We start from the raw sequence: 109,042 nt of genomic DNA, 5'->3' as shown, positions 1-109,042 counted from the left end.
TTCGCCGCTTTCTGCACAACTTTCCTCCGTGACCTACTGGTTCCAGCCATACCATTTTCATGCTCTTGACCTAATTAGCTTTACTTAGCTTTTCCTGCCTCATTACCCTACCACAGTCATTAATGTAGAAGGCCGGTTAGTAAACACACTATTCAGCGAACATTCTGGTTTCTTGTCTCCACTCGCCCATTCTCAGTTCTTTCTGATGTTTTCTCTTGAGTGTCCAGCTTGCAAATCCTTGCACTTCCTTTCCTGGCCACTTGGCTTCCCAGAGATCTCTTCTCTCCTAAATGTATTTAGCTCTGCTGTTTTTGCCTTGAATTGTGAAGCACTCAGGCCTTTATAGGTTGCTTAAATACCTCTTGTAGTTAATCTCCTACAATAAATACATACCTTACCATGAGAGTAAAGAAGGAATTATTTTGCGAAGTTATCTGAAACGAAAAAATAAAGATAAAAATGAGACCTCTTCTTTTTTGTTTAAAAATATATATATATTCACTCATCATCCTTCCCTGAACAGATTTCTTGATTCTAGCCTTAATATTTTTATCTTTGTTTTTTTTTTTTTTTTCCTGCGGTACGCAGGCCCCTCACTGCCGTGGCCTCTCCTGTTGCGGAGCACAGGCTCTGGAGGCGCAGGCTCAGTGGCCGTGGCTCCCGGGCCCAGCCGCTACACGGCATGCGGGATCCTCCCGGACCGGGGCACGAACCCTTGTCCCCTGCATCGGCAGGCAGACTCTCAACCACTGCGCCACCAGTGAAGCCCTAGCCTTAATATTTTTATGTTGTTTTCATTCTCAGTTTTATCTGAAAGTAGCTTTGTGATTCCTTTATTTTACAAAATGAGAGCATGGACTCTTTGGTTGAGTTCCCCACCTCCACCCCAGAATGGCTATTCATATCAGAGAGATGATTAGAATATGTGGTTCTTTAATTCACTCCAGAATCAAACCACAAGTCTTCGAGCATAATGCTCGTTCACGTTAATCTTAAACTGGTATCACTGAGCTTGAGGGAAAATTATTCCCTCTTTCGGTGTGGTTTTTCAAAAGTGAAGACCTGTTTTCCCCTTCTGTGATTGTTCATTCATCCAGAAAGGCCTAAACAGTGAGGAAGTCTGACCATATGCTCTTTTTTTAAAATGTTTGGCTGCGTTGGGTCTTCGTTGCTGCGTGCAGGCTTTCTCTAGTGGCGACTAGCAGGGGCTACTCTTCAATGCAGTTTGCAGGCTTCTCATTGCGGTAGCTTCTCTTGTTGTGGAGCGTGGGCTCTAGGTGCACAGGCTTCAGCAGTTGCAGCAGGTGGGCTCAGTAGTTGCGGCATGCGGGCCCTAGAGTGAGCAGGCTTCAGTAGTTGTGGCGTGCGGGCTCTAGAGTGCAGGCTAAGTAGTTGTGGCGCACGGGCTTAGTTGCTCCGTGACTTGTGGGATCTTCCTGGACCAGGGCTCAAACCTGTGTCCCTTGCATTAGCAGGTGGATTCTTAACACACTGCGCCACCAGGCAAGTCTCCTGACCGTATGCTCTTCATAGGAACTTCACACACAAAACATTTGGATTCACTGCTTCACATATTCTCAAGTAAATTAATAATCTGCCTGGAACTCAGGTCTATGCAGAGGGCTGTTCTGCTGGCCTAAGGAAGAGAAGAGAAAATGATCGTGAGATTAATAGAAAGGTTTCATGAAGCCATGGAAGAAACCGGTAGCTCTGGTCATTGCCCCTACCTAGCCTGCTACGGTTATTTTCCTTAGTACGTGGTAAAAATGGTCCTCTAATTACATCTTCAGGTGACTGTTTGCACTGTCCTACCCTAGTGGGTCCCCAGCAGTCCGGTGCTTTCCACCATGGAGGGCGGCTGGCCTGCCCAGCTTGCTCCAGTAAGATTTACCAGCAGTCTCATGTCTGCTTCTGGGCACCTTGGCCCCGGAGCCTTGGGAAACCCGCCATTTAATCTCCCGGCACTGGGGATTCTCCAGGGTGCGTGCCCACTGGCTTGGGAAATCGCAAGGGCCCGTGTGGTCTCGCTGTGGGCTTTGTGACCTCCAGCCTTCCAGACCTGCCCGCTGCAGCCGTGCCTCATCCCCACTTAACTAGCCCCTCACTCCGCCTGCCCCTCCCTCAACACCCTAGCAAATGGTGGGCCACAACCAGCTTGTTTTCTTATCCACTAACTCGAGGCTTGTGTGGAAATCACCTCTTAAAGACACTATTTAACTTATTTTCTCTTTAGTTTTTCTCTTTAACTTCAAAAGTAGCACATATGGCTTTATTTATCAAGACGTTGTACAGTAAGCTTTTGCGAGAAGGAGTTATGCGACCACTGTTAGCAGTCTGATGTGTGAAGATACCTATTTTAAATGTTTGCCAGCTCTGCAAAGGTGGTGTTGCAGCTTTAAGCTTCTAGAAGAAGAAATTCTCATTTGTCACCTACACTTGGGGTGGCAAGAACGGTGAGCCATCGAGTAGCAAGGAGCCTGCTCTTTAGGAGTCTGACTCAGGGACCAGCTTGCCCGCCTGTGGGAGTGGAAGTGCAAATACAGATTCTTGAAGCCCAAGGGAACTTGTCAGGTCCCAGTGCAACGGGTCTTAGTCAGCTCCACTCTTCCTGCTTTCTATGATACCGTCAAACCGGGACTTGGGATCCTTAGTTTAGCATTGTCCTTGGTAACTGGACTTATTGTCACAGCCCTGCAAAACCTGCCCAAACTTGCACATTAACTGAGCCCACTTTCATTTAGGGGGCATCTGTGTATTTAAAATTATTGGCCTGGTTGACTTTCTTGGTGTTACCCTTTTGCCCTCCTGAGGTTGATGGAAAGGCCCAGTTACTGGAACGGTTTTGTTTTGCAGGTCACGAAGAGAACTCCTTTAGATGCAAAATCACCTCCATACCCAGACCACCTTCCTTGACTCGCCCAATTTGGCTGTCAGCTGCCTTAAACGTTCCCACCACATTTGAATATCTTATTCTACAATGCAGTATTTTTTCCTGTCACCTTTTTTACACTTTGATGAATGATGTGCCTATTGAATCTAAACTGTGCTGCCTCTGTAAAATGTTTATGTACTGTTTGGAGATAGAAAGTGCTGTTCTTTTGAGAAATAACATTACTCTCTCCTTGGAAACTGTGGATCTGAAGATGGCTCCTGCCTGCTCACAACGTGAGAATCAGTGAAGTGTTTAAAAACTGTTACATGACAGTAAGACTCCAGTGGGGCAGTCAGTAGGAGAACATGTTCAGAGGGAAAAATCTGTCCCACCAGAATTATACCAAAGTATATTTTCGGGATGAATTTCTTATTTCTGCCCTCCTTTGGAATAAATTATTTTTCTGCTCTCTATGGAAATCTGGTTTTGGTGTTTGTTAAGCTCATTTCTGTAAGCTCTTCTGTCTCTGGATAATGCCTTTTTGAAAAATGATTTTGTAGTCCAAACGTAGCTTGGATGGATTAACCTGGCTGTGTAGTTTGAGATACCTGAGGAGTCTGGTAAGTACTGTTGTTAATCATCCAGTAAACACCTGAGTGCTTGTTGTAGCCACTGGAGGAATCAAAGATGTGGAAATTGGGTCCCTGTAAATTCAAGAGCTGGAATGCTATTTGGGGAGGTATATAATTCAAGGCCCCGTTTGACCATTGTCCATAAACACGTGGTCATGATGCTAAGCAGGTAGAGGGGCGGTGCCAGCCACAGGGACAAGCGGGAACCAGCGGTTCCTTGTACCACCTCACTATCAGAAATAGGACTGAAAAATCAAGTGGTTAAAAAGCCTGGGACGGGAACAATAATTCTGTGTTTCGGTAGCAGGCATCTCAATAATTCACTAACTTGGGGACTTTATTAGTTTTAAGAAATTTAAAATGAAAATGGATCTAAATTTTCACCAGCTCATGGCTCTTTGACAGCCAGCCAAGAATGGGTTTCCTGTTTTGCAGTTTGCACTTTTCTATTCCTCCCAAACTATCTGAACTCATTGCTTTGCTATTCTTATGACCAAAGAGAGTTTCAAGTTGACATGACTCTCCTGCTTTCATTTCTTTCTTTTCCTTCATTTTGAACTTAAAGTTTTTCCTGAGAGGCAGCTCTGTACTTTACATTTCCAGCAAACAGGCCTCTTCAGCTAATTTCATGGAATCCAGAAAACAATGAAGATTTGATGTTGAGGGACCATAGTGATACATGCTAACCCCATCATTTTATAGATGAGGAATCTCAGCCCAGACAGGGAGAGTTACTTTCCCAGTTTAACATAGCTGGTCAGAGGCAGATGGGGGAGTAGGATCCGTGTTTTCTAATTTCTGCTCTAGAGCACTTCTTCCTTGTACCCTGCCTCTCTCAGAGTTCCACTGGCCAGGAGCCAGCTCTGGGGCTTGGGTGGGAGGGAAGAATTATGCCTTTGTGGATGATCAAGCTGTCTCTCATCGGAGCAACTTACTTGATCCTTAATCATTATTTGTCATCTAAGAAACCAATGCTGGTGGTTACTGTGGGTACATGAAAGGATGCCACAGTCTTTGAGTCCTGACCACGGTCGGGGGAGCGTGACTTGAGTGCAGCTGTGTACCCAGATTCTTCAAGTCAGGCCCTACTGCCCATCATCACTGGCGGTCAGTCTGAAACCGTTCCAACTCCCACCCTGGACTGCTTCCCAGCAGGCCACCATGGGTTTGAAGCTGAGCCTCATGTCGTCCCTAGTGTGGTGCTTCCCTTGAGTGTTGCTTTTGCCTGTCCCGAGTTCAGCATGGCATGAGCTGATAGGGAGCCTACATGGGTTCAGCACAGCAGACCTCGGCTGTGGCATGCTTGCAGCAGTGATGGAGGGCAGCTCTTGGGGGGCCCTTCTCATTCACGATCGTGGTTTGACACATTTCTGATTTAATGGCATGGTTGAAGGCAGAGGTCACAACCCTGGCTGATCCAGGTCCCTGAGTTCTGCCTTAGTCTGTCACTTTGTACGGATCCATTTTCGTACTTCTTGTTCGCTGTAAGACATTAGGGGGTGAACTGGATTACATTGCTTTTTGCACTTGGGCTTGCTTGCCATTTGGTGGGTCTTACAGACGGGTAGGGAAGATGTATGTGTTGGCTGCACTAACAGCAGTGGGAGACACAGGGACATGAGCACTGAAGGGCCTGGTGATGTGCCAGGGAGGTTTTGAAAATCCTGCTCAGTAAACTTTCTAGGGAGATAAAAGGCCCTAATAAGGCAGCAGCTCAGGCCTGAATCTAGAGGGTTTTCTCCAAACCCTACTAGGACTCACTCCTAATGAGGCCTCAGTATAAAGCCTGTGAAGAAGAAAGGAGCTCATTTCCTAGCCAGATTGGAGATCAAAGGCCACCCCCCACCCTCCCGCCCCTCCCTGCCCAAAGACTGATTGCAAGCTCCTAACAGCCAGGTAAACTCAGATATATGTTTTCTTCTCACCTCCTCCCTAATAATTGAACCATTTTGTTAAAATGACCCAGCATCTGAGATGGATGCCTGTGAATCCTATTTCCTTTGACAGTGCCCTTGCTCTAGTGCTCGTCAGGGCCCAGATTGGAAGGAGCACCATCCAGCGCTTTAAAAGGATACTGGAAGTGTGTCTCTCCTCCAAAGTCCCGGTGAACATGGTGTGGCCTGGAGATGATCATCAGACTAGGAGAAGCCCTAGCTTTGCAGTTATTCCATCACTTGCTAGTTATGTGACTTGGGTAAAATCATTTAATATCTGAGCCTCGGTTTTTTCATCTATAAAATGGGGATAATACCTGACCATTCTGCTATGTGAGGTTGTTACCAAATGTGGTGGTGAAGGTGATTTGTAAATTATAATAATACACAAAGGGTATTTTTCAAAGAAATGGTAAAATCCCTAGGACCCACTGACAGTACTTTTCTATGAAGATAGGCCCCAGAGAGGCAGCCAGCTGATTTTTTTTTTTTTTAAACATATGGTTTCCCTTTTGTTTAGTCATTTGTACTTGGGTTACAGAAAAATAAAAGGCACACACCAGGATCCAGGCCTGATCTCTGAGCAGGGAGATGGATCTCCTAGAAACAATCATAGCATAAGTGTCTAGACCACATCCTTCCTGCCCTTCCAGGCTCTACCAGCTCGTATACCAGAACGGGAGTATTTCTGGCATGCTTTTGAAGATGTAGTTCAAGGGTCATTGGTTTCTTTTAACATTCTTTTTGTTGTTTTCTTTAAACATATGATGTCTGTACCCTTATCACTGACCCAACAATTTTTTTTTATATCTTCCTTTGGTGTTGCTTGAGAAGTGGCACCTTTTTGTTTATTTCTTCTGGCCAGTTTTTTATTTTTTTTTAAGCACTGGTAGGTGTTCTGCCATGTGGAGGGAAATATAGAATTGAGAAATTATTTTAAACTGTTGCTCGGACTCATGGAAGATTTGGCCCTGGATTTCATCTTCCAAAAATTTGAAGTCAGTTGCTCCTTTATCAACTATATTTAAATTACATTTAAAAATATCTATCTGGCAGTTTAGAATGGTTTCGTCACCCCACCTCTCTATGCAAGAGCTCTCTTCTGTTTGGAGAACAAATGTATTTAAAATGGAGATGGACTCTGAAGTGAAAATTGTGTATTACTTTTTCCCCTGTCCCTTTATTTCAGTTTTCTCTCAAGAATTGAATGTATGAAGTTAATTGCAGAAAATCCATAATTTTCTAAGGAAAAAAGCACAATGTAAAATGCTGTTGTGAAGGATATTTTTTGTAGCAGAATTGATGGAAAGCAACCTTAATGTTCAACAAAAGGAGATTCTTGCATAAGCCATACTGCATACAAATAAAGGAATATCCTGGTGCATTTAATAATTTTTTCCCCAAAATATATGCCTGGAAAACGAGATTGAAAAGACAAACAGCAGAACTATTAACATGGCCTCTGGATGGTAATTGCAAATGATTTTAATTTTCTTTTTCCTTTTCAGCATTTTCTCCAATGAAGCTGTGATACTTTAGCAAAAAGAAGAAACAATAAGTTTCTCTAATAACAAAAGATAATAGGATATTATGTTAAGAAGGAAAAAAACCCCACAGGATTTCAAACTTACATGCACAGAAAAAAACCTGATAGGAAATGGACCAAAATGTTGATTGTGATTATGTCTTTTACAGCTTTGTGTACTTACAAATTTTCTACAAAGAGCATGTTATTTTATAATCAGGGGAAAAATGGTGTTTTGCAGGGGAACATTGTCAGAATAGTATTAGTGCTTCCTTCAAAGATTATATAACACACACACAAATACACACACACACACTTTTATTTTAAGAGTAATTCAGGGCCCAGGGAAATGAAGTCAGCTAGATTTATTAAAACACTGAAGCTATTCTGAATCAATGAAAATCCACGAGTTCACACAGCAGTTCTGATTAACTGTTTGCACTGTGCAGGATGGAGTGCAGAGCATTCAGCTTATAAAACGCCAGCCTCCCTCTGTATAGGTGCTCACAGTGACCGCGCGGTGAAATGAAAAGGGAGCATTGATTTTGATTCTGCCCACATAGAAAAGTGGAAGCCTGGGGTATGAATGTTCTGGGGTCCCACACGGGTAGAAAAAGCCCTACTGTTCTTCCACTCCCAACTGCTCCAAGCAAGTCTTTCATTCAGGCTATGTTTCTGTTTCAGTTCAAACCCCCTCCTTGTGAAATGTATTGGCCCTTTTTTCCCCACCTCCCACTACTTCTCCCCAGCCCCCCTTCCCAGGCCAACTCCAAAACAGGAGTATTCTAGCTGAGGATGCTCAACGATGAGGACGGCTACCCATGTGAATCCAGCCAAGCTTCTATTTAAGTTGCCATCAGGATTTTGACATGGTTTCCATAGTTTCTTTCTACTGTCCAAAGTGTGGTACTGCTGTGGGCGCCACCCCAAAATGGAACGCGAGGAGCAGATGTTTTGTAAAAGTAAGCGCTGTGTCTGGGGAAGTGTGAGTTAAGCTAAGTGTGACTTTGCAAGCCGTGTAAGGTTTTCAGCAACATTCAACAAGTATTTTCAGCTCCTGTTCTTTGTCCTGAGGTTACCTGCTTGAGACACTGGTAAGCGGAAGAAACTCAGCCTGTGACCTCGAGCTGAGAGTTTAGCAATGGACCTCAGTGTAGGTGCAGTATCTTAGCAAGTACAGGTTGCTGGGTAAGAGCACTAGGAACCCTTAATGAGTGGTGGAGGAAGGCTTTTTAAAGGAAATGACCTTTAAGGGGAAACCCAAAGGATGAGTAAGAGCTAGGCAAACAGGAGTGAGTGAGGTGTTCTAGGCCGATGAGTGATGAAGTTGTGGGAATCTAGGAAAGGGAGAGGTGTCCTGGATTATGGGAATAGGAGTGAAATGAAGTCAGAGAAGTAGCTGCACTGGGGCCATATTTATTAGCAGATACAGATGACTGATGGTTGTCAGAGGTGGGGGGGAGAGGTCAAGGATTACACCCAGGTTTCCTGCTGGCTGGACCGTGTAACCTTTCACTGAGATACGGAGCCATGATGAGTTCAGTCATGGACAATGAGAGTTTGCAGGTGCCTGAGATATCCACATGGACGTACCTAGTGGGCACTTTTTACATGGGCCTGGAGGTTGGGAAGGAGGACCAGGCTGGAGGTAGGGATGCTAGGCACCAGCATGGATATTACTGAAGCTATGGGTGTGGTTATGGGGGCTGAGAAGCAGTCTAGGCTGGAGACCTGAGAAGCACCCACTCTTAAGGGGTAGGCAGAGGACGAGGGGTCTGTCTATAAATGACATCATTAGTAAACCCTGTGGCTTAGACAATAGCACCACCTTCACCTCCAGCTTACCAAATATTTTCACATATGTTATCCAATGAAGTAAGTGGAACACATTATTCTTATTCCACAGTTGGAGAAATTGAGGTCAACAAAGGTTACATGACTTAGCCAATGCCACCCAGAGGTCTATAATACGTCAAAGGTCATCACATTCCAAAGGTTTTTTTTGCCCCTTCAGCGGGTATGGTTACAGGGCCTCCAACCTTCCTACTCATCCACACCCAAGCCTCTTCCCATCTCTGAGATCCGAGAGCTCTTTTGCAACTTCTTTTTTTTTTAGTTTGTGTTTTTTCCTTCATTGTTATCAGTCCTATTGCTAATGATAATAGCTAGCACTTATGTAGCAGTTGGGTAAGCAAGACGTTGTTCTAAATGTTTCACATATGTTAACGTGTTTAATCCCCACAATAACCCTGTTAGGTAAATACTACGATTATCCCTATTTTACAGATGAAAAAATTGAGGCCCAAGGCCACAAGCTGCTACATAGAGGTAAGGGGATTTAAACCCAGAGGAGTCTGATCGCAAGGTCCCGGGCTGCTGCTGAGCCTCCATGGCATTTTGTCCCAGGGTAAATTTCCTCACGTGACCCTTTTGGGGTCTTGCAGTCTTAGCTGCTTCCCCGTGGTTTGTTTCTATGGTACCTGCGGTAAAGGAGTAGCCCACACCTACACCTGCATGTCTGAGGGAGGGGGTGCGCTTCCTGCTCTCCGCTGGCATTTCTGAAAAGCAGGGTCACCAGTGGAATTTTCAGGCATAATGTAGCACATGCACAGCAAGTGCGGGTCTGGGCAAAGCATCGTCTCCTCTCTCACCTCCCTTTGCCTAGAACACCTCGCAGCCTTCTCATCTTGCTGTGTTGACTGGAGACAGGCCCTGGGGGCGCTTTCCTACCTCCTCCCTTCCTAAATTGTGCCCCCTCTGGGTTCCCACAGCAACTGTGGCTGATTCCTGTCATCACAGCTGTGTAATTTACAGGTCTTTCCCCCTGCACAGCAAAAAAGCTTTGCTGTGCAGCATCTCTGGCTTGTTTGTTTCAAGTGTTTGATCTCTACAACCTTGCACTAAGTAGTTACTGGATAAGAGTCCTATGGGTGGCCAGCTTTCAAATGCACATTTTGTAAATTCCATTCTTGGGATACTGAGTTTGCTTAAAGCAAAGGTACAGTGGTCTGACCTAGAGCTCTAAGGTCTTGGTGAGCCAGCTGCTTGGGTGTGGGACATGTGCAGTCAAGCAGGACCCCATGCAGAGAAGGGTCCCACACCTGGTTTAATGTTCTGCTTTTGTTGCCATGAAATTCTTACTAATTTTTGAACAAGGGCTCCCTGCATTTTCATTTTGTACTCGGACCTGCAAATTATGTAACTGTTCTGTAGGCTGGAGTGTGTCCTTCTGACCGCAGTGGGTCCTAATCAGAGTATTACACAAATATCTGCACACCCCCTGAAATCACCTGCAAAATTAGGTGTGTGTATACTTGTGCGCTTTTTTCTGGGGAGCAAGTCTATGGCTTTTATCAGACCCCTAGGGAAGTTCAGAGCCATTGTTATTAATAATGACAACAATAGCTAACCTTCACTTAGGCTTGTTGTGTGCCAGACTCTAAGGACTTTACCTGTGTTGCCTTACGCCTCACCAGAGTGTAATTGAGTTGGGGCAGGGCAAGAGCAGTATTGTACATTTTCCTCCTTTCTAATACTCCCTACTCCTCTGTTCCCCAACCAGAGGAGAGAAGAAAACCACCGACCTGGTCCTCCCTTCTTTTATGGACTTGGCAGGAGCCTGAACCTTTGTTTGGAGGAAAGGAGAACCACCCCTTACTTTGTCCTGAACCACCCTACTCCCAAGTTCCCCAAAGGCGACTTCTCTTTTGCCAGACTGGGAAGAGGTGATTGGGTACGTGGGCAAGAAGCCTCTTCATGTCAAGCTGACTGGTTATCAGGGCACCAAGAAGGAGCTGTAGCCAGCTCACCAGGACTTCTGCCACCAGAATCCTGACGTAAGCCTGAGTGGTGGGTGCACCGCCCAGGTTGCAGGGAGCTGATGCCCTTAGGATATGTATGGAAAGGCCAGCAGCCCTGCAGGAGCCTAGATGGGCACTGAGTTATGGGGGTAGATTAATGAGACTTCCTCCTAGTACTGCCCTCTTAACACAGGATAGAGTCCACAGCTGGCATTCAGGTTTGTTAATGTGCTCTATGTCTCACTGTGACTGGAGTGTGAATTCAGGTACATTGCACCCATTTATTTTATGCATCTCACTCTTGGGCTGGACCTTGTGAAAACAAGCTGGAAACTCAAAACTGGTGAGCACCATCCTGGTTTTGCTGTAGCATGAGGGAAATTTATGACCTTGTGAATTTATGGGGTGGGGGGGACCTTGGATACACAGGACCCCCTCACTTCACCCTCAGTTCTCTGAACTTTTTATTATTGTTTGTTTCCTTTAGTGACGTTTTCTGGACTCTTTACTTCCTGTGTTTAGAAATCCAGCTTCACAGTTTTACACCAGGTTGGGCCTTTTGGAATGTGCCTCTATTTGTAGTTCAACAAACTGTTATCTGGCTACAGGTCTTGGTTCCTACTCCTTATCAGTCTGTTCCTCCGCTTTCTGTTTTTATTGTCCTATTTCTGGCCTCCCCAACAAGAAGGTCTTATTGTACCTGTCCGTTGGGAGTCTTTCCTACAACAAACACTAGATTGTTCTCACTCCCTGGCTTCCTGGTTAGCTCTCAGTTAGAGTGGCTGATAGTAACAGTGTATCTTCAGCTCAGCACTGACAAAAAACCAAAACCAAACCAAAAAACGAAAACCCCACAGGAACTACTAGATGTCCTGGAAATTTTCAGTCTAGTGAAACAGACAAAACAATTTTGACAGGAATGCTGCCTTGGAAGATAATGGCATCCCAAAACAGTCTTGAGTTGCTTGCTGCCCTCTCTTGCCATGCCACTTTCCCTTCTCTGCTGCTGCTTCTCTTGCAAGAAACTTCCGGTCACATTCCTCCCTGGAAGGTAGAGGAGGGGAAGACCAACACTGTTGAGAACCTATTAGGCATCAGGCCGTGCATTTCATCCTCAAAATCAACCTGTGAGGCAGGTGATGACAGAAATCAAGGGATAGATGGATTAGAAACTTGCCCAAATCAGTTAGCAAGAAAGTGGCCCTGAAACACGTGTCGTATTCTTAACAACCAGGTCAGGGCTTCCCCTCTTATAAACTCTTGTATTGTCACCTTCCCAAGTCAGTCTCCTTCACCAGGTTCTGAGTTCTTCCAGGGCAGAGACTGTGTCTTCCTGTACACATTAGGCACTCAACAAATGTCAGTTTCTTTATTGCTTTCTCTTCCCTTATCTGTCACTAACAGGCTTGAATCTGCTGTCTACTGATGTGCCTGGCATTCTCTGTAATTCAAGGATGTATTAGTGTTTATGCCCCTTGATTTACTCGAGGAAATAATATCAACACATGTTACGAATAATACAAAGCAGTAAGTACATTAAATGCTCAGTTGGGTGGAAGAAGGAAGGAGATTAATGAGGGCAGAAATAGATATGATAGAAATAAACTTCATAAAAGATATGGGGGGCTTCCCTGGTGGCGCAGTGCTTAAGAGTCCACCTGCCGATGCAGGGGACGCGGGTTCGCGCTCCGGTCTGGGAGGATCCCACATGCCGCAGAGCGGCTGGGCCCGTGAGCCATGGCCACTGAGCCTGCGCGTCCGGAGCCTGTGCTCCGCAACGGGAGAGGCCACATGAGAGAGAGGCCCGCGTACCGCAAAAAAAAAAAAAAAAAAAAAAAAAAAGATATGGGGTCTTTAGCCATGGAGGATGAATAGGATTTAGAGGTTAATCTGTGCCTTCCGACCACAAGCAGTTAACAAGCTCCTATCCTGTGGCAGACATGGTCTGGGTTTGGAGAACGAGGATTCAGGGGAAATAAGTAAATGATCGACTAGGAAAGTGCATTTGGGGCTGAACTTTGGTGCCTCCCCGGAGGAGTAAGAAACCGAAGCTCAGAGCTGTCACATAAAGAACACTGCATCCTATTGAGAGGTTGAGGCTATGGGAAGAACTGATCTTTTCTCTTCCCCCAAAGAATATTTTTTAGGAGGGATGGGTGCCAATTGCCAAACATCAATTAGTATCCCTTTTAGATTCACCCTCAGCAACACTCCAGTTTTCTCAGGAAGAAAATTGGTTTTCAAAAGTGTCAGAAGGACACCGCTTTTCCTGGAGATCTTGATTAATCTTGAGTTAATTAATCTCACTTCTAAAGCTGTGAAATCTTAACATATTACACAGATCCAGATGGGTCTGGAAAGAAAACACAGATTCAAAAGGAAAACACTCATTTAGAAGATATGTGCATGACCAGCAGGCAGGGCTCAGTCTGTGCTCCAATGAAAAATTACACACAGTGCAAACTTTAGGTCAAAAGGAAACACAGTGCAAACTTTAGGTCAAAAGGAAAGTTAGGACCTGTGGCAATTATTTTAATGCTTTCAGGAGAACTCAAAGTTAGAAGGACCATAGGGAACATCCAGTTCTAGCCCAGTTCCTCCTGGTGAAGAAATTGGAACCCAGAGAGGTCGAGCCCCTCACCCTGGGTCTCATAGTTGGTGGTAGAGCTCCAACTGGGGTCTTGGCGCCAAGAACAGTGTTTCAAATACATCAAGGCTTAAAGTGGGTGAAATGTCTGCATTTCCAATGTCTCTGTAAGGATACAGAGAGTGTGGGTAACCGTGGTTGGTTCTGAGAAGGAGAAATGAGTGGCCCGGGAACAGGGGTGGGAGAGAGGTTTAATTTTCACTGAATACTTTTTGTACCTTTTGAATTTTGTACAGTGTAAACATGTTACCTAATCAAACAATAAAAATTATTTTCAAGAATTCAGTGGAGTCCTAAGTATTACTTTTTTACCCCATTGACTCATATTTGGGTAAAACATAGTTTTCTGACTCAGGCTATCCCAGTATGTAAATGGTTCTGCAATATCAAGGTTAAGCATTTTGGAAGTGGTCATGGCAGTTGGTTACTGCTTTGTGGCTAGAACAAGAGGAGCCTTCTGAAACTCAAAGCAGTGCTATTCCAGAGTCCTAACTCCCTGCCAACTTTGACTGGCAGGATAAAGCCCAGAGAAACAGAAATCAATTAGGAGTCAGTGATTTCATTCACTTCAGAGCAGGAAGTAGTCATTAATAAAGCTTGATGGAAAGGTCTCTGTTAGCCAAAAGTCTGTCCTTTCCAAGACAACAGAACATGCAAAGGCGGGAATACAACGTAATTCATTAGTAAGTGCTTTCAATGGGCAGAGTCTCGTGCTGGGAGAAGAATCTGGGTGGTCCTTGAGCCCAAGAAACTGTTGCCCAGTAGAGGAGGTGAAAATACTTATGTTCAAAGGGCAGTAACAGTGGAAAAGCTAACCATCTGCTGGAGTTTTTCCAAATATAGTATTACGAGAGAGGATTATCTGTGACCTACAGAGATTTAATGCATGAATCTCATGAATGAGTGAGAGGAACATGGCTCAAACTTCCCAAGCTAGTTTTTCTATTGGGGTTTCATTTTTAAACTCCAGTTCATGTGGAAAATTAGAAGGTGGTATGTTAGACTTAGGAAAATAATTATAGTCCTGCTACTTCTGTGCAATCGGGAAAATACTCATTCCTTCATTGGGTATTGAGACCCTAAGGCATTTTGAAGGATACAGAGGTGAGATTTACTTTTACTGTCCTCTTTGGTATCTACATATACTTATCTATTAATATGGTGTACAAAAGTATTATTTCAGTAGCTGTTTAACTGCTGAAGTCTAAAGTTATCCTTGCTTGTATTTAGTCTGCTGTGGATCTTCTAAATAATGTCCTTGAAACAATCTAATCATACTGTCATTCATTAAGTGCTCACTATATTTGAAGCACTATGGTAAGTGCTTTATACGAATTATTTTCGCTCAGTTCTCACATCAACCCCATGAGCTACTTACAGTGGAGCCTCACGAGGTTAAATAATTTGTGCTGATTCACACACGGTAGAGCAAGGTTTCAAATCCAGGTTGCTATTCAACGAGTATTTAATGACTATGTGGCAGGCATGAAAGGTAGAGGATAAACAATACAGGCTGGTCCTTGTCCTCTTGAAGCTTATGACCTATAAAACTCTCTGATTCAAAAGTCCATGGTTTTGACATTGACGTTACTACTTCTCTATATGTGTGCAAAGAGGAGCCACCTTTTCAAAGGCAATTACTCCTAAGAGGAAACTGGCATCCTAAAGGAATCTAGTCAAGCATTTCTGTTCCCCAATCGTCCTTTCCCAATGCTTACTAAAATCAGATTTCTGTGCTCAGAAGATGAATTCTGTGCCCTTAAGGAGAATAAAGAGCAGTCTGCAAGCGCAGGCTGTGATGACAGAACTGGGTTCTAGTCCCAGTTGGGTCATTTACAAACTGCCTGACCTTGAGCAAGTAACTTAACCTCTCTGAGCCTTAATTTCCCCGTCTGAAAAATTGGTGTATTAGCACTGCGTGTTATTATTAATAGAATTAGGAAACACACACACTCAGGTACATGTGTTACGAAGGCTTGTTTGTCTAGGCGCTCTGGTAGCATTCTGTTTGTACCGTTGTGTACAGATCGCTGTCTCAAAGGTGCACGAAATCTGGTTTATTCCAGCGTCTGGAGCAAACGTGTGCAATAAATATTAGTTGGAAGAATGATCGAACGACTGAAGGCAAGGTCAGTTTCTCAGTGAATTGAGAGGTTCAGATGCGAAGAACATTCATAAAACAGAAAGTGGATGCAATCCCCCTCCTAAGTTAATGCCCTCTGTTTTCGTAGATTCCTTCAAGTTTCAGTGAACTTAAACTGTAAAATGGGCATACGAGCACTTCCGGCCTCACAGCGTAGTTCTAAGGTTAGATAGAATGCAGGACGTGAAAGCATTTGTAAACGAACAGCGCCGAGAAACGAGAGGGTAGCTGGCTATCAGACGGCCCACGCCCACAATGCAGCTGCAGGCGCCGAGCCCCCGCTCCGCCCCCTCTTTCTGGTTTTTCCCGGCCACCCGCCCCTCCCGCGTCATGTGATAGGGGTGCTTCACCGGGCCGATCTCCTGATTGGCCGGGCTGCAGGACGCCTCGCGATTGGCCCGAGGCCGGCGGGCCCCCGCCTCCCTCCTCCTCCTCGCCGCGGCCCACGTGAGGGGGGCGAGTCACGCGATTTCCGGGAACCCGTCAGGAAGGACATAAACAAAACAAACCCGAGGAAGCATGGAGAGGGGCCGCGGCCCCTGCAGCGGAACCGGACCCAGCCCCTGAGCCGCCCCCACTCCCACAGGTGAGCTCCGCTGCCCGCCACCCGGAGCCCGCAGGGGCCAGGACTAGGGGACGAGCCGGGCGGGGGGCGGAGGAGGGCCGCTGGCCTAGGAGGTGGCAGCGCCGGGGCTTTGCGCTGGGCCGGCGCGGGGCGGGGGCCAGGACCAGGGCAGAGTCTGGGGGCGCGCGGGCCGCAGGCTGCCGCCTGCCGGTCACGGGGGTTCTGGCTCCCCTCCCCCACCCCCGGCCCGGGATGGTTATATAAAAGCGCGGGGCGGCGGTAGAGGGAGCTACGGGCGGGAGGCAGGCTAGGCCAGGGGTGGGCAGTGCCGGGCGTCCGCCCTGCCAGGCCGCCCGGCCCTTCACCGCTGCCTCGGAGCCCGGGGCCGTGGCTGCCGGCAACCGGCCTGTCAGAGAAGCGAGCGGGTGGGAGGGGCCGGGGAAGGGAGGGGAGGCGAGGCTGGCGGGGGAGGACGAGAGAGAGGGGCGTGTGAGGAAGGGCCGGGGCCACGAAGGTTGGAACCAGGCTGACAGGAGACGAGGAGGCGCGGGCTGGGGGTTGGGGGGCTCCAGGCAGGGGTGTCTCGGGGGTGGCCGCTCCCCTTCCCGTCCCCGCCCCGGCGACTGGCGAGCGGGGGCCTCCCTCCCGGGATTTGTTTATATGTCTTCTCAAAGCAGCTTGAAGCGGCTTGGAGGCGGAGCTTTCTGCGCAGAGTGGCAGGTCTGCTGCCCAATGGAGCAGGCGGATGAAGGCTGCCAAGCCAATGAGAGTAGGGGAGGCGGTGCCTCGGACCCCCAAATGTTAGGCTGTGCCGGGGTGGGCCGGGTGGGGCGGCCATGTTAGATGGGAGGGGACCGGTGGTGGTGGGTCACTGAGAGGGGAGGAGACAGGGCAAAGGGCAAGGGAGCCGGGCCGGGGGCGTTTCGGGTGTCCGAAGGCGAGTCATATCGGACGATGAAGTAGCTCAGGGGAGCTTGACCCCGACCCACCGCTCTCCCCACCCGAGCAGAGGAGGCAGGGAAGTACCGAGGGCAGTCTAGCCGCCCCTTGGGGGTGGTTCCTGGGACTAGATGGAGCTCAGTCTCTGGATTCGCCCTCTTTCTCGGCCTTACGCTTCCTGACAAACCCGGCCGCCAAACCCTGTAATTGCCCTCCTTTAACCCAAGAAGGCAAACCTTTTTGCTGTTTCTGAGCGAGCTTGAGCCTTAAGAAGGTACTTGGATAACTAGCGGTCTAAATTTCTGCACCAGGCCTCAGATAGAAGCAGTGAGGAGGAAGTTATGTTTTTCTGGATTTTGCACAGAGGAAGCCAGGACTAGAAAAGCCGAGAAAAGTTAAGGGCTGGGCGGGGTCTCCGTTTTTTCATCAGGATACCTTCTAAAGATCAGGCCCCTCGTGTTTGCCCTAGCTTAGTAGTAATTTGCCCCTCCTGCTTACATAAATTAGTAGCTAACTTAAATTAGCTTCGTGAGAAAACTGAGCCATGAGAAAATTATTTAGGTTTGAAGGTTCTTTAAGACTCTGTCTTGCGAATACCCTGCAGGTGAGAAATAGGATCAAGAGCTGACTTATTTCTTTTTAAAAAAGCAGAAAATAAGATTTCTTTGTAAATCTTGTGATTTGTGGTAAACTGTTTGTCACTTGGTTGTACTTCTAAATATTTTTTTCCCCATTTTCTTGTAATCCACAATAGCTAGGAGAAACACCAAAGATGAAAGAGGAAATGGTATGAGTAATTAGAAAGTAACTTATTTTACTTTATTTGGTTCACGATTATTTTGGCATCTTGTCCGCCGTATTAGATGCTTAATTTAGTTTCATGTTAACATAACCTTACAATCTGTGACTGCAATGGTATTGTCAAGGGTACCAGGCTGTTGTTGCATCTTTGGTTAAACACTTATGGTTAGGAACGTGCCTTAGGTATATCGTGCAGGGGCTATTCAAGAGTTGACTGTTTTTATTTAGGAATTTGCATTATATCCTATTTTGTTAATTGGAGAAAAATAATAATTGGTAAATAAATGATTTATCGATTTCTGTATTAATTTGATATGATTGACTCACAGTTCTGTTAAGAATGATATATGAAAATATAATCCCTGATTATTTGATAGACTTCAGCTATTAAATATAATTTTTATGACAAATAAAAATATTACCTTATTTTTTCTCTTATTCTAAGAATGGTAAATAGATCCAACAGGACTTATTTGGATGTAATTCTTTTATATGATTGATAAAGCATCTTTGGAATTTTTAGACTAGTAAGCATAGAAGAGGCTAAATATATCCAAAAGAAGAGATTTGGGATCCTCCACTTACTATCCCATTTTCTGTCTGTCATGACAGGGGGAAACAAGCTTTTACAAAAACTATGTCTCGTCTGGTTTACTAGTTTAACATGTGTGGGTTCTTGGATGCCAGTGTAAGGAATAAAGGAATAATTATGGCTCCTTGTGGTGGTGAACTAAATACAAGTGACAATGAAAATACAGTGAGTTTGCATATTGATTCTATTAATGTAGCACAGTTTTAAAAGATTAAGAGAACTAAATTCCCTGTTCGCTTTTAAAGTTTAGTTTTTAGTCAAGATTGACAACTACGAGACTTTCAGTGATTCAGCAGAGGTTTGTTTCCATGTGGGTTTGTACTTGGATGTTTTGGGGATGAATCCTCTTTCACCGTATTCAGTAGTTTGTCTTTCAGAGTAGATAAACTCTTAGACTGGACATAAATTTGTCAGATCATTGGTGCTAATGATTCTAAGATAGTGTAACCTGTACAGACTTCCTGTACAGGGTCAAGTAGTAAATATTTAGGCTTTGTGGACCATGTAGTGTCTGTAACAGCTACTGAGGTCTGCAAATTGTAGCATGAAAACAGCCATAGACAATATGTTTGGGGCTATAACCCAGTAAAACTTTATTTATAAGAACAGGCTGTATTTGAAGGCTGTAATTTGTTTGTCAACCCATGTTCCAAGACATCAGTCTCTGGGTTTTAAGTACTTAGATGTTAACTTATTGCAGCATATATAAACGTGAACTTCGAGTAATATTTGAGCACTTGCAGAATGTACATATCTCCTGCCTTGAAGAATTTTTAGAGTAAGAGCACGTGGCAACATTGTATTCTATATTTTTATTTTATTTGCAAATAGGTGTTTTCCTGAAAAACCATTTAAAGTAAATGTTGGACTATTAAGTCCTATTTACTTTAGAGATGCATTGTGATTGAAAAAAAATTTGGCTTTAAGATGTCTCTAAGAACCTCAGTATATTCAAGGGTATGGTCCTGTTGAGGTTTAAAAGTGCATTTAACACATCATTCGTAACAAAACTGTACAGCTGTTTGAAGAGAGGTTGGTCAAGTGAATAGATAACACACTTAGCTCTTATTTATATATTTTATATATATATATATGTATATATATATATATACACATATAGTTAATTTGGAAGCCACATTGATTGTGTTGTTGCCTGAGATGTTTCTAGAATTACCTAAATAAGGTGGAGTGCTTTTTCAAAGAAGACCCCCAAAATTTTTAGGTTGCCGCCACTCCCCTTCCTTGGAAAATGTCAGGTGGTGCTAAGTGCCCAATGAAGCAGAGATGCCGTAACTAAAAATATTACACAGGCAAATACTTTTTCATGTGTAGTTTTTTGTTTTGTTTTTATGTAATATTTCACCAGTCTTGTTGATTTGAACTGGATTTCAAGCATGAGCATGAAAGTTCAGGAAAGAGAATATATTGACCTCTTAAAGCTGAAAAGCATCATGTGGCGTTCAATCTTGTTTCTAGTTCTAGTTAACCTATGTTTGCCTGGGTGACTATGAGTAATTCAATTTATTAATTTGTTAATAGTGGGGATGTTTTTCTATCTCACAGAGGGATATTGGGAAATTGTTAGTTATTGTGTTCTCAAACTCTTGTACTTTGAATATGCTAATGCTTCAGGCCGCTTGAAACCACATCCCAAATCTGGATTCAATTTTCTTTCTCTTAGTGATTGCCTCTCAGTTTCTCTTTATTAGGACTTTCCCCACCCTACAGCATTTCTCTACCCACTTAACAGCGAGCAACTTGAGGTCAGAGTCTGCCTCTTATTTCTATATCTCCAGTGCCTCACACCTTTTAGTGCTTCTGAACTACTTAAATAAATGAGTGAATCGCTAAAAACTGCTTATCTGGAAGGCAGTGAAGTCAGTCTGCTATTAGTAGAGATGTTGGGCTTTCTGACTTGGAAGGGAGTAATTAATCACCATCTTCTCATACAAAAAGTCTTCATGTTAAAATTGACCCTTTCTTGTAAGGAAGTTTATAGAGAAGCTATTTCGATGATGTCTAAAAACCCCTTGAATTCTTTTGTTAATTTTTTTCAGGTACATTCCGTTAGTTAGACTCATTGAATATTCCTTCCAGGTGCGCACACTCCCAAAAAACAACAACAAAAAGACCTTGTGCTTTGTCCTTGGATTTGTCATTAGCTCTTGGCACACTTGGTCTTTGGGTGTTTGGCAAATGTGAGTGAAACCTCTTATTTCTTAGCTGTTTGGGATAATTATTCATCTATGTAGCAGGGTCCCTTTGGGGGAGAAGCACTGTAAAATCATTCTGGCTAATAAGTCTGATTTACCCCAATGGGGAAGGCTAGATGTGGAGGGAGTTTGATGCAGGGGACTGCAGTGGTACTTTGTGACTGCAATCCCATTCCATTGCCAGCCAAGCCTTGTATGCCTTTTCGTGACAGTATGCCTTTTTTTTTTTTTTTTTTTTACAACTTAGAATTTTTATTAAAACAATCATTTAAATTACAACAATCCCCCAGAATAGAAAATAGCCTTCCCTGGTCTGGCCCTGACAGGAGGCCCCATAGTTAGAAGGGTGGTTTGACATCTTTGAAAATGGATGGATGGAACTTCCCTGGAAGCCCAGAGGAGCCAGCCTGGCCCCAGGGCAGCTGGGAGAGGCCATCTCCCCGCCAAGGCCACCCCCTCCAGGGGCCTCCAGGCCCCAGCCCTGTCAGCGGGTGAAGCTTAGTCATTGTCGCAGGTTGTCAGTCTCAGGACTTGCGGTTTTGATTTGAAAGAGAAAAGAGAGGGAGAGAGAAAATGGTACTTTGTGACTGCAATCCCATTCGATTGCCAGCCAAGCCTTGTGTGCCTCTTCATGACAGTATACCTTTTCAATGCCAGTTCATGACATTCCTTCCAAAAATCTATATTGGAACTCTCCTGCCCCAACAGCTTTCTAAACTACTCATCTCTCCACTAATTCCCAGCAACTCTGATCATCCTGTCATTCTGTCCTTTTAACGCCAAAACCACTTTTACATTTTTTGTTACAAAGTCATGTTTCCACTCATTTATCTTTGGGTATTATTGATGTTGACAAGTTTCTGACGAAAGCGTCATGAGCTTGCTGATTTTTTGTCCTTCTTCAGTTTTCTTCAGATTCTTTGTTGACACTTATTTTCTTCCGGATAATGTTTTGTCTTGGCGAATTTAAGCTGCCCCTTTTGTTTTGTAGAGGAAGTTCCTTTGACTGTTACACACCATTCCTGGTACAATTTGCCTTCTTCCCTATTATATGTTTGCCATTCACCAAGAAATTTAAAGCATTATGAAAACAAAACTTAAAATGTCCTTGATGTTATAGGGAGAAACAAGGGGCAGGGTGGATATACTCTTGTTTGAAAGATTCACTGTACCCTTTTTTTTTTTTTCCTGGCCTCACTGCTCAGCTTGCAGTATCTTAGTTCCCCAACCAAGGATTGAACCTGGACCCTTGGCAGTGAAAGCACTGAGTCCTAACCACTGGACTGCCAGGGAATTCCCTCACTGTACCCTTTAAACAGCAAGGCTTCAAACATCCTACTTGTGTTGTAAAAGATGAGGTAGACTTTATAGCTTTTTGAACTGTTTTTAGTAAGAGTTTACATCCTTACTACTGAATCCTCTGCTGGAGTTGATGAGTAGAGGAGACAGACATTGCAGTTCAACATTATAGTATTTAGAACAACATGTCCTGAGAATATGGAAGATGGGCTACTAACTCTGCCTGGGCAAGTTGGAGAAGCTTCCCAGAAAAGACGGCATTTGAACTGGGTTTGAAGACTAGTGAAGGAAGTCAGGGAAGTCTAAAAGGTGTACAAGATGTGTAGGGTGGGGTTGGGTATGAGAAGGCCTCAACTAAGGCAGAGGTGGAGATGGAAGAGGAAGGGACTACTTTGTGAGATTTAGGAGGAAAGAACATTTTTGCTTTCCCTTGTCCTTTAATTCTCTTGGGCCTGCTTTGCACTCAGGTCTCTGTAGCTCTGACTTTGGTCTCTTTCCCCCTAGTTTTTAGTTTTTCTTTTAGCCCCTCATCAAGGTCTGACACGCCTCCCTTCTGTCTTCTCATCTGTGGTCACCAGGTACCTTTGATTCTGACCCAGTGTGTCCCTTACCTTTACTTCATCTCCTTGCCGCCATCCCTTCCTTTACTCTCTTTAGGTTTCCTTTCCCTTTTTTGAGTCTTACTTTTCATTTTGCTCTATTTAAAAAGAAAACAAAAATTCTTTCACATTACTGTTTATTTTGCATATGAACAGCAATATATGTCTGAGTTGATTCCCTCTTGGGAAATCTTGTGAAATCAACTTGTCTTTGATACCTATCTAGGTACTAATTATCCATCTCTATGAATTTCCTTTTTCGAAGCATTTTTCTTTGTATTCAGAGTTGTCACTTCTCATAGGCTACAGTGCAGAATATTACTAGTTATATCTTGTGTTTTTTACTTCTTATGTGCCTTAAACTTGTTCTGTGATGAGACCCAATTCAAATCTCACCTTGCCTGAAACTTTCCCAGGTAGAGATGGCAGTACTCTTCTCTCTAGTTTTATAGCCTTTTCTGAACACCTCTTTTTAGAACTAGCTTTATTGAGGTATAATTTACATAAATTCACACAATTTTTAGTTTTGACAAATGTATGCAATTGTTTAACCTCCTCTGCAGTCATGATATAGAATGTTTCCATCACCACAAAAAGTTCCCTCGTGCTCCCCTTCACCCCAGCCCCAATTACTGATTTACTTTCTATCACTGTAGTTTTTTCTTTTCCGGAATTTCATATAAATGCAATCATAGAATGTGTTGTCTTTCGAGTCTGACTGCTTTTACTTAACATAATGCTTTTGAGATTCATGTTGTTTCAAGTTATCAATTGAGTACTTGTTATTATACGGATGTACCACGATTTGTCTGTCCATTTACCAATTGGTGAATATTTGGGTTGCTTCCAGATTTTGGGCTACTGTGAATTAAGCTGCAGTAGACATTCATGTACAGTTCTTTTAAATACCTGTTTTCACATTCCCTTTCATTTTGGAGGTCGAGTTGCAAAATGGTTAAGAATGAAAGTCCTGGAGTTACCTGTGTTCCCAAACAAGCTTTTTGCTAATTCTGTGGTTTGGAGAATCTTTTTTTCTTTTTTTTTTTTTGCGGTACGCGGGCCTCTCACTGTTGTGGCCTCTCCCGTTGTGGGGCACAGGCTCCGGACGCACAGGCTCAGCGGCCATGGCTCACGGGCCTAGCCGCTCCGCAGCATGTGGGATCTTCCCGGACCGGGCCACGAACACATGTCTTCTGCATTGGCAGGCGGACTCTCAACCACTGCGCCACCAGGGAAGCCCTTGAGAATCTTTAAGATTCCCTACTTGTAAAATGGGCCTGGTTGGAGATTGGAGCAAGCTGGAAAGCACAGGCCCGTTTCAAGCAATAACTCTCACTTCAATTCAAGTGATCTTCCTGAGAATATGTACCCAATGTTGTCAGGTCTGATATTTCTCCCCCAAGGGAGTGGCATTTGATAACAGGATACAGAAATTTTATATGAAATTTCCAACTTAAGTGCTGGCAGTTAAAATTTAATTTTTTCAAAACACTAATGTGTGGGCTGAACAAAACTCATATGTAGGCATTGATTTGTGGCTGCAATCCAGTTTGAGATCTTTGCTTTAAATCTTCAGTTTTTTGGGAATTCCCTGGCGGTCCAGTGGTTAGGACTCGGTGCTTTCACTGCTGGGGCCAAGGTTCAATCCCTGATTGGGGAACTAAAATCCTGCAAGCCGTGCAACATGGCCAAAAAAACAAAGCCTTCAGTTTTTTGTCTCTTGTTTTAAAATGTACATACTCTTGGTAGAGTGAACTTATTAGGACTTTGTTACATTTGTTTTATAGCTTAGAATAATAACTTGCTGATTTTCTATCTCCCAGGTTAAAAACTAATGAATTACTGTAAATGAATTTTATTCTGTTTTCTGATTGTAGGGGGTTATAAGAATTATGAGTGTCTAATGGAAGGGTGGGACCAGATTCTTTTTACTCTTCGTATTTCTCTTCTGAGAGCTGCTGATTCTATTCAAAGCTATGTTTTCCCAGCAATTGGGATAGTCTGCCTCCTTTGATTTATTCTGAACCCTGTTGAGACAAGTATAGTATAGATTAAACTGTGTGTTTGTATGTGTGTGTGTTCGTTAGAAACTGTGTAAGGTATTACGAGTACAAAGATAAATTTTGTATAAATCCATTCCCTCGAGTTGCTCAGCTTCTTTGGTGAAGCCAGTATAAATACTATAAAAAAGATAAATTGTATGTAATTTTTTGAACAATAAGAGCAGTAATTTCTCTGAAGAAGCCTTTCCCCTTGTAATTTATCCACCAATTCTTTACTGTGTGTAGAGATGACTAGTTTGCAACTTTATGAATTACTTTGTGACTCCAAAGATTCTTTTGCTGATTAAACCAGCATGTTGAACATTTCACCCTCATAAAGCTGGAGCGAGGGTGTTAAATGACCTGTGTTGCCTGCATATCCTTTATTCACCCTAGTTCCAGGCAGTTGGGTTTTTGTGATAATTAAGTGTGGAATTCAGACAATCTAGGATTCTGAATTGAGTTTAGGTTTATACATTCAATAGCAGCCACATCCCAGGAACATCTTACACTGACGAAGGAATCAGGAAACAAAAAATAGCCACCATTTATTGTCTGTTTTGTGCCAGGGCTAGATTCCTTACATATTATCATGAATCCCAATATCCCTGCAAAGTAAGAGGGGGAATTCTTGTATTTACAAATAAAAGAAGGCAAGTAAGAATCTGGAATGAAATTCCAAATACTCAATTTTAAAGCAGAACATTTTATCTTGAATCTAGAGTTTGTTTCTCAAAGAGCAAGTCTTTAGGAGTATTGGAGCCAAAGAGGCAGGCAGCCTTTCTCAGTTTTGAAAGAAATGATTGCAAAACTGTATTCACAACCTCTTTGTAGCCCTGCGCCACAACCTCTGTACCTCTATAGTCCTGAGCTGGTGGTTTATATAGCCCATTTCACACTAGGAAGGAATTCGAAGGGAATTTCAAAATTGTCTCTAGTATACATTCATGCTACTTGTGAAAAGCATCAACTCTGAGAAGGGAGGGAGGAGACAATAAATTTTGAGGAAGAGTCCAGATCCCTGATAACAAGAGCACTGAAGTTGTTAGGGTATGTCCCCAGTGTCCTCTATGATGGATGTTTCCCTGCAATCTTGCTGGACGGCTCAAGTGTGATCTCACGTGCACCGCTGTTTTTATGCTGCTACCTTTAATTGTACTGTTCCCTTTTTACATCTTGTAGATTTTTGCAGAACAGCTCAGAAAACGAAATGATTCTTTAAAACTCCAGTGTTTAACCTGGATAAAGTACTTTGTCTTAGTTAAAAATGTGTGTGTATGAGAGAGAGAGAGAGAGAGAGCGTGCATGCGAAAGATAGAGAGTATAGTACAACATTTATTAGTCCAGGGGCTTCCCTGGCAGTCCAGTGGTTAAGACTCTGTGCTCCCAATGCAGGGGACAGGGTTTGATCCTTGGTCAGGGAGCTAAGATCCTGCATGCTGCATGGCGTGGCCAAATAAAATAAAATTAAAATTAAAAAAAGAACATGTATTAGTCCAGTGCCTGGATTCAGTTGGTTTAAATAAGTTTTAATCCTCCTCTTTTCCTCTACCCTCTCCTCCGTAGACAAAAATTATTTCAGGTCTTTAAAATTGACTGAAATTCAAACACTACTGTTCCTGGAAATTTAAAAGAAAATTCAGGAGTACAGTGTTAAATATTTTTACTATACAATACTACAGTGGTTCAAGACTCAAATGAACAAGCTTGTACAAGATACTTTGGAGCATTTAAAAGAGACTTAATAAATATATACTGAATGACTGACTTCTTTGTAATGTACTCTTTCTACATGAAGAACGTCGCACCTCTTGACTCCTTATCCAGAATGACCTGTGGTCTTAGGAGATTTCCTGTTTGCTGTCAGTCAGCTCTTGTCTGCATGCCTGTGCTGGGCATAGCATTGCTTTTGGCACTGTGGTGAAACAGACATGAGATGTAATGGTCATTCTCAAAAATTTTACAATCTCTGGTAGAAGAGGCAAGGGGTTGGGGAGGAGAAAGAGGAAAAACGTTATGGGCAAAGGCATGAAAAGCTGGAGTCTCACTGTTGGACATCCTTAGTGGAGTGAAGTGGGATTGTAAGTACTTCAAGGATTTGGGGGAAAATTGTAAGACCAAACTAATACTAATGTTATATTTATCAAAGAGTAGTGGAAGATGGGGTTGGAAAGATAGTTTTCTTGTGTCTGAGTATTTTGAATATTATCCAAGAGATAACGGGAGTTGCTAAAAACTTATGAGCACAGTGCTAATATGATGTGGTAGTTTAGGGAAAATAATTTTATAACGGGGCATAAGAACTGGAGAGAGGGAGAGGCTGAAAGCAAGAAGACATGCAGGGCAAATATTGGGATGGTAAATAGAAAATGATGAGGTCCAAGCAAGGGTTGAGAAGGTGGGAAAGGCAAAGTCAGACAGGTACATGCATGCTCTGTACAAGGTAAGTCGTCAGTGTATTTTTGATAAACGAGACTGACGTGATTTAATAACAAAGCAAGTGGGGAGGAGGAAAGAAAGAGTCAAGGCTGAGATCAGTGTTACATGCCTGGATGTCTGAGAGTGATGATACTATTGGCAGAATAGGAATGTTTGGGTGGGGAGGTGGCATGTTGTGTCCGAGGTCATGGGATGCGGGTGATCCAGGGAAATACCTGGATCTCAGATGGTAGGGATGGTGCACTGGTGTGTTTAGGATGAAGAGGTAGATTCGAGAGTTCTCTAGAGATGACTTTTGAGGCACTGAGAGTAGAGATGGTCTTTGTGATGATAGGTTTGCACAGAGGCATCCATTTACTGGCTGACCTTGGACAACTCTTGTCCTTGCTGAACTTTTTAAATTCATGTACAAGTGGTTAGACAGAGGGTGGGGGGTGCTAATACTAACCCTAATTACTTCACTAGGTTTTGTTAAATGACAAGGTATAGCAGTGTTTCTGTAATCTGTAAACAGTTACATCAAATATAAACTGTATATTTGTTACCAGGAGTAATCAAAGGTGGCTGGGGTTAGAAATGCATTCTTTGGTTCTATCTAAAACTGTCTCATGCTCTTATTCTTGTGCTTTGAACAACTTAATTGGCAGGTATCAAGGCTGCAGAAAGACCCTACTAGTATCTTAACCGTCAGTAGTTTTCAGAAATAAAAACTCTTCCCATTCACCTCATGCTGATCTAGAAACCTGCTTTAATGATCTTTCTTATTGGTTCCCAAAGTGGTTTAAATAAGCTCTAGTGTGTTGTCTCTGTAGCCCAAAGATTAACGTTGTGCCAAAGCCTTTGGAAAAGAATTGAATAAAATTCTGAGAGGGCTTGTGTCTGTCTAAGACAGAATTCCAAGGAGAGATCACTTTTGAGATTTAGTATATTTTCTTAGCTCCTCAGGATCCTCAGGAAAATGTGCTTTTAATTATTTAATTAAGATATTGTGGCCAACCTAATTTACCCCCTTATTTTTTAAATTCTGAGTGTGAAGATAAAAGGAGACTATTGGGTTGACCCAGGGATAAAGAATTCACAAGGTGTTATGGCAGAAGGATCCATATCCCGATTGTATTAACATCTAATTAGGATAACCATCTACATTGAAATTTACTTACTTGTTTTTCAGATTTTGGAGTCTAGAGAACTGCTGTTGAAGGGCAGAGAGTAGCAATTTCTCTGCAGTCATGTTCACAGGATTTATATTACATGATGAAGGGAGAACGCAGCCCCCGCCTTTTCTCCAATGCGTTCCTTGCATAGTCAGCCTCTTCCTCCTCAGTGGTTTGGAGATTTGGGGATCTCTGATTTCTACTGTACCATGAAATAGGTAGTGGCTTGATTTAGTAAGCATCTGAAGGTTTGTTTTGTTGATCTCCTGCTAAGTAGTTTTCAGAAAGCAAGGAATTGTTGAGTGGGACATTTGAAGTGTAACAGTTTGGATGGAGTGTGTGGGGGTCCTTCCTCCTTCCCTCCCCCTCTTCCCTTTCTTTCATCTTGGGGATTAAATCTCAGGAGGAATGACTGATTTAAATTAGGGGTCAGGACAATTACCACCTACAGAGAGAGAACCCAAGAACTCTGCCACCTGAAAGAAATGATGAACATGAACTAGCAGAGTTTAGGAAAGATCAAAATAAACCATGGTATATAACAGTATAAATGTGTTGGCCTGTTTTACCACAGACTTTTTTTTTTTTTTTTAATTTCCTTGTGGTGAATTCCTTGGTGGTCCAGTGGTTAGGACTCCGTGCTTCCACTGCAGGGGGCACGGGTTCGATTCCTGGTTAGGGAACAAAAACAAAGATCCTGGAAGCCATGCACGGCGTAGCCAAAAAAAAAAAAAAACAATAATAATAATAAAAATTTTTCTTGTGGTAAAATAAACATAAAATTTGCCATTTAAACCATATTGTGTACAATTCAGTGGCATTAAGTGCATTGACAGTTTTGTATAACCATCACCACTGTTCTGAAATATCCAGAATATTTTCATCACCCCAAACAGAAACTGTACTCTCCCAGCCTCTGGTAACCTCTCTTCTCTTTCTGTCTCCATGAATTTGCCTATTCTGGTACTTCATATAAGTGGAATCGTATATTATTTGTCTTTTCTATCTGATTTATTTCATTTAGCATTATGTTTTCAAGGTTCATCCATGTTGTAGCATGTATCAGAATTTCATTCCTTTTTATTACTGGGTAATGTTCCAATGTGTGTATATACCACATTTTGTTTATCTTTTCATCTGTCAATGACCACTAGGGTTGTTTCCACCTTTTGGCTATTGGAAATAATGCTGCTCTGAACATGGGTGTACACGTATCTGTTTGAATTCCTGCTTTCGATTCCTCTGGGTATATATCCAGAAGTGGAATTGCTAGATCATATAGTAATTCTATGTTTAACTTTTTGAGGGACTACTAAACTGTTTCTCAGCTGTATTGTTTTACATTCCCACCAGCAATGCACAAGTTTTCTGATTTTTCCATATCCTCACCAACACTTGTTATTTTCTCTTATTTGGATGATAGCCATCCTGATGGGTATGTCAAAAAATTTTAACATCTACTCTGATGATTCAGAAGTGCTGCTTACTATTGTGAGGAACCAGTTCCCTCAAGATAGTAAAAGGGAGCAGTGGCCTAAGGCAGTGACATATAAAAGAGGAGCTGCAGGGATTCTAGCCATCATATGCAATATCTGCTTATTCATAGACATTTTTATTTATAAAGAGGTTTATATTTTTCTTGATGTCAACCTTTTTTTTGGTAAAATATGTGGACCCTTAGGGATCAGCTGAAACCCTCAGATTTGGAAGGGGCACAATTTAGGAGCCCTTGGGTATGTGTGAGCTGCCTGGGCCACACCAGTCAGCTCTTGGATTTGGCTTTTAAGGTTTGGATTAGTGTTGTGAGCAGTCCCGGGGATGAACCTTTGTAAGAAGTCCTTTGATCTTTCCTATTATTTTACTTGACCTTTTGCCTTGCCTAATGTACATAGTAAGCCTCAACATATTTTCAAACGGAGAACCAAAAAAACGTAGGGTAGGACCTGGTGGAAAGGGCTATGAAAAGAGATTGAAGCTGCGGCTCTCTTCAGGTGGTACCATTGCTGCTCATAAATAAATCATTTGCCCCATCTCATTGCTTTAGAGAGGTAGTTCTCTGTTACTGCAGTGTCTTCCTGCCCCTAGGAGCTGTTGTTGAATAGTTTTGAATGAGCCCAGGTACAGAAAATCTACTGGTAAATATTGTTTCTGATGGACCACAGTCTTCTCTCCCTTGAAAGGCTCACAAAACTGTATTGGGACTGGTGAGCCAGAGCTGTGAATAAGAAAGTAGTAACTAGGGGAATTAATTTAGCCTTTCCCCTAGCTGTCGTTGGTTTTTGTTTTTTCGGAATAACTACTAGTCCTTGAGGTCAGCTTGAGGGCAGGGTGGAGGATTTTTTGATCAAATAAGTTTGAGAAATGAGATCTGCTCTGTTCACCTATTGGGGTCTGTAATGCACATTAACACCTAGCATCTTGAAGTTTCCAAGAAATTCTGCATAAAGGCAGTATAAGTTTGGTTAACGTGGTGTTTTCCTAACCTCACAACCCTTTTGTTGAGTAACCATTTAACATTCCTAGGGACAAATATTCCTCAGGTCACACATTGGGAAATTAGATCATTAACATTTTATGTACTTTAATATCAAAAACTTTGAATAAAATATGGATATTCTTGAGACCCACAGAAGTGTGAAGGCGTCCCCAAAAAGCATGTTGTTACACCTTCCTCCTCAGTGTCACTTGGCCATCTAAGTATTAATGTGCCTTTTGTATATGGCTCCCTGGTATAGGAGGTAGTTTGTTTTGTTTGCCTTTTTTAATAAATTTACTTTATTTATTTTTGGCTGCATTGGGTCTTCATTGCTGCACGCGGGCTTTCTCTGGTTGTGGTGAGCAGGGGCTACTCTTCATTGCAGTGCACGGGCTTCTCACTGCGGTGGCTTCTCTTGTTGCGGAGCACGGGCTCTAGGCGTGCGGGCTTCAGTAGTTGTGCCGTGCGGGCTTCAGTAGTTGTGCCTTGTGGGCTCTAGAGCGCAGGCTCATTAGCTGTGGCGCACGGGCTTAGTTGCTCCACGGCATGTGGGATCATCCCGGAACAGGGCTTGAACCTGTGTCCCCTGCATTGGCAGGCGGATTCTTAACCACTGCACCACCAGGGAAGCCCTAAGAGGTAGTTTTGAAGCAGTGTGTCATTATGGAAGATTCTGTGTAACGGTGTAACTGTAACGGTGTAACTGCTGTAGAAGTCCTTATTCTTCTTTTTCCCTTCCACTTTTGGGTGGGGAATTTTGCTCTTCTTGGTTGTTTCACAATAAATGTTTGGAACAGTACCAAGCATTTCTGGAAAATGGGTGCAAAATGTTGGGAATGAGGATAGTTGGTGTTGTGACCTTTAGTCATTAGTTTTAGAGACTGGGAGAGTTTATCACTGAAAAGAGGTTCTACTGCTTGGGGTAGAATTGGCCCTCCCCCATCCTGTTTGCTGCCACCTAAGAGACTAGGAGAAGCAACTAAGGACCTTTATCCCAGGAGAACAAGCTCAACCCTCTATATGGTGGATACCCTCTTTTTGGGAATTGGTGTCTTTAAAATATACAGCTTTGTTGTCAACAGCTGTCACAGATGTTGAGTTTTTAAGCTGGAATAGCTGTGGGAGAAAAGAATGTGTTGGCAAAATACACCTATTGATAATAATCACCTTTCAGATTTAGTTCATTGCTACATCCTAATTTAATATCTCATTCAATTCTCATAACACCTCTATTACATAGTTAAGGGATAATAATTGTAATTCCTCAGTCTGGGAGCTAAAGCATACATTTAACTAACTTGCTCTAATTCATAAGGCCGTTTAGTTTTTTTCTTTTTTTTATTGAAGTATAGTTAATCTACAGTGTTGTGTTAGTTTCAAGTGTAAAGCAAAGTGATTCAGTTATACATGTATATGTAATATTCTTTTTCAGATTCTTTTCCCTTATAAGTTATTACAAGATATTGAGTATTGTTCCCTGTGCTATACAGTAGGTCCTTGTTGGTTATTTCCTTTATATACAATAGTGTATATGTTAATCCCAAACTCCTAATTCATCTCCCCCACCCCCTGCTATCCCCTTTCATGACCACAAGTTTGTTTTCTATGTCTGAGTTTATTTCTGTTTTGTAAATAAGTTCATTTGTGTCATTTTTTTAGATTCCACAAATAAGTGATTATTATATGGTATTTTTCTTTCTCTGTCTGACTTACTTCACTTAATATGATAATCTCTAGGTCCATCCATGATGCTGCAAGTGGCATTATTTCATTCTTTTTTATGGCTGAGTAATATTCCATTGTATGTATGTATACCACATCTTTATCCATTCCTCTGTCAGTAGACATTTAGGTTGCCTTCATGTCTTGGCTACTGTAAATAGTGCTGCAGTGGACATTGGGACACTTTTCAAATTAGAGTCTTCTCCAGATACATGCCCAGGAGTGGGATTGCTGGATCATATAGTAACTCTATTTTTAGTTTTTTAAGGAATCTCCATGCTGTTCTCCATAGTGGTTGCACCTATTTACACTCCCACCAACAGTGTAGGAGGGTTCCTTTTTCTCCACACCCTCTCCAGCATTTATTATTTGTAGACTTTAATGATAGTCATTCTGACTGGTGTGAGGAAACACCTTATTGTAGTTTATTTATTTATTTTTTCCTTATTGTAGTTTTGATATGCATTTCTCTAATAATCAGTGATATTGAGCATCTTTTCATGTGCCTCTTGGCCATTTGTCTGTCTTCTTTGGAGAAATGTCTGTTTAGATCTTCTGCCTATTTTTTCACTGCGTTGTTTGTTTTTTGGATATTAAGCTGTATGAGCTGTTTGTATATTTTGGAAATTAATCCTTTGTCGATGGCATCATTTGCAAATATTTTCTCCCAGTTCATAGGTTGTCTTTTCATTTTGTTTATGGTTTTCCTTTGCTGTGCAAAAGCTTCTAAATTTAATTAGGTCCCATTTGTTTATTTTTGTTTTCATTTCCATTACTCTAGGAGACAGATTCAAAAAAAATCACTGCAATTTATGTCAAACAGTGTTCTGCCTATGTTTTCCTCTAGGCGTTTTATAGTATCCAGTCTTACATTTAGGTCCTTAATCCATTTTGAGTTTATTTTTGTGCATGGTGTTAGAGAATGTTCTAATTTCATTCTTTTACACGTAGCTGTCCAGTTTTCCCAGCACCACTTATGGAAGAGACCGTCTTTTCTCCATTGTATATTCTTGCCTCCTTTGTCATAGATTCATTGACCATAAGTGCATGGGTTTATTTCTGGGCTTTCTGTCCTGTTCCATTGATCTATGTATCTTTTTTTGTGAGTACCATACTGTTTGATGACTGTAGCTTTGTAGTATAGTCTGAAGTCAGGGAGCGTGATTCCTCCAGCTCCATTCTTCTTTCTGAAGACTGTTTTGGCTATTTGGGGTCTTCTGTGTATCCATACAAATTAAAAAAAATTTCGTTCCAGTTCTGTGAAAAATGTCATTGGTAACTTGATAGGAACTGCATTGAATTCTGTAGATTGCTTTGGTACTATGGTCATTTTAATAATACTGATGCTTCTGACACAAGAACACTGTATATGTTTTCGTCTCTTTGTATCATCTTCACTTTCTTTAAATCAGCATCTTATAGTTTTTGGAGTACAGGTCTTTTGCCTCCTTGGGTAGGTTTATTCCTAGGTATTTTATTCTTTTTGATGTGATGGTAAATGGGATTGTTTCCTTAATTTCTCTTTCTGATATTTTTTGTTAGTATATAGAAATGCAACAGATTTCTGTATATTAATTTTGTATCCAGCAACTTTACCACATTCACTGATGAGCTCTAGTAGTTTTCTGGTAGCATCTTTAGGATTTTCTATGTATCTGCATATGTATCTGTATCTTCATGTCATCTGCAGACAGTGAAAGTTTTACTTCTTTTCCAATTTGGATTCCTTTTATTTCTTTTCTTTTTTTTTCTTCCTCATTGCTGTGGCTAGGACTTCCAAAACTATGTTGAATGAAAGTGGTGAGAGTGAGCATCCTTGTCTTGTTCCTGATCTTAGAGGAAATTCTTTCAACTTTTCACCATTGAGTATGATGTTAGATGTGGGTTTGTCATATATGGCCTTTATTATGTTGAGGTTTGTTCCCACTATGCCCACTTTCTGAAGAGTTCTTATCATAAATGGATGTTGAATTTTATCAAAAGCTTTTTCTGCATCTACTGAGATGATCATATGGTTTTTATTCAGTTTGTTAATGTGGTGTATCACACTGAATTAATTTGTGGATATTGAAAAATCCTTGCATCCCTGGGATAAGTCCCACTTGATCATGGTGTATGATCCTTTTAACGTATTGTTGGACTTCGTTTGCTACTATTTTGTTGAGGATTTTTGCGTCTATGTTCATCGGTGATACTGGCCTGTAATTTTCTTTTTTTGTGATATCTTTGTCTGGTTTTGGTATCAGGGTAGTAGTGGCCTCATAGAATGAGTTTGGAAGTGTTCCTTCCTCTGCAATTTTTTGGAATAGTTTCAGGAGGGTAAGTGTTAACTCTTCTCTTAATGTTTGGTAGAATTTGCCTGTGAAGCCATCTGGTCCTGGACTTTTGCTTGTTGGGAGTTTTTTAACTAGTGATTCAATTTCAGTACTGGTAATTAGTCTGTTCGTATTTTCTATTTCTGCCTGGTTCAGTTTTGGGAAATTGTTCCTTTCTAAGAATTTGTACATTTCTTCTAGGTTGTCCATTCTAGTGGTGTACAGTTGCTCATAGTCATCTCTTATGATCCTTTGTATTTCTGTGGTGTTGGTTGTAACTTTTCCTTTTCCATTTCTGATTTTATTGATTTGGGCCTTCTCCCTTTTTTTCTTTTTCTTTTTAAAAATTAATTAATTTATGGCTGCTTTGGGTCTTTGTTGCTGCGTGCGGACTTGCTCTAGTTGCCTCGAGCGGGGGGGCTACTCTTCATTGCAGTGTGCGGGCTTCTCAGTGTGGTAGCTTCTCTTGTTGCGGAGCATGGGGTCTAGGTGCACCGGCTTCAGTAGTTGTGGCACATGGGCTCAGTAGTTGTGGCTCACAGGCTCTGGAGCACAGGCTCAGTAGTTGTGGCGCACAGGCTTAGTTGCTCCACAGCATGTGGGATCTTCCCAGACCAGGGCTTGAACCCGTGTCCCCTGCGTTGGCAGGTGGATTCTTAACCACTGTGCTTCCAGGGAAGTCCCTCTCTTTTTTCTTGATGAGTGTGGCCAAAGGTTTATCAATTTTGTTCATCTTTTCAAAGAACCAGCTTTTAGTTTGTTGGTCTTTTCTATTGTTTTTTTTAGTCTCTACTTCATTTATTTCTTCTGACCTTTATGAGTTCTTTCCTTCTACTAACTTTGGGTTTTGTTTGTTCTTCTTTAGTTGCTTTAGACTTAAAGTTAGGTTGTTTATTTGGGATTTTTCTTGTTTCCTGAGGTAAGCTTTATTGCTGTAAACTTCCCTCTTAGTATTACTTTTGCTGCATCTCATAGGTTTTGGATTATTATGTTTTCATTTTCATTTGTCTCTAGGTATTTTTTAATTTCCTCTTTATTTCTTCAGTGATCCATTGGTTGTTTAGTAGTGTATTGTTTAACCTCCACGTGTTTGTGTTTTTTGCAGTTTTTTTCATGTAGTTGATTTCTGGCCTCATAGTGTTGTGGTCAGAAAAGATGCTTGATACAGTTTCAGTTTTCTTAAATTTACAGAGGCTTGCTTTGTTGCCCAGCATGTGATCTGTCCTGGAGAATGTTCCATGTGCACTTGAGAAGAATGTGTATTCTGCTGCTTTCGGATGGAATGCCCTATAAATATCAACTAAGTCCGTCTGGTCTAATGTGCCATTTAAGGTCTGTGTTTCCTTATTGCTTTTCTGTCTGGATGATCTATCCATTGATGTAAGTGGCGTGTTAAAGTCCCCCACTGTTGTGTTACTGTCAATTTCTTCTTTTATGTCTGTTAACATTTGCCTTATATATTGAGGTGCTCCTATGTAGGGTGCATATATATTTACAATTGTTGTATATTCTTAGATTGATCCTTTGATCATTATGTAGTGTCCTTCTTTGTCTCTTATAAGTCTTTATTTTAAAGTCTATTTTGCCTGATGTAAGTATTGCAACTTTGGCTTTCTTTTGATTTCCATTAGCGTGGAATACCTTTTTCCATCCCCTCACTTTCAGTCTGTATGTGTCTCTAGATCTGAAGTGAGTCTCTTGTAGGCAGCAAATATATGGGTCTTGTTTTTGTATCCATTCAGCCAATATATGTCTTTTGGTTGGAGCATTTAGTTCATTTACATTTAAGGTAATTATCGATATGTATGTTCCTATTGCCATTTTGTTAATTGTTTTGGATTTGTTTCTGTAGGTTTTCCCCCCATTCTTTGTTTTCTTGTCGTGATTTGGTGACTAACTTTAGTGTTATGTTTGGATTTCTTTTTCTGTTTTGTATGTATATCTATTATGCATTTTTGTTTTGTGGTTACCATGAAGTTTTTGTATAGGAGTCTATATTTATACGTGCTTATTTTAAGTTGCTGATCTCTTAATTTCAAACGTATTTTAGATACCCTGAATTTGTATTCTACTCCCCTGATGATTACTGTTTTTGATTTTCTATTTTACATCTAATTGTTTTGTGTATCCCTTAACTGCTTATTGTTGGATACAAATGATTTTACTACTTTTTAAAAAATTTGTTTATTTATTTATTTATTTATTGGGGGCTGCATTGGGTCTTCGTTGTTGTGCACGGGCTTTCTCTAGTTGTGGCGAGCAGGGGCTACTCTTTGTTGCAGTGCACAGCCTTCTCACTGCGGTGGCTTCTCTTGTTGCAGAGCACGGGCTCTAGGCGCACAGGCTTCAGTAGTTGTGGCGCACGGGCTTAGTTGCTCCGCGGCACGTGGGATCTTCCTGGACCAGGGCTCAAACCCGTGTCCTCTGCATTGGCAGGCAGATTCTTAACCACTGCACCACCAGGGAAGTCCAGATTTTACTACTTTTATCTTTTAACCTCCCTACTAGCTTTGTGTGTGGATGATTTCCTACCTTTATTGTATGTTTGCCTTTCCCAGTGAGATTTTTTATTTTGTAATTTTCTTGTTTCTAGTTGTGGCCTTTTCTTTTCCACCTAGAGCAGTCCCTTTAGCATTTGTTGTAAAGCTGGTTTGGTGGTGCTGAAATCTTTTAGCTTTTGCTTGTCTGTAAAGCTTTTGACTTCTCTATCAAAATTGAAAGAGAGCCTTGCTAGGTAGAGTATTCTTGGTTGTAGGTTTTTCTCTTTCATCACTTTAAGTATATTGTGCCACTCCCTTCTGGCCTGCAGGGTTTCTGCTGAAAAATCAGCTGATAGCCCTATGGGAGTTCTCCTGTTTGTTATTTGTTGCTTTTCCCGTGTTGCTTTTAATATTCTCTCTTTATATTTAATTTTTGTCCTTTTGATTACAGTGTGTCGTGGTGTATTCCCCTGTGGGTTAATTCTCTATGGGACTCTGCACTTCCTGGACTTGGGCGACCATTTCCTTTCCCAGGTTAGGGAAGTTTTCAGCTATTATCTCTTGAAATATTTTCTCAGGTCCTTTCTCTCTCTCTTCTCCTTCTGGGACTCCTATAATGTGAATATTAGCATGTTTGACGTTGTCCCAGGGGTCTCAGACTGTCCTCATTTCTTTTCATTCTTTTTTCGGTTTGGCAGCAGTGATTTCCACTACTCTGTATTCCAGCTCACGGATCCATTCTTCTCCTTCATTTAGTGTACTGTTGGTTCCTTGTAGTGTGTTTTTCATTTCAGTTATTGTCTTCTTTAATTTTGTTTGTTTCCCTGGTGGGTGAGGTTGGTCCAGAGGCTTGTGCAGGCTTCCTGGTGGGAGGGGCCTGTGCCTGCCTCCTGGTAGGTGGAACTGGGTCTTGGTTTTCTGGTGGGCAGGGCCATGTTTAGGGCTGTGTTTAGAGGCAGCTGTGGACAGGAAGTCTTTAGGCGACCTGTCTGCTGACGGGTGGGGCTGTGTCCACACCCAGTTTGTTGCTTGGCCTGAGGTATCCCAGCACTGGAGCCTTCAGGCTGTTGGGTGCAACCAGGTCTTGGTGCCAATATATCAGCCTCCCCCATGTATCTTTCACCAGTGTCTGTGTCCCCAGGGTGGGTCACAGCTGCCCCCCACCTTCCCAGGAGACCTTGCAAGACCAACAGGTAGGTCTGGCCCAGGCTCCTGTGAAATTACTGCTTTTGTCTTTGGTCCTGGTGTGCATGAGATTTTGTGTGCACCCTTTAAGAATGAAGTCTTATTTCCCCCAATTCTGTGGAGCTTCTGCAATCAAGCCCTGCTGGCCCTCAAAGCTAAATGCTCTAGGGGCTCCTCTTCCTGTTGCCAGACCCCCAGACTGGGATCCCAGATATGGGGCTCAGAACTCTTGCTCCTGTGGGGAAACCTCTATAATATAATTATTCTCCAATTTGGGGTTCACCTACCTGGGGGATATGGGATTTGATTATATTGTAAGTCCATGCCTCCTACCAGTCTCATGGTTCTGTCTTTATGTCTTTAGCTGTAGAGGATCTTTTCTGGTAGGTTTCAGTCTTTTTCAACAATGATTGTTCTGCAGCTTGTTGTGATTTTGGTGTGCTTGTGAGAGTTGATGAGCTTAAAGTCCTTCTACTCCGCCATCTTGGCCACTCTCCTATTTCGTTTTTTGGGTTTTTGTTGTTGTTGTTGGTTTTGTTTTTTGTTTGTTTGTTTTTTTGCGGTACGCAGGCCTCTCACTGTTGTGGCCTCTCCCGTTGCACAGGCTCCGGACACGCAGGCTTAGCGGCCATGGCTCACGGGCCCAGCCGCTCCACGGCACGTGGGATCTTCCCAGACCGGGGCACAAACCCGTGTCCCCTGCATCGGCAGGCGGACTCTCAACCACTGTGCCACCAGGGAAGCCCTCCTATTTAGTTTTAATTATGGAATCAAAACTGGAATCCAGGTCTCTTGTCTTCCAAACAAGTGCTCTTTTTGCTAACTGCATTGACAAATTTGTTTCGATGCCAAGTGTTTAAAATAACGTTTTACATAAATATTTGTATTTGTATGGAAGTTTTATGGCTTAGAAAATTTGGTAGCCAGGAGTAATATTATTTTCTTTATATAGATGAGAAAAATGAGTCTTAGAAAGATTGACCTACCCAATATTGTAGAGTTTGCAAGTGAGAGCAATAACTAGAACTTAGCCCTTTTTTTGTCCAGTGTTTTCCTGATAAACCAAGCTGTTGGTACATGGTGTCTATAGTGGTTGTCAATAAATATATGCCAAAATATATATGTTGTAGAGAACTCAATCTCTTCTTGATTCTTCAACCCTGTTGCTAGAAAGGATAAGTTTCAGGTTTTAGAGAGTATCAAACTTTTTTCCCAGATCCAAAGTTATAGACCGGGATTATACTAGTCCACTTTGTTGAATGCATCACTTGAATAATTTGTTTTTTTGGGGGGGGGTCTAAGTAATAGGTCTGGAAAAGGCAACTGACCTTGTTTCTCACAGGAATCATGGGAAGAGTTAGGACTGAGAGTACGTGTCAGCAGTATGTCCAAGGAGGAATTGGGCCAGAACTAGCCTTTGGCACAAGCAGGCATCAGTCCATTTAAAAACTGTAGCACTGGATTGAGATGCATAGTTAATTCTGTTTCTGGGCCCAGGTTGGGCAATTGAGGGTGTTTCCTAGGCTAGAACAGTGCACTGAGAATGACAGCCAAGTAGTGGGAAAAGCCCAGCAAAGATCTAGGAAATGCAGATGATACTCAATTTATTAATCTAATTGAGTAGAACAATTATTGCGTCCTTGTTGACTATCTCTTATTTGTTCAGCAAGAGGTCTCTGAAATTGATGTAATGTATCACTCTGAAGCTCTAGGCCAGAGAATGTGTTAACTACAGAGGGCAGCGTAGCTTAAATTGGCTCTTTACATCAGTCTAAGAAATGATACTGCATCTAGAATGAATAAGAGCAAGAAGTTCAGTTTAAAGCAGAGGTTCTCAGATTTTAGAGAGGAGCAGAATCACCCTGAGGGCTTGTTAAAACACATTACTGGGCCCTACGCTCAGAATTTCTGCTTTAGTAGGTCTGGGCTGGAGCCCAAGAATTGCATTAGTAACAGATTTCCAGGTTGATGCTGATGCTGCTGGTCCTGGGATCACACTTTGAGGACCACTTATCTAGGAAGAGATGATGAAGTGGGTATAGCTGTTTAGTTCTTCTTGATTAAAGCCTTCACAGAGGAGGGAAAGGGGAACTAACCTGTCAGTTTCTACCACAGTCAAGACCCTATGCCAGGTGACTTGCAGTCATTTAATTTAACCCTTGAAACCACTCTGCAAAGTAGTCCTTATCCCTGTTTCGCCTCTCAACATACACGTTCAGAGCTTACTGGAATAATTACTTCAAGGACAGATTTCACTTATAACTCAAAGAATAATGCTGCGTATACCATTATGAACATGATTTTATGTAATGTAGAGGATATATTAAATTCTGTTATTGGTGATATATATTCATTGCTCTTCTTGTACATTTATGAGAGATATAAAATGTAGGTTCACTTAGCAGTAATGATTATACAGTAGATGGAATTGCTGAGACATTATGTTTTCTCATACAAAACATGAAGAGAATGGGAGGTTTATTTTAACATTAAGTAAAATACATTTTTAGATCACAGGAAAGATGGGCCTATGTTAATAATATTTTTTTTCCTTTTGGCCGTACCACCGGGCATGTGGGATCTTAGTTCCCCAACCAGAGAATCGAACCTGTGCCCCCTGCATTGGAAGCATGGAGTCTTAACCACTGGACTGTCAGTGAAGTCCCAGGCCTATGTTAATTTTGTCAGCGTTTTTTTTTTTTTTAATGGTGCCAGTTGGTTATTGACCAGTCCTATTGTAGAAACAAATAAAGGGAGGGATGGTGAATTTCAGAATAGTTGGTATTAAAAAATGGCCTAAATTCTTGATAGTACAATCACAGTACTTATTCCTTTAAAGTGTTCTTTGTTAATGTTATTTTTGAAAGGTCAACTTGTTTCTAGTGGCTTTCAGTGAAGTTACTTTGTGTTGTTGACAGATTCGCACAGAATTATTAAAAAAACAACAGTGATACAAGCAGTTGAATTGAAGGCATTCTGGGAAACCTACTGTTTATTGTGAAAATCATCTTTGATCTTGAAATTAAAAGTAAAGCTGGAAAGGAATTTACAAACGAGAAAAAAAAGAAGTTTGGGATCGGACTCACAGGATCTGGGCTTGGAAATGCCTCAGGTAAATCATACAGAGTAGGTGCAAAGTTTTATATTTTCCCACTGCAGTTGGTTCAGTAAGTTCTCTGAATCTTAACACAACTTGCTATAATATCTTTTAAAGACATTTTGCTGCTGATCTCAACTGGTTTTGAATACATGTCCTTCCTTTGCTATAGCTTTGAAATTTAATGAGGTTGACACAGGGAACAATGTGAAGGAAAAGTTGGTTAGAAGGTAGCAGAGGTGCTGGCTTTTATGGGGTCTAAACCAACTCCCCTGAAAATTAATCTGCCACAGAAAGCCCATTTCCATCCCCTCTATCTTCTTCTAGTTTCCCAATTGTTCCTTTCCCTTCATGCCCATTGAATTCAGTTAGGAGGAAATGGTGAGGGACTTCGACCTTTCTGTCTTTCACACACACACATATACACACACACACACACACACACACACACACACACACACATATATACCTATACCTCCCACAAAACATGTCTAAGGATGACTATTTATATCATGGTAACTACTTTGAATTGCTCAGTTCTGGTTTGAGGCAATCACTGAAACAATAAATGAAGTCCTGTTAGTCCCTATTCGGCATATCCAAACTTCTTCCCTTCCCCCTCCCGTGGTTAGGTCTTATCCCTCCCCCACTTTTTTTTTTTTTTTTTTTGTCTGCGTTGGGTCTCCGCTGCTGCACGCGGGCCCTCTCCAGCCGCGGCGAGGGGGGCCACTCTTAGCCGCGGTGCGCAGACCTCCCACTGCGGCGGCCCCTCCTGCCGCGGAGCACGGGCTCCGGAGCGCAGGCTCAGCAGCTGCGACGCATGGGCCCAGCCGCTCCGCGGCACGTGGGATCCTCCCGGACCAGAGATCGAACCCGCGTCCTCCGCATTGGCAGGCAGACTCCCATCCACTGCGCCACCAGGGAAGCCCTGTCCCCCCTCTTTTTATGCTGGGGAGAAACCTAGAAATAATGAGAGGGCAGGGACTCTGAGGTGGCTTTATGTGGGGCCAGGCAGAACTGTGCCTCGAGCACAGGAAATCAGCAACTTGCGGAGATGGTCCAGTGATTTGGAGACAGGCAGCGGAGGCAAAAGGGGGTTTGCTAGCTGATAGTAAAAAGAGCAGTGGCCTCCCTCCACCCCAACCACTATACCAAGTGGACTGCAGATACCCATTTTGAGTTCTTTCCCATTCAAGGTTTCATTCGCTATTTATTGAATACTTGAATTTAGGTCTATAAAACACTTATTTTGAGCTTGCAACCTGGCAAGCTTGCGGAAAATTAGAGAAAGAAAAGAATGGGATGGGAAGTACCCATGAAGGAAAACATGGTGAAAGAGTGTGTGAAAAGGGGTCAGTCTGTGGTAGGTAGAAGGTATATGAATAGAGAAATATAAGCAAGTAGACTAATAAAATTTTAAAAGTTTTGACAGAAACTTGCAAGAGAAGAACAAAAAGGCAAACAGGGAATTTGTATTCTTTCCCATCTTCCTTTATCCAAGTTAGATTTCAAAGTGAGGACTTTAACTTGTTTGGGCCACTTTAGTAGTCTTAGCCTGAACTTCACTCTGAACTGATTTGTTTAGACCTTGAAATGATAAAGGGGGGATAAAGAGAAAAGAAGGAGCATCAACTCTGGGTGCCGAGCCTTTTTTTCTCCCTTTCTTATTTATCATAGAAATTGTATCCTTCTCAGGGATCACGATTAAGGCTACTGAGTTCATGCACCAGTTACTGGCCTCACGCAGCAGATTTTTTGATATTTGGCTGATCCTGACTCCATCACGTTCCTGGAGGCATTAGTTGGACTAGAGATGCCCAAATGGTCTTACACTTGTTTTGGGAAATAAGACATTGAACTCATTTAGGAGTATAGAGACTGTCTTGCTATCTCTTCAGACCCGAAGAAATGGCAGGGGATTCTCCACTTTCTGGAGTTAGAACAGCGAGTGTTGTTAGAGATGGATTTGAAGAAATGTTACAATAGCTAATAAATAAAAGTACTCATTAGGTACTACATGCTGACTCTGGTGGCTAAATAAGCTTTAGTTTTTAGAAGTTAGGTATAATTAACAATTTCCAGTCTATTCCTTTTCCAATGTTTGATGCATCTTAGTTATTTTCGTAATATAATTCCATAGTTTAATGTTAGTTAGATATTTTAAATGTACTAAAATTAAAAAGCAGGAAAAAATACAAAATTGTTTTAAAGATAATTATTTAGTAGGTGTGAGGGTGGGGCTTGTGTGTAATAAACTGGTCTCGAAGCAGTCGTTAACTTTCCAAAATTAAAATCACTCTGTTGTAGCCTAGTGTAAGCGGAATGGATCCGCCTTTTGGGGATGCCTTTCGAAGCCACACCTTTTCAGAACAGACTCTGACGAGCACAGATCTCTTAGCAAACAGTTCAGATCCAGATTTCATGTATGAACTGGTAAGTAACATTTTCTTGGATTCTGCTTTAATCGATTTGAGGTAAAGGTGTTGTATCATTTTTTTATTTATAAATGTCTAAAAAGAAAAAATGATGTGATCAGGCCAAATTTTTTTCTTGTCACTATCAGTCTGGTATTTTAGAAGGGTGTATGAGCCCATTGAAAATAGTAAGAGGAAAGGTTATCTAAATATCCTTAACTCTAGTTTTTGACGATGAAGGTAGAAGCCGTCTTTTTAATATGCCTAACTGCTAAAGGACTTTTCAGCTGGGATATTTAGGACTGATAACATTGAGCAAGGCAGATGACACAGAGAATGTGAGACAAAGGTAGCAAATCCAAGCAACATCTGAATATACTAATTATTTATTCTCGAGGTAAAAAGACACTTAAGATTCTTAAGAAAAAGACTTTAAAAATAACTTAAATTACATGCAACTTCAGAAACACGGAGGTATATCAAAACTGGAAAACTAACACAGATCTGTTAATTTGCTAAAAATTTTTGAGTTGTACGCTTAATAGAGGTGAATTTTGTGGTATATAAACTATATTTCAATAAAGCTGTTAAAACACACGGAGACATACGTGCAACCAAAAAAAAAAAAAAACCAAAACCCCACAAACAAATGGAGAAATCAAAAACAGAACAAAAACAAACTGGAAAACTGAAAATTTCCTCATTTTCTTCCTGAGCCTCCACCCACCAAACCTTCTCCCCAGAGATAATTACCACTAACAGAGTTTTTCTATGCATATATAAATATATGAATATTTTAAATTGGATGACATATCATTGATACAGTATTCTGTAACTTAACTCTTTCTAACATAAAAACATGGTAAGTGGCCTTTCATCCTAGTACATTAGAGCTTAACTGCATTCCTTTTAATGGCTGCATAGTCTTACTGACATTTAAAAAATCATCTCTCTACTCATGAGGAGTTAAAGTACTTTCCCATGCCCAAGAGTTATTACGAGGTCTTACCAAAGATTTTATCTTTCTGTGACTGAGTTGCACCTCTCTTTGGATTGCTCTTCACCTCTATGTTTAAATTCTCACTTAGGAAGACATATTCTGTGATGAAGGTAAGGCCTTTGTTATTTGCTTTATAACTGAAGCTTGTTTCTGAGAAGGTCCCAAAATCCTTCTAAGTTAAAGATCAGGAAATGTAAACTTTTTTTCGGGAAGAGTGTTTACAGTGAAGTTCAAGAGCCCTGAACCATACCTAAGTTTCTCAGGGGACATATTTTCCCTTTTTTTTTTTTCCTTGCCCGAGGAAATGATATTAAATGGAATGGTAGAGTGTCATGTAAGTAGTGTTTATCGTAAAAGCAGACCAGAGGTTGAGTACTGATTTATCAATTTGATGCATGAAAGTGAGGATGGAGGTAAATAATTCTTTCCTCAGTTACAGTATGTGATTTATATATTTTTTTAAACCTTTCTCAGGATAGAGAGATGAACTACCAGCAAAATCCTAGAGACAACTTCCTTTCTTTGGAGGACTGCAAAGACATTGAAAATCTGGAGTCTTTCACAGATGTCCTGGATAACGAGGGTACTTTAACCTCAAACTGGGAACAGTGGGATACATACTGTGAAGACTTAACGAAGTACACCAAACTAACCAGCTGTGACATCTGGGGAACAAAAGAAGTGGATTACTTGGGTCTCGATGACTTTTCTAGCCCTTACCAAGATGAAGAGGTCATAAGTAAAACTCCAACTTTGGCCCAGCTTAATAGCGAGGACTCTCAGTCTGTTTCTGATTCCCTTTATTACCCTGATTCACTTTTCAGTGTCAAACAAAATCCCTTGCCCTCATCATTCCCTGGTAAAAAGATCGCAAGTAGAGCAGCTGCTCCTGTGTGTTCTTCTAAGACTCTTCAGGCTGAGGTCCCTTTGTCAGACTGTGTCCAAAAAGCAAGTAAACCCACTTCAAGCACACAAATCATGGTGAAGACCAACATGTATCATAATGAAAAAGTGAACTTTCATGTTGAATGTAAAGACTATGTGAAAAAGGCAAAGGTAAAGATCAACCCAGTGCAGCAGAGCCGGCCTCTACTGAGCCAGGTTCATGCAGATGCAGCAAAGGAGAACACCTGCTACTGTGGTGCCGTAGCCAAAAGACCAGAGAAAAAAGGGACGGAGCCTCTGCAGGGCCATGCCACTCCAGCTTTGCCTTTTAAAGAAACCCAGGAACTATTACTCAGTCCCCTGCCCCAGGAGGGGCCTGTGTCTATTGCAGCAGGAGAGAGTAGCAGCCTTTCTGCCAGCACATCGGTCTCAGATTCATCCCAGAAAAAAGAAGAGCACAATTATTCCCTTTTTGTCTCTGACAACTTGGGTGAACAGCCAACCAAATGCAGTCCTGAAGAAGAGGAGGAGGATGAGGAAGATGTTGACGATGAGGACCATGATGAAGGATTTGGCAGCGAGCACGAACTTTCTGAAAACGAGGAAGAGGAAGAAGAGGAAGAGGATTATGAAGATGACAAGGATGATGACATCAGTGACACTTTCTCTGAACCAGGTATTGTAGTGCTTGGAGGCTTACTGAATTGACTTTTTGCTACTCTCTTGAAATAGAAAGTTTTGCTGTGGTTGCTTTCTTTGTCTTAGTTTGGGGATTAAATGACTTAGTATCTTGACTTGGATATGTAATTGCTTTTATCTATTGAAACAGCTCTAAAATAATCACTCTTGCTCATGTGTAGTTCATATGCTGATTCCTCGAGGGCTTCTTCTTAGTTTATCTTATGTTAAGTGATCTGATTTGTTACTGTCTTGAGCAGCTGTGCAAAGATGCCAAAATTGATTCGTTTAAAAAATATTCCTATTTCTGCATGTGTTCCTCTGTTATAATTGAGGTATGTTTGGAGTCCCTAGAATGGTGAACCAAGCAATGATGGTTTATATTACTCATCCCTAATAACCAACAAAGCCTACTTAATGAATAAGGTAAAAGAGAGCTTTTTCTTTGTGTCTGCTGCATCTTTCATTTGCACAGTATTTTTCCACTGAAGAAAAATACATGCTGTAATTTAATGAGCATGAAGGAGTCTCTGCTCTATTTATATACAGTGCATATAAAAAAAAGGGAGAAAGAAAATGAAACCTGTGGGGAACTGGTTCACTTCAGCATGTACATGGTTGGGCTTTTGCCACTGTTGGCTTGTGCAGTTTATTTATGAAAATGGTGTTGCCAAGTGGCACACAGTTAAATGCACAAAGAAGTGAAGATCTTCACATTTAAGCGAAAGTTATTTTCTTCAAAAATAATATTGGCACTATAACTTCTACATAAAAGACCAAGTTATTAAGAAAAATATAAATTGTCAAAGAGAGCCCTTCCATTGTTGGAATTTCAGCCAGTATAAACATTGGTATTTAATTTTCAGAAAGGTTTTTCAGCCATAGTAGCTATATTGTAGCCAGTGAAGCATATTATTGCCCAGAGACTTTCCTCTTAGTGAAATCTTTCTATTGCACAAATGCTTAGATTTATGCATTTGAGACAATTAAGTTGTTTGACTTGAGTGGATTTTCAACTAAGGAAAAGGTGGAGGAAAAGGGTTTATGCCTTTTCTTTGGCTTACTTTAGCACTCAGTATAGTCTAGACAGAACAATTGTCTTTTCTACTTAGCAGGAAAACTTCTCTCTCAACAAGTTAATGAAATCTGCTTTGAGGTGTTTCAAACTGTCTTTGCAGTTAGCAGTAAGTTATATAGCTCCCTCCCATAGGGAGACCAAAGTGCTCTCCATGAGTGGTCCTTAAAACCTGACAGGTCAGTCCTATTGTTTTGAGTCCCATATTTAGAATTAGGGTAGGAGGGAGGGTAAGGGTTGAGACAAGGAGTGATAACTAGGGTGATAACTAGGAAGTGGAAAGTATGGGGAAGAAAATGCCTTTACTGGCTGGTGCTAAAAGGAATATATAAATCTGAGGGAGTCGGTAAATCCCACTATCACCAAGCAAGGCAGGCAAGGACTATACTGTTTATTCCACTTCTGGTTGTAGTTTTGCTTTTCTTTGACTTTTTTTTTTTTTGGTGGGATCTTAGTTCCCTGACCATGGATTGAACCTGGGCCTCGACAATGAGAGCGTGGAGTCTTAACCACTGGATTGCCAGGGAATTCCTGCTTTTCGTTGACTTTTAACTCCAGTCATCCTTGATCTTTTGACTTGATTTCACAAGGATAAATGTGTTGAGAGATGAGTAGGTCCATGAAAAGAAACCACTTGATAAGTTGACCCTCATTTCCATTTTCTCAGCCTTTTGACTCTTGTCGGGGGTGGGGCGGGAGAGCCCTGATTTGTGAGTTTGTTGGTGTTAAGCAACCAACAGTGCTTTAAACAGAGATGTGTTAGCTGGCATTTGTCAGGGTGAACCCCTCTTATTGGCACTATTTAACAATACTAAATATTTGGATGGCATTTAATTCACTCACTTCCAGTTGACTTGAAGTAAAACCTCTTTGGTTAGTATTACTTGGACACTTCTCACAAATGTCAACAAATGACATGCCTTATCCACAAATCAATGATATTTTATGGTATTTTGGGGGCTTATTCTCATTTGCTAATGAAAATTTCCCTTCTTCTTGGAAGAAAGAGCTAAACAAGTGACTTTAAGAATACAAATGTGAGTTATTGGTGAGAGGCAAGAAGAAATTCTTTGAAGCAGAAAAGTGGGATAGTTATAGTTTCTTCAGAGTGGGTTGATTGGTTTAATTTGCAGCAGTTTACAAAGGCCCTTTTGTGATGACTAGCTCCCTTGATGCTGTTTCTTGGCAGTTGGCTACAACAGTGCCTGAGCCTACAAAGCTCCAGGAAAGGTGTAAAATGGAGTTTCAGTCCCTACTCTGGACTTGCTCCCAAGTTTTAATAGAGCCTATTCTGTGGACAGGCTACAACTGTTTGGGGTCATGGAATTACATGGTTGTAAGGCTAAGAATTAGGCCCCCAGAATGAGAGTTTATTTTGTAATCCCTACTAAGGATTTTCATGATTGACTTTACCAGCTTAATGGCAGTAATCTGCACTAACCAAAGACGTGTGATCAGAATTTTAGGCCTTTTTGACTACGTTTTGGTAACTGTGTCAGGAAGGAATGAGTTAGATCAATATGGTGATCCATCAAATGAAAAGAAAATGGAAAAGGCTCCATAGGAAATGTTACATTAAACAAATCATTGATTTGTTAAAAAAAAATTGCGTGTGGGGGTGCCTATTTTTGTGTTAGGCACTGTGTGTACTAATTTTTGGCTATGCAGAGATGAACAAAATAGACATGATCCTTATCTTCATGCAACTTAGAGTTGAGTGGGTTTATTTACTGTCATGATTTCTCAGTCTTCTGATCTTATGTGTACTGTGACTTGGCAAGAGAAAGATTCAGGACAAGAATTTCTTAAAATTTATTTGATCACAGAACTCACTTGGGATTGAAGACATTTTATAGTAATAGTGTTCCTCAGAACACACTTCAAGAAATATTTAATCACCTTAAATGCAAGACCAGTGATCTGGGAATATAATTTTCATGCATTCTACTTGATCACAGTAGTCTCTGTATTGAAAGGCAGATGACTTTAACAAATCCATTGTGTGTATGTGTGTTATTGTGAGTTCATGGTGTATGCTATTAGAAAATATTAAAATATTAGGTCAAAGAAAACTGATAACCCTTAAATACTTTTTTTGGGAAAATGCTGAACATATGTAAGTAAATAAAACTGGTTATTAATTTGGGTGGGAGAGAAGAAATCCAAATCCTAATGACTCTTTGGATTTAACGTGGAATATATGTGGGGGGAAAAAATCTGTTTAGACCATTTAACTAGATAGGCACAGGCAAAGCGGGAAGCCCATTTGGAGCTGGAGTCATGGGGCCTGAGCCAGTCCCAGCTCTGCCAAATCACTTAAACCCTCCATTGAGCATGTTTCTTTGTGTAAATAGGGTTAATAACCTCTTCCTACCCAGTTCTTAGAAGCCTCAAATGAAACATCTGTGAGTGAAATATGTGAGTACATTAAATGAGAGAGAAAGTGTTTTGCCAGAAATCTAGGCCACTGAGGGAGCATATCAAATAAAGTGTCAGGGGATGGGTTGCCTGAGGGAGCTGTATGTAAAAATGTTTACCTTATACTTTGGGCCGGGATAGACTTGGGACACCAGTTCTTGACATTGATAGGAAGATGGGAGTGTTTTGGTTGGTGCTGCCTGTGTTGAGGTGTTCCCAGCCATACTAGGGTAGTCTCTGTGAGCCAGTAATTTTAGCTTGGCCTCATGGAGCAAAGGCCTTTTTAAAAAGGCCATTTCTGGCAGAAGCATGTAGCCCTTGCACCTTTTCCAAAGCTAGGTTGATAACTGGAATAAGATAAAGTCCTTTAATTTAAAGTGATACATTAACACAAGTAAATAAAAAAATATTACTTTATGCATCTAACAGAATTTTTAAAAATCAGATTTCCAAAAATGATTGTGTCACTTGTGCCTCATTTCTTATTTATTTATTTAAATTGTATTTTTGGCTGCGTTGGGTCTTCGTTGCTGCATGCGGGCTTTTCTTTAGTTGCGGCAAGCGGGGGCTACTCTTTGTTGTGGTGCACGGGCTTCTCATGCAGTGGTTTCTCTTGTTGTGGAGCACAGGCTCTAGGTGCGTGGGCTCAGTAGTTGCAGCATGTGGGCTCTAGGATGCACGGGCTTCAGTAGTTGTGGCATGCAGGCTCAGTAGTTGTGGTTTGCAGGCTTAGTTGCTCCACGGCATGTGGGATCTTCCCGGACCAGGGCTCAAACCCGTGTTGCCTGCATTGGCAGGCGGATTCTCAACCACTGTGCCACCAGGGTAGTCTGTGCCTCATTTCTTAAGAAGAACTAAGGTTCTCTGTCACACTGCTTGCCATGTTGTTGTTTTGTTTGTGTTTTTTTAATTTGTTTTAAAGTACTACATGAGCATTTTAATGCTGTTAAGCCAGCAGTGCTACAAAAGCTTGTCTTTACTGTTGCCTCGAAATCATTCTGCTCTCTGAATTGATTCTTTTTTCAAAGGTCATGTTTATCGAGGCATAACAGTAAAATTCACCCCTCTTTAAGTGTACACTTCTTTGAGTCTTGATGAGTGCATGTAATCATGAAACCACCACCACCACAATCAAGGTACGGAATAGTTTGATCACCCCCCAGATTTCCCTCCCGTTCCTTTATAGTCAGCCTCTCCCTCCACCCCCAACCTCTGGCAACCACTTTGTCCCTGTACTTTTGCCTTTCCCACAATGTCGAATAAATGGAATCATGTTCCTAATTAACTCTTAATGTGAAGAAAACCTGGCAAAATTCTAAAATTCGATTTTTATTTCCAAAATGTCCAGATGTCATCACTTTCTTAGTGTCAGTTCCAGAGGAGTCATGTTTTTAGGAGGGAAAATGGTCATTTTGCTTGGCCATTGCCATCCAGTTTTTCCTTGCTACCTTAGGTTTAGGGCTGTATACACCCCGTGCACAGCCCATCTCCATTGCCCCAGGTACCTAGTACTAATTAGGTGGAGTAATCTCTAAGATAGGCATGCTCTGAGGGTATTTTAGATTTATAGGTTATTCTGTATTGGGTCTGACCAGTAATTCTAGCAGCTCAGAATTAAGTATTTTCTGAAACTTCCTATTAGTAGGGAAAATAACTTCTTAAAAAGTGAAGTAAATGCAAATTGCTTCCAATAAAATATTAGTTAGAATAGGCATATAAGTTTTTATTTGAATAGCCTGTGTGAGAACTGTCATTTTTGTACTTTTACAAAAAGCGTATTGTGGGAAGTAGGAAGAAAACCACTGCTACCTCACAGAATTCTGCTTCATAGGATACCTTCCCAGAAATGCACACAACTTTCTGTCTGGGGATGTTTCAGATGCATAAATATTAGACAGAAGACGTTAAAAATAATTGTATAGTGTCTAAGTACCGTTAATTAATGGTACTTTTTAACATTTCTGTGCCTGTATTTCTTTTTTTTTAATTGAAATATAGTTGATTTACATAATGTTGTGTTAGTTTCTGGTGTACAGCAAAGTGATTCAGTTATACATATATATATTCTTTTTCATTATAGGTTATTACAAGATATTGTATATAGTTCCTTGTGCTATACTGTAGGAACTTGCTGTTTATCTATTTTATATATAGTAGTTTGTATCTGCTAATCCCAAACTCCTAATTTATCCCTCCCACCACGTTCCCCTTTGGTAAGCATAGGTTTGTTTTCTATGTCTGTGAGTCTGTTTCTATTTTATAAATAACTTCATTTGTATCATATTTTAGACTCCACATATAAGTGATATCATATGATACTTATTTTTCTTTCTCTGTCTGACTTCACTTAATACGATAATCTCTAGGTCCATCCATGTTGCTGCAAATGGCATTATTTCATTCTTTTTTATGGCTGAGTAGTATTCTGGTGTGTGGGTGTGTGTGTGTATGTATGTGTGTGTGTGTGTGTACACCACATCTTCTCTATCCATTCATCTGTCTGTGGACATTTAGGTTGCTTCCAAGTCTTGTCTGTTGTAAATAGTGCTGCTATGAACATTGGGGTGCATGTGTATTTTTGAGTTAGAGTTTTCTCCGGGTATATGCCCAGGAGTGGGATTGCTGGATCCTATGACAACTCTATATTTAGTTTTTTAAGGAACCTCCATACTGTTCTCCATAGTGGCTGCACCAATTTACATTCCTACCAACAGTGTAGGAGGGTTCCCTTTTCTCCACACCCTCTCCAGTATTTATTGTTTGTGGACTTTTTAATGATGGCCATTCTGACTGGTGTGAGGTGATACCTCATTGTGGTTTTGATTTGCACTTCTCTGATAATTAGCGATATTGAGCATCTTTTCACGTGCCTGTTGGCTATCTGCATGTCTTCTTTGGAGAAATGTCTATTTAGGTCTTCTGCCCTTTCTTTTTTTTTTTTTTTTTTTTGGCGGTACGCGGGCCCCTCACTGCTGTGGCCTCTCCCGTTGCGGAGCACAGGCTCCAGACGCGCAGGCTCAGCGGCCATGGCCCACAGGCCCAGCCGCTCCACAGCATGTGGGACCTCCCAGACCGGGGCACGAACCCGTGTCCCCTGCATCGGCAGGCCGACCCTCAACCACTGCACCACCAGGGAAGCCCCTCTGCCCATTTTTTGATTGGGTTGTTTGTTTTCCTGTGGCTGTATTTCATTCTCTCAATCTCATGTGAAGATACAAAAAGAAAGTGTCATATACTAACCAAAGAGAAACCTAAGGAAGGTAAACAGTGTAGTTATCTCTGTTTATTAGTCTCTAAATATTTTGAATTAGAGATTTCTATATTAAAAGTTATTTTATAGATTTGGTTTATTATCTTTGACATGTTAATACTGTTTTTTGATGAAAGGAAATGTGTCAGATGGTAAATAGAGGGGATCTTTTTGTTTGTCCTGATTGGTTTATTGAAATGTACGGAACTTAAAATCGGGGCGGGGGGCTTTCTTTTTTTAAGGCTATGAAAATGATTCTGTGGAAGATTTGAAGGAGATGACTTCAATTACCTCTCGGAAGAGAGGTAAAAGAAGGTACTTCTGGGAGTATAGTGAACAACTCACACCATCACAGCAAGAGAGGATGCTAAGGCCATCTGAATGGAACAGAGATACCTTGCCAAGTAACATGTATCAGAAAAATGGCTTACATCATGGTAAGAGGGGATTGTGATCATGTATGTTCCCTCCCTCCCTCCCTTCCTTTCTCTTGTTATTGAAATATAGGTGATGTGCAATATTATATCAGTTGCAGGTGTATTACATTGTGATCTGACATTTGCATGCACCATGATCACCATGATAAGTCTTGGTGTAACCATCAGTCCTGGATATTTCATGTCACTTTTAAATAGAGATAGTAAACCATAATGCTTAATCATTATACATTATATGTAGGTATTCAACCCTTCCTAGCAAATTGGAGAGTCTAGAACAGTAGAGCTGCTGTATTTGCTATGACTGCTCTTCATTCACAAATAGCGTTTATCAGTATTGAGAGCCATCACCTAAACAGGGAGGAAAGCTTGTGTAAAAATGATTTGTAGTCACTTCTTGTTCTATATGTCCTACCCAGGAAATGACCCAAGAGCCTGCTGATTCCTGACCTGTCACAGTTGCCATAAGCAAGAGGGGTTGGGGAAGAAGAGAATGGGCTCTAGCATCTCTGTCTTTCATTTTTGTCCAATCTCCAGGCCTAAATATAAACAGGGAGATTGGAATCAAAACGGTGGTGGAGAGAAAAGAGGAGGGAAAGGAAAGAAAGGAAGAACAATTGCGGAGAAAAGGAATGGAGCAGGAAGAATTGAATAGTAAGAGTCAGGAGAGGCTTATAATCTTAGGTAGGCCAGATTTTGATCTGTGAACCCAGGAGGATGTAATTGAGTAGAATTTCTTCTGCACAGATGTTTTTACCTTAATCCAAAGTCTGTACTGAGAAGGTGAGGGGCACTAGTAGGCTTGGAGCTCAGTAAACAGTTTAGTAGTTGCTCATGCTACAGATATAAGTTGCTAAGCATTTTTGACACAGAAGTTGTATCAGAAGTATATTTGTGCCTCATTTTCCCTTTCCACTGGCACCCAGGTCTGTACTCTATTATCTTTCAGTGAATAAAGGCCTAGTTTTTGACTTCAGATTAATTTTCTACCAGAAGTGAAAAGATGGGTCCAAAAAATAGGTCCAGGTAGCATGTAGTGAGTACTAGGAAAGTTGTTCAGGGTATTGTAGTTCAGAGGACAGAGCCATTCCTCTTGCCTGCAGTGGTAGGGAAAGTCTTCTTGAGTCTTCTGTAATGTTATTTATCAAACTAACTGAAGACGTGGTTTCTGAAAAGGCAATCCTTATTTGTTGGACTTTTGGGTCCAACACAGGAATATATATGTCTGACAAATTTTCAGTCATAGTAGCATAAATGTCTTGGTTTGGGTAAAATTTCCAAATTCGTTGCTGACCATATACTGTACCCTAGCCCTGATTTTTGTGTGCAGGTTAACTTGGACTCCAGTCCTGAGGTTTGAGATGCTTATTACTTCCATACAGATAATTAAGAATCCATCATACCAGGGCTAGAAACCTTACGGTGGAGAAGGTTTGGGAAAAGGCTGGAGTTGTGCTCTATTACCCCCATTTCTTGCCATCACAAAGTGGGAAGGAGAGGAGGCCAGCCCTTCTAGCGTAGGTTGTTCACATGCTGAGACCTCTGAAAAAAGAAAAGGGACGAGGGGAGAGATGGATTTTTACATATGGCTATATAAAATGTATCTCTTGTTAAATAAAATGATCTCACTTAAACTTCTTTTAAACCATCTATAGGAAAATATGCAGTAAAGAAGTCACGGAGAACGGATGTGGAAGACCTGACTCCAAATCCTAAAAAACTACTCCAGATAGGCAATGAACTACGGAAACTGAATAAGGTGATTAGTGATCTGACTCCAGTCAGTGAGCTTCCCTTAACAGCCCGGCCAAGGTCAAGGAAGGAAAAAAATAAGCTGGCTTCCAGGTAAATGGTAATGTTTACTCATGTGATTGAAGTCTAGGAGGTGAGGTTAGACTTCAGTGAGCTTTCATAGAGGAGATGGCCCTCGGCCCTTTTTTCAGAAATATACTTTTATAAATACTACAATGAGAGTATTATAATTTTTCCCTTGAAAGTAAATGATGGTATTTATGCTTCATGGAAGAAGTTTTTAAAGGGGAGAGGTGAATGAACTCAAGCGCCTTATAGTATAAAAAGGAAAAATTTTATCATAGCTCTTTATTTTTTGTTTGTTTTGCAGTAAGTCACGTTTTTTTATTGAGGTATAATTTACTTGATAAATTCTTCACTTTCAGTGTATCCTTCTGTGAGTTTTGACAAACATATCCAATTATGTAACCACAACCACAGTCAAGATATTGAACATTTTTATCACCTTAAAATATTTCCTTATGCCTCTTTGTAAAAGTGAACTCCCTCTCTCACCCCTAACTCCTCACAACCACCGATCTGTTTTCTGTTCCTACAGTTGCGCCTTTTCCAGAATATAGATGGAATCGTATTATATGCAGCCTTTTGAGTCTGGCTTTGATATCGCACAGGACGAATTTGAGATTCATAATGTTGTTGTGTGGAGGAGTATTGATAGTAGTAGTCCTTTGAAGTGATACACTGCAGTGTATCTGTTCACCGGTTGAGGGATAGTTGAGTGGTTTCTAATTTTGTGCAATTATGAATAAAGTCACCATAAACATTCATCTGCAGTTGTTTATGTGAACATAAGTTTGCATTTCTCTTGGGTAAATTCCCAGGAGTGTGTGTTTAACTGTATAAGAAACTGCCAGAGTAGCTATTTCCAAGGTAATGAAGTAAATTAAAACAATATTTACTGTTTTCCGAAGTAGTTGTATGTACTGTTTTACATCCCCTCCAGCAACATACGAGGGTTACACTTATTCACATCTTCTACACCACTTGGTATTGTCAGTGTTTGTTTGTTTATTTTGGCATACTAGCCATAGCTTTATTTTTGAATCTATGCTGAAACTTTAAAAAATCAGTTTGGATAAATGATGATATTGTATGTTTTGGGGTGATGATTGAGGCCCTCGATACAAACATCAGTAGGCAGCGATTTTTGGTTGCTATTAGAAAATGTCTGACAGCAGCAAAAAGAAGTATATTCTGAATGTTCCTTTTAAAAAAAAAAGTGAACTAAATTGCTCCTTCCTTTCACAGGGCTTGTCGGTTAAAGAAAAAAGCGCAGTATGAAGCTAATAAAGTGAAATTATGGGGCCTCAACACAGAATATGGTAAACCTACACTTTTAACAATTTGATTAACTTCCTTTTACCTTGCTGACCACTCTCTTTTTCTTTGGTTTTGTTATTTGCTTTCCCTGTATTCTGCCCAGCTTTAGGCCAGCCTCTTTTTTGTTCATCCATTCAGTAAGCTATATACTCACTCTTACTCATTCACGTCCTTCTCTTAGTATGTCCGTCTGTGGCGCGCCAAGCCAAATCTCACCTCTATCCTAAAGAGCTCACCTCTTGTGACCATGGGTAATCTCTGACTTCCATTTTACAGTTGTGTGCTGGGTTAGCCAATTTTATTAACTAATGTATACTTTAACCTTTGAGTGGATAGTTTAGAAACATGTTTTACAAATGTGATTGTTCATTAGAATCATTGGTGTGTACATGTTAAACTGTAGATTTCTAGGCTTCTCCCCAGATACTCTGAACTGTAATCTATGCAAGTAGAACCCAGGAATCCATATTTTTAACATTACCCCAGATTACCTTTTTTTTTTTTTAATTTAATTCATTTATTTTTGGCTACGTTTTGGGTCTTCATTGCTGCGCACGGGCTTTCTCTAGTTGCAGCGAGTGGGGGCCACTCTTTGCTGCAGTGTGTGGGCTTCTCATTGCGGTGGCTTCTTTTGTTGTGGAGCACAGGCTCTAGGTACGTGGGCTTCAGTAGTTGTAGCATGCAGGCACAGTAGTTGTGGCTCACGAGCTCTAGCGCTCAGGCTCAGTAGTTGTGACGCATGGGGTTAGATGCTCCGCAGCATGTGGGATCTTCCCAGACCAGGGCTCGAACCTGTGTCCCCTGCATTGGCAGGCGGATTCTTAACCACTGCGCCACCAGGGAAGCCCCTACCCCAGATTACTCTTATGCAACCATCCTAGTACATATTTGGGAACCGTTGGTTTAGATCAGTGCTTCCCAATCTTTCACATCATGGCACATGCAGAAAACTATCATCCCTAAGGCATCCTGGAGTATAACAGAGTAGGCTGCTGATGGGAGGAGGCCCTTTTGGGCTGAGATGATCATTATCTCATACACCTGGAACCCTTCTACAACGAACTAGTGGGTTGGAAAGCTCTGCTTTTGATCTTCTGTAATAAGAACCACCCCTTCTTTTCCCCTTGCTCTGTTACTCTTCCTTAAGCCTGGTAGCATAAGAGCTCATATGTTCCTTTGCGTCTAAAATTGTCCTCTTCACTGTGTTGCTCTTGGGCTAAATTGTATCTGAAAGTGGAACAGTGGCTAAATGATCGATTATTATTTGTTTCCAGAGGTTTTCTTAAGTCCAGCATGATGTCTGGCACATAAGTGCTCAATAAATGTTGTGGAGTTTTTTCTTAATCCTTTATCTTGGTTATCTTGTTTCCATTTGTGAGGACAGAAAGAGGATTTCCAACTGTGATGTTTACAACTTGTGAAAGGAACTGATCGTTTTATTTGTTAATGACCACACAGGAATTCTAATCAAGGTAAATGAATTAGGTAAAACAATAGTTGGTTTGTTGGAATGGAGATCTTCCCATTTTCCTATTTTTCGTTCTTGCTTATTGAAGCATTTTGACCTTGAGCTCTGTGAGTATATATATGATTGCAATGTCATGGACATTCATACTTCATTTTAGAACCCAGCTGACTCACACTGCAGGGAAGTGTGGTGAGCTCCTGGGAGCCTTCTGGTCTCTTTTTCTCTGGACACATGTAGGCATATATCTGTGTGTTACTCAGTTAATAAATTTATCCATAATGATGTACATCTGTGTGGCCATATGTTTTTGCATTTGTATATATGTACATGCATGCCCACGCACACATGCTTTCTGTCTGTGATGTAAATATATTCTGGGGTGTGGAACAATTGGGGAATTGGTAAGGGCCAGGAATATGTGTATTTCTGAATGTGTTGTTCTATCTCATTGAGTTTTTGATGGCCTTAAATGTTTCTTGTTTCCAAAGCTAGCTTAAAGCCTCTAGATATTTTCATGTAGGAAAGGCCTGTCTTTATTTTTTATTTATTTATTTTTTAATATCTTTATTGGAGTATAATTGATTCACAATGATGTGTCAGTTTCTGCTTTACAACAAAGTGAATCAGCTATACACATACACACATCCCCATATCTCCTTCTCCCTCTTGCGTCTCCCTCCCACCCTCCCTATCCCACTCCTCTAGGTGGTCACAAAGTACCTAGCTGATCTTCCTGTGCTATGTGGCTGCTTCCCACTAGCTAGCTATTTTACATTTGAAGGCCTGTCTTTAAAAGGTAGCATTTTCTTCTCAGTTAGTCAGCATGGAGGAAAAGGATCTTCTCATTCATTTATTTCTCGTCCACTTCTGTCTTACTAGCTTCTCTCCTCCAGTCTGGGGAAGAGCAGCTTCGACTATTGGTTTAGAAGACCTCAGAAGCAATGAGATACTCCTGTGTAGTTTGCCACATGTAGTCTGAAAGTTCTTCCCGGAGTTTCTGATACATCTCTCAAGGGAATGGTGCCCTTGATTCCTCTAAATATCTGGGAGTCACTCTGTTACTGCTTTGTGGAACACTTTTATCCGTTACTTATCTTTTTTTTTTTTGCGGTACGCGGGCCTCTCACTGCTGTGGCCTCCCCCGTTGCGGAGCACAGGCTCCAGACGCGCAGGCTCAGCGGCCATGGCTCATGGGCCCAGCTGCTCTGCTACATGTGGGATCTTCCCGAACTGGGGCATGAACTCGTGTCCCCTGCATCGGCAGGCGGACTCTCAACCACTGTGCCACCAGGGAAGCCCTGTTACCTATCTGTTGACCCAATGGTTTCTAGAATTTGTGATTTACAAATCGGTGACATCGGAAAAAGATTTTGGGACTTGGGAACCATAGTGTTGCCAGCTTTATATTTTGCCATGTGAAGCCATTAAAAGGAACATCATCTACAATTACTGTCATTTCATACAAGGTAGAATATTTTAGCATTAGAAAATTGAGACAGGCATAATTTCAGAGTAAAGTTAGCTTTATGAAAAAATGTACTCTGTTGTCCTTATCCTTTTAAATTTGTCATCAACTAGCACCGTTCCAAGGACTAGCTTCAGGGCCCAGGACTGTCCTACTCATCCCGTCCTATCCTGCCGAACCTCCTCCTCCTATTGATTCCTTCTACCAAAGCTCGCAAGAAGCTGCTCCGTGAGTCAAATGTAGATTTGTTGACTCAGAATGAAAAGTAAAGCTACTAAGAGGATTGGACGTTCATCCTGATTGACATATTTTATCCCTGAGCAAGCTACATGAGAAAATTAAAACTGGAAGATTCTTGGATGAACATGGAATCAAAACAGGAGGGATCTGTTAGAGATTTAAGGTTTGGCCTCACTTTCTGAGCCAGATGCCTCCGCTTCCTCACCCAGAAGTTTTTGATGTTGTTAGAACCCTTCACCTCTGCCCTCCCTCCCCCCAGGGCCTGGCATGGACACTGCCCAGGTTGAGAAGAGCTGTTCTGCTCTGTTTCAATTTTGATTTTACAGTGGGTTTTTTTTTCTTTCTTTCTTTCTTTTTAAAAGTGACCTGGGGCTTCCCTGGTGGCACAGTGGTTGAGAGTCCGCCTGCCGATGCAGGGGACACGGGTTCGTGCCCCGTTCTGGGAGGATCCCACATGCCGTGGAGCGGCTGGGCCCGTGAGCCATGGCCGCTGGGCCTGCGCGTCCGGAGCCTGTGCTCCGCAACAGGAGAGGCCACAGCAGGGAGAGGCCCGCGTACCGCAAAAAAAAAAAAAAAAAAAGTGACCTGATTTACTTTACCTGTTGAAGATGAGGGAACCTCATTTGCTTCTCATAAGTCCAGCCTGCATGTAAATGTCGTTATATTTGAGTAAATGGTGTTCTCTCTCAGTTATTCGAGAAGAAGCATAAATTTCTTGTTTCATGTGGTTTAGGGAGTCAGCTGTGCTTTCCTTGTTTACTGACACGTTTTATATATATTGTTCCTGCATGTAGTTTTAAACTGCCTCCCCACCCCCCCACCCCCAGTTATTTCTGACTTCTCGCTTCAATATTAGTCTAGATTGGTCTCTTCTAAGTATTACAAGGTTAGGAATAACACATCATTGATTTCAAAGCAGTGTCTGAAGTAGTAGAGATTTATTTCAGACCATAGGAATCCTGTGTGTTGAAATTGGTGATGTGTTCCCCCCTGCAACTTTATTGAGGTATAATTGAAGTACAATAACTCTACATATTTAAAGAGTATTATTTGGTTCATTTGGACATATGTATATACATGTGAAATCAATCAAGATAATGAACACTTTGATCACCTCCAAAAGTTTCATAGTGCCCCTTTGTAAGCTAACCCTCCCTCCATTCCTATGCCTTAGTAGCCCCGATCTGCTTTCTGTCACTGTAGATTAGTTTACATTTTCAGAATTTTATATTAATGGAATCCTACCATACATTCTCTTTTTTTGCCTGGCTCCTTTCACTCTGAATAATTATTTTAAAATTTCTCGGGCTTCCCTGGTGGCGCAGTGGTTGAGAGTCCGCCTGCCGATGCAGGGGACACGGGTTCGTGCCCTGGTCCGGGAGGATCCCACATGCCACGGAGCGGCTGGGCCCGCGAGCCATGGCCACTGAGCCTGTGCGTCCGGAGCCTCTGCTCTGCAATGGGAGAGGCCACAACAGTGAGAGGCCCGTGTAACGCAAAAAAAAAAAAAAAAAAAAAAAAATTTCTCCATGTCATCTATATCAATAGTTAAATCCTTTTCATTGCTGAGTAGTATTCCATTGTGTTAGATATATTACAGTTTCTTTATCCATTCACCTATTGATGGATACTTGGGTTGTTTGCTTTCGCTGTAACAGAGCTGCTGTGAATATTTCCGTACAAGTGTTTGGGTGGACATATATTTTAATCTCTCTTGGTTAAATACCTACGAGTAGCTGTATAGGAAACCGCCAAACTGTTTTCCAAGTAGCTGTACCATTTTACATTCTCAAAAACAGTGTATGAGGGTTCTAGTTGGTCCATATCGTTGCCAACGCCTGGCACGGTCAATCTTCTTACTTTTAACCAACCTAATGGGTGGTATGTGGCAGTATCTCATTGTGGTCTTAATTTATATTGCTTTGATTAATGATGTTCAACATCTTTACTGTACTTACTGGCTATTCATATACTTTGTGTGTATATGTGAAGTATCTATTAAAATAGTTTGCCATTTAAAAATTTTGTCTTCTAAAAGTTCTTTATTCTAGATACAGGCTCTTTGTCTGATATATGTATTGAAAATATTTTATACTAGTCTTTGAATTTCCTTTTTGTTTTCTCACTGACATCTTCCAAAGAGCAAAAATGTTCAATTTTGATGAAGTCCAATTTGTCAGTCTTTCCTTTTATATTTTACATTTTTTGTGTGTTCTAATTAGAAACTTTGCCGACTCCAAAAATTGTATTTTCTTGTATATTTTCTCCTAGGATTTATGTAGTTTTAGGTTTTACAGTTAAGTTTATGAGATCTTTTCAGGTTAATTCTTATGTATGGTGTAGGCTAAGAGTTGATTTTCTTTCCCCATATGAATATCCAGTTGATCAAGCACCAGTCATTGAAAGAACTTTCCTTTCCCCATTTAATTGTTTTTGCACCTTTATCAGATCAGTTGATCCTATACGTATGGGTCTACTTCTGGACTCTGTATTCTGTTCCATTGATCTATTTGACTATCTTTATGTGAATATATAGTGTCTTACTGTAGATAGTAGATTGTGAAAGTCAGGCAGTGTTAGTCCTTGTTAGTCTTCTAATTTTGTTCTTTCAAAGTTGTTTTGGCTATTCTAGGTCCTTTGCATGACCATATAAATTTTGGAATCAGTTTATCACTTTTTACAAAAAAAGTTTCTTGAAATTTTGATTGGAATTGCTTTAAATCTGTAGATCAATTTGGAGAGAATTATCATCTTAACAAAATGGAGGCTTCCTATCCATGAACTTGGTTTCTCTTTCCATCTAGTTAGGTCTTCTTTAATTTCTCTCTGACTTGTTTTATAGTTTTCAATGTAGAGTGCTTGACCATCTTTTGTTAGATTTATTCCTAAGTATTTTATGTTTTTTGGTGCTGTTGTAAATGGACTCATTTTTGAAATTTCAAATTCTTTCTTGGTAGTATATAAAATGAATTTTTGTGTATTACTCTTATACCTTATTTTCTTGCTAAATTTATTAGTTCCAGTAGTAGATATTCCAGTAGATGCCCTGGAATTTTCTATTTAAGCAGTCATCATCTGCAAATAGAAATGGCTTTATTTATTCCCTTCTGATCTTTATGCCTTTTAACCCTTTTTCTTGCCTTGTTGCAATGTCTGAGACATTTGAATAGAAGTGGTGACTGCCTTGTTTGCAGGGGAAACTTTGACCTTTAAGTTGATATTGGCTGTAGGTTTTTTTGTAGATGAGATGCTCTCTATTATTTTGAGTAAGTTTCCTTCTTTTCCTAGTTTCATTTATCATGAATAGATACTGAATACTGTCATTTTCTTTCCTTTTTTTTTTTTTGCATTTATTGGAACAATCACATTGTTTTCCTTTATTCTGGTAATGTATCACATATTCCCCTGTTAATATGGTGAATTATATTAACTAACTTTTTGTTAAACCAACCTTGCATTCTTGGAATAAACTCTATTTGGTTATGATGTATTTTCCTTTTTATATTAGAGTCTATTGAAAATATTTTGTAAGATTCTATTCCGATATTTTAAGTTGGATTCTGTTGTTAATATTTTGTCAAGGATTTTTATATCTATATTCAAGAGGGTTATTAGTCTGTGATTTTCTTTTTTTGTAATATCTTTGTCAGGTTTTGGTATTTGAGGATACTGGGCTTAGAGAATGAATTCAGCCATGATCTTTCTTCCTTTTTTTTTGAAAGTTTGATGAAATTAATTTTATTTCTTCATTGTGCATTTGATAGAATTTTCCATTAAAGCCCTCTGCATTTTCTTTGGGGAATACTTTTCGATGAATTCAATTCCTTTATTAGAAATGAGCTGTTCAGATTTTCCATTTCTTCTTGTGAAGTGGCATTTTCAATAAATTTGTCCATTTCATCCAAGTTTTTGAATTTGTTAGCATAGCATTTTCTTATTATCCTTTTAATGGCTGTATTCTGAAGTGATAACCCGTTTTCCATTCTAGGTAGAGGTGATCAAGCCGTCTAGCTGGAGATGGGGATGAGGGTGGGAGTGGGTATCAATTTTGTTGATATTTTCAAAGAACCAGCTTTTGGCTTTGTTAACTTTCTCTGTTGTGTGTTTGTGTTCTGTTTTATTGATTTCTGCTCTTATATTTATTATTTCCCTCCTTATTTACTTTTGGTTAACTTTGCTCTTTTTTTTTTTTAAAGCTTCTTAAGGTGGGGAAATTTGTTGTTGTTTTTTTAATTTATTTATTTTATTTTTGGCTGCGTTGGGTCTTTGTTGCTGTGCGCGGGCTTTCTCTAGTTGCCGTGGGGGGGGCTACACTTCGTTGCGGTGCGCGGGCTTTTCATTGCGGTGGCTTCTCTTGTTGTGGAGCGCGGGCTCTAGGCACGCAGGCTCTAGAGCGCAGGCTCAGTAGTTGTGGCGCACGGGCTTAGTTGCTCCGCGGCATGTGGGATCTTCTCGGAACAGGGCTCGAACCCGTGTCCCCTGCATTGGCAGGAGGATTCTTAACCACTGAGGCACTGGGGAAGCCCGGGAAATTTGTTTTTAAAGCTTTGTCTTTGAAGGGCTTTGTTCGATTTATTTAATAAACATTTACTAAGACCCTATGAGTCAATATACCAGGCACTGTCATAGCTGTGAAGACAAGTAAGGCAAATTGCTTACAGGATAGTGGACATTGATACATGTCTACAATCTGTTATCAAAAGTGGCATATCGTTTGATTATTAGTCTCTTTGGATAAGAAAGCTTACAACCATCACTGCTTAATGTTTTCTTATATGTTCTTCATTTTTAATTGAGTATCTGTTATTACATAATTAAAAGTAAATTCTTCCATGTTAATGACATGCTCCAACTGTCCTGTTCTGTCTTACAGATAATTTATTGTTTGTAATCAACTCCATCAAGCAAGAGATTGTAAACCGAGTACAGAATCCAAGAGAGGAGAGAGGACCCAACATGGGACAGAAGCTTGAAATCCTCATTAAAGATACTCTTGGTAAGAAGAACACTGGATAAACTAATAACCATTAATAACGTATAGTGTAAGGTATATGATTCAAGGGAATATTCAAAATTCTTTTAAGGAAAAACTCAAGTGGTCTCATTGTAGTTACCTCCCTTTATGAGAAGATTTGTTTTTTGAGAGTTAGCATTCATAAACATGTTCTGCTGGTTACCACGATTGATTGATTGATTGATTGATAGACAAGAAGTGATTTATTAGGACGCTTACTGGGCTTACAGGTGGGCAGGTGAGCGTTGTGCTGCCTCACAATTTATTATTTAGACTTCGTCACTGAACTGTTTTAACGCTTAGGAAAGATAAACTTCTAGCAACTTTAACCTTCTGTGGGGAAAATAAAGATCCCTGACCTTGTCAAGCCTGCAGTATATACTTCAATAGAGGTTCTTACCTATTTGTTTTACTCTTTCACAGGATTCTAACAGACTTGATTATCTGGTTTTCCATCCCTGAACAGTTTATACCACATGGGGAGGAACAGAGAGGCAGGCATCCAGAAGTCAGGCAGAGTGATACTGACAGGGAGGGTAGAGGTAGCTAATGTAGACAAAGACATGCAAACCCTAGAGGCCCCAGGAGCTTGGCTGCCATAGGAGCAAATCACCCTATGATCAGTAGCATCCCAAGGGCATTACAGCATAACACAAGCCATGAAGACCCTGAAGCATCATAAAATTGTTTCAGCTATATTATATGTTCTTTGTTTAACAGTTTTTATTCTAGGACTGTCTCTTAAAAACTGGTTCTTACACAGTTGTTGTGTAGAGTAGTAAATTTCACTTACCTGAGAATTTTCTTCCCCAGGATGCTGACTGTATATTGAATCACATCACTTAAAAGAATTACAGCTTACTTTTCAATCATTAATTAGTTATTTACCTGAATTTTAGAGTGCCAAACACTATAATTAAAAAAATTTTTTTAATTGTAAATATCTTAGAATTTGTTAAGACAATTTTTCTGACTTCCAGTTATTATAAATTCATTCATTCCACAAAATTTTTTCAATGCCTACTATGTTGCCAGGTGTTGGGGGATCCACAGGGGTTAAGTAGAGACTTGGTTGCTACTCTTCTTAGATGCTTGTAGTCTAAAAATGGAAGGCAAGGAATAGAAAACCAAAAATAATAATAATAACATTGTGGTAACTGCTATGAAGAAATCAAGATGCTTAGATGCAGTGGAGTGAGCAAGAATATTTTATTTCCACTTATACAGAAATGCTTCTGTATACCAAATCTGCTACCCAAATCATTGCATTTTCTTTAATTGAAAATAAATACACATTTAATGCTTCCATGCACTTAGTAAGTTTCTTATGGTTTTTGAAATGTCATTAATTTCTCTTGTCAGTGTTGTGTTCATACTGAACGTAAAATATACTAGTGTTTCTGTAGGGCAATTTGGAATCATTAGTAAAATTAGCAAGGCATATAGATTTAAACCCAACGATTTCATGAAATTTGACAACTTTCATGTTTAAAGGCCAAAGGAGAAGATCTAAAAGAGAGATTAAGAGATGAGAAAAAAGAATTCCTTAGTCTAGGAAGGGATAAACAGCTAACATTTATATAGTACTTATTATGATCCAGGATCTGTCTACTCAGATTTAGTGATTTACTTCCACAGTTCTGTGAAGAAGGTATTATTATCCTGGTTTTACAGATGAGGAATTGGAAGCCCAACAAGGCATTAGGTAACTTGCCACAAGTCCTACAGCCAACAAGTGGCAGGACTAGGAGCTAGAAGTAAGTGCTCCTAGTTGCAAGTGCTTGCACTGTACCCATGGATCATCACTTGGCCCTGTCATCTGACACTCATCTCTAGATAGTTTCTGAACTGTATAGTTCCCAAGTGGCCCACTAATTGCCTCATCCAGTAGACTTACTTGAGAATTTATTTTTCTTGACATTCTGTGTAACATTTGATTCTTTTGAGCATTTATCTTCATTCTTAAAACATTTCCTTTATCTTAAGATACTTAAGGTTCTGCATGCCTTGTTTCCTATCTTTTTACACACAAAATGCTAGTGGTTTCTCTGTGGCTCTAGCAATACCCACTGGTCATGTGCAGAAATTAAGATACGTTTCCAAAAAACAAAAGCTCATTTAGCATAATGGTTAAAATCAGAGTATTTGAAATCAGTTCTAGATTCAAGTCCTGGCCCTGCCACTTACTACCTGAGGACCCTAGGGAAGTAACTTCACTTCCCTCAACCTAATTTTATTCATCTATAATGTAAAGTGTGGACAGTTGTGTGGATTAAATGGAAAGAGTGCATGTAAAGCACTTAGCATACTGCTGAACACAAATTCTCAATACTTAGTAAGTATTAGTTGTTGATGTTACCATATTACATCGTAAACATTTTTTAATTAATTAATTTATTTATTTATTTTTGGCTGTGTTGGGTCTTCGTTTCTGTGCGAGGGCTCTCTCTAGTTGTGGCAAACGGGAGCCACTCTTCATCGCGGTGCACGGGCCTCTCACTATCACGGCCTCTCTTGTTGCGGAGCACAGGCTCCAGACACGCAGGCTCAGTAGTTGTGGTGCACGGGCCTAGTTGCTCCGCGGCATGTGGGATCTTCCCAGACCAGGGCTCGAACCCGTGTCCCCTGCATTGGCAGGCAGACTCTCAACCACCGTGCCACCAGGAAAGCCCACATCGTAAACATTTGAATTTTTTTCCTTAAAAGAATTTTATTTCTACATTGTCTTCCTGTGTTAGGTAGAGAGAGAAATTTAATGTTATAAGAAAAAATTCTTCCTGCCTTTTTATTTTTTAACTTAAAGGTCTTATATATTGATAAGTTTGTGTTTTCCCTTTGTACCTGATTGTCAGTTTTACCAGATACAATCCTTGACTCACATTTTCCTGCCTTGAGTATTTTAAATATGTTTCTCCATTTTTATTCTGGAATAAAGTGTTGCTGTTGCAAAGCTAATAATTGCCTAATTTTTTTCCCTTATGCCGTTTGCTATTTTTGCCCAGATGTCAACAGGATTTTTTCCTTTTTCTTTAAATCCTAGTAATTTTACTAGACCATGTCTTGGAGTTGGTCATTTTAGGTTGATATTCTCATATACACTCTGTGATCTTTCAGTAAGTAGCTTCAGATCTTTTAAATTTTATTTATTTATTTATTTTTAAAATTTCTTTATTTAATTGATTTATTTTTGGCTGCGTTGGATCTTTGCTGCTGTGCGCTGGCTTTCTCTAGTTGCAGTGGGCGGGGGCTACTCTTTGCTGCGGTGTGTGGGCTTCTCATTGTGGTGGCTTCTCTTGTTGCAGAGCACAGGCTCTAGGCGCCTGGGCTTCAGGAGTTGTGGCTTGCGGGCTCTGGAGTGCAGGCTCAGTAGTTGTGGCGCACGGGCTTAGTTGGTCCGCGGCATGTGGAATCTTCCCGGACTGGAGCTCGAACCCGTGTCCCCTGCATTGGCAGGCAGATTCTTAACCACTGTGCCACCAGGAAAGCCCATATGTTTTTAATATTTGATTTGTTCCCTTGCTTTGGTTTTCTTCTTTGGGGACTCTTACTATTTGTGGGTTGGATCTTCTTTGCCTGTCTTCAGTATTTTCTGAAGTATATTCACCTCTTCTCAAATTTAAAAAAAATCTCTTAATTTCTTATTTTAAAATTCTTCCCCTTTTCACTGCTGTTTCTCTTAAATGCGTTATCTGTTGTGTTTATTTGCGGCTCTTATATCCTTTTAGATTTGTTTTAATTTCAGGAGTTCATGTTTTCATTTTTTTCTCTTTTTTTTTGAGGTGTGATTGACATAACATTATATTAATTTCAGGTGTATAATGTACTGATTTGATACTGGTATATATTGCAAAATGATCACCACAGTAAGTCCAGTTAGCATCCGTCAATATACATAGTTATAAAATATTTTTTTCTTGTGCTGAGACCTTTTAAGATCCTCTCTCCTACCTACTTTCAAATATGCAGTATGGTACTATTAACTACAGTCACCATGCTATACGTTACATCCCCCTCATTATGGATTATAGTCTTTATCATCAAGAAGCACACATCTTTTGTCTTGTTTACAGCTTTTTCCCTGAATTCAATCTTGTCTGATCTTACAATCATGAATGTAGCTTTCTTATTATTTATCTTTGCTTGGTAGCCTTCCCTTTTATTTTCAGTCTTTCTGAATTACTTTATATGATACACATCTCTTTTTAAAAGATCTTAATTAGATTAAAATTTACATTTAATTTCAATTTGCATACCATAAAATTCACTTCTAGATTTTTATATATAACTTGTAGTTTGATTTTCTTTATTAGTCAGTCTAGGAGTTTTTCTTTAATGGATGAGTTTAGCTCATTTTTATTTTATTTTTTTTTTTGGCTGCTTTGGGTCTTCATTGCTGTGTGCAGGCTTTCTCCATTTGCGGTGGCTTCTCTTGCTGCAGAGCACGGGCTCTAGGCTCACGGGCTTCAGTAGTTATGGTGCACAGGCTCAGTAGTTGTGGCTTGCAGGCTCTAGAGTTCGGGCTCAGTAGTTGTGGTGCACAGGCTCTAGGGCACGTGGGCTTCAGTAGTTGTGGCTCGTGGGCTTGGTAGGTGTGGCTGGCAGGCTCTAGAGCGCAGGCTCAGTAGTTGTGGTGCACGGGCTTAGCTGCTCTGCGGCATGTGGGATCTTCCGGGACTAGGGATTGAATCCGTGTCCCCCGCACTGGCAGGCAGATTCTTTTTTTTTTTTTTTTAAATGTATTTATTTATTTATTTTTGGCTGTGCTGGGTCTTCGTTGCTGCGCATGGGCTTTCTCTAGTTGCAGTGAGTGGGGGCTACTCTTCGTTGCCGTGTGCGTGCTTCTCATTGTGGTGACTTCTTTTGCTGCGGAGCACAGGCTGTAGGCTCATGGGCTTCAGTAGTTATGGCTTGTGGGCTCTGGAGTGCAGGCTCAGTAGTTGTGGTGCACGGGCTTAGTTGCTCCGCAGCATGTGGGATCTTCCCAGACCAGGGCTTGAACCCATGTCCCCTGCATTGTCAGGCGGATTCTCAACCACTGCGCCACCAGGGAAGCCTGGCAGGTGGCTTTTTAACCACCGTGCCACCAGGGAAGTCCCAGCTCATTTTTATTTATTGATGTATGTTTGGTTTTATTTCTGTTATCAAAAGAGCTGTTAGGGCCTTCCCTAGTGGTGCAGTGGTTGAGAGTCTGCCTGCCGATGCAGGGGACACGGGTTCGTGCCCCGGTCCGGGAAGATCTCACATGCTGCGGAGCAGCTAGGCCCGTGAGCCATGGCCGCTGAGCCTGCGCGTCTGGAGCCTGTGCTCCGCAATGGGAGAGGCCCTCGTACCGCAAGGAAAAAAAAAAAAAAAAAAGCTGTTAAGATTTGTTCATATGGCTTTCTTGCCTTTTTATGTCCTTCACTCTATGATCCATTATTATTATAGTTTCATTTTGTATGTGTCCTCTGATTATTTTCAAGCTCTACATTTTTGTCTTGCAGGTTCACTTTTTAGCTAATAACATGTATACTTAATTTTTTTCTCAACTTTTCATTTAAGATATCAATCCTACAAGAAAAGTAGAAAGAAACAGTCCAGTGAACACCTGCCTGTCATTCCGCTAGATTCACCAGCTGTTAATATTTTGCTGCATTTGCTTTATTTCTGCCTCTGTGTACATTTTTTCCCTATATATTTGAAGGTAACTTATAAACATATGATTCTTCATCCATAACTACTACTTCAGCATGTATTTCTCAAGAACAAGGACACTTTCTTACTTAGACACAATACTGCTATAACTTACGTTGATGTGACATCTATATGGAGTCCATATTTAAATTTCCCCAGTTGTCTCAGTAATGTCCATTATAACCTTTTTGTTTGTTTTTGATCCATTTAAGGATCATGAGTTGCATTTAGTTGTGTCTTTTTTTTTTTTTTTTTTTTTGTATCCTTTAATCTAGATCAGTCTCCCAGGCTTTTTTCTTCCATAAAAAATCCAGGTAGTTGATCTTGTAAAATGTCCCAATATTTGAATTCATCTGTTTGCCCATGATTAGTTACAGTTAAATTTTCTTGGCAAGGATTCATTGTAGCTTATATATCCTTCTCATTATGTCAATCAAGAAACAGTATCAGTTTGTCCCATTATTGGTCAGGCTGATTTTGATCACATGGTTAAGGTGGTGTCAATTCTCTGTTTTTTACAGTATCTTTTGACTTCTTATGAGCAATTACTGCATAGTATTTTTCTGCTTCCATCTCCTTTAATTGCTCAGCTTTGTATTACATTTAAAACACGTACACCTTTGTTACATAAAATCAATATATCAAATATCTTTGACCTCAGCTATAGAGGATGAGGAAGACGAAAAAATCAACATACCTGCAGTGTCTCCCACCTTTCCTTCTTCTCTTCCAAGTTTGCTTATTTATCCACTTTTCTTTAAAATGAAGAAAAAGGAACGTAAAATTGATCATCATTATAAAAATGAATGAAAACATCCTTCAGGTATATATTTTCAGTCACGTGGGTGAAGCCCATCTATGAGATGTAGTGAGGTTGGAGCAGTTGGTGGTTTGATCCTTCTAATCTTGTAGGCTCTAATTATGGTGGGTAGAATTATTTTCTGGGCTGCAGTAGCAAACGGCAGAACACTCATCTGGGACCAGTGTCTAGCTGAGAGTCACCCCTGACCCTCAGATTTTCCTACTCCTCACCTTCATGTGTGTCTAAGTGTGCCTATTATTCTTTTCTTCAGGTCTCCCAGTTGCTGGGCAAACCTCAGAATTTGTTAACCAAGTGTTAGAGAAGACTGCGGAAGGCAATCCCACCGGAGGCCTTGTAGGACTAAGGATACCAACATCAAAAGTGTAATCAGCCTCATTGGACCACTGGTCAGAAATGTCTGTGTTTGTCACGTTATTCATTGTAAATTTTCATTCTGTTTTGCATGTCAGTTTAGCATTATGTAAACATTTACAATTAGGTTACATTGTTTTAAGAACTAAGTAGCATAAGTGAAGCATGATCCAAAATACTTGATTATTACATTTTCAGAGCATAAACCGTTGGTTAAAACTGCTACTGGCATCAGAATTGAAACTCATACATTTAAGTAGATGTTTAGATACAGATTACAAAATCTGTTAAAGCAAAACATTTTGGAAGAGTGAAGATAATAGTAAATGCCAAATATTGTGGCAGGTTTATGCTCTGAACCACAAAAAAATTGAGGAAGCATTTTTTTAAACAGTCAGTTTAGATTGTTTTTAGAATTATTGCTTTTTATTCTAATTTTCCACAACCATTAATCTCACTTGTACATGGCACAACCCAGCACTCATGCCCATGTGCCATATTAGATGTTCATTTTCCGAGCTCAATATGGTATATATAAATATATATATAAATATATATATAATGTCTGTGCAAGTAAGAAAAAAAAAGCATATTCTTTGTGCCTTGTATTTTGGGGAAACTATAAAACTGGTAATATTTTGTATGATGAAAACCCTAATGAGGAAAAACAAGATATATAGATGGAAAAATTATGGGGTTTAAATGTTTTTTTGTTCCAACTCTTTTTCAAATTTTTTGAATGTATATAGGACTATGTTGAAATGTAGATATATGCCACAGAGTCTGTGTATTGTATAAAAAACAAAACAAAAAAACAAACAAAAAAAAGATGGCTCTAGAAAACTCATATTTCGGTACTTGACCGGAAGAAGACAAATACTTGCACATTATTGCGATTGTTTTATTTTTTGTACCAAAGACAAATGCAACTGATATGGCATACTGCCAGTCTAAGTAAAGTTTTGCACAGCTTACATGATACTGTATGAATGTATGAAAAAAAAGGAGAAAAAAAAGAAAAACGAAAAGGTCAGGGTTAGGGATCTTACTGAACTGTGAATTTTATTTCTGTTTGGGTCCAATTATCTACAGAAGGAGCATCCACACATACAGATATTATTTTGCTGTTCCTCTAGTTCGCTTCCATAGTAGATAAGTTGGTGGCCATTTAGGTGTCTATAAGTCTTTTTATTTCTGCACTTATTGTAGGAAATTTTAATATATTTCATTTTAGTAAGCTATTGGTAAAATAGTTTTTGACCTTGAAAATTAAAAAGTTTATTTAGCTTATTGTAGTATACTTCCACCAAACAACCAAAATACAGATTATTTTTATTGTATTATGTATATATATATGTAAAGACAGAAAAAAGCTAAAAATATCTAATTCTTTAGTTGCCACTTTTCCAATTGATGTATTATTGTGCATGTAATATTTTCAAAGATCAACACAAGCTTAAAACAAAAACAAAAAGATTTATAGATTTTTATATTTTTGTACAGGTATTTTCAAACTAGCTTCTTCAAACTTAACATGTGACTTATTCTTCTTCTATAGTTTCTAGAACTGAGAAATATTAACACATTTAGTTTTTAGGTGCTCTTTTTTGTTCACATAAAACAGCTTCATTAGTCAGTGTTTTAACTATGTTAAAGCTTTACCTCTTGATGAGAAATTTCTTATGTCAAGGCAACGTTATAAACCTTCCCTACAGATCTTTCCGTCCTGTCTCTCTTACTGTTTTATTTTCAGATCTTGTGTTTTGAACTCTGAAAACTGGTAGCTTAAAAATTATACCTTAAAAAAAAATCCTATTTAGCCAGAAAAAAAAAATACCAAAAATTTCCGACCTAGCTGCCGGGAAAGTATCTATTTCTCCAACTATTTCTCCATTACCCCTTGGAGAATTTATTTTTAATTATATTTTGTCTATACAGTGTGTTTCCTTTTCTGTTATTTTCTCCCTCCCCACCACGGTTTCCCATTTGTAAGTGATAGCACATGAAGCTATAGCTTATAAAGGTTTGCTTGATTCTAAAACACACAGTAACAAGTGAGCAATGTTGCTTTCATGCTTCTTTGACATTATGAAAAAGAAACTCCAAGAAGGATTGTCTTAACACCTTAGCTGAACTGTGATGCACAAGATTACCCTGTGTGCTTGGTGGAAATGTACCTGGTTAGTGCATTCACACTAAACAGATAAGCTTAGATCTAATGGTTTAATAGAATGTAAGTTTATTGTTTTAAAGTTTTTCATTTTTAGGTGGGAGAAGGCAAAGCACAGGTTTGTAACTTGGAGGTATATGAAGTTTTGACAGAATGTGTCTGGGAAATTGAAACATGTTCCAAAATATGGCAGTTTTGCAATCAGGTGAAAATCACTTCATGATAGAGATTCAGCTGATGAGGTTTATAAAATTGCCCCTTTCTAGCTGCTCTGTTAGGAATTCTGGTTTTTTATACCTTTTTCTTGTCTGCAAACCAGAATTTGATTTTTTGGTCTTGCATTTCAAAAAAAGACTTTGAATCTGTTTAGTAGATTCCATATCCTTGCATTTCAGTGTTTTATATGTACTACTTAAGTTAAATAGGTAAAAGCTTTTAAATAGTTGAGCTTTTTAATGTTGACACTTTATTTTGTACCTATTTATATATGTATGTATATCTTAGAAAAGCACTTTGTTAAAAAAAATTGCATTTTATATGATTCCTGCCATTTGCTGCTAAATCTGGGCTGGTCAGAATGCTGCAGCGATACTTGATCTAAATAAAAACCTGGCAGTAAAATGTAGAGTGAAAGTTAAATCCTCTTGCTGTTTTAACTTTATCATAAAGATGACATAGGCAAGCTGTGCAGCTTTACATTTTAACCAGGGGACTCTGTGGCATTTAAAACCGTCTAGAAATGGTTGTACTTTAATGCCAGTAATAATCTGCTTCCTCTATTGTCATTAAAATGTATACGTTTAGTGTATCACACAAACAAATCTTATAAGGGTAACGTAAAAACCCCAACAATTGTACGTGTTCTGTTTTTGAAAATTGTGGCATGTATTTTTGGGTGAAGATCATTAGAGAAGAGCTCTCTAAAGGTTTTCTGTGTTCATACATGGTATACAGATAGCTCATAATGAAGTCCAGAATTTTACTTTAAGTGAAGGCATTGTGAATTCACCTCAAATAAACCCATTGTTCCCAAAGCGATTATAAACTTTGACTCTAGTACTACTATGATTTAAAAAAACAAAAAACGTTCTTCCTCTTTTCAGATACACTGGATTCTTTATAGAGTTTGTCTCCATATGAAAGCATGCTGTCCAGTTGTTCTTGTTAAGATCTTGTCTGAGTTTTGAATTGGGTGCCACACTTTTTCAGTCAATATGATTGCTTGTTCTACTGTACCATGTACGATTCTTGTCCTCTCCTATATCCTTCATGACAGATTATGATGTGGCTTTATATTGTGCCTTACTTGTACATTTAAAACAAAACATCTCCATTCCCTTTCACTTCCTAAATCTTTCACTTTGACCTTTTTGGTAAGAGAATCAGAGCTATTATAAAAACATCATGAAGGATTTCAGATGGGTATGGTTTCAAATTCCCTCTCTTTATTGTTATTTTATATTTGTATGAAAGACCAGTTTTGAATGGTCTTTGAATATGAGGGGGAGAGATTAGCAGTAATTTCACTACATCCCTTTTTCCTAACTTTCATGAATTTGTCATACATCTTCTTTCTGATGCTTGACTTCATTTGCTCCTTAGCAGTAGTCTGCATTTAAAGAAAGGTATGCTCAGTTCATCAGCTTGAAATTGACTATTTTCATTTTTCCAGAATTTTTTAGGAGAAGAGTACTCGTTTTGTTTGTTTTATAAAACAGATGACAAGTCTCTTTAAAAGAAACAGAAGTACAGTACTTTTGAAATACAATGCTGTTAGTTTGGATTTCTTTTTTTATATATAATATTCATACAGTTATCTGATGTTTGCCTTCATTAATAAAGCTGTTAGTTTATTCACCAAAATGTCAAGAATGGATGTGCTTTTCTTTATTCCATACATTTCTAAATATTTTAGCTGCTAAGAGTTAGTTAACTTTCTAAGAAACGAAATCAAGTTGCCTTCAGCAGGAATTAACAAAAACTTATGTTCCCTTTCTTTATATAGTCTTCCTAAAATTCTGTTCAAGTATTTTCTAGTTAATTATGTAACAGAATGTTAGCATCTCTCCAAATCTTGAAACTTGAATTTTGAGAACGCATTGAATTATGCTTTCAGTGTTAAAGTTTCAAATTATCCTTCTAGTGAAGTCTATTGTGGAATACCATTTCCCATGGAACTAAGGCCATTTCCACAACTTTGCACAGAACTGCAGTCTTGTTCTTCCCTCGGATCATGACAAATAAGCCTCACACAGTGCCGTAATACTTGTGGATTCTTTTGTAATCTTTGTAATCTTAATAAGGGCATTATGAGAAGATGACTCCATGTTTTTTTAATATTTCAAACACATTGGGATGTAACCATGAATGTCAACTGTAGGAATGGTTGTTTCGTTTTAAGGAATAAGCATGTTGGGGGAAGATGATGAAAATGTACTACTGACAGTTTTACACTTCCATAGACAAGTGGGATTATGTGTTGAAGCATAATCCTCGTGCTTAGTAAACTGACTGAAATTGTAGAAATTACACCTAGGAACTGAATTATGCCAAATTGCCATTTTCCTTTAGAAAAGAGAGATTTGGGGGTAGTGGTGAGGGAATAGAACCTTAAAACTACTTCCAGATAGTATTTTGGAATTGATGACTTGGTGACTAGTGAGGAACATCAAAGTTGGGTATTTCAATGTGCCAAGTTCGGGTGAACTAAGTTTGCCTCTTTCATAACAATGTAAACACAATGGTGTAGTTAATTAAATTATGGGTGGATGTGAGCGGGACTGATTACTGTGTCTTGCCCTTCGCCCTTTGTTTTTTTCAGAACCAAATAACAGAAATGTATATGTGTGTACTGTATCTGCCTTTTCACCACATTTTTATGACACTGTATTCCACTGCCTGCTTTTTTTTTTTTAACCTTCTTTCCCTAGGATTTGTCCTATAACTTAGCATTTGTGGTTAACAGTGATACTAGGGCTGACTGCACATAAGACGTCACAAGAGAAGAGCGGAAGGGCAAGAATTCAAAGTGTTTGTTCATACAATGTGGCGACCTCTTTTGCATAGTTGAGTAGGATCCTGTTTGTAATGCTATCATAAATATTCTGTAGTTTTGTTCCCCACTCCCCTAACTGTAGCTATGAAACTTTTTATTGGATTCAGTCTTGTCTATTGTCTAGAAAGAATTTTATCTCGTTGACGCATGAGCTGTTTAAAAATTATTCTATTAAATGTTGGTTAATAGTTGTGCAGTTTTTCTTTTCAGAAGAAAAGGCAATTCAAACATTGCCTTTGTTTTCTGTCACTTTCCAACCCCTCAGCACTTCTAGTCAGATACAGATTCATCAGTGTATGCAACATCCTTTGTAATTTAAAATAAAAAAAGATGAAAAGAAAAGGTTTTGAATTGTTTGCCTCATGCTTTCGTCCTTCCTTTTTCTGTTGCTTTTCTGTTGCTTTCCAAGGTGATCATCCACCCTTCAGAATAACCCACTGCAACAAAATTCCAAACTGGAGACAGCAGTGAACTCTTGATCGCGCTGCGCCTCTCTTGGTGTAGTGTGCGAACAGCTAACTTTTTTTTTTTAACATTTTGGGCTGCTTTTTCAATACTTTAGTTAAATTTAGCTATTACGTAGAATTATTCATTGACAAAAACATTTACATTCTTTATAGTTTAGAGCATAGTTTAGTTTATCCTTATTTCTCCTCCTTGATTCTTTGGCCAAGCGATTTCTCTGAGGGAAAGAAGGTATTTTGAGTCTCTCCTGACTTAAGCCTTTGTATGTGTTTGTGTGTTTCATAATTCTAAGTAGGTCCCCAAGCTAGGCTGGGCATATACATAGAACTGTTAAATCAGGGGACCCGAGTAAACACCACTGTAGCAGTGTGTTCCTTCGGCCAACAAACATTTGTTTAGCACTTTCTCTGCCAAGACTTGTGCTGCGTACTGGCCAGAAGGAGACTAAAGAGACCGCCACTAACGTTTAGTCTGCTAAGGGAGGCCACGTGTGAACAGGGCCACAAAACAACACAAGAGCTGTTAAACACACAAAGGGTTCTAGGTACATTACCGCAGAGGTATTTGCAAGGACACTGGTACCACATCAAGTGGGGTATGTTAAGAGAATTGACAGGCTGTGTGCATGACATCCCTGGTCCCTTGAAGAAGCCCTTTTTGCTTCATTTGAGTGACACTGAGGCTGTCAGGAAGCAAAGTGGGCCTAGCCTCTCATGGACTGGTTCTGCTTCAGGACTTGACCTCACAGGAGCCTCTGTCAGAGTCTGGGCACTTTAAGGAGCTGGGTGAGCCAGCCCTTCCAGTACAGCTCTTAGGAAACCAACCCTTCTGTTAGGTAGCACCCAGTGAGATGGGCTGTTCAGTTGTCTCTCGTTGCCCACATTGATTTCGGAACCAGGAGAGCACCTTAGAGAGAAAAACATTAGTTGGGAAATACTTTAATATCCCAGCTGAAAGGTTCAGAATAGGAAGAAGGCATTAGAAAGTCCTAGAAGGCTAGGGTGGCATTCATTAAGCCCCTGCTAGGTGCTTTCCTATCAGGGAACTCACCTGCTGCTCTCTGTGGCCCAGTAGGTGGGTGATCGTGTCCATTTTACAAAAGAGACTAGAACCAGATGCAGGGACTCACCCCAGACCCAGCTTAGGTGATACAGAACTCCAATTCAAATGGCAATCTGCTTGCAGCACTCAGAGACAATCCGTACCCCTCTGTAAGGGACCTGGCCAAGTCACTGGCAATATTTGGATGGATGTCTGTGTAGGAGGGAGATAATGGGCTTAGGGTCTGCAAACCAGAAAGAACTAAAGCCAGAACCTAGTAGATGCAGTAAACAAAAGCTAGTCTCAGGATCAGTAGGTAAAGGTGACGGAAGCAAAACAGCATTGGCAGTAGTCAGTGATGGGGAGTGCGGGTCACCAAATTGTATATCTATCCCTCAAAGATGGCCTCTAGCTGAAGGCCTTAGAATTGAGTCTTTTTTGTTAGAATGGAGTATGTTGGAGGGTGGAGAAAAGAGGAGCTATGTTTTCTCTAATTGCCTCATGGAAATGCAATTGGTGACTGTTGGTTGCAGAGGACTTTCCACCAAGTAGCATGATGGGAAAGGGGCTCAAGGTCACGTGGGCCTATCTACTGCGTGCAGAGTTTGGGTTTCTTCAGTGTCCTGAACAGGGAGCTTCTACTTGAGGATCCAAAACGTTTGACCTGAAGAATGTCAACCTCAGTTTCTTTAAAAGGTTTTAATCTTAAAATGTCTCCAGGAATGAACTTAAAAGAAAATGTACAAACTCTGAAGAAAACATTAAAATACTATGAAGGATACAGAAGACGACTTGAACAAGTGGAAAGATAGACCAAGTTCTTGAATAGGAACAGTCAACGGCATAAACCTGTCAGTCCTCCTAACTTAAATGAACAATTCAGTGCCATCCCGATAAGACATACCAATACGATTTCAAAAAACTAAAGTTCACATGGGGAAAAAAGTGGGGTGTTCGATCCTAACAGATATTAAAACACATAAAACTAATATTAAAACAGTATCATTTTGGTGAATGAATGAATAGGCCAACAGAATAGAATGGAAAGTATAGAAATAGATTCAGATGTATTTATATTTAATTTATATATTATAAATAATATTAATGTTATTAATTTATATATTATTTATATTTAATTTATATGGTAAGTGTGGCATCTGAAACCAGTGAGAAAAGGATGGATTGTTCAGAAAATAGTGTTGGAACAACTGGGTAACCCTCTGGAGAAAGTAAACTTGGCTCTGTATCTCCCACCATAAGCCAACACATATTTCAAAATGGGTAAAGATCTAAATGTAAAAATAAAATTTCAAATAAAACTTTTTTAAGGCCCAAAACACCATAAAAGCCAAGTCAAAATTCTGTAGACTAAGAGACAAAGCTCATTTCTAAGGGCAAATCCTCCTACTATCTAAAGAACTCTGGGAGCTGATATGAAAAAGACTGACAACCTAATAGAAAAATGAGCAGATAGTAAAATAAATACAAGTAGTTCTCCATTCATGATAAGAGAAATGAAAATTGAAAGATGGCATTTTTCACTTAATCAGATTGGCAAAAATCCCAGTGTTTGTTAACACACCGTGTGTACGAGGCCGTGAGAAAGCAGGCATTTGTACCACATTGCTGGTGGGAGTGTAAATTGATATAACTTCTATAAAGAGCAATTCGGTAGCATGTATCAGAATTTTAAAATGCATATATCCTTTGACCTAGCAATTCCATTTGCTCTAGGCAACTCATTATCTCTCTGTGCCTGTTTCCTCATCTGTAAAAAGTGGATAGCTCTACCTCACAGGGTTGTTGTGAGAGTTAAGTTAGAATGATACATATAAAGCACTTAGTACAAAGTACCTGGCACAAGGGAAGTGCTCCACAAATGTCAGTAATATAATAATAGTCATGTGCATTGCATTCTTACGATGTACCAAATTACTACATTGTGCTTGGTGCTTTTTATGTATTACCTCTTTTAATCTTTCAGTCAGTGCTGTGGTCACCAGCATTTAGCCTCTGAAGCACAGAGATGTGAAGTGGGTTGTCAAGCAGGATTCAAGCCAGGGCAGATGCCCAAGCCTGCAATATACAGCCTGTTTATTAGGTGCAGTGGGGTGATGAACACCTTAAGGGAGGGTGTTCCCTCCAAGGCTACAGATCCAAAAAGAGCTTGAAGAATCCAGGAAGGAGACAGGGCTGTGTGGGGTACCTGATGCCCTTGAGGTTCAGCTAAGAAATTTGGACTAGTTAATAAAAATTCAATGAAAGAGCCTCCATCTGTTGAGGGTCTGTTCTTAATTATTTCCATCGAAACTACTCCAGCGAGGTAAATTTATTAAATCCAATTGTACACAAAAGGCAACCACCAGGAGCCAGTGAAGGGGTGTAAGCTGGAATGTGGCTTGATCAGTTGTGCGTTTTAGGAAGATCCCTCGGACCGTGGGCTGGACTGACAGGAAGTACCCTAGCAAACTGCTTTGAATTCCGTACATTTAAAAAAGTAATGATAACATTTGTCATTTTTTTCTTTCACTCCACAATTTATATTCACTGTAGAAAATATGAAAAATACAAGAAAGTTTAAAGAAATATAAAAAACTGTTAATTCCACCTTCCAGAGACATCCCAATTGATACTTTTCCTCCAGTTTTTTTCCCCCCTCTATGCAAAAAATATGCAGTCATTAGAGTGACTGATGGGCGGAAGATGGGGAGAGGCCCCTGTTAAAGCGTTGCTGATAATTCCCTCCTCTCTTTCTCTCCGTCTTACCAGGTCCACACCAAGGGGCCGACTGATTTCTCCCACGAGTCAGGGAAAGTCCACACGACTCGGCGCTACCACCCTCGCTCGCCGCAGGCCGGTCTCTAGGGGTCGCTGCCGCAAAACCCGACGGGGAAGAAGGAAGCCGGTGCAAAAACGCGTTGGAATTTGGGCACCGCGGCAGCCCGTAGCCGGCTTTCCCAACATGGCGTTTCCCCAAGACGTCCACGTCAGGATCTGTAACCAAGAGATTGTCAAATTCGACCTGGAGGTGAAGGCGCTTATCCAGGTACTAATGCCCCGGACCCCCGCCGGGGTCCAGTAGCCCTAAACCCAAGCTCCACTGGCCTTCTGTGAGCTCGGCGGTCTCACTCCCGAGCTTTTCCCCCTTGGTCCCGTCCCCTTCGTCCCCTTGACCGTTGGCCTTGATACTCCATCTGGCTGCCGTTGGCTCGCCCTCTTCCGGGACGCCCCCTCCACCTCAGCCCCGACCAGCCTTCCCCTTTGTGGTCCCTCCCCTACACACCTCTGGCCGTCGCCTCGCCCCCACGACAGCCTCAAAGCTTACCTGTCATCCTGCTTGGCCCCGCCTTCTGGCACCGTCCTCTCCATCCTTTGGTAGCGTCCTGGAAGCCATTAGCCTCGCCCCCTGCTGGCCAGCTCCCTGGGTCCGATGCCCCGTGGCACCAAAGGCCACCTGGCATGGGAGGCACCGTTCGTTACGTGAAACGAACGTCACCTGGACCGTAGTTGAGATTGTTGTAAATGAGGAAATCGAGTCTGCCTGGATCAGAAAGCAGATACTGGCAAAACTGGGACCCGGACAGGGAAAGTCAGTCTGTAGAAAAGACTTAAGAGTCTACTCTTTCCTTTAACAGATGGGGTAATTGAGGTCCTTTGCCTTAAGCCAATTTTAAGGGTAGAAGGTAGTATTGCAGTAAACCAATTGGCATAGGCAAGAGTTAGGAATGTAGAAATGGTTCCTTGAGTTTAGCAAAAAGAAACCAAAAGTTTAAAACCTTCCTTTTAGGCAGATCGTTTCCATTTCCAACAAATGTTACTAAACATTCTATGTAGACTCAGAGTTTGCAACTAGCTGTCGTAAAAGGTGAAGGAAAGTAAGGCTACCCACGGAAATCAGATGCAAAATAAACCAAATTAATAGCTTATTATATGTTGCAAGGACTGTGATTTAACGAGTAATCCAGAGAACAAGTGAGGCAACTTGATGCAAACATTTAAACGTCTTGAACTTCACATTTCCCATGTGTAAACTACAAAACATCTGGACCAATTCTAGAAAAATAAATTTAAGATTCAGAACAGATGAAATTGCCTTTTCACATAATCTAAATTGCTTAAGCGCCCTTTTGCACTTTCCAACATTTGCATTCTCATGATGAGAGCAATTGATGATAGCTAGATTTAGCCTACTCTTACTGTGTTCCAGCTCCTCTGCTAAGCCCTTTACATAGGTACCTGGTCTGTGAAGTGGGTATGTTGTGATGAGGAAACTGAGGCACAGAGGACTCTAACTTTCAAGGTTACACAGCTAATAAACTGCTACAACCAGAATTTGAATCCACATAATCTGGCTCTAGGGCCTGCTTTAAAACCTGGCCCTGGGATGAGGTCTCCATAGACCTCTACGAGCTGGAGGAGGAGTATTACTTGTCTAGCTCAAGTCTTTGCGAAGCTAATGGTCTGCCTCTGTGTGAAGCTTACTGGAGGCTGGACCTCAACACAGACTCCACTGACGGCCTCTCAGGCCCTCTGCCGGCATCCCCAGAGCCCAGTGCTGGCCCCCTGCGGGCTGCAGCCCCTGCCCACTCCCACGCCGGTGGCCCCGGCCCCATGGAGCACGCCTGAGCCTCCCAGGGCTCCCCTCCCCGGGCCTCTAGGGTCTTAGGAATGAAATCCAGTGCTCCCCTCTGGGCCCACCACAGCCTCAACTCCCTTCAGCCTTGGGGAGCCGCCATGGCCTCTTTGGGAACTGTTTCAGCCCAGGGACAGCCCACCTAGGAGTGTTGGGGGAGAGCAGTGCCCCCAACCATGCTGGGGTGGCCCATCCTTCCTCGAGTTGTCACCCCTTATTTGCTACCTTCCTGGCTGGCTGGATGGAAGGAAGTTTCCAGGATAGTTTGTCCTGTTGAGGACCTAACAGCGGGGCAGGGTTGATGCCCAGCATTGGGAGACCTGACCTGAGCATGGTGTTTACAATGGCGGGGAGGATGGAAGTGCTCAGAGTGGACAGTACTAGCCAAGGCCAGGCCCCCATGCAGAGCTCTGCCCGCTATCTTGCCCTGAGGCTCTCTGCGCTAGCTGACTGCCCCTGCAGGGCTGTGGGGAAAAGGGGGCTGCCCACTCTTGCAGAAGTCAGGTAGGGTCCTTCCTAATTCCGCTGCTGCATACATTTTGGTTATTTTTGTAATGAGACTGTTGAATAAAACCAGCTCTGCCCTTTTGCAAAAAAACCCCAAAAAACAAAGACAAAAAACCTGGCTCCGGTAATTTTGAATGTCCAGAAACAAATTCTAAATCTACCTTCAAACATGTTTATAAACAGTGTGATTTATAATAGATGGTTTGTAAAATTAGATTGAGAAGTTAATCTTGGCATATGAGGCCAGGAATTTAGCATCCTGATTTTCAAGTTGGAAAGATCTAAAGTTATAGTATCTCTTTCGGATGTTTATTCTTGTCAGATGTATAAGCTGCTTTAAGTCTTTCATAGTGGCTGGGTGGCGTTTTGTTAAGCTTCAGGAACTCAGAAGTCAAGACAATTTTGTTTCTATCTATGCCTTTATGTTGCTTGGTCAGAATTAACCTAAAGAGGGATGAGAAAATGTAAATTATAATGTTTTTGCTTGTGTTGCAGAGGTAAACAGCAAAGATCAGGATGAATTACAGTCAGTAGGCCAAACTTAGTTGTGCTGTAAGCCAACTCTCTCACTGTACAGCTGGTGTCATTTCATTGCATTGTCTTGAGAAAGACCTCTTCATCTCTTCAATGTCTCCTAGGATATTGGAGATTGTTCAGGGCCATTAAGTGCACTTACCGAACTGAATACTAAAGTGAAAGAGAAGTTTCAACAGTTGCGGCACAGAATACAGGTGAGTGTCTGCAGAGCTGGGATGCTGAAACTGGGTAACGATGAATGGGGCTTGGAACTGGGACTAACTTCTGCTCGAGAGCTGTCCAGGTCCTTCAGTAAATGTTCAGATGGGAGTAGTAAACGTTTAGACAGTGGAGGTAACTGTACTAACCTGCTATCCAGGTAGAGATGAGGGACTTCTGAATGCACACTGCCAGCTATGTTACAGGTAGATAGTAGGGACACCATTGTCCTGGGAATTTTTCAACTTGAAAACTCTGAGGTCACTTGCATTACTTTCTTTTCTCTACCACTCTCTCCAACCCATCCACCTCAATCCATTAGCAGTGTCCCCTGGTTTTTTTTTTCCGTGCTGTCACTTTGCCCAGCCTCTTCCTCTCTGTTTCTGTAGTCTCCAATCACATCATATGCATATGTAACAGTCCTGAATTCGACTAGGGTATATGTGCTGTCTCCAAAAACAATAGAATGAGAAAAGTAGCAGTCTGAATAGCATAGGTGTTTCTGTGCTGTGCCCTGAGTGAGGGTAAGATGAGTGGCATGGAGCTGGCCATTCCTGTCTGGGTCTTGGGGCACCTGGTCTCACTGCATATGGTTCTTGGATTTAAAGACTTGTGCTCTCTTTATGACATGGCCCCAAATGCCAGCCAATAACCCTGTTTTTGCTTACCAGAAGAAGACAGTCTGTTCCAAAGATGATAGAAAAACTGGCAGTTTGGACCCTGAAAAACAGGATGTCTGTGTCCTGTGCGTTGCTTCCTAAGGGATTTTCAAGGGCAATTTTGGCAATATGCAGTTTTTGTCAAAGGAGTTCACTTGAAGATTTCAGCAATGTCACTGAACCTGGCTGATCTCTTTCCACCTCCATCTCTAGTGCTGATTTAATCATTTTAATTTTTTAATTTAGAAAGCCTGTTACTTTCACATGTTTTTTATATATGTGTATATGTGTGTAAATATTGGCAGGCAGGAAAAAGTGCAGTGAAAATCTTAAGTGTGTCTCCTTATTTGTTCTCTGTTCCCCTCCTCCAAATAGGTAACCACTCTTATATGTTACTTATGTATCTTTCCATAGTTTCTCTACTCAGATACTAAAAAAGACAAATGTTTTCTTATTTCTTTCCCATTTCTCATCTAAAAGGTAGCATATTAAAAGTGGTATTTTAGTACCATTTTTAAACTTAATATGTATTGGAAATCTTTCCATGTCAGTATTGGGAAGCTTCCTCATTCTTTTTTTATAGCCATAATTTATTTTTGGCCTGTTCTCTGTCAAAGGGCATTTATTTGGACTGTTTTTTTGCTTTTTAAAGCAAATTTATTCCATGAAAGACCTTTTTTCAACTCATATGACTTCAGCTCTCCAACCACACTCACCACCTTAAGTATAAGTATTTCCTTGTTCTTTCTGTTTAAGTTTCTGTGTGCTCACCCAGTGTTTATGTCCTTCACTAAGTAAGATAACCTCAGTACATTTACACATTTGTTATGTCCCTCCCTCCCAATCATCAGCTCTTCAAGCACCAGTCTACCCCTGGCACCTAGTAAGGCCCTAATAATTTTGCACATGGTCAATGAATATTGACTCCATCCCAGTTTTAATCTGCATCTCCAAACATTTATTAATGTATAAACAAGCATATAAATAAATAAATTAGTATATAAATGAGCTAATAGTTTATGTTTTTGCATCAATAGCTTGATTAAAACTGGAACTTGTTTTAATTTGAAAGCCAAAAGTATGACATGACCAGACAGGGAAGGACAAATATCATATGATATCACTTACACGTGGAATCTAAAGAATAATACAAATGAGCTTATTTACAAAAACAGAAATAGACTCACAGACATAGAAAACAAACTCGTGGTTAACAAAGGGGAAAGGGTGGTGGAGGGCTAAATTAGGAGTTTGGGATTAACAGATACACAGCACTATATAGAAAATAGTTAAACAACAAGGATTTACTGTACAGCACAGGGAACTATATTCAAATCTTATAATAACCTATAATGGAAAAGAATTGGAATATATATATATATATCTGAATCACTTTGCTATATACCTGAAACTAACACAATATTGTAAATCAACTATACTTCAGTTAAAAAAATAATGACATGAGGGCTTCCCTGGTGGCGCAGTGGTTGAGAGTCCGCCTGCCGATGCAGGGGACGCGGGTTCGAGCCCCGATCCAGGAGGATCCCACATGCCGCGGAGCGGCTGGGCCCATGAGCCATGGCCGCTGAGCCTGCGCGTCCAGGGCCTGCGCTCTGCAGCGGGAGGGGCCACAGCAGTGAGAGGCCCGCGTACCGCAAAAAAAAAAAAAAAAAAAAAATGACATGAGACTCAAGGTATATTGACATCTTTAATTATAGTCTGTCTGATAGTGCCATCATCTGAAGTTCTTGGGGGTCTCAGACAGCTGGTTGTTAGGTCTGCTGTCCCTCACTGTGGTGGACGGTTGGGTCCTGGTGTTTGGTTATTTTGGGCTCTGAGTACTCCTCTTCAGAAGCCCTTCCTGGTGGGACTTTTGTGTGGCCTGAGTTGAAGGCAAGTCTCTTCAAAGGTTTTTGCATTTGCTTTTGCCAGGTCTCCTAGGATTAGCACAAGTCTGGGAGCACTTTTGTGTTCATTTCTCCTCGTGGAGTTTCTGAAACCACTCAGGGAGTATGAATTTGAATCCTAGATCAGTGTGAGGGTAGCTCCATGGTTATATATTCTCAGGGAAGGTATTTTGTATCCCTCTAGCCAGACCCCACAGCAAAAAAGGACAAGCTTCCACATTTTCTCTGTGCTGGTTGACAGATATTTTCCTAGTTCACCTTTTCACTGAGGGTGTATCCCTTTGTGGTCCTGGCTTTGTGGTGTTCTCCATTCCAATTCCTGGCCTCAAATGGCCAAGGCTTCATTTTCTGTCCCCACATGGACTTTACTTTTTTCTGTTTTTTTAAAAATATTTATTTATTTGGTTGTGCTGCGTCTTCGTTGCAGCAGGTGGGCTCTTTAGTTGTGGCAGGTGGGTTCCTTAGTTGCTGCTCGCCGGCTCCTTAGTTGTGGCATGTGAACTCTTAGTTGTGGCACGCGTGTAGGGTCTAGTTCCCTGGCCAGAGATTGAACCTGGGCCCCCTGCATTGGGAGCGTGGAGTCTTAACCGCTGTGCCACCAGGGAAGTCCCCCCACATGGACTTTAAAACCCTCTTTGCCGCCAGTCTAAAATGAAATATGTACAGAGATTGAGAGTAAGCATGAAGCAACAGTAGTGGTATTTCCATCATATTTCAGAGTGGAATCAGTAGGCTCCTATATAGTTGTATTTTTTTCCTTCTCTTTTCAGGCATGCCCTAGATTAGAGAAGCGTATCTCCTGCTCCAGGGCAGCCTCACATCCCTCACAGGAAGACCGCTCTGGCTCTTAGTTCCCTTCTTGTTTTGTGGTCCTGGGGATGCTCCTTACTTCCTGCAGACTGAGCTATCTATGTAAAAGGATGTTTATTGTATGTGAACTGGCATTCCTAAGTCTTCCGTTCTAGGAGGGTTTTCTTTTTTCTAATATTTATTTATTTGGCTGCATCAGGTCTTAGTTGTGGCATGTGGGATCTCTCGTTGCAGCACGTGGGCCCTTCATTGCGGTCTGCAGGCTCCAGAGTTTGCGGGCTTAGTAGTTGAGGCATGTGGGCTTCTCTCTAGTTGTGGGGCATGGGCTCAGTAGTTGCAGCACATGGGCTCTCTAGTTGTGTCGCGCGGGCTCTAGAGCATGCGGGCTTAGTTGCCCCGTGGCATGTGGGATCTTAGTTCCCCGACCAGGGATCAAACCCGCGTCCCCTGCATTGGAAGGCAGATTCTTTTTTTTTTTTTTACGGTGTGCGGGCCTCTCACTGTTGTGGCCTCACCCGTTGCGGAGCACAGGCTCCAGACGCTCAGGCTCAGCGGCCATGGCACACGGGCCAAGCCGCTCCACGGCATGTGGGATCTTCCCGGACCCGGGCACGAACCCTTGTCCTCTGCATCGGCAGGTGGACTCTCAACCACTGCGCCACCAGGGAAGCCCTGGAAGGCAGATTCTTAACCACTGGACCACCAGGGAAGTCCCTAGGAGGGTTTTCAAGTGCTGTTGCATAATAGAAGTGCTCTCCAGTTTTGTATTAGCTTTTAAAGTCATTTTAATTTAGAGCTGTTTTCCCCCCACAGGAGCTTGAGCAGTCGGCTAAAGAGCAAGACAAAGAGTCGGAGAAGCAAGTTCTGCTCCAGGAAGTGGAGAATCACAAAAAGCAGATGCTCAGGTAGGTAGAGCCTGGCCTCCTGCTAGTGGCCTTGGCTGGGTTGCTTGCTGCCTGTGAGGCTTGTGCCAGGGTTTGCCTAATAAACCTAGCTTAATGACTCAATTGTGCCATTTATACACAGACCGGATGTAATTCTCAAAGCTGGGGGGCAAGCAGGGGCTGTTGGGTAAGTGAGACTGTGTGTAGTTTACAAAAGCGTATTTAACATTATACTGTATTTTATATTTTTTAAAAAGCAAAAAAATGGTTGCTTTTGTAATACAAGGTCCTTTTTTTTTTTTTTTAAATATTTATTTATTTGGCTGCACCAGGTCTTCGTTGCAGCACGCGGGATCTTTGTTGGTGCGTGCAGGATCTTTAGTTGCGGCAGGTGAGCTCTAGTTCCCTGACCAGGGGATTGAGCCCGGTTCCCCTGCATTGGGAGCAGGGAGTCTTAACCACTGGACCACCAGGGAAGTCCCAGTAATACAAGGTCCTTTTTAATCTAAAGAGAATTGATATCTTAAAAAGTCCATTGAAAGTGAACCTACTTAAGACGGACCAAAATGTAGAAAGTTTTGAATGGGACTTTATCTTAAAAAATGAAAAAAAAAAATGTAAATAAGCTTATGTTAAATAAAATTGAGGTTTTCATTGCAGCTATATGCTAATCCTTGATTATATAACTGAAGGTATGTGCTATTTCTTGGTATTGAAATTGGGGGACTTATCCAACAAAATTGTCTGATAGCATGAAACGGTACCTGACCCTTCACATTTGATGTTTGCACCACAATCAAAAAGAGGGTTGTTATTGCAAAAATATTTGAGGGCCCCATCAACTTTTCCAAGCCCTTGGTAGCCATATCCTTCTCTTTTGAAGTCCCTATCAATGTCACCATCCTTGTAGGTTTTCTCTTCATCCTTGTTAATTGGACTAACTGTCACATCTGTATTTGTCTATGGCTTTGCTTCTGATTTGAGTAATTCTCCAGCAACATCCTTGCTGACAGCAGCTCTGTTTATAATGCCCAGCCGTCAGGAGGATAGGGACTGACAAAGACATGGGCGTGGTAGAGGCTCCTGTGTGGAGGGAGGGATGTGTGAGTGGGGACCAGTGAGACTTTGTGTCATGATGGCTTTCCTTTCCCTAGGCCACCATGGGGACTCAGATTATAAACATTGAGTAAAGAGGACCCTTGTGTAAAATCTAGCAAGTTACACCAGCAAAACCACCTTAGCATGGGTTTAAAGTTGCGAGTGACCATTCAGGATGTGCAATTCCAGGGTAGAGGAGAGAAAGCAGTAAATTAATACTTTGGCGATTTTGTGTTGAAACAGTACTTGTGCTTACCTGGGTTATCGTGCTTGTCACACTATACAGTAAATATTTTTGCTTGTCTTTCTCCCCAGTAAATGTGAGTCCCTCAGGGCAAGGACTGTTGTTCATTTATCTCTGCATTGCAGGGCCCAGCAGAACTCCCTTGTAAACAGTTGAAAATGTAATTGATTCTTTTAAAGTATCAGATGTGAGACGGCATAGCAGATGCTGGTCAGGCATCAGAGAGCTCATTTGAACACTTTCAACATAGAGGTGCTATTCAAAACCACCCTATCAGTTCGTGTACTCTCATTTGCCTCTTTAAATATTCCGGGGGTTAGCACAATTGATTTGAGCCAGCTGCGTAAGAGTTCTAGTGCATGAGTTTGATTCTCTGAGGAGCCCAGTTAACTTTTTTATAGTCCATCAAACAAAGACCTCACTCTAATGTAAACTGGTACAGCCACTATGGAAAACAGTATGGAGGTTCCTCAGAAAACTAAAAATAGACTTACCATATGATCCAGCAATCCCACTTCTGGGCATATACCCAGAGAAAACTATAATTCAAACAGATACATGCGTCCCTATGTTCATAGCAGCACTATTCACAATAGCCAAGACATGGAAACAACCTAAATGTCCATCGATAGATGAATGGATAAAGAAGATATGGTACATATATACAATGGAATATTACTCAGCCATAAAAAAGAATGAAATAATGCCATTTGCAACAAACCTAGAGATTATCTTACTAAGCAGAGTAAGTCAGAAAGAGAAGGACAAATACCATATGATATCACTTATAAGTGGAATCTAAAATACGACACAAATGAATGTATCTATGAAACAGATAGACAGACAGACAGAGAGAACAGACTTGTGGTTGCCAAGGGGGAGTAGGGGAGGGAAGGACTGGGAGTTTGGGATTAGTAGATGCAAACTAGTATGTATAAGATGGATAAACAACAAGGGCCTACTGTATAGCACAGTGGACTATATTCAATATCCTGTGATAAACCATAATAGAAAAGAATATGAAAAAATATATATAACTGAGTCACTTTGCTATTCAGCAGAAATTAACACATTATATTATCAACTATATCAATATTATATATCAACTTCAATAAAATATTAAATAGAAAAAGACCCCACTCGAACTCCAGGGAACTGTTCACCAAATTTGAGTTGTTTCTCGCAAGGAGATCAGGTAAAAAATGTAAATAAATCATGTCAGACTGGACTCTTCTAATACAGTGTGTTTGTGTTGTCCATGGTTGGTCTGTGGTATGTAAAGAACAGCAAATCTTGAAGAAATACTGAAGAAGACTGTCTTATAATGATTTTTCTACTTCCTATTACACATATTGATTGAGCAGGTAATGGGCCAATAACTGTTGTTCTGGGTACTGGTTATACAAAGATGAGCGAGTCATGGTTCTCGAGGAACAGAACCAAGCCGCACACAAGGCAAGGCAGTAATGTGTAAGAGAGAACTTTGAACGGGCCTTGTGTGCCCCGCTGGGAAGTTTGGATGTTACCCTGAAGTCTGGAGCCATTGTGGGCTGTAAACAGAGGCATGCTATGGCCAGGTTGCTCCCTGTGGCTGTCCTGGGGGGAGAGGGACAGTTAATGGGCAGTAGGAAAACAACTCAGAGACAGCCTCCAGGATCCAGACAAGAGGTGTTGGGGCCTGAGCTGGAGCAGCTGCTGGGGCAACCAAGTGGAGGAAGTGGTGGGGGGGTGGGGATGGACCCTGGGCCAAACTCGGGTGGCCTTCCTTACTCCCTGGCTGGAAGGAAGACCTGCTGTGAATTGAACTGACAGCCTGGTGGCATCAACAGAAACTCACACATGACCCTTCTAATTCCAGCAATCAGACCTCATGGAGGAAGGCAAATCTCACTTGCAAAATTGCTATTGACAACCTAGAGAAAGCAGAACTTCTCCAGGGAGGAGACCTCTTCAGGCAAAGGTACCTGTCTTTTTGTCTTTCTGGGTTCTGGTGACAGAATAAAGAGCAGTCGGCAAGGTGCAAAACCCACTGTGGGGAACCCCTTCTTGTTTTCAGCATAAAATTAGTATTTAATTTTATAAGTAATATTTTTTTTAAGTATGAAAGAAATATATTCTTATTTGTAGTAAATTAGTAAAATAAAAATATGAGTAACAAACTGAAAGTAAGTCATAATTGTACTACTCACAAACATTTTGATATATTGCCTCCTCTCATTATTTTTTCTTCCATATTTTTTATAAAGTCAATATCATACCATGCATAAAATTTAGTCTCCTACCCCCCTTCACTTAGTATCGTTGCACAGACTTACATTTTTTTTAAAAAGCTCTTTAAACAAAATGTTAATAGTACATAGTATTCCCTTATATTAACTAATCCCCTGTTTGTGTGTGTTTATATTTCTAGTTTGTCAGTATTATAAATAACACACCAGGGCACATGTCAGTACATAAGGCTTTGTCCACATTCTGGATGTTTCCTTTGGAGAGATTCCCAGATGAGATTATTGGTTCAAAGGCGTGAGCATTTCTAAGGCTCCTAACACATATCGCCAGATGGCTTTCAGAAGGTAGCACCCGTTTATGTTCCTAATCAGCAGTCTTCAAGAGCATGCTCTCTGCACGCCTTTGTCACCACTGACTATAATCATGTAAAAATACGTACTAATTCGATAGATTAAAAAATGGGATCTCATTTGAATCTGGGGCTTTCCTGCAGCCGGGCTTTTGTTGACATTCCTCCTCCCACTCTGGACTTCTAGGAAAACCGCCAAAGAGAGCCTGGCCCAGACGTCCAGTGCTATCACAGAGAGCCTCATGGGGATCAGCAGGATGATGTCCCAGCAGGTCCAGCAGAGCGAGGAAGCCATGCAGACGCTGGGTAAAGCCGGGCCTGCAGTGGGAAGCTGCTCCCAGAGATACGGGCTCCAGAGCCCTTGCCCCCGGGCTCCTCCACCTCTGCCCCCGTCCGCCCCCAAGCTTACTGATCTGTGTGGCTTCTCACTTCTTTGACAGCCTGGTCTTACCCAGAGTGGGATACGCCGCTCTCATTTCCCTTTTCGGTTTTTATAGTTGTACTACAAGATCCACGCAACCCCATCAAAATGTGCAGAAGCACTCCCAGGGGCTCTCTCCTGGAGAGTGGGTGCAGCAAGGCTGGAGGATGGGCCTGGGAGTCCGTTTCTCATCTAGGGCTCTGGGGACCCCCCTGGCCAGGCAGAGAGATGATCAGTTATTGGCTGGCAGCTAGTCTGCTAGCATTTCATCAGCTTACAGTTGTACTCCCCAATGTTATTTTTACTGTGAGCTCCTTTTATTTCTTTATTTTTGGGCTGCACCATGCGACATGCGGGATCCTAATTCCCCGACCAGGGATCGAACCCATGCCCCCTGCAGTGGAAGCACGGAGTCCTAATCACTGGACCGCCAGGGAAGTCCTGTGAGCTCCTTTTAAAAGATGCAGTCAGGGCTTCCCTGGTGGCGCAGTGGTTGAGAATCTGCCTGCCAATGCAGGGGACACGGGTTCGAGCCCTGGTCTGGGAAGATCCCACGTGCCACGGAGCAACTAGGCCCGTGAGCCACAACTACTGAGCCTGCGCGTCTGGAGCCTGTGCTCCACAACAAGAGAGGCTGCGACAGTGAGAGGCCCGCACACCGCGATGAAGAGTGGCCCCCGCTCGCCTCAACTAGAGAAAGCCCTCACACAGAAACGAAGACCCAACACAGCCAAAAATAAATAAATAAATTAAAAAAAAAAAAAAAGATGCAGTCAGAGGCCACAGAAGAAGCTTCCGCAGACCATCTGGGTCTCCCCAACAGCTTTTCCATGATGTCTCCCTTATAACACGGAAGAGAATCTGCCCTGCCCAGGATCCTCTGTGTAGGAAAACAGGAAGAGAGTTTACTCTTTGAAAGACTTTTGGAAGATTTTACACAGAGACCAAAGTAGAGAGCCTGGTACATGAGTCCCAGGAACCCATCACCCAGCTCCAGCAGTTGTCAACTCCTGGTCAGTCTTGTTTCAACTCTGTCCTCACTATGCTCCCATCTGGATTACTTTGAAGCAAATCTCAGACGTCATCCATATAAATATTTCAGTATGTCTCTCTAAAAGATAAGAGACTCTCGAAACAAAAAACAAACAAAACAAAACCACAATACCATTACCACCCCTAAAAACTATCTGTAATTTTGAACCACTCCTTTTTTCTTAGTGTACTATCAAAACAGGCAGAAGCAAAAGGAAAGCAAGCAGCTTATCCCCAAGGTCACTCCCTGTGTTTGAAAATTTTCTGGGTTTAGGCTCGGAACCAGCTGGTCACCTCCTCTGAGTGTGCACCGGGGTCATGGCCTGAGCCTGGGGAGAGGCCTTGGAGAACATGAGAGGGAGGAGCCGGCCTAGCCTTGGAATCGAGGACTTTTCTGCCTCTGGTGCGAGCGACAGGACACCCACACCCAGCACGTATATCAGAAACAGACCATATATTTAAGTGGTGAGAAGGCTGCACAGATCCTGATGGTTTCTGGGGTGTTGAGGGTCATTCTTGGGGTACATTTTGTAGGAGAGAGAGCCATTGAAAAAAGAAGAATGCAGTTCTTTTTTTTTTTCACTTATTTATTTTTGGCTGTGTTGGGTCTTCGTTGATGCACCAGGCTCTCTCTAGTTGCGGCGAGCAGGGGCTACTCTTCGTTCCGATGTGTGGGCTTCTCGTCGCGGTGGCTTCTCTTTGTTGTGGAGCATGGGCTCTAGGCGCACGGGCTTCAGTAGTTGTGGCTCTTGGGCTCAGTAGTTGTGGCCCACGGGCTCTAGAGCGCAGGCTCAGTAGCTGTGGTGCATGGGCTTAGTTGCTGCAGGGCATGTGAGATCTTCCTGGATCAGGGCTTGAACCTGTGTCCCCTGCATTGGCAGGAGGATTCCTAACCACTACATCACCAGGGAAGTCAAAGAATACAGTTCTTAATCCTTTCTTTATGACTCACAAATTCAAAAGTCTTTTAGGGGCTTCCCTGGTGGCACAGTGGTTGGGAATCTGCCTGCTAATGCAGGGGACACGGGTTCGAGCCCTGGTCTGGGAGGATCTCACATGCTGCAGAGCAACTAGGCCCGTGAGCCACAACTACTGAGCCTGCGCGTCTGGAGCCTGTGCTACGCAACAAGAGAGGCCACGATAGTGAGAGGCCTGCGCACCGCGATGAAGAGTGGCCCCCGCTTGCCACAACTAGAGATAGCCCTCACACAAAAACGAAGACCCAACACAGCAAAAATAAATTAATTAATTAATAAACTCCTACCCCCAACATCTTCTTAAAAAAAAAAAAAGTCTTTTAGGACCACAATTTTTTTTTAAAAGCCCATTAAGGATATGATGTCTGGTATTTGCTGTAAAATTGTAGGTGGGGGGAATTGAATGGGAGTAGTGAGGGGACAGGACTGCCAGGGAGTTGGTGGTTCATGTGTATGGGTGCTGACACATGGCACTTCATGATATTATTCTGTCTACTTTTGTGATGGTTAAAATTCTCTGTAAAGAAAGTTTAACAAAGAAAGGCCTATTAGGTTTTTACTTAACAGGTTCTTACTTAGGTTTTCAAAATGGCAGCAGGCATGGAGAAAGAGGGCTGAGAGGGATTTTTGTTACATGAGTGTTTGTTTTTACCCCTTCTCTGTGGTTTTTTTTTTTAAATAGATCTTTATTGGAGTATAATTGCTTCACAATACTGTGTTACTTTCTGTTGCACAACAAAGCAAATCAGCCATATGCATACACATGTGCCCATATCCCCTCCCTCTTGAGCCTCTCTCCCATCCTCCCTATCCCACCCCTCCAGGTCATCGCAAATCACTGAGCTGACCTCCCTGTGCTGTGCGGCTGCTTCCCACCAGCCAACTATTTTACATTCGGTAGTGTATATATATCGACGCTACTCTCACTTCACCCCAGCTTCCCCCTCCCACCCCATGTCCTCAAGTCCATTCTCTATGTTTACCTCTTTATTCCTGCCCTGCAACTAGGTTCATCAGTACCAGTTTTTTTTTTTTATTCCATATATATGCGTTAGCATACGGTATTTGTTTTTCTCTTTCTGACTTCACTCTATATGACAGACTCTAGCTCCATCCACCTCACTACAGATAACTCAATTTCATTTCTTTTTATGGCTGAGTAATATTCCATTGTATATATGTGCCACATCTTCTTTATCCATTCATCTGTTGATGGACATCTGTAGCTTCCCTGTCCTGGCTATTGTAAATAGAGCTGCAATGAACATTGTGGTACATGTCTCCTTTTGAATTACGGTTTTCTCAGGGTATATGCCCAGTAGTGGGATTGCTGGGTCATAAGGTAGTTCTATTTTTAGTTTTTTAAGGAACCTCCATACTGTTCTCCATAGTGGTTGTATCAATTTACATTCCCACCAACAGTGCAGGAGGGTTCTGTTTTCACAACCCCCTTTCCAGCATTTATTGTTTCTAGATTTTTTGATAATGGCCATTCTGACCGACGTGAGGTGATACCCCATTGTAGTTTTGAGTTGCATTTCTCTAATAATTAGTGATGTTGAGCATCTTTTCATGTGCCTCTTGGCCATCTGTAAGTTTTCCTTGGTGAAATGTCTGTTTAGGTCTTCCGCCCATTTTTTAACTGGATTGTTTGTTTTTTTGATATTGAGCCCCATGAGCTGTTTGTATATTTTGGCGATAAATCCTTTGTTGTTTCATTTGCAAATATTTTCTCCCATTCTGAATGTTGTCTTTTTGTCTTGTTTATGGTCTCCTTTGCTGTGCAAAAGCTTTGAAGTTTAATTAAGTCCCATTTGTTTATCTTTGTTTTTATTTCCGTTACTCTAAGAGGTGCGTCAAAAAAGATCTTGCTGTGGTTTATGTCAAAGAGTGTTTTTCCTGTGTTTTTCTCTAAGAGCTTTATAGTGTCTGGTCTTACATTTAAGTCTTTAATCCATTTGGAGTTTTTTTTGTGTATGGTGTTAGGTAGTGTTCTAATTTCATTCTTTTACATGTAGCTGTCCAGTTTCCCCAGCGCCACTTAATTGAAGAGGCTGTCTTTTCTCCAGTGTACGTTCTTGCCTCCTTTGTCATAAATTACATGCCCATATGTGTGTGGGTTTACCTCTGGTCATTCTATCCTGTACCGTTGATCTATATTTCTGTTTTTGTACTGGTACCATACTGTCTTGATTACTGTAGCTTTGTGGTATAGTTTGAAGTCAGGGAGCCTGATTCCTCCAACTCCATTTTTCTTTCTCAAGGTTGCTTTGGCTATTTGGGGTCTTTTGTGTTTCCATACAAATTGTAAAATTTTTTGTTCTAATTCTGTGAAGAATGTCATTGGTAGTTTGATAGGGATTGCATTGAATCTGTAGATTGCTTTGGGCAGTATAGTCATTTTCACAATATTGATTCTTCCAATCCAAGGACATGGTATATTTCTCCATCTGTTTATGTCATCTTTGATTTCTTTCATCAGTGTTTTATAGTTTTCTGAGTACAAGTCTTTCACCTCCTTAGGCAGGTTTATTCCTAGGTATTCTATTCTTTTTGTTGCAGTGGTAAATGCGAGTGTTTACTTAATTTCTCTTTCTGATTTTTCGTTGTTGGTGTATAGGAATGCCAGAGATTTCTGTGCATTAATTTTGTATCCTGCAACCTTACCAAAGTCATTGATTAGTTCTAGTAGTTTTCTGGTGGCATCTTTAGGATTTTCTATGTATAGTATCATGTCATCCTCAAACAGCGGAATCCAAATCCTCCTTTTCCGATTTGGATTCCTTTTATTTCTTTTTCTTCTCTGATTGCTGTGGCTAGGACTTCCAAAACTATGTTGAATAAGAGTGGTGAGAGTGGACATCCTTGTCTTTTTCCTGATCTTAGAGGAAATGCTTTCAGTTTTTCACCACTGAGTATGATGCTTGCTGTGGATTTGTCATATATGGCCTTTATTATGTTGAGGTAGATTCCCTCTGTGCCCATTTTCTGGAGAGTTTTTATCATAAATGGGTGTTGAATTTTGTCAAAAGCTTTTTCTGCATCTCTTGAGATGATCATATGGTTTTTATTCCTTAATTTGTTAGTGAGGTGTATCACATTGATTGATTTGCGTATATTGAAGAATCTTTGCATCCCTGGGATAAATCCCACTTGATCATGGTGTATGATCCTTTTAATGTGCTGTTGGATTCTGTTTGCTAGTATTTTGTTCAGGAGTTTTGTATCTATGTTTAACAGTGATATTGGTCTATAATTTTCTCTTTTTGTGATATCCTTTTCTGGTTTTGGTATCAGGGTGATGGTGGCTTCGTAGAATGAATTTGGGAGTGTTTCTCCCTCTGCAATTTTTGGAAGAGTTTGAGAAGGATCGGTTTTAGCTCTTCTCTAATCTGTGTTTTTCAAAACGCTACTCTGTTTCCTCTGGTAATTTCTTTTATTTGTTAATTAACTTGTAATTTTGTGAAAAGGTAATATAAATTACGTGGTTAAGGAAAAAACCTCCAGGCCAACACTGTCCCATGGAAACATAATGGGAGCCACATACATCCACTTAAAATTTTTCATTAGACACATTAAAAAAAGTAAAAACAAACATATGAAATTAATTGTAATCATATATTTAACCATTTCAATATATAATTCATAGTGAAAATTATTGAGATATTTAACATTCCTTTTTTTTCTTTCCACACTAGAGCTCTGAAATCGTGTAGGTATTTTACCCACAGAGACATGGATATTTGGATTGGACACATTTTACACACTCAGGTGTCACATGTGTCTAGTGGCTGTCGTTCCGGGCTGCACAGCCCTGGACAGTACAGGAGGGAAACAGAAAGACGGCTCTCCCTTCTCACCTCCCCCTGCCCCTGACTTCCAGGTCTGCTGCCAGAGGGGCGCACTGTTACCAGTTTCTTTCATAGCCTTCTGAGACCCTCCAGCATGCAGAGTACAAGCAAATTAAATGTTACCTATCCCTTTCTTACAGAAATGGAAACATTTCACATGTTGTCCTTCATGCCTCACCTTCTCACCCGACAACATGTTTCATTCTGTGGCTGTTCTGGTGATGCCCTGTAGAGGAATCTTGCCAGGGAAACCTTCTTCCTCAAGTGTCAGGTCCAGGAACCCACACTCCAGTTAGTTTGACATGTGGGCACAACGAGCCTTAAGGGACACGTGCCTCCTTGTAGGTTTCACACAGGGGCTGGAGCACAGGTGTCACGTGTTTAAAGCTACAGCCAGTGTCCCAGGACTGCAGGACAGGCATGTGTGAGGGCATGTGGCAGGACCCAGGACATCCCTGCCCCTTCACGATCCCACAAAGAGCAGATCTGACCACCAGGCGTCCTGGCGGGTGCACCTCACAGGCGGCAAGTCCTGCCCCCAGCCCTGCCCCCACAGAGACCTCACAGTGCCTGTCCACGGCACCCGCGTTAGTTTTGCGGCCGGGGGTTCTTCTCAGCAGCGCCTGCCTCCTCCAGAAAGCAGAGATTGGTGGTGAGGAAAGGAACCGTCCTCTGCCCTTTTCCCTGGTTATGTCCATGTTGGGAGGACTCCTAGTTATGGCCCTGTGACTGTATGTAAACAAACCTCCTCCTTCCCTGAGCTGGATGGGACCCAGGGAAGTGCCTCTCCTTGCCCTGTCCTTGTTCTGTGCTCCTCTGCGTCACGTCTGTTCACATCCTTTGCCCTGGCTCAGAACTTGCTTCCGAGCACAGTGTTAATTACTGGGAACCCAGCTGGCAGAGCAGAGTCTTTGGATTCGGTGTTGTACAGTTTCTTAGTCAGGCTCCCTCCCTCTTTTGTTTCAGTTAATTCTTCACGGACTATCCTGGATGCAAATGAAGAATTCAAGTCCATGTCGGGGACCATCCAGTTGGGACGGAAGCTCATCACAAAATATAATCGCCGAGAGCTGACCGACAAGCTTCTCATTTTCCTTGCGCTCGCCCTCTTTCTTGCTACGGTTCTCTATATTGTGAAAAAGCGGCTCTTTCCGTTTTTGTAAGATCTGAGAGCTGCCAGCTTTTGCCCTTTGAGTTCCAGTGTCAGGATCCAGCCACGCTCCTGAGCTCTGGCCCCGGCCACCAGACTGATCCACGCCCCCCAGTCTGCTCCAGTCGCTCAGCAGGTCCGATGGAGACACAGCCCCGCCTCCCGGAGCTTCTGCAGGTGGCTGGCGTGTAAGGGGCGAACAGAGCAAGGGGAGGGAGGCCTGTCATCGGGACACCTGCAGAGACAAAGGGACTCCAAGAGCTGTCCCACACTGTGGGTGGCTGCCACTTGAGGCACTCGGGCTGGCCTCCAGGATTGGATGCCCCTCTTGGGTCCCCCTCCCCCACTGCAGCCTTAATGCCAGATCTGGAGGAGGGAAGAGAAAAGGGGGAGAAAGAGGAGGATGGAAACTCACGTCCATTCCTTGAATAAAGTTGACTAAATTTTTTTTTTATTTAAAAAAATGTATTTATTTATTTTTGGCTGTGTTGGGTCTTCATTGCTGCACGCGGGCTTTCTCTAGTTGTGGCAAGCGGGGGCTACTCTTCATTGCGGTGGCTTCTCTTGTTGCGGAGCACGGGCTCTAGGCATGTGACTTCAGTAGTTGTGGCTCTAGGGCTCTAGAGCACAGGCTCAGTAGTTGTGGCACGCGGGCTTAGTTGCTCCGCGGCATGTGGAATCTTCCCGCACCAGGGCTCGAACCCCTGTCCCCTATATTGGCAGGTGGATTCTTAACCACTGCACCACCAGGGAAGTCCCAAGTTGACTATTTAACAGCATGAAATGCATTCGGTTTTCTAAGGTATCCCTCTGGGAATTCGTGTGCCTGTCTTGATGTCCAGATTTCTAGAACATGAATTTGGATCACTGATTTGTTCACTCACCAAAGAGTGATTAATCAACAGCCACATGCAGGGTGTCACAGACACTGCTGTGGTCCCTCCCTCAAGGAGCAAGACGAACAAGATCCCGCAGACTCTCAGGAAGGAGGGTGCACCCAGCCCCCCCTGGAGGAGGCTCACACCAGTGTCTGAAGAGGATGAGGCAGACACCCTCTTTCTACGCACAGTGGCCTGGCCTGGCCTGGGGGTGTGCACTGTCTCAGGGGCTGGCCCACACCTTTCTCTTTGAGGTCCAGAGCTAAATATAACCAAGAGAGTGATAAGCTGGGGCCTGTCTGGGCCTGAGTTCTGTTGAGGCCTGGGGGGATAGCAGGGCCCAGGCTAGGCCAGGCTGGGAGATGTTAGTGTCTCCTTGTGCTAAAGGCCTGGCTGACCTCGCACACAAAATCCCAGCCTCCCCCACTATTTATAGCCCCAGAAGCCCTGGGACGGTAATGTGGGGGCAGAGGGGAAAGTGAAAAGAACATGTGGATTTGAATGTTGCTTCAAAGACTTGGTTTTGAGTCTTGGCTCTGCCACTAAGGAACCACATGACCCTGGGCAAGTTACCTTATGTCACTAAGCTTCAACTTCCCCCCCTGTAAAGTGGGGGTGATAGTCCATATAGATGCTTGTAGGGTCCATTTGAGAATCACACAAGAATGTAAAGTAGCAAGTGCAGCTTCTGTCTGAGCCATGGGCTTCCCAAATCCAGCCACCTTCAGGCCTCTGGGCCCCAAGGTTTCCTGAAGCAAACAGCCAGGTTCTCCAGGGAAAGCTGGCCTGGGCATCAGAAGTTCTGTTTAGATCTGTTTGAGCAGAGGATGTCAACAGTTAAGGCCTCAGTTATGAAGTGTCACATCGTCCTGGGACCAAGTTAGAAGAGACTGGCTGCACACCTCAGACTGACTAGTTTAATGAGTAGGTTCTGAGTTAAAGTATACACAGTTTATATATATATATATATATATATATATATATATATATATATATATATATATATATATATATATATCTCATCCTTAAACAACTTCTGGCCCCAAAAGGCACTCAGTGCAAGTTGTGTATGTGTGTGTCTTATTTATAGTCAAATTAAAGCTGAGACTAAAGCACAGATGGGAAATTCCCACTCAGATTCCAGCTGTAAGTGCAGCAGATGGATGTGATCATGTTAGGATTTTCTTGCTTAACATTTTTCTTTACTACTTTCCACTAATTGTCAACATCCTCCTCACAGTATGGAAATGTGTGGGCTCTGTACTCCCTAGAAATTCTCCTTTTGACACTTTATTCCTCTTTTCCTTGCCTCCGTCTGAAAATAGGGTTGAATGTGACCCATTTTGAAATGTCATCGATAGCATATCTCGCAACCCCACCAGGTCCGTAAATCGTCCCCAGTGGGGCTGGTGGTGCAGAAAGCCACACCTCCATGTTCAACCAGGAGGGGGCAGTACTCACATTTGCTCTGTGGTCTTGCTATGTGTAGACTATTTCCATCCGTCCGCATGAAATGCTCTCATGGATTTTTTCTTTTTTAAAAGATACCAGATATTTTAAAAACACGCAAATGTACAAAGTTTACCTGTATAGTTTTTGGAAGACATTTCATGAATCACCTTAATTTTCACTGTTAAGCAGTAAGGCAAGCTTCTATTCTCCATTTTGCTTAGCCGACAGTCAAGGAATTAAAAGTATTAGAACAGTCTTCAAGGGCTCATTCATTCAAGTATTTACTGAACACCTACTTTGTGCCAGGCACTATGTTAAGGATACTCAGTGAACAAAACAAAGATTCCCTGCCGTCCTGGAACTTGTAGTACGTGGGGGGAGGGTGGGCAGATGATAATTAATGGCCTAGAAAACAAACTTGTGGTTACCAAAGTGGAGTGGGAAGGGAGGAGGGACAAATTAGGGGTATGGGATTAACAGATACAGACTACTATGTGTAAAATAGATAAACAACAGGATATATTGTATAGCACAGAAAATTATAGCCATTATCTTGTAATAACTTAAAATGGAGTATGATCTGCAAAAATACTGAATCACTATGCTGTATACATGAAACTACTATTATTAATCAATAATACTTGAATATACTTCAATTTAAAAATTAACATACTAAATAAGTCATTCATTATGTTAGAAAATAAGTGTTTTGGGAAATGTGGCCCCAGCTAATGAAGATTTGGAATGGGGGGAGGGCAGGTTTGCAGTGTTAAGTTGGGAGGTCACAGTTGGCCACACTGACAGGCAAGATTTGAGCAGAGTGGACGGCGGAGGGAATAGGGTTCCACACAGGGACCAGCTAGAGCAAAGGACTACGGTGGGAGCATCTGTGATATTGTGATTCATAATAAGAAATATATATTTGGTCTTCGTTGTGTTCCTGGCACAGAGGTCCTAAAACCATTGGAATTTCCTACGATAAAGGAGGGATAGATTTGTCCTTTGTTATGTTCAGGAGGAGAATTTTGGAAAGCACAGAGGATGGGAGTTGGTTGCCAGGGGAATCAACCACATGATTAGTGGATTGGAACTTACAGTCCTACCTCCCAACCTCCAGGGAGGGGAAAGGGGATGGAGATTCAGTCTATCGATCATGAGTTCAATCATCGATGGCCAGTGATCTTCTTCCCTCTCCAGCTTTACATATTCTCAAAGGCAAGCTGATCTATCCGTGTCCCCAGAGCTGTCACCATCATCTAAAGGACCATCATCAAGAGTTTCAAAGTTAGAACATGAAAAAGAATATATATATGTATAACTGAATTACTTTTTGTACAGCAGAAATTAACACTGTAAATCAACTTCAATAAAATAAATTTTTAAAAATTTAAAAAATAGCATTACACAGGAACTATATTTAATATCCTGTAATAAACCATAATAGAAAAGAATATATATGTATAACAGCAGAAATTAACACATCCTAAATCAACTATACTTCAATAAAATAAATTTTAAAAAAATTTTAATAAAAAGATAAAATTCAAAAATAGAAAACAAAAAAACCCAAAGTTTTATCTCCACTCAGGTGAGCTCTGGACACCCCCTATTATCTCCATTCAGATGTCCCCGAGGTCCCTTCACCTCAGCTCATCCCTGACCTCTCCCACACACAGCCTGGGCTTCTGCAGGCTTCTCTGTGTTCCCTGACATCCTCTCATTTCCCCTTCCTGGGTTCCTTTGCCCTCCACCAAGCTCCTCCCCTTGACTCCTTTTGCCTCCAGCCCAGGAGATAGTACTTCATTCAACAGGTACAAGTCCTGCCTCCACCACTGTGTGGGTGAGTTTAAGGGGCCCAAAAGGCCCTGCTGGAGGGGATCTAACAGGGTGACTCAATTTGAAGATGCTTCTAAGGAAAAAAGATTTTTTAAAAAAAGATAGTAAAATGTAAAATAAACTCTGTTTTCTTCTTTGGTGAATGGCGGTCTCCCCTGGGGCCCGGCCTGAGGGTTTGCCCAATCTGTATTTCTTCCCTAAGCAAGGGCAGAATAAAAATAGCTGGGGGCTAATCTAAGAGATAACAGGCGGGAGTCTCAGCCATGCTGTCGGGAATGAAGGGCTGCAGGCTGGGGTGAGGGGAGTTGGGTGTTAACAATCCCCTCTCCTCAGTCCCTAACAGCGAAGCCCCAGGGCCTGTGGTATTGGTCAACCCGCCATAGTGCATGGTGGTCAAAATTGCGGCCTTTGGGTGAATTGCACTCTCCCTGGCCCTATGTCCTGGGCAGGGATCGCCCCTCTTTATTTCCTCCTCTGGAACACAGGGACAGCCAACACCACTGACCTCTTAGGGACACTGGGAGGATTAAAGGACAAAACTCAGGCCAAGAGCTCACACCGTAACCCCAATGGCCACTGCATCCATTCCCCTTTCTTTTTGGGACCTTATTTTGGGGGAAATGGTGCTTAGGCCAAGAAAAGGATGTAAGGAATCAGGACTAAGGATGGAGTGGAGTTTCCCAAACGGCAAAGGTCTGAGAGTGGGACAGAGCAGACCGGGGCAAATCGGTCATCTCTCCCAATCCATCCAAAAAACAAAAGGCAATGGGTAGAATTAGCTCAGTGTAAAACGTTCTCTTTTTTATTATTCTTACATCTTCGCTCTTCCCCTCCTCCCGTGACAGTTTTGTTTGCTGGCAGAGTGCTCCTGGATGAAATGAATGCATAAAGTAGTGAAGGAATATGGGCTGAAGAATGAGGAAATGGCCCATCAGTTTTAATCTGACAGCTTAACTGGTATGAAGGACAAGCATGCTTCTGACGGAAATGTCACAGTTTCTCCGAAGGGTGTTCATGGTTTGCACGAGATGGCTCTTCCATGCATTCTCTGCCTCCACCTGAACAGGTTTGTGAATCAGGGGATGAGAGGGTGAAGGGGGTGTGAGTTGCTAGACTCTGCAAGCTCCTGGCTGCCTTCCTGAATGACCTCATCCATCTTACTGAGTGTGAACACTGGCTACACACTGTGCTGGGCGCCGAGGACAGAGGGGTAAAATTCCACTTGCCTTGTGGAGACTGCATTCTGTGGAAGACAGACCCAGAGCCAGACAGTTAGACTAGAGGGTGGTAGGTGTCCTAGAAAGGGCCCCGGAGACCCTGGGAGCCCGAAGTGACTTCTTTAGACTACTTAGAAGAAGCAAATGGTAGTCTAAATAAAATTAATGGTAAGCAATTATAATGAAATCCTAAAGCAATATTTGGTGAGATGTTTATGTTCAGCAGGTGATGGTGATGTTAATAAATTTACTGAGTGCTTACTTATTTCATTTAATCCAGGAATTCTCTGAGGTAGGCAGTGTTATCGCAGCTGAGGCGATTAAGACCCAGAAAGGACCAGAAAGATGCCCCAGGTCACACAGCTAGGAACTGGGGGATCTAGGGTTCCCATCAGGCAGTTGGGCTCCAGAGACTCTGGAATTCTCTCAACAGCAGGAATAAGGGGGGCCAAATAAACTCTAGGGGCAGAGGGACTAGCTGCTCCCCCTTGATGCAGACCCCACCCCAGCAACCAAAATCATCTAAAGGGGAGGATGGAGAGGGAGGAGTTGAGGGGTGTGAAGATGCCTGTTGACCTGGGGTTGGCAAGGGGAGTTCAGGAACGGGGCAGTCACCTAAGCTTTTGCTTACGTGGGAATTCACTGGCTCATATAACACGGAAAGTGGCTTTAATCACGCTGGATCCAGGTGCTCTAATACCGATGTTAAGAACTGGTCTCACTTCATCTCCCCTCCCTGTTTCTCTCCATGTTGGCTTAATTCTCAGGCGGATTTGGCAGGATCCCCTTTCCCCCACAGGCAGTTTCAGACTAACATCCACTTATCTTGGAACCCCAGAAGAGAGATCCTTTTCCCTAAGAGTTCCTGAAAATCCCTGGGTGGTCCTGCCTGGACTAGTTCTTGCAGCCAGGGGGGCAGGATGGCCTGATTGGTCAGGCCCAGGTCACATGCCCAGCAAGGGGGTGGAGTCAGCCCTGCTTCCACCAACCATAGAGTGGAAGGTGGGAGGGGGCGGTTCCCGCTGGAAAATCAGGGTGCTGTGATCAGATGGGGTAGCCAGTGCGGGGTGGATCCCAAACCTCAGGGGTAGTGATGGTGTGCATGTGAGTTTCCAGCCACCCTAGGGTCAGCCCTTCACAGACGTCAGCTTGGGGGTTTCACCCCAATTTATGAAGGCTGGGGGATGATTCCTTTGTAGGAGGGAGCATACTTTTGTCAAGATTGGTTTTCCGTATTACGAAAGCAATACAGTATAGGCCAATTGCAGGACAGCTAGTAAATATATTTAATCAGAACAAACTTCTCCCCCCAAATATATGAAGAAGTCATAATCCCATCTAGAGAGAATTGCCATTAACACTTGGGAGTGGATTATGTATCTGTTTTTCTATCTTTTCCATCTTCTTCAAAAAATACGGGATCACATTTTACGAACTTTTTTTTTACTTTAAAAATAGTTTTACTGGGATAAAATTGATATATAACAAACTGCACATAATTGAACTGTACAATTTGATGAGTTCTGACATATGTATACAACCATAATCAAGATGATAAGCATATCCATTACCCCCAAAAGTGACCCTTTGTGATCTATTTACCCTCACTGCTCCTCCACTGCTCCTGAAATTTCTCCAGGCAACCACTGATCTACTTTCTATCACTATTGAATATTTTGCATTTTTCATCATTTTATATAAATGGATCATACAATATATACAATTTTGGGGGTGTGGGTCCTTTCACTCAGTGTAATTATTGGCTTCTTTCACTCAGTATAATTATTTTGAGATTCATTTGTGTTGTTGAATGTATCAAGAGTCCATTCCTTTTTGTTGCTGAGTAATATTTCATTATAGGAATATATCAGTCTGTTTATCAGAAACGAATAATAGTCATTAGAGTTATTTCCAGTTTTTGCTATAACAAGTAACATTGATATAAACATTTGTGTAGAAGTCTCTATGAACTTATGCTTTCATTTGTATTAAGTAAAATACCCAGGACTGTATTGGTTGGATCATACAAGTGTATGTTTACATTTTTAAGAAATTGCCAAACTGTTTTCCAAAGCGCTTGCCGCATTTTACATTCCTACCAGCAGTGTGAGCGAGTTCTAGTTATTTTACGTCATCACCAATGCTTGGTATGGTCAACATTTTAACCGTATAGATTTGAGCCATTCTGGCCAGTGTATGACAGTATTTATTGTGGTTTTAATTTGTATTTCCCTAATGACTAATGATGTTATGTGCTTATATGCCACCCGTATATCTTGTTTGGCGAAGTGTTTATTCAAATATTTTGCACCCCCCCCCCCTTTTTTTTGGCCATGCTGCATGGCATGTGGAATCTTAGTTACCTGACCAGGGATTGATCCCTTGCCCCCTGCAGTGGGAGTGCGGAGTCTTAACCATTGGAACGCCAGGGAAGTCCCTATTTTGCCCATTTTTAATTGGATTGTTTGTTTTCTTATTGTTGAATTGTAAGAGATGGGTATGATCTTTTTCTTTTAACATCTTTATTGGAGTGTAATTGCTTTACAATGGTGTGTTAGTTTCTGCTTTATAACAAAGTGAATCAGCTATATGTATACCTACATCCCCATATCTCCTCCCTCTTGCGTCTCCTTCCCACCCTCCCTATCTCACTCCTCTAGGTCGTCACAAAGCACCGAGCTGATCTCCCTATGCTATGCAGCTGCTTCCCACTAGCTATCTATTTTACATTTGGTAGTGTATATATGTCCATGCCACTCTCTCACTTCGTCCCAGCTTACTCTTCCCCCTCGCCGTGTCCTCAAGTCCATTCTCTATGTCTGCGTCTTTATTCCTGTCCTGCCGCTAGGTTCTTCAGAACCTTTTTTTTTTAGATTCCATATATATGTGTTAGCATACAGTATTTGTTTTTCTCTTTCTGACTTACTTCACTCTGTATGACAGTCTCTAGGTCCATCCACCTTGCTACAAATAACTCAGTTTCGTTTCTTTTTATGACTGAGTAATATTCCATTGTATATATGTGCCACATCTTCTTTATCCATTCATCTGTCGATGGACACTTAGGTTGCTTCCATGTCCTGACTATTGTAAATAGAGCTGCAATGAATATTGTGGTACATGACTCTTTTTGAATTATGGTTTTCTCAGGGTATATGCCCAGTAATGGGATTGCTGGGTCATATGGTAGTTCTATTTTTAGTTTTTTGAGGAACCTCCATACTGTCTTCCATAGTGGCTGTATCAATTTACACTCCCACCAACAGTGCAAGAGGGTTCCCTTTTCTCCACACCCTCTCCAGCATTTATTGTTTGTAAATTTTTTGATGATGGCCATTCTGACTGGTCTGAGGTGATACCTATGTAGTTTTGATTTGTCTATCTCTAATGATTAGTGATGTTGAGTATCCTTTCATGTGTTTGTTGGCAATCTGTATATCTTCTTTGGAGAAATGTCTATTTAGGTCTTCTGCCCATTTTTGGATTGGGTTGTTTTTTGATATTGAGCTGCATGAGTTGTTTGTATATTTTGGAGATTAATCCTTTGTCAGTTGCTTCATTTGCAAATATTTTCTCCCATTCTGAGGGTTGTCTTTTCGTCTTGTTTATGGTTTCTTTTACTATGCAAAATCTTTTAAGTTTCATTAG

At 41.4% G+C, this 109,042-nt stretch overlaps 2 protein-coding genes across 3 annotated transcripts; both read left to right on the top strand.

The window, feature by feature from the left end:
• Positions 1–15,961: 15,961 nt before the first annotated feature.
• Positions 15,962–81,382, top strand: CREBRF (CREB3 regulatory factor). 2 transcript variants are annotated; one of them, XM_060008376.1, is made up of 11 exons: positions 17,103–17,331; positions 40,292–40,406; positions 41,293–41,486; positions 43,779–43,904; positions 45,360–46,446; positions 53,434–53,628; positions 55,284–55,473; positions 56,689–56,762; positions 64,807–64,929; positions 71,694–71,829; positions 81,295–81,382. In XM_060008376.1, the coding sequence occupies exons 3-10, from the start codon at positions 41,478–41,480 to the stop codon at positions 71,807–71,809; spliced, it is 1,920 nt and encodes a 639-aa protein (XP_059864359.1). In that variant the 5' UTR covers positions 17,103–17,331; positions 40,292–40,406; positions 41,293–41,477; the 3' UTR covers positions 71,810–71,829; positions 81,295–81,382. The 2 variants fall into 2 exon arrangements, with proteins under 2 accessions (XP_059864358.1, XP_059864359.1); XM_060008375.1 differs by lacking the exons at positions 17,103–17,331; positions 40,292–40,406 and adding an exon at positions 15,962–16,139.
• Positions 81,383–81,480: 98 nt separating this feature from the next.
• Positions 81,481–100,467, top strand: BNIP1 (BCL2 interacting protein 1). Its single transcript, XM_060008377.1, has 6 exons — positions 81,481–81,571; positions 84,304–84,396; positions 88,590–88,681; positions 91,861–91,962; positions 92,768–92,886; positions 99,828–100,467. The coding sequence occupies exons 1-6, from the start codon at positions 81,488–81,490 to the stop codon at positions 100,022–100,024; spliced, it is 687 nt and encodes a 228-aa protein (XP_059864360.1). The 5' UTR covers positions 81,481–81,487; the 3' UTR covers positions 100,025–100,467.
• The last annotated feature ends 8,575 nt before the right edge of the window (positions 100,468–109,042 follow it).

Source organism: Delphinus delphis, chromosome 3 (genome assembly GCF_949987515.2).
Source record: "Delphinus delphis chromosome 3, mDelDel1.2, whole genome shotgun sequence".
Classification (NCBI taxonomy): Eukaryota; Metazoa; Chordata; class Mammalia; order Artiodactyla; family Delphinidae; genus Delphinus; species Delphinus delphis.
This window is presented reverse-complemented; position numbering and strand designations above follow the sequence as displayed.

Coding starts and splice junctions, on each gene's coding strand:
- BNIP1 (XM_060008377.1), top strand. CDS start 81,488: ATGGCGTTTCCCCAAGACGTCCACGTCAGGATCTGTAACCAAGAGATT. Junction 81,572..84,303: donor AGGTGAAGGCGCTTATCCAG/GTACTAATGCCC, acceptor AATGTCTCCTAG/GATATTGGAGATTGTTCAGG. Junction 88,682..91,860: donor CACAAAAAGCAGATGCTCAG/GTAGGTAGAGCC, acceptor TTCTAATTCCAG/CAATCAGACCTCATGGAGGA.
- CREBRF (XM_060008375.1), top strand. Junction 53,629..55,283: donor GAAAAATGGCTTACATCATG/GTAAGAGGGGAT, acceptor AACCATCTATAG/GAAAATATGCAGTAAAGAAG. Junction 64,930..71,693: donor CCTCATTAAAGATACTCTTG/GTAAGAAGAACA, acceptor TCTTTTCTTCAG/GTCTCCCAGTTGCTGGGCAA.